At 58.5% G+C, this 137782-nt stretch overlaps 4 protein-coding genes and 2 non-coding genes across 10 annotated transcripts in view; 4 read left to right on the top strand and 2 right to left on the bottom strand.

Annotated features, from left to right (window-relative positions):
• LOC124525163 (formin-like protein 20) overlaps positions 1–2822 on the top strand; it is a gene marked incomplete at its 3' end in the record, with an annotated part of 7353 nt that extends 4531 nt beyond the window's left edge. The window contains 5 exon segments of the mRNA XM_047097689.1: positions 2066–2167; positions 2170–2303; positions 2411–2490; positions 2613–2760; positions 2762–2822. Of these exon segments, the coding sequence (XP_046953645.1) occupies positions 2066–2167; positions 2170–2303; positions 2411–2490; positions 2613–2760; positions 2762–2822 (525 nt within the window).
• Positions 2823–50376: 47554 nt separating this feature from the next.
• On the top strand, positions 50377–50449 carry TRNAV-CAC (transfer RNA valine (anticodon CAC)). Its single transcript has one exon. It is a non-coding gene; the product is annotated as a tRNA-Val (tRNA).
• A 194-nt stretch (positions 50450–50643) lies between these two features.
• On the bottom strand, positions 50644–50715 carry TRNAG-UCC (transfer RNA glycine (anticodon UCC)). The gene has a single exon. It is a non-coding gene; the product is annotated as a tRNA-Gly (tRNA).
• A 339-nt stretch (positions 50716–51054) lies between these two features.
• On the top strand, positions 51055–93327 carry DPP9 (dipeptidyl peptidase 9). 5 transcript variants are annotated; one of them, XM_047094500.1, is made up of 22 exons: positions 51055–51143; positions 52146–52199; positions 54306–54396; positions 58282–58535; positions 63556–63668; positions 64712–64885; positions 64968–65136; positions 65855–65968; positions 69230–69358; positions 70695–70756; positions 72154–72254; positions 73959–74136; positions 74321–74483; positions 77494–77573; positions 80547–80699; positions 83575–83710; positions 85265–85410; positions 86384–86530; positions 87271–87423; positions 88094–88236; positions 89537–89648; positions 92427–93327. In XM_047094500.1, the coding sequence occupies exons 3-22, from the start codon at positions 54341–54343 to the stop codon at positions 92517–92519; spliced, it is 2676 nt and encodes an 891-aa protein (XP_046950456.1). In that variant the 5' UTR covers positions 51055–51143; positions 52146–52199; positions 54306–54340; the 3' UTR covers positions 92520–93327. The 5 variants fall into 5 exon arrangements, with proteins under 5 accessions (XP_046950456.1, XP_046950458.1, XP_046950457.1 ...); XM_047094501.1 differs by lacking the exon at positions 51055–51143 and adding an exon at positions 51607–52028; XM_047094502.1 differs by lacking the exon at positions 54306–54396 and having other exon boundaries at positions 51061–51143.
• Positions 93328–98447: 5120 nt separating this feature from the next.
• MYDGF (myeloid derived growth factor) lies at positions 98448–110926 on the top strand. The gene is made up of 6 exons (XM_047094504.1): positions 98448–98662; positions 99993–100043; positions 106045–106106; positions 107569–107650; positions 108911–108983; positions 110426–110926. Exons 1-6 carry the CDS (start codon positions 98489–98491, stop codon positions 110503–110505), a joined length of 522 nt encoding a protein of 173 aa, XP_046950460.1. The 5' UTR covers positions 98448–98488; the 3' UTR covers positions 110506–110926.
• A 1395-nt stretch (positions 110927–112321) lies between these two features.
• On the bottom strand, positions 112322–127163 carry TNFAIP8L1 (TNF alpha induced protein 8 like 1). The gene is made up of 2 exons (XM_047094505.1): positions 127069–127163; positions 112322–114789 (listed from the first exon to the last, which is right to left on the bottom strand). The coding sequence occupies exon 2, from the start codon at positions 114782–114784 to the stop codon at positions 114224–114226; it is 561 nt and encodes a 186-aa protein (XP_046950461.1). The 5' UTR covers positions 114785–114789; positions 127069–127163; the 3' UTR covers positions 112322–114223.
• Between the last annotated feature and the right edge of the window lie 10619 nt (positions 127164–137782).

The following is a 137782-nucleotide window of genomic DNA, read 5'->3' as shown; positions in this document are numbered from 1 at the left end:
ACAGCGACTTTTGATTTCGTGGGTGTGTGAGGACCTCAGTCTTCTCTCCTGGCTGAGCGGGACCCTGCCCCCGGGGTACTGCCTTCCAAGAGTTGATTATCAAATTTTCAGCATTTTTGACAACTAGATGTTAAACCCGGCCAGTATTGAAATTACATTCTAGGTGCCTAAAAAGTTAACAAATCACGAAAAACAACAACAGCAACAACAAAAACCAAAGGTGATGAATACAGAACACGCATCACATCCTCATTACTCTCCTACTTACTGCTTTTACCGGGCCCTCGGGGTGATTCATGCCTACCGCGTGGGCAGGGTGGAAATCCTCCCCGACCCTGACCGTGACCCGGTGACCCTACCCATTTCTTCCCAATTTCCTGCTCTGCGACTCCACTCCCCCAAGCGGGAAACCATCCTGGTGGGAGTTCCTTCACCGCAGAAACGGACTCATGATTAAAATGAGCTACCCCGCGGGGGCGCCTGGGTGGCTCAGTCGGTTAAGCGTCCAGCCTCGGCTCAGGTCATGTTCTCGCGGTTCGTGAGTTCGAGCCCCGCGTCCGGCTCTGTGCCGACAGCTCAGAGCCCGGAGCCTGCTTCGGATTCTGTGTCCCCCTCTCTCTCGGCCCCTCCCCTGCTCGCGCTCCGTCGTCCCTCTGTCAGCCACCCCTCCCCCCAAGGCCCCCTGACTCTGCTCCGTCACATGTCACCTTGCATCCAAATCTACTCTAGAATTTATACTAGAATTTACATATTGAAGCCATTATTCTCGGTCTGCGCTCGCAACGCGGGCTGGGACGAGCCGCGATGTTTGCCTGTGGGCGCTCGGGGCTGTGTGTTTGCTCAACAGGGCCTGGCATACAGCAGGCGCTCCATATGTGATGTCGAGTGGACAAAGGAATCGTTCCAGGCAGCACAGCACCACCCTGCCTGAGAACGGTGGCCGAGATCGCCCCGGTGCCGGCGCCGTCCACCTCCTGCCCTTCCGCTCCGAGTTTTTCCCGCCGCCCTCAGGCTTCGGGGAGGCAGCGCGGGAAGACAGGGTGGGGGTGGGGCCGCCATTCGGCCGGGACTGTGGCGACCGCCCCCTCCCCAGCCCCTCCGCCTCCGGGGAGCCCGCTGTCCCGCTTCCGGTCCGTCCCCGCGCGGGACAAACGTCGGGCCGCACCCGGGGCGGTCGGCCAGGGGCGCCGGGCGGGGCTTCCTAGCGCCCCACGTGGTGGCCACCTGCGCGGCCGCGCTCCGGACGCACCCAGTTGGCCGAGAGGCCAGGCGACCGCTAGGGGGCGCCAAACCCCGGCTGGGGGCTGGGGGCTGGGGGCTGGGGGGAGGGGGCCGGGGGCCGGGGGGAGGGGGGTGAGAATTGATGGAAGTGACTACCCTGCCTTGCCCGTTACTGGGTGACCGGCTGCATGCCTCCCGCCCAGACGCTGAAATCCTAACCCGCAAAAGGCACAGGTTGTAGGAGGTGGGGCCTCCGGGAGGCGATTAGGTCAGAGGGCGGAGCCCCCCCCCCCCCCGAGAGAGAGAGAGAGAGAGAGAGAGAGAGAGAGAGAGAGAGGCCCCGAGAGCGAGAGCCAGCGCCCTGTCCCCTTCCTCCGCGTCAGGACGCGGCGAGCAGAGGGCCCGTCCCCCAAGCAAGGGGGCACCCGGGGTCATCGGCGCCCCCAGCCTCCTCACCCGGAGGAAACAGGAATCTGCGGGTTGGAGGCCCCCAGCTCGTGGCATTTCGCTGCCGCGGCCGGGACAGGCCAAGGGGGCTGCTACAGCGAAGTGTCCCCGACGGGGCGGCTTAAACAGAGCCGGATCCTCCCACACTTCGGGGTCTGGATGTCACAGGTCACAACGGCAGCAGATGGGGCACCTGGGTGGTGGTGACCCCGCGGTCTGCGGGATCGGGCCCCGCGTCTGGATCTCTGCGCTGGCAGCGCGGAGCCTGCTTGGGATCCTCTCTCGCCCTCTCTCTGCTCCTCCCCCACTCACGCTCTGACTCTCTCAAAATAAATAAATAAATAAACAAAGTTAAAAAAAAAATGCCAGCAGGACTCCTGGGTCCTGTCTCCCTCCCCCTCCTCCTCCTCCCCCTCCTCCCCCTCCTCCCCTTCTTCCCCCTCCTCCCCCTCCTCCCCTTCTTCCCCCTCCCCCTCCTCCTCCCCCTCCTCCTGCTCCTCTCCTACCTCCCCTCCTCCTCCCCTTCCTCCTCCCCCTCCTCCCCTTCTTCCCCCTCCTCCCCCTCCTCCCCTTCTTCCCCCTCCTCCCCCTCCTCCCCTTCTTCCTCCTCCCCCTCCTCTTCCCCCTCCTCCTGCTCCTCTCCTACCTCCCCTCCTCCTCCCCTTCCTCCTCCCCCTCCTCCCCTTCTTCCCCCTCCTCCCCCTCCTCCCCTTCTTCCGCCTCCTCCCCCTCCTCCCCTTCTTCCGCCTCCTCCCCCTCCTCCCCTTCTTCCTCCTCCTCCCCCTCCTCCCCTTCTTCCTCCTCCCCCTCCTCCTGCTCCTCTCCTACCTCCCCTCCTCCTCCCCTTCCTCCTCCCCCTCCTCCCCTTCTTTTCCTTCCTCCCCTCCTCCTCCCCTTTCTCCTCTCCCTCCCCCTCTTCCTCTTCCTTCCCCTCCTTCTCCTCTCCTCCTCCTCCTCCCCTTCTTCCTCCTCCCCTTCCTCCTCCCCCTCCTCCCCTTCTTTTCCTTCCTCCCCTCCTCCTCCCCTTTCTCCTCTCCCTCCCCCTCTTCCCCCTCCTCCCCCTCCTCCCCTTCTTCCTCCTCCCCCTCCTCCTGTCTCCCTCCCCCTCCTCCTCCTCCTCCCCCTCCTCCTCCCCTCCTCCTCCCCTTCCTCCTCCCCCTCCTCCCCTTCTTCCCCCTCCTCCCCCTCCTCTCCTTCTTCCTCCTCCCCCTCCTCCTCCCCCTCCTCCTGCTCCTCTCCTACCTCCCCTCCTCCTCCCCTTCCTCCTCCCCCTCCTCCCCTTCTTTTCCTTCCTCCCCTCCTCCTCCCCTTTCTCCTCTCCCTCCCCCTCTTCCTCCTCCTTCCCCTCCTTCTCCTCTCCTCCTCCTCCTCCCCTTCTTCCTCCTCCCCTTCCTCCCCTTCTTTTCCTTCCTCCCCTCCTCCTCCCCTTTCTCCTCTCCCTCCCCCTCTTCCCCCTCCTCCCCCTCCTCCCCTTCTTCCTCCTCCCCCTCCTCCTGTCTCCCTCCCCCTCCTCCTCCTCCTCCCCCCTCCTCCTCCCCTCCTCCTCCCCTTCCTCCTCCCCCTCCTCCCCTTCTTCCCCCTCCTCCCCCTCCTCCCCTTCTTCCTCCTCCCCCTCCTCCTGCTCCTCTCCTACCTCCCCTCCTCCTCCCCTTCCTCCTCCCCCTCCTCCCCTTCTTTTCCTTCCTCCCCTCCTCCTCCCCTTTCTCCTCTCCCTCCCCCTCTTCCTCCTCCTTCCCCTCCTTCTCCTCTCCTCCTCCTCCTCCCCTTCTTCCTCCTCCCCCTCCTCCTGCTCCTCTCCTACCTCCCCTCCTCCTCCCCTTCCTCCTCCCCCTCCTCCCCTTCTTCCCCCTCCTCCCCCTCCTCCCCTTCTTCCCCCTCCTCCCCCTCCTCCCCTTCTTCCCCCTCCTCCCCCTCCTCCCCTTCTTCCTCCTCCCCCTCCTCTTCCCCCTCCTCCTGCTCCTCTCCTACCTCCCCTCCTCCTCCCCTTCCTCCTCCCCCTCCTCCCCTTCTTCCCCCTCCTCCCCCTCTTCCCCCTCCTCCTCCCCTTCTTCCCCCTCCTCCCCCTCCTCCCCCTCCTCCCCTTCTTCCCCCTCCTCCCCCCTCCTCCCCTTCTTCCTCCTCCCCCCTCCTCCCCTTCTTCCTCCTCCCCCTCCTCTTCCCCCTCCTCCTGCTCCTCTCCTACCTCCCCTCCTCCTCCCCTTCCTCCTCCCCCTCCTCCCCTTCTTCCCCCTCCTCCCCCTCCTCCCCCTCCTCCCCTTCTTCCCCCTCCTCCCCCTCCTCCCCCTCCTCCCCTTCTTCCCCCTCCTCCCCCTCCTCCCCTTCTTCCTCCTCCCCCTCCTCTTCCCCCCTCCTCCTGCTCCTCTCCTACCTCCCCTCCTCCTCCCCTTCCTCCTCCCCCTCCTCCCCTTCTTCCCCCTCCTCCCCCTCCTCCTCCCCCTCCCTCCTGCTCCTCTCCTTCCTCCCCTCCTCCTCCCCTTTCTCCTCTCCCTCCCTCTCTTCCTCCTCCTTCCCCTCCTTCTCCTCTCCTCCTCCTCCTCCCCCCCCTCCTTCTTTGCTTATTTAATAGCTGTTTGTGGCACTTTTATAACACGGCCCCCACATTCTCTGACCCTTCTCCCGTTCTCTATGTCCCCTGCCCTTGAATGTGTGCGGTCACATGTCTGCTTGACCTGTAGAGTAAAGTGGAAGTCCTTCTGGGATTTCTGAGGCTAGGGCATAGAAGGGCGGAAGCCTCCCCCCCCCCCCCGCCCCCAGTTCTCTTGAGCTGCCCATCACCATGAAGGAAGTCAACAACCCGGAGATCATGGTGCTGGGCAGGCCACTAGCTGACCCCCGTCCACCGTCCCAGAAGGGCTCAGCCTTCTGGCCGTCTGCTCCCAGCCGTCCCCTGCAGAGTAAAGGCCTCTTGGACTTTCCAGCCCAGCTATCCGGGAGCTGCCACCACCCACGTGGTAAGAGAAGCCCCCCTCCCCCCCCAGACACGCCCAACTTCCTCACCTACAGAATCAGTGACATCTGAGACAGATGATTGTTTCAAGCCTGTGTGCTCTCGGGTGGTCGGGGAGGCAGCAGTGAACGGTGTTACCTGTAGCTTGTGGCTCTAATTTGCATGTCTGTGATTACTAACCAAGTCACACAGTCGCCCAAGAGGTTGTTTACTATGTCTGTCTCCCCCCCCCCCCCCCCGGAGCTGCCTGCCTGCCCGCTGGGGGAACCCCGCCACGGTTCAGTTCCCAAGAAACGGGCTTGACGTGTCCTTGCGGGGGGGTAGACAGATCTGTGCGAGTGCAGTCTTTTGCTCCATTCACCCCTCCAGCCACAGTTCTTGACGTTCTGGGTACCTACAGCGTGCGGGGTCATGTGCTAGAGGCCGGGGGTACAGCACCGAGCGGCCCAACGCCATTCTCAAGGGCCCGGAATCTGGCCGAGGGCGATAACTCAAGTCCGGCTGTGTGGTTAGGGACGCAGGGGCCCGGGGGATGGACAGACAGCCCCTGGCTGGGGAGGGAAGGAGAAAGTAGGGGGCTGTTTGTTTCGCAGACACGCATTTTCCGGGATAGCTGTTACAAAAAGTGGAGTCCCACATCATTCTAGTTGTCTGTTTTGGCTTAACAAACTCCCCCAAGCTCCGTGACTTCTGTGGACTGCCTTGCGCCGTCCCAAAATCCGTATGTAGAAGGGCTAAGCCCCAGCGCGACCCCGTCTGGAGATCATCTGTAGGGGGTATCCCGCAACCCTGGGGGTCACACTCTGGTGTCACCCGGGCCCCCCGTTCTATCGGCTGGAAGGCACTCACTAAGTCTGGTCCTCTTCAGAGGGAGGGAACCAGACGTCCCCCCTCTCCAGGGAAGGAGATTCAATGTGAGAGGGATGTCCTAAAGTTTGTGGATGTTTTTAAGCCACACGCTTGAGCAGAGACCAAGAGCCTGGACCACAGAGCAGGCACGACCCAGTCGGTGCCTCCTTGAGTCGCCCCACGCCTACAACTCAGCGTTGTAGCGGACATCTCCAACGCAGGGGTCCTCCACCGGAGACCGCGGTGCACCATTCTACGTACAGCTTCTGCAAGCAGGGATGATTGACGTCAGTGGCATCTCATGTATTTCTTTTTTTTTTTTCTTTCTCGTTGAGGGTCTTCAGAAGCGACCCTCCAGCCCTCCTCCAGCCTCTAGCAGGAATGTTACTGAGTAGCAGGTGTATACGTTTCCTTAGGAAAACAAACACGAGAGGAGCGTTGTGTTTGTTATTTTCTTTTAATTGAAATAAATTAACCATGTTCAAGTGTATAAATGAAACATTCAAGGGGAGCCTGGGTGGCTCAGTCTGTTAAGTGTCAGACTTCAGCGCAGGTCATGATCTCACGGTTTGAGGGTTCGAGCCCCACGTGGGGCTCTGTGCTGACAGCTGGGAGCCTGGAGCCTGTTTCCGATTCTGTGTCTCCCCCTCTCTCTGCCCCTCCCCCGCTCAGGCTCTGTCTCTCTCTCTCTCTCCGAGAAGTAAACAAACATTAAAAAAGTTTAATGAAACATTAAAATAACCACCTTGAAATGTACGATTCGGTGGCATTTAGACCATTCTAAGTGCTGGGCAACCTCGACTCCTGTCTAGTTCCGAAATATTTCCATCGGCCCTAAAGGAAACCCCATCCCCAACGGACGGTCCCCACCCAACTTCTTTGGACCCCGCTTCTTCTGGACAATTCATGTAACTGGAATCACGCCCCAAGTATCTGGCTTCTCTCCCTGAGCATCACGTTTCCAAGATGTAGCTACATTGTATCGTGTGTGAGTGCTTGGTGCATTTTTGTGGCTGAGTAATATTCCGGGGTAGGGATGGACCACATTTTGTCTCTCCACTCATCTGCTGATGGATATTTGGGTTGTTTCCACCTTTTGCCTGTTAGGACTAGTGCTGCAATGATAAGAATTTGTTTGAATCTGTTTCCAATGTTTTTTGTTTTGTTTTTTTTTTAAAGTGGCCTCACGCCCAGCATGGAGCCCAACGCAGGGCTTGAACTCAAGACCCTGAGATCAAGACCTGAGCTGAGATCAAGAGTCAGATGCTTAACCACCTGAGCCACCCAGGCGCCCCTCCGTTCTCTCGGGTATAAATCTAGGTGTGGAATTGCTAGATTATATGCTAATTCTACGTTTTAACTCTTTGAGGAACCATCAAGCTGTTTTCGTGTATCTGTGATTTAAAAAAAAAAAAACAGCTTTATGGAGGCAAAATTGGTATATAATAAACTATGCATATTGAAACTGCACAATCACATCATCTGCGAATAGAGACAGGTGGTTTTTTCTTTTTTTTCACTTCCTTCCAAAATCGATGCTTTTGATTCTTTTTCTCACTGCTGTAGCTATGACAGACCTGATCTGTTCCCAGTCTTGGAGGGAAGCAACCAGTCTTGTATCATGGGAGTGTGCCGGTCACTGTGGGGTTTCATAGGTGTCCTTTGTTGGGTCAAGAAAACTCCCTTCTATTACCCTTATCCCTAGACTTAAAAAAAAAAAAAAAAAAAAAAGGACAGATGTCGGATTTTGTCAAGCGCTCTCTCTGCATTTATTGAGATGATCGTGCAGTTTGCTTTTGGTGACTGTATCGCGAATGACGCGGACTGATTTTTCAAAAGTTAAACCACCCCTGCCTGGCTTGTAACTTCTTGTTTTGCTCTAATTTCAAGCTTATAGAAAAGTTGCGAGAAGAGGCAAAGTAGTTTTGCTTATCCTTTACCCAGATTCCTCAGTCGTTTGCATGTTATCATGTTTGCTTTATCTATGTGGTCTAATTATGTAGATTATTGTTTATATAACATTTATTATATAGGAGTATATAATATGATACATAATATTTATATTATGCTCTATATTTTAAAATGATTTTTTAAACGTTTATTTATTTTAATTTTTTAAATGTTTATTTATTTTTGAGACAGAGAGAGGCAGAGCATGAACGGGGGAAGGTCAGAGAGAGAGGGAGACACAGAATCTGAAACAGGCTCCAGGCTCTGAGCTGGTCAGCACAGAACCCGACGCGGGGCTCAAACTCACAAACCGCGAGATCATGACCTGAGCCGAAGTCGGCCACTCAACCCGACTGAGCCACCCAGGCGCCCCCAATGCTCTATATTTTAAAGTGTATTTATTTATTTTGAGAGAGAGAGCGGGGGAGGGGCAGAGAGAGAGAGTCCCAGGCAGGCTCCACTCAGAGCCCAACGTGGGGCTCGAACCCACAAACCGTGAGATCATGACCTGAGCCGAAACCGAGAATCGGACATTTAACTGACCTCATCACCCAGGTGCCCCTACATTATAATTTATAACAAAATATGGTAAGGTGTTATAAGTAATACATTACATAATTATATAAAACATATAAAATAATGTATAAAATATAAATTCAGATGACATAGAATAAAATGTAATGCATTTGTACACATACATATACACATAATGCATATATGTTTTCTGAACCATTTGAGTCAGTAAGTTGGGGTCTTGACCACCTTTACTCTTTTTTTTTTTTTCTGGAGAAAGAGAGAGACAGAGAGAGAGCGCACACGTGTGCGGGGAAGGGGCAGAGAAAGAGAGACTCCCAAGCAGGCTCCGTTCAGAGCCCAGCCCCGGGCTCGATCTCACAGCCCTGAAATCATGACCTGAGCTGAAACCAAGATTTGGACGCTCAACCGTCTGAGCCCACCCCCCCAGGGGCCCCATTGACTAACTTTACTCTTAAACACTTTGGTGGGCGTTCCCTTGGAACAAGGACTTCTCCTACAGAGCCACAGTTCAATGATCAAAATTGGGATATTTAACACGGATGAGCCTACGGGCTTTGCCATGCGGATTCCAGTGCTTTCTGCTCCCTTCACAGCTGTGCTCCTGGAAGGTCAGGAGCGTTCGCAAGCCGCTGATGCTTTCCTTCTCTCCACGGCTGGTTTTATCCCTGAGTCCGAACCAGGCGGGCTGAAACAAGGATGGTTTTGTGTTTTGTGTGTGTGTGTGTGTGTGTGTTTTCTCCAACTGTTTCCTCCCTGCTGCCTGTAAAATCTCTCTTCTCTGCCCTGAGGAGCAAGTTCTGTGACCTGTCTGGTCACTGTCAGCTAAAAAAGTCTTGGGGCCCTTGGGTGGCTCAGTCGGTTGAGCGTCCAACTTCGGCTCAGGGCATGATCTCACAGTTTTGTGAGTTCGAGCCCCGCGTCGGGCTCTGTACTGACCACTCGAAGCCTGGAGATTCTGTGTCTCCCTCTCTCTCTGCCCCTCCCCGACTCGTGCTCTCTCTCTCTCTGTCTCAAAAATAAATAAAAACAACCACAAAAATCTTGCCCTGTCCAACCCTGTGAACAGTTTCCATCTGACAGCTTTTTCCATCTCCTCCTTGGCTGGCTAAACGTCTCTGGGCGTGGCATGGTGCCCCCCCCCCCGGGGACAGGACCCAGTGCCCTGTCCCTCCTGCGTCTCTTTGCACCATGTGCTGCTTCTGTCCCTCCGTCCCTCACCAGGCTGGGGCAGGACCAAGAAGCAGGAGCGCGGAGCAAACCAGCAGGTGTGAGCGCTGACCCCCCCCCCCACAGATGCCGTCTCTGGTCGGCACTGGGCACAGGCTGGGCTCCTGGGATCCAGAAAGGCAGGTACGGAAGGGGACAGATTCCTGAGCCAGATGTGGGTCAGAGGAGGAAGCTCAGCCATCTCCTTGTGATGCTGCCTGCCTGTCGTCATGGAAACCGAAGCCACTCTCCTTTGAAGGACCCATTAAGGTACTGGATGGGACGTAATCAACTCTCCCCCGGGGTGGCCCCCAGCCACCCTTGGGACCAACAGGAAAGGCAAGTCCTGGAGACCATGCAGCGTCTGAGCTCTGCCCTCGCCATCCTGACTGCTGCCGATGCCCTGCGTGACCACAAGTCGGCTTCTGTTTGCGTCTCGACATGCAGATGTCGTGGAAATGACAGAGGGACACGTCACAATCGCCGCACTGTCTCTGAGTACCAGGCTATGGGAGGAGCATAAGGTAATGGCTTGAAATGCAGACGCGGGCTGCACACTGCCCGCGTTCAAATCCTGGCTCTGTCCCCCACTAGCTGTGCGGGCCCCTACAAAACGGAGCGTGACAGTCGTAACCACTTTATGCGAGGTAGTGTATCTAAAGCTATGAAAACAGCGACTGGAGAAAGGAAATGTGGTATGGTCATGCAGTGGAATATTATGTGGCCATAAAAAGGAAAGAAGCACTTTCTGACTCTTGATACAATGTGGATGAATATTGGAAACATTATGCAACATGTCCAACATTATGGAAACATTATTATCCCTGAGAGAAGTCAAACATAACAGCCCGCACAGCATAGTATAGTATTTATGTGAAATATTCAGAGTAGGCAAATTACTACAGGTTAGTGGAGCTGGGGGGGGGCGGGGTGTAGAAGGAGCATGGGAAGTGACTGCTTAACGGAATGGGGTTCTTTCTGGGGGTGATGGAATGTTCTGGAAGTAAGTAGTGGTGATGATTGCAGAACACTGGGAATGTACTGAATGTCCCTAAATTGCCACTTTAAAATGGTTAAAATGCAAGTTTTATGTTATGTGCATTTGTTTGATGAGATTGTAATGTTTGTTTTACTTTTGAGAGAGACAGAGCGTGAGCGGGGGAGGGGCAGAGAGAGAGGGAGACACAGAAACTGAAACAGGCTCCAGGCTCCGAGCTGTCAGCACAGCGCCGACTCGGGGCTCGAACCCACAGACCGCACGATCATGACCTGGGCCAAAGTTGGGTGCTCAACCGACTGAGCCACCCAGGCGCCCCATGTTGTATAAGATTTTTTCTGGTGGCATATCACAACACAGGGACACTTGCAGAGAAGACGTGCAGAACACTTTGTCACTTGGAGTTCCAAATAAGAGAAGGATACGGGGCGTGCCCTAGGGGGGCGGGGGACAGCAAGCTGGAGCTGTAAGCAAGCTGAGTAGGGTTCGCTAGGTTTCCAGGACTTCTTGGGATTGGCTAATTTGAATAACTTCCCGGGCTCCTGGACAATGAGGCCGTCCCTAGTTGCCTGGCTCCCAGCCCTGGGGCAATCGAAGCAGGTGCACAGTGTCCCTTGAACGTGAGAGCTGATAGGGAAGTGGTCCAGGTGTTGGATTTCATCAGCTGCTCGAGAGGAAGGACCTCGTGGGCCTCTGGCCTGTGGCTCAGAAATGGGTCCCTCTCTTACTCCCTTCCTTCTCCTTTTCCATCTGTCAATCCGTTATGTATCCACCTTTATACTTTTCTTCCTACTACCCAGTTACTTATCTGTCACTATTGCCAATGCCCTCGTTGTAATTTCTTGAGCATTTACTATGTACCAGGCGTGGTGCTATGCATTAACACAATCATCTTGATCTCTGCAACAGCCCGAAGAAATTGCCACAATTGTCACTATTTTTGCAGATAGGGAAGCTGAGCTGGGAGGCAACGCTCTTGCCCAATGTCCCCACTCAGCGTTCTTCACCTTTCTGCCCCACTGACCCGTGGAGAGGTCTCTAATCCCATCACAGAACTAGAATTTTTGCTCGCACCCAGAGCTGGCTGATTTTAATTTTCAGCCCACGTAGTGTTCCAAAGGCAGGGTCCCACACACTTCCCATGAGTCTCTGAGGCGTTTCATTCCACGTTTCAAACTCTACATTTTCCTACGGCTGCTTTTTGCCTTCGGAACTGTGTTGCATCCGCTGTCGACCGGATCGTGTGTTTTATTTGTTCTGTCCTTGTCTATCTCTCCAGGATATGGGCGTGTCTTTTAGGCAGCTCTACCTTGTGAGCCATTCGTATGCCTTCCCTCTCCAGGAGCTTATAACTCTCTTTTGAAATGTGAGCCTGGAGATACAGGCTCACAGGAGGTCCCAGTTGGAAACTGGCTTGGAAAATGTGAACAACACTGGGTGGGCTTCCAACTGTTTGAGATACGTGTAGCAGAGATTGTTGGCTGTTCTCAGCAACCGTTCTCTCTTTCTCTCTCGCAGCGCTAGAACCCGCGATTTAAAGCTGAGCACATCTGGCCTCAGAAAATATAAACAATATTCCAATACATGGTGCATCATTTTGGACCACGGGGGGTGAGCGCGATGCACGAAGGGTAGCAGAGCAATGATGCAGAAGGAGCGTGGGCCCTGCCATCATGGGCACTAAACCATCCCTGAAGTGCATACACCCAGTTATGTGACATAAAATGAATGCATTACATGGGTTTTTTTTTAATAAAAAGAATAAGTTGGATTTTTTTTTTCACATAGTAAAATGCACAGAACTTAATTAAGTGGGTAGATGTTTGGCAATTGTATATACCCCCATATGGTCACTCCCCTAATCAAGAGAGAGAACTTTTTCAGAACCTCGGACAGCTCCACAGACCCATTTCCAATGGATTCCTACCCACCTGGAGGCACCCAATCCTCCAACAAATATCTCCTTCCTCCTCCTCCTCCTCCTCCTCCTCCTTCCTCTTCCTGTTCCTCCTCCTCTCTCCTCCTCCCTCTCCCTCTCCTCCTCCTCCTTCTTCTGAGTAATCTCTATGCCCAACGTGGGGCTTGAGCTCATGAGCCTGAGATCAAGAGTTGCACTCTCCTCCGACTAAGCCAGCCAGGCACCAAAGCCCAATGTTCCGATTTCTCTCAATATAGATTAGTTTTGCCCATTGTTCTGTGTCCTATAAATGGAATCATGCATATGTGCTCAAACTTATTTTGTTCAGCATGACTTTCTAGTCCTCTATACTTCCGTGTGTATCATAAGTTTGTTTCTTTCTTTTTGAAGTTTATTTATTTATTTATTTATTTTGAGAGAGGGAGCGAGAGAGCACAAGCAGGGGAGGGGCAGAGAGAGAGAGAGAGAGAGAGAGAGAGAATCCCCAGCAGGCTCTGTGCTCCATGCTGAACCCAACGTGAGGCTCAATCTTATGACCGTGAGACCATGATCATGAGATCATGACAGTGAGATCATGACCTGAGCCAGAATCGAGATTTAGATGCTTAACCAACTGAGCCACCCAGGGGCCTCTCATTAGTTTGTTTCTCCCCCCTTCCACACACACACACACTGAGTAGCCCATGGTGGGATAACCATAATTTGTTTATCCACTCACCAGTTAGTTTTTGGCTATTATGACTATAACTGTTGAGGTTGTTTCTGTAAAATTCATTGTGTGGAAACACGTGTTTGTTTCTCTTCTATGTAAATCTAGGCATGGGATTGCTGTGCCAAAGGGGGGGAATTTATTTCCATTTCATTTAAGCACTGCTATCTTGAGTCTATCAGCATAACCGGACCACATTCTTGTAGATTGGCCTTGCTTGCTTCTTTGCCTTATTCTTCTACTTTCTGGGACCACCTTCCCAAGAAACTACACTTGTCTCGTGGATTCCCAAATGAAGATAAGTGGGCACAGATCAAATACAATAGGATAGCTCAGTGGGTTGTGTCTTCAGTTCAGACGCCCACAGCAACTCTGTGTGCTGGTTTATGTTTGTAGGTGCACATGGCCTCTGTGATTTTGTGTCTGGTGAAGGTAACAGGGGCTCGGACACCAGCATTTATATCTCAGCTGAATACTTAGCATGTCGCTGGCCTGAGGGCGTGTGAAGGTGAATCTGATGAGATTAGCTGAAGTGTCTCCCCAGAGATCTTTGGGAGAAATAAAAGGCTGGTGGTCTTTTTTAATCAAAAGAAGAATTCCCTAAGAATCAGTGGAGAAACTGATCAAAATGCAGATTTCTGGGTCTCCCTCACCTCTGCTTATTGAAGCTGGGAGGGTCCTGGGAATCTGCATTCCCTACGAGCTTCTCAGGAGAATTATCCTCACGTTAAAGTTGGGGAATCCAAGGAAGAGGTGGTCCTGGGGGGGCTAATTGTTGGGTGCAGCTGGCAGGGAAATGACGTGCAATTACTCTCAGCAGGTGCCAGACCAGGTGAGCTATGGGAGGATATTTGAATTTTATCCTGCAGGCAATGGGAGTCTTTGAAGGATTGAAGACAAAAGTGGGACTTGATCAGATTTGCGCTTTAGAAGACCCCTAATGTACGTGGAGAATGAGTTGGCTGTGTGCGTGTTGGGGAAGGAGGGAAGAGACCACAGATGACCAGGCAATGGTGGAGGCGGGGGGCTGGAGGAGAGGTGGATGTAGCCAGAATGACTTACCTTGGAGGATACAGGCATGGGGGTTGCTGGATGAGGAGGGGAGGGTCTCTGGGTGTCTGTGCCCCCCTGCCACATTGATGGGGACGTGGAGGGAGGGGCATACTGGTGGCTGGGTGGATTGGGCGTTCAGTTCGGAATGATTAACTTGGAGTGAGTGTGAAGCACTCAGGGGAAGGTATTCACAGAACTACCAGGGCAGAATCTCTCCTTTCAACCGAGTCCCTAATTGGGGGGACAGTGTTCAGGTGTCTTTCCCTATCCAAAAGCTCTCCCGCACCCAGGGGGTGATTCTAAATATACCAGATAATCTCACAATTAGCCTTAACCCAGACATTGAGCCCCCTCTCCCCACACCATTCCTGAAGCGCCTCTGGCATTTGGGTGTCTTAGTAATCGTGTTTCTCTGCTTGTTAATGGACCCACTGAGGCAGTACTCCTGGGAGAGAGAAAGATTTCATTTGTCTGGGACTGAAGAGGGAGACAGGGGTTGCCGGAGCTAATGAGGAATCGATGCTTCGTAATTGCTAATTAAATGAGCCTGGCTCTCTCCTGGGGCTATTAGTTGGCTGGCTGGCCCTTGAGTGTCCACAAATTTAATTACACTCCCCAATAAACACCTGCAGCAACCATCACCCTATGGTATGTCTCTGGGGGAGACCAAGGAGAAGCAGGATCTTTGTGTATGCGTGCTGAAGCCATCAATTAATTTATTGATTGCTGTATTGGTTTATTCTCTGGTGCCTTTATTGATCCAACAAATGTTTATTGAGCACCTGCTGTGTGCCAGGCCCTGAATTGGGTGCTGGGGACACAGCTGTGAAGATACAAACACAATCTCTGCCTTCATGGGGCTCACGGTGTAATGGGAGACAGTCCTGCAAACAGATAACTGAAGTTATTGGAGAGAAGTTCTGGAGAGAAGATATCCCAGGTCTATGAGAATGTGTAATATAGACTTGACATGGGGGGGGGGTGGGACGGTGAGGCAACCAGGAAAACCTCCCTTGGTGACACGAAGCTTGGTGAAGAGGGTAGAGTGAGCCGTGGGGGTGCTGTAGAGGGCGGAGTTTTCCAAGTTGATGGAATCGCAAAGACAAAGGTTCTAAGGCTACAACGAGCTCGAGCTCGCTGTGGTGTCTGTGACTTGATTAGGATGCCATAGAGAATTGGGGGTGAGCCTCATGGAGGCCACAACTCACCTACCAGGCACAAGTTTACCTTGTCCTGTAAGTGGTCCATGGAACTGATGGCAGGATGGGGGAGGAAAAAACCATTCCTCGAAATGTTATTGAGAAGGCGCCAAAGAACTATGGTCTAGGGAGGGCTTCACATGCCATTCCTTCATTGATTTCCATCAGGAAAGTGTAGTAAGATGGTTAAAGACCCTGGGCTCTGAGTCAGATGTTTTGTAATTCCCGGCCTGTGGGGGTGTACAAGTGACATGGCCAATACCAGCCATGGCACGTCGCTGTATGCTCCTGGGGCGCGTGTCCCTGTTTTATTCCCTCCCTTATCCTTGGTCCTCTCCCTGGATGTAAGTGATCCTCTATGATCCCCTGTCCCCCACACTTGCTCGTCTGTCTCAGGCGGAGGCCGACGGGAGTCCACGCTATGAGGAAGCTGTGACTTGTTGTCATAATACATCAGAACAACAAAATCACTAGTCTTCCACACAGCACTAGACCACAACCGCTCCAGTCTTCTTTGCCACCCTCTGCCCCTCCCCTGGGAGCCCCCACCCAGCTTCTACCCCTCACTTGAGCCAAGCCATAACATCTGGGCTTCCTACTTCTCCAGGGCCTCTTCTGGTCCTCCTGGAGAGAGGCAGGATCTGATTCCCAAGGGCCCACCTCCCACCCAGGCACGTCAGGAACATGAAATTTGGAGTTGGACGGGGGTGGGGTTGACTTACAGCTTCATTCACCCTTGGGCTAGTTACATCCTTGCCAATCTCTGGGTCTCAGTTTCCTCATGTGTCACCTGGGCCCAATAACACCCATGTCTTAGGGATGAAAGATGGCGTGATATAATGTACATAAAACGCTTGGCACAATGCTTCTCACAGAAGTCTGGAAAGAGCACAGCAATGTCATCTTGGCCGGCGCGTGTTCCCCCACGGTCCTACTGACTGGCCATCTCACCTGTTAACAGGGAATTACAGATTTGTGTATGTGGTTTCATTTCACCTGCTGATCTAGAAGAGAATTCGTCGAAACGTCCATTAAATGAGGGGCAGGTCTCCAGAAGCGTCAGACCATCCTCTGTTCCCCCATCAGGGTGCAAGGGCGAGCTCCCCCCCCCCCCCCTCCGTTACCAGGGAAGCTGCCCGGTTTCCTGGTGCTGAAATTAAGTCGGCCCCGGAAAGCCTCTGGGAGCTGTCCGGAGTCCTGGTGCTGAAGCAGATCGCGGTTCCCTTCCTGGTCCCCGAGAGGCGCTGTCCGGAGTCTCGGTGCTGAAACAAATAGCAATTTCCTTCCGTGGTGATCGGTGAGCTATCCAAAGCCTCCGTGCTGAAGAAAACTTGACTTGCTTCCCGCTCTTCCCTTGGCTCCCCCCACTCCCCTCTGTTATCTGTCCTTCTGACTCTTCCCCTCCCCCAGATTTCTTTACCTTCCTATTTTCTTCCCGGGGAGCTTCAGAATGATAGTAGGGGAGACACGGAGAGGTCGCAACCAGGACTCATACCTGCTCCCCACCTCGTGGCTGTTCCCAGACTTACCTCCCAGGTAGTCAGCCCCGTTGGTCTCCGCTTCCCAGACCGCCAAACTTTGCCGTCTTTGTCACTTTCTTGGAGGATATCCATGCGCTGATCTGCAAACCAGCCCCATCCCCGGGGTCCCTGGTCCCTCAGACCACCCTCCCCACCACCACCAGGCAGCCTCGGTACGCCTCACCTGCTTCCAATCTCGTGGGCAGATGCAGGTGACCAGTGGCTGCCAAGGCGAGGACGTGCACTTTTATGGGCTTTGGGGAAGGCGGGGCACCGGGAACCCGAGGAGGGGCTTCACCGGCCGGCCAATGGGACTCCGTCTGGAATGCAGCTCCAAAGATTACCTCATAGGCTGTGGTCTCGGTTTCAGAATAAAAGTCTGGCATCTGCCCAAAAACTGGGTTGGGGTTTTCTGGAGTTGGGAGGGGGCACTCACTATGGTCCTCAAGGTCTCCCCACTACTCAGCCCAACCCCCTCCTAGGTCTCTCACATCCAGTTTGGCCCAAAAGCCCTGGATGGTACCTACATCTCCCCATCTCCAGCTTGTGCTATTGCTGGATCAGAAGAGAGAAAACTGGTAAACTGAGTTGGGGAAAAAACAGGGCAAGCTCAGAATATTTAAGTTCAGTTCCAGATAGGGAAACTGAGGTCTGTGGGAGTGGAGGGCTCAGAAGAGCCTGGGGCAGAAGTGGGTCTCAAGACTAGATCTTTTGATTCCTCAGTTCAAAACCCATCTCATAACTTCGTTTATTGTTTTACTTTACTGAGCAGGCTCTGAGTCAAAAACACAAATCCAGTCTTTTCTCCTTCTGTCTGGGACTTTGGGCACAGTCGAACCTCTCTGTGCTTCAGTTTCCTTACCGGTGAAATGGGGATAATGGTAGTACCTTCTCAGAGCATTGTGATGAGGAATTAGTGGTATGGTGTGGATGGATGTTAGAAATAATGCATGTGAGCCAGGACTAGGATAAGCAAGACACCTGCCTCAGGTGCAAATTTAAGAAGGCACCAAAAAAAAAAAAAAAAAAAAAACAACCCCTCCCACACCTCAGCAATCAAGGTAAATAATGTTTCAATGCAATGTTCTAAGAAATCAAAATTAATGTATGTAAAAAGTCAACAATGAATAATTTATCAATTTTTAAAAATTTTTAAACATTTATTTATTATTGAGAGACAGAGAGACACAGAGCGTGAGCAGGGGAGGGGTAGACAGAGGGGGAGACATAGAATCGGAAGCAGGCTCCAGGCTCTCAGCTGTCAGCACGGAGCCCGACGCGGGGCTCAAGCCCACCAACTGCGAGATCATGACCTGAGACGAAGGCGGTCGCTTAACCAACTGAGCCCCCCAGACGCCCCTATCAAATTTTTAAATAAAGATAGGATCCGCATTACTGGATTTTTCCTTTTGCCTCAGGGTCTAATGCGTGGCATGGCACCAGAAATAATGTATAGACATGGTAAGCTTTCCGATAATGTAGCTTAATCACCCAACTTTTTTGTAGTCGGCATGGGGTAGGGGTGCATACATGAATTCAGCAACCAAACTTGTCCTTAGGGAGAGTGACAACCTGAAAGTATAAGCATACTCAGATGCAGTCTGGTGACAATAGAGGGATCTGTGTCCCAGCTTGTGCTCTCCCCAGTATGAAAGTCCCCTAAAGGGGCTGCTCATTTTGTGGAATCTGAACTCACAAATGAGCTGTCTGCACATCACCTACAGAGCCAGGAGCATCAGATGAGGCACCTAGCGCTTGTCAACAAAGATGCCCAAACCCAGAGTTAATTCCACTGATGCACCGGGGAAAAGTTCAGTCAAACCCATGGGAAGCAGGTGCAGAAACTATAATTCTGACACATAGTAGATACTCAACAAGTCCATTGTGAAGTGTGGACTCCACTGAGTGCATCTGAAACACTCGAAACTGCTACATCTGTTTCCTTCTCAGAGGTCAGTTCTGGCCTCACAGTTCCTAAGGAGCACCAGGGAGCATGCCACAGAAGGGACAAGAATAGATGGGAAGGCAGCCTGGAGATGGCTGCTTTATTTGTTTCTCTCTCTTTTCTTTTATTTTGGAAAAAAAATTTTTTCCAACCCTCAGGAAAGTTGCAAGAATCGTGCAATGAACTTCCATGTTATCTTAAAAAAATTTTTTTTTAAGTTTATTTATTTTTGAGAAAGACACAGAAACTGAGGCAGGCTCCAGGCTCTGAACCATCTGGACAGAGCCCGACACAGGGCTCGAACCCGCACACCTAGAGATCATGACCTGAGCTGGTCCGACGCTTAACCAACTGAGCCCCCCAGGCGCCCCTCCATATCATTTTAAACTAGATTCACCCAGGCATTGGTAACATGTTGCCACATTTGCTTTATCTTTGTTTATTTCTCTAAGTCTATCTTTGTATCTGTCCCAACCCTGTAGGTTTCAAACACAACTGCGCTTTCATTCCCAAATACTTCAGCATGCACCCCCCCCCCCAAGATCAAAGACAGTCTCCTACGGAACCCGAATGTAATGATCACAACCGAGAAGTTAAAACTGTTACAACGCTACTGTCTAACCCCCGACCCACGTTCCTGCCTCACCGATCTCCTGAGACTGCGTTTTAGGGCATTTCTTCCGAAGCTCGGATCCAAGTCAGGATTGGGCACAGCGTTTCGTCGTCCTGTGTGTCCCATCTCTACCGCAGAGAGGTGGGTCACAAGATGATTCTTAGACCCTAGGATTCGCCTCTCAGTCCTGGGATCAGGCTTCCTCACTGTCCTCCCTGCGGGTGTCCACTCTACACCATGTCTGGCCCCCCTTATTTACAACGAGAGTTTGTTTAGAGGACTTCTTAAGTCTCTTTCTCCTCCAACATTCTGGAAAGACATAGCCAGATGTACGCACCCCCAAGCCTGCTTTATGAATTCATTCACGCTGCAAAAAAATATTTTTTTAAAATGCCTGCTATGTGCTATGTGGGAATCCAGCAGGGAACCAAGCTGATGTGATTTCTGTCTTCCATTTAGTGCAGAAGACAGATGATAAGCAAAAAAACAAATAAAGGAACAAAGTGACCTCACACAGCAATGACGACTAGGAAGACAATAGATCAGGAAGGTTGGAGCAGGAATTTCTGTTGAGGGCCAGAAAGTAAATATTTTTGGCTTTGTAGGACAGCCAGTCTCTTGTGGCTACCCCGCTGTGCTGTCGTAGCTCAAAGGCAGCTTTGGAGAAGATGGAAATGAATGGGTGTCACTGTGTGCCAATAAAACTTTATTTATAAAAACGGCAGCAGTTTATTTGAGCCCAGGGCTGCAACTTGCTAGCTCCATGGCAAACCCTCTGCATGCCAGGTATTCCTAAGGCCTTGGGGGCAACCCTATAATGCAGCTACAGTTGTTGTCCCCATTTCACAGATGAGGAAACTGAGACTCAGAGAGACTAGCCCAAGGCCACCTAGAAAGCAAGCAGCAAAGCTGGGATTTGAACACAGCCCTGTCTCTTGGCTCTAAAACTCATGCTCTTGACCGTTCCCCGCCCTATCATTTGGGGTCCTCCTTACGCCTCTAGGAGACGCCTTGACACCTAGGCTTCTGAGATTCTCTTGCCAATTCTTCTAGGCTGCAGAGAAGATGTGATAAGCACTGGGTTTACGGACATGGCAGGAAGCTCAGACAGGGAAAGAGACCTGCCCAGAGAACGCAGTGAGACGGGGTTGGAGTTGGGATGGCGACCCTGGTCCACCACCTGCAAGGTCGAAGCTCTCGTCAGTCGTCCATTGTCTTCTCTGCCCCTTTCCAGATCCTTCATCCATAAGGAAGCTCATACATCATTCTCCCCCTGCACACACACACCTTTTTAAAATCTTTTTAAGAGTTCTTTTTATGTTTTTTTAAGCCAGGTATATTGAAGTATAACTGATGCGTGGTAACATTCATGTGTTCAGATGTCCAGTTCTAGGCATTTCGGCAAATGCATAATCGTGTCTCCCATGCCACAGTCGAGATACAGAACAGCTTCACCACCCCCAAAAGTTCCCTCATGCCCCCTGTGTAGACTCTCCTCTCCCCACTCCCCTAATCCCCGGGAACGGTGGATCCGATCTCCATCAGTATAGTTTGTCTTTTCCAGAACGGCGTTTAAATGGAATTACGCGGTGTGCAGCTCTCTGTCTCTGGTTTCTTTCACTCAGCATAATGCACTGAACGCTCACCCCTGTTGTTGTGAGTATCAGGAATTAACTCCTGCCTGTTACCGAGTGGCATTCCATTATGTGAATGGACTTCGGTTTGTTTATCCACTCACCAGTGCAGGGACATTGGGTTCAGGAACATCTCTAGCTTTTGGAGATGATGAATAAAGGGGCTATAAACATTCGTGTACAGGAGTCTGTGTGGACAGTATGTTTTCATTTCTCTAGGGTAAATACTTAGGAGTGGGTTGGCTGGGTCGAACAGTAAGGGTATGTTTGACTTTCTAAGAAACCGCCAAATGTATGTTTCAGAGTGGCCATATAACTTTGCGTTTCTGTGAACAGCAGACGAGGTGTCCCAATAGCTCCACATTTTCATAAGCACTGGGCATGGTCAGCTTTTTAGCCACCTAATAAGTGTTGTGTCTTCTCCCGTTTTGATGCATAAACTAGCGTTCTATACACACCTTGTAAAACGTGTTTTCTTTTTTTTTTTTTTAAGTTTATTTATTTTGAGAGAGAGAGAGAGAGAGCAGGGGAGGGCCAGAGAGAGAGGAGAGAGCTAGAATCCCAAGCAGGCTCCCTGCTGGTAGCTCAGAGCCCGAGGTGGGGCTCCATCCCACGAATCATGAGATCATGGCCCGAGCCCAAGTCGTACACTCAACCAGCTGAGCCACCCAGGTGCCCCCAAACCTGTTATCTTTCATGTACTAGTATATGTAGGAGAAAAAGACATAATCCTCAACAAAAGGTCTAATTGGAGAGGCAGACAGTCCCAGTCTATTACAACTCAGAATGAACAAAGCTGTGATGGAGGAGACTCCGGGCACTGCAGGAACCCAGCGCAGTCACCTGCTCCAATCCAGGTTGAGGAAGGAGGGGGCGGGAATCAAGGAGGGCTTCCTGGAGGAGGCTCCTCGGTCTAAATTGAGACCTAAGGCTGAGGAGGAGTGAGCCGGGCAAGGTTGCAGGAAGCAACTTCCTGACACAAAGAACAGCATGTGCAAAGGCCAGGAGAAGATTCTGGACTTGGCACGCTTGGTTGGACTGGACCAATTGGTTGCGGAGTCCCTCCTCCTTCTCCTCCTTTCTGCCTGCCTTCGGGTCCGACGGATCCTTTTAAACAGAGGTGGCGACCTTCCCTTGCGAACACACTGGCACCTTAGGAGGCTCCATTCCGCCTTCCAGAATAATCCGAGCTGGCATTTTTAAATCACTTGCTGTGTCCGCACTAATTTGGGCTCTGCCCTTGCCATCTCGCTGGGACGCTCAGCTTCATAGAGAGTCGCCTTTGTTCCACTTTCTCCCCTCCGGGTCCCCAGGGTCTGCAGCATTTGCCCATGTCCTAGGAGGAAGGCAGGTGTAGGTAAGCAGAAGTGAATGAATCGCTTTAGCAAATGTTCCCCATGAGACTCCAGTTCGGAACAGTAGCTAATTATCTCCTGGGATAATAAAGCAGCAGCAAGTATTAATTAATAGCTCATCACGGTAGGAAAAAAGGTTTGAGAATAAGGTTTGGGGCTGATCCTTCCTCCCTGTCCTCTGCCTTACACACACACACACACACACACACAGCCCCTTCCTCAGCCGTTACTATAGAGACCTCTTTCCTGCCACCCTCGTGAGCATTTACAAATCGAGACCTGCACAGATGGTGGCCTCAGCAGGCCTGTTGTTCTCTCTTCTAAGGACAATTTCTGGAGCCCCGAGGATTAAGGAAACAGGGCTACTCTGGACAACATCTGCCTGGGGCCCCGAAACCTGACCCGCAAGCCCTGGCAGGGGGAGATTCACGGAGGCATTTACCCAGAAGGACTGGAACACACAAACAGGACCACACACAGGTTGCCCTCCCCACCCGCGGCCGCCGGGGAATCCCTAATGAAGGTCTCGGTTGGTCTCGGGTCCGGTCGGTCCCCAAGCCCCTGAACAAGAGTCACACTTCAACGCCTCAGCCTCTGCGAAAGGAAAGAATCTCGCAGCGTGTGTCTGGAATTGTTACATAATATAAACTAGTGTTTCCTGAGCATCTGCTTTGGGCCAAACGCCGCACACATTTTATGTGTAACGAGTGCATACTGATGCCCTTTGTGTATAATAATCGTGATGATGTGGGGGCTCTTTTCTTTGTCATCAGCTATCGGCTAAGAGTTTTTTGAATGGATATTTTTTTAATTTATTTATTTTTGAGAGAGAGGGAGAGAGAGCGTGTGCACACACATGTGCGTGGGGGGAGGGGCAGGCAGCGAGCGAAAGAGAGAGAATCCCGAGCAGGCTCAGCGCGGTCAGCGCCGAGGCGGACGCGGGGCTCGAGCCCACGAACCGTGAGATCACGACGTGAGCTAAAATTGAAGAGTCAGGGGCTCCTATGCTAAGGGCTTCATATATCAGGGAAGGGCAAGAATTGTTAGTAATTGAATGAAAGAATGAATGAATGATCTCATTTGCTCGTCGTACCCACCCTGGACCATATTAACTGCACCCCGTTTTGCAGATGTGGAAACTGAGGCTCAGGGAGGTGGAGAGATTCTCACCAAGGACGCGCGGCAAATAGGCGGTGGAGGAGGGCTCCGAAAGGAGGTCCTCCTGTTATGGCGCCCCCTACCCCTCGTCTTGACGAGCCCCGGAGAGGAAAGCAACTCTGTCCAGCTCCCGAAGCAGGTCAGGGATCTGGCCAGGACTAGAACCCCTCTCTCCTCTGCATTTTTCTTTGGCTCTCTCTTATTCCCTTGCAGCCTTAGCACCAAGCACAGTGGCCCACAAAAAAAACCAGGTAGATATTTTCAGATGATGCTGTAAGTACCAGGTGCGGGCCTTCCAGAATCTTCTGGACTCCTTCTCAGGCGGTCACGTGCCTCCAGGAGGCCGGGACACGGAGTTTTGTCCCTCTTTGAAACATGCCCGGGAGACAAACACGGGTCGATTGCCGGATTATGGTCACACCCAGAGGGGCAGGCTGGCCGGGCTGGGTATTTCCCCCTACGCCATTCTGCTGTTCCCCGGAATGGTTCCCCTTGACATCTGCCAGTTTCCAAAATCAATTTTCTAGCTTTCCTGTTGGTTCTGTGACCTTCACAACGTCCTTCCAATAACCCCCTTTCCTGTTGAAGTAAGAGCTCCGGTTACCCTGTATTGAGCGCCGACCAAGTGTGGGCTCTCTCGACCGATCTCATCCTTACACTGGCCTCCAAGCTCTGTGCAATTCCCCATCTCCAGAGACAGAAGCAGGCCCAGAGAGGCTGAGACACCTGCCCGAGCTCACAGAGCAAAGAAGTGGGGAGAGCCGCCGCTGGAAAACGGAACCCCCGCTTGCAGTCACATCCCGTGACAGGTGTCTGTGTCCTGAGTGGGAGCAGCCCCCAGCCTCTGAAAGGTGGCTCTCGGGCTGCAGAGTCAAGGAGGAAAGCCAAGTCCCCGCAAGCCTGGGTTCCACTCTACCCTGACTCCTGGAAGAACCTGGAAAGAATAGCAGGAACAAAGCGTCCTCCCTTCTGGGCTTTCTGAGATGCTTCAGGAACTGGTATGGACAAAATTTCCCCTACAACCCTCCCCCGCAACTGTCCTCCCGCTGACTCTCCCTCCTAGTGGCTGGGGAGGGGAGGGGAACAGAATTCCCGGCAACCGCAGTGGCGGAGGGGAGCGTATCCCTAGAGGAGGCAGAGAATAAGATGTGCGAGTGTCAGGGAGGCCCCTTCGAGGAGGTGCCATCTGTGCAGAGAAGGGGAAAGGCGAGAAAGAGCCAATCAGCGGGAAGAGACTTCCAGGCCGAGGGAACAGCAGGTGCAACGGCCCGGAGGTGGGAGCGGGCACGGCAGAAACTGAGAGCAGGCCAGGTGCACGGTCTTGTCCACTGAGAGCCTGGGCCACTTCCTGTGGCCAGTGATGGAGCTGGTTCCTGGAGCCTGCGTTCTCCATAATGAGAATGAGGGCTCGGACCCACAGCGGGGCTCAGTCGACAGTAGGTGCTCAATTAATGCTCGCTAATGAAAGAAAGAACGAACAGAAGGGACCCAGAAGGGACAGAAGGGATCAGCCAGTCTGGGAATCAAAAACTCACATGCCCGCAGGAGCCTTCCACACAAAGACTCCCAAAACAAAAACACCCTGTGATGAACAGACTCGGTGGCAGCCAATTCAGCGTGAGGCCTCCTGCCCAACCCCTTTATATCTACGAAAGCAAAACAAAACAGAACTGAACTCAGAGCGTTTAAAGGACACGTGGACGTACTTGTCTACTGACTGCAAACCATATGCTTCACACACATACTCTCCATAAATACCCAAAACTCTCACGAATAAATACCGCCCCCCCCCATTTGTTATTTTAACTGACAAGACATCAGAGGCCCAGAGAGGTTAAGGGATTCACCTAGAGTCACACAGCGGTAAGTGGCGGAGACTGGCTTGGAACCCCGTCTGCCCGGCGCTGAGTCTTGTATGGACGCTCCCTTCAAAAGTTAAACTTTCCGTATTTTTGTAGCAAAGGAAACTGAGACTCCAAGGAATGCAGAGTGTGTGTGTGTGTGTGTGTGTGTGTGTGTGTGTAATTTAGTGCAGTCAAGAGTTCTGAGACCCCAAATCTTAAAAATCATACCCACCGAGCTGATTCCCGCCTCCAAACCCAGTTTACCCCGCCTGGAGGAGGCTCGGGTTCCCCGCCCCCACTGCGAGCGCTCCGTCCTCCCCCCACCCCCGCCCACACCGGATGTACACAGTAGGCGCTTAATAAGCGCTCCGACGGCGGCCACGGCGGCGGCTTCGAGAAGGCGCGACGGAGAGGGTCCCGCAGGTCCGCCCTCCGCGCCCAGCGACTCGGGGCCCGCCCAGCCCCCCGCCCCGGCCCCCGCGCCCCCGCGCCCCCGGCCCCGCGGAGCTCTCCCGCCGCAATTACGGTAATTAGCTCGGCGCTGCGCGCCGGGGAGGGAGGAGGCGGGAGGCGGACTTTGGCCCGGGCTGACCTGCTTCCGCGCGGGCCCCCGGATTGGTCGGCGCCGGGCACGTGACGCGCGGCGCGGACTTGTTGCTGGGCATCCCGGCGTTGCCGGGGCAACGCCCGCCGCGTGTCCTCTCCGCCGAGGGCCGCGGAGAAGTGGCTGCGCCGAGGGTCTCCAGACTCGGCGGGAGGCGAGGACGTGGCGGGGGGGGGGGGGTGCGATCGGCAGAGCGAGGCTGGCTGCCTCCCTCCCCCCGCTCTCCCCGGGCCCCAGGCCTCCCCCCTCCCCCCTGCCCAGTCGCCCGAGGCCCCCACGGACATGACATGCACGTGGGTGGTCACATCCCGAGAGCCAGGGGGCGCACGCGCAGCCACCACGCACGGGCCCCACTCCAGGGGCAGACACAACACAGACGCACAGAGCTTGCATTTAACAAGCAGTACTGACCCCCCGCCCCAACCGAGGTGTCACAGCATGTCCGACAGGGGGTGACGCTAGACAAGGCGGCAGGGACACAGTCCCTGTTCCCAATCCTTATCCTCATCCCAGGAGCCCCTGCACCTGACCACCCCCGCGTGCGGGGCCCCAGCTAACCGCTTTACCTGCGTTTCATCCTCATTACTCTCCTATACTGACCCCATTTTACAGATGAGGAAACTGAGGTTAAGACTAGGACCAGCACCTAACTGGGAGAAGGGGACTCCACCCGCGGGGATGTCTACGACAGCTCACGTCCTCACTGTATAAAAATTACTCTAATAATAATAATAGTAATAAATCTAGCTATTGCCGCCCAATATATTACCCCCAACCCCAAAACATACTGGCTTGAATTATATTATCTCATGGCGTCTGTGATTCAGAACTGCACCACGTGAGACCTGAAGGTCTGAGCGGAGAAGGATCCACTTCCAAACTCGGACGGGGGGTGGGGGTTGTTAGCAGGACTCAGGTTTTGGAAGGCTGCTGGCGGGGGCCTGCCCTGAGGTCTTTGCCATGTGGGTGTCCCCAACACGGTGGGTTGCTTCATTAAATTTTTAAAAATGTTTATTTATTTTCGAGAGCGAGAAAGAGAGCGTGAGCCGGGGAGGGGCAGAGAGAGAGGGGGGGAGACACAGAATCCGAAGCAGGCTCCAGGCTCCGAGCTGTCAGCACAGAGCATGACCAGGGGCTCGAACTCACAAACTGTGGATCATGACCTGAGCCGAAGTCAGATGCCCAACGGACTGAGCCCCCCCCCCCGCCGGGCGCCCCGATTGCTTCATTAAACCGTCTAAGGCCAGGACACAAGAGCCCTCGAGCAAGATGGAAGTCAGTTTCTTTTATAACCTAATCATTGAAATGTCAGCTCATTCCTTTGTGTGGGTTCATGTTGGTTACATGCATACGTGGATAAAGTGGCAAATACATAGAGAGCCACTAAGTTACAGTTTAGTATACATTGAAGTACATTCACAATGGAGGGCACCTGGGTGGCTCAGTCGGTTGGGCGTCCGACTCTTGATTTCAGCTCAGGTCATGATCCCAGGGCCGTGGGATCGAGCCCTGCGTCGGGCTCTGTGCTGAGCACGGAACCTGCTGAAGATTCTTTCTGTCTTTCCCTCTGCCCCTCCTGCTCCTTCCCTTTCAAAAGTACACACATACGTACATTCACAACGTTGTGCAGCCATCGCCACTATTCCCAAGCATTTGCATCACCGCACACAGCACTCGTCAGGTGCCTCTTCCGCGTGGAATCGCACAGTGTTTGTCCTGTGGCGTCGGGCTTATTCTGCTCAGCATGTTTGCAAGTCTCATCCATGGTGGAGCAGAGGTCAGAGCTTTGACTCCTTTCTAAGGCTGGGTGACGTTCCCTCGCGAGTACCTGCTACCATTGGCTTGTTCAGCCGTTCCCGGACACTTGGCTTGTTCCTACCTTTGGGGTACTGTGCCGCGTGCTGCTGTGAACCCGGGAGAGCGAGTACCCGAGCACCCCATTGCCTTGACTGTGTTTCGTTTATTAGAAGCAAGTCCTTTCTAATGCACAAGACAGAGGCTTAGAGGAGAGGGGCTGCTTTAGGTTCGGGAGTGGTCAGGGGAGGGTTTTCTGAAGAAGGAAGACACATTTAGGCTGAGATGATGAGCCAGAGATCTGGCAACTTGGTGGAAGGATAACCCAGGCGGGGACCCAACTCCTGGAGGCAGGGGGGAGCTTGCGCTTTGGGCCCCGGGAATGCCAAAGCGGCTGCGGGGCAGGAGGAAGCGGGCTGGAGGGCCTGGGGGTTCCCCGGGGGGCACCACAGCGGGTGGAGGCTCCCATCTGTCCAGATGTGTCCACGTTTTTGTGAGAAGTAAGGGAGACGATTCATTTTCAGAAATGCCCAAGAGGCGCTGTGCTGTGTCATTAACAACAGGGTTACAACCTAGTGGAGATGTGGGCGGACCCTCCCCCCAGGGGACTCCCAGACCCTAGAGGGCTGGTTCACTTCCTGGTTCCTCCCTGCCCTCCCTCCGCGTCTCAGGCTTGTTTTCACAGGGTTTGCAAGGAGCACGCGCCAAAGAACCAAGCGGGGACTGAAAGAAAGTCTCTGGGTCAGCTCCGGAATCGTCCGTTTGTCCCAGTCGGGCTACTTTTTGCCTTACGTGGACATAGGCGACTTCCGGGTAAGGCTGCACCCTCTGCGGTATTCAGCCAATGAGGAGCCAGGGGAGGGACCAGCACGCTGGGAGATAAATGGTCTGCTGCGCACCTGCTCTTGCAAGAACGTTGGTCAAAACCTGGCCTCGCTGTCCGTGTCCCTCCTTTGATTGGGTCAGGGGGTTGATTTCTCACAGTTTTTCAACTGTTCTGGAAGCTGATACAGGTGCAGAGGAGGGGAGACGCGGATGCACTGTGTCTATTGTGGTGAAAACGGAACACGAAATTTGCCACCTTCATCATTTTAGGCGCGTAGCTCAGTAACGTTGAGTACGTTCACGCTGTCGCGACACAGAGCTCCAGAACTTGGTCAACTTGCAGAGCTGGACCTGGGTCCCCATGAAGCAGGGACTCCCCGCCCCCAGCCCCAGCCCTGGCCCCCACCGTCTGCTCTCTGTCTCTGTGGACCGGGACTCCTCTAGGGACCCCCTGTGAGTGGGATCCTACAGAATTTGTCCTGTTGCGTCTGGCGTCTCTCGCCGCGCACCGTGACCTCCGGGTTCATCCGCGCGGTGGCAGGTGTCAGCATTTCCTTCCTTCTCAAAGCCAGACGCTCTCCCACCGTGCGCAGAGACCACATCTTGTTGGTCTGGTCTTTGATCGGCGCTTTGGTTTGCTCTACCTTTAGGGCCGCTATCCACAAGCCCCCACCTTCGGTTCCTTCGTGTTACACGCCCACAGCTGGAATTGTGGGATCGCGCGATCATTTCATTTTTAACGTCTGAGGAAATGCCAAACGGCTCATACTATCTTCCACGGTGGCCGTTTTACATTCCCACCGACAGGGCACAGAGGGCTCCAGTTCCTCCGCATCCACACCCTCTCGGGCCGTTTCCTGCTCTTGTGGTTTATTTGGTTGGTTGTTGTTTTTATTTTTATCCTCATCGGCGTGAGAATTGGCTGCCTTTTGTATCAGAGTCTCGTGTGGTGAGTCTGAAAAGCTTGGAGGACAAGACGCAAATGAATCCTGGGGGACAGCTTTGGCCATGGAAGGGGGGTTACAGGTTCACATCACAGGTTCGGGGTCATGGGGAGGGAAGGCCAAGAGGATTATGGGGTAAAAATTCAGAGAGGAAAGCCGGTGGGAGGGCTCCTTGGGGAGGTACGATATTGTGATTTTTTTTTTTTTTTGGTGAGTTTGTTTACTTGTTTTGAGAGAGACAGAGAGAGTGTGAGCAGGGGAGGGGCAGAGAGAGAGGGAGAATCCCAAGCACAGAGCCCGATGTGGGGCTCGAACTCATGTAACCGTGAGATCCTGCCCGGAGCCGAAAGCAAGAGTCAGACGCTCAACCGCCTGAGCCACCCAGGTGCCCGGGATATTGTGACTTTCAATGAGATGATCTAGATCTGGGTCTAGAGCGAGGTGCGTTTCGTCTTTCTCCCTGTTCCGGGCACCCAGCTGCTCAAGCCCTTGGAATTTCCCAAATAATGAGAGTAATAAAGGTGAAATGAGTGTCTTCACCCAATGACTGATGATTTAATCAATCATGCCTACATAATGACGTCTCCATATAAATTCCCTAAAGTCTGGGGTTTGGAGAGGTGGGTTGGTGAGCGCTCGGGGACGCTGGAGGGAGGGCGTGGCAGCTCTGGACCCTTCCCCGTGCCTCGCTCTGTGGGCCTCCTCCATCTGACTGTGGCTGAGTGTATCCTTTTATACGAAGCCAGTAGTCTCGTCAGTAAACGGTTTTTCTTGAACCTTGGGAGGTTTTCTTGAACCAGAGAGCTGGCAAATGATCCAACCCTCGGTGGGGGAGTCTTTGGAACCCCCGACCTATACACACAAGTGACAATCTGGATTTTTTTTTTTTTTTTGCTTATTTCTTTTTGAGAGAGAGAGAGAGACAGACAGAGTGCATGGGAGGAGCAGAGAGAGAGGGAGACACAGAATCTGAAACAGGCTCCAGGCTCTGAGCGGTCGGCACAGAGCCCGACGCGGGGCTCGAACTCACACACCGTGAGATCATGACCTGAGCCGAAGTCGGACGCTTAACCGACTGAGCCCCCCAGGCGCCCCATATGATACGTGATTTTACAGAACGACGGTGATTCGAGCCATCCACAATGAGATAAAACGCTCCGCATCGACACAGCTGAGGCCCGAGAGAGGCCAGCGAGTCTGATGTCACTTTCTAAGCATCTTTGAGCCTCGGGTCTCTGCTGGCACGGGGTTGAGATTCCCCAAGCTGTGCTCACTCCACTTGCTGCCCAGACAGGCCCCCCGGAGCACCGCCACCCCGGCTCATCTGCGGTGTCCCCGGTGGGTCCGGGAGAAGAGGGGCTCAGGTTTCTGCTCAGGGCAGCTGTCGGGAGGCCCCCGGGCAGGTGAAAAGCTTGGGAGTGAGGCTCCGGCAACGGAGATAGAACCTGATAATCAATCCCGTGTTGCTCTCGTCCCTCGCAGAGTGTCCCAGCTCACCTGTGACAGCCAGCTCAGGGACCTGGGACACAGGGAGCCTGTGCGGGGGGGGGGGGGTCTGGAGACATTTCTGGGCTGCAAGGACCCTGGTCTGTGTCACCGGAAAGGAGTCAGAGCCGGGTCTCCGCACGCGTAACCCACCTTCAGCCCCGGACGGCCACACCCCGCCCCGGCCACGGAATTCATCTCCGCTTCTCCAAAATAACCTGCCGTGTTGTCCTTCCATTACTCAGCGAGCGCATGTTCCCTGCAGATAATTCAAAAGCCGGGGGAAAACAACAAAGAAAATAAAAGTCACCCACGACCACCCCACGGCAGGGAGTTGTTGCCAGAAGTTTCTAGCATCCTCCCCCACTCGTCCCTAATATATCTGCTCTCCGTCGTGTGTTTACCAAAAAGGGAATCGTGCAGCACATTGCTTCCCTTCGTAGACGGAAAACATCTTCTCCTGCCTCGAAATTCTCTCCTCTGCTAGCTCTCCCGGTTCAGCTCTCCCGCAGCGTAAGTGATGTGCACCCCGTCATTGGACATCTAGGTTGTTCGCCGTTGGGGGGGGGGCGAAGCCACTTGGTAACCAGCTCTTTGGGACCGCGTCTTTGTACAAGTTTGTGGAGGCAGAATTGTCCTGTCTGTAAATGTGCTCATCTAAAGCATTTAAAAAAATTGCTTAAACATTGTTTTTAGCACATTCATTTTTGAGAGAGAGAGGAGAGAGAGAGCAGGGGAGGGGCAGAGAGAGGGGGAGACACAGAATCCCAAGCAGGCTCCAGGCTCCGAGCCGTCAGCACAGAGCCCGACGCGGGGCTCGAACCCACGGACCGCGAGATCGTGACCGGAATCGAAGTCAGACACTCAACAGATCGAGCCACCCGGGTGTCCCTTAAGGGACAGCTTTCTTCCACCCACAGCGGCAGGGCAGTTGATAACTTCATTATTAACTCCAATGCAATTTGTGAATAAAGGCAAAGAGGGCCAGTGAGTTCATGCTTGATAGTCTGGCGCGAACCCTGACGCAGCCTTCTCTGGATGGACACAAACCTATGTTCGTGAATTTCACTTTTTGCAAAAGAGGAGTTCGCTCTGTTCTTGACCGCAAGCCCCCCCCCCTTTAAAATGAGTAAGACGGGGACACCTGGGGGGCTCGGTCGCTTAAGCGTCTGGCTTCGGCTCAGATCATGATGTCTGGTCTGTGAGTTCGAGCCCCACGTCGGGCTCTGTCTCCGTCTCTCTCTCTCTCTCAATAAAAGTAAACAAACATTAAACAATTCAAAAAGTAAAATAAAATGAGTAAAACCATCTCCATCCCCCTCTTTTTTGTGTTTGAATCACCCCCAACGCCTGGACCCGTCTGACCCAGTTTTCCGTTGGTGGCATGGCCCGATGGCTGGACATCTCTTCATTCATTTGTTCACTCGGCAAGTATTTATTAAGCACCTGCTGTGTGCCAGGCATTGTTCCAAACGAGCAGTGAACAAGGTAGACAAACATCCCTGTCCACGTGGGGTTTAGAATCGAGAGAGGGAGACGGACACTAGCCCGGGAAGCGGCTGGGGAAACTGCCTCACATAGGCAGCTGGAGGAAAGTGTAGTGTGACGTCAGTGAGCACGTAACAGGTGACCAGGGCGGGCTTCCCCGAGGAGGCGATGTCCGAGCTGAGACCGGAGAATGCATTGGCACAGCTAAGAGAAGCAGTCAGGAGAGCATTACTGGAGGGGGGCACAGAGTGTGCAAAGGCCCTGGGATGGATGCAAGGGAAAGTGGCCCAAACTGGCTGCAACCGGACCCGTGTGGAGCAAAGCGAGTGACAAGGGTCCTGGTTGGAAATGTCACTGGAAGGACCCTGATTCTGATACCAGCTGAGACCAAGCTGGGTGTGTGTGCGGGGGTGGGGGAGTGGGGACCGGGGTTGGAAACAGAGGAGGAGTCAGGGGGGCCTCGCAAGATTCTGGCCTCTGAGGCAGGACAGGTGGTGGTGAGGTTTGATGAGGGCGAGGTTTAGAAGGTCTGGAGCACAAGTTCAAGTTTGGATGCACTGAGGTATCTGTTAGTGGGGGGCGGGGAGGGGGCGCTGAGGAGGGGTCAGAGGTCAGGCGGGAAGTGGCCGAGAGGCTGGGCTAAAGGAGAAACTCGGTCTCACAAGTACCACAGAGGGACAGGCAGAGTGAGGAACAGGGGGCCTAATGGCCTGAGCACCTGCTTTGGGGTCCGGGAGAGCCACCCCAGGTCCCCCCCACCCCCAGCCGCCAGCGGGATCCCTTCCTCCGACACCCGAACAAGCACAGAGCCTGGAGAGGGGGCTGCGAGGGCTTCACTCGCGGGCCTCGGTCCAGCTTTATTTCTCTTCCCTTCCAGAACTTTGAATACATTTCTCTACCTATTAAATTCAAAGCCAGAAAAACGTCCACCGAGGCGGCAAATGTGTTCTTCAAACACCGAGAGACAGAGAGAGAGAGAGAGAGAGAGAGAGAGATGGGGAGGGGAGGGGAGGGGAGAGAGGCAGACAGCATCCTCCTGAAACCATGGTGACCAGTATGATTTGGGGGGGGGGGCGCTGATGATATTAATCATAATTCCCTGTGTGGATTTTTCCAGCACGGGTTATCGTATGCGCAAGGCCGCGTGCGTGTGTGCATGTGTGCGTGTGTGTGTGTGCATCTGTGTAGGTGTCTGTGTGTGTAAGACTGCATGGATTGCAGGCATGTGGCTGCGCGTGCACGAGCGGCACACGGATCTCACTGCTCACGTGTGACTTTTACACGGATGTTCAAAGCTGGGTGTGGACGCAGGAGTCCCACGCGCGTCTGAGCGGCCCCGCATAAGCATGCGTGTGCTTCGCCGTGTGCCCCTGTGCATCCGGGGGCGTGATGGTGCACGTTTGCGCGTGCACTCGAATCTGCTTGTGCGTGCGTGTGCACGCAGCGCTGTGGGAGCGACCCGCGGGCTTGGGTCACGCCTGAGCAGCCCCAGAAGTGTGTACCCACACATGTCGCTGTGTGTGCACGAGGGGAGCTGAAAATAAAAACCTGGGAAGCGAAACCCCGTGGTCTAGTTGACAGTCTCCTACCAGAGTCGGTTCCCCGATTTAGAGAATGTGCTAGAGTTTTGCAAGATGTTACGACGGGGGAAGCTGGGGGCAGGGAACCAGGGACGGCTGCCCTATTTTTGCTACTTCCTGTGGCGCCGATAATTATTTCAAAAAATCAAAGGTTAAAAGACTGGGGGTGAGCAACAGGAATTTCACACACGTTTGTGTCTCCTCAAGACAAGCAGGAGAAAAAGGGTGGGGGGAATGGTAAGCAGCTAACCTGTGATTTTTTTTTAAAGTAGGATTTTCACCGAGAACACGGTCGGTGCCCCGAGTCTTCCAGGTGGAAGGTGGCCATTCAGGTGCTGTGCGTGTGTGTGTGTGTGTGTGTGTGTGTGTGTGTGTGTCGGGGGCCGGGGGTGGGAGGTGTGGCGTGGGAGGCTTAGATCCTGTGACCCAGGCAGGTGCAGTGGTGTTATCAGGCATGTGGCCGTCTGGTGACCCAGGAGGACGTGGCGGGCCTGGGAACGCGTACAGAGTGAATGGTGAGTGCGTGGGACTTCCCAGGCGAAGGGGAGGAAATTTGATCAAGGTGGAGTTAAAAAGGCAGTGGCCTCAAATCCCTTGGGGCGCGGGGAGCGGGGGGCAGAGCAGCTAATCCCCTGGGTGTCAGTTGTCGGACCACCTGCCTCAACGGGGTTCGCCCCCCACCCCAGGGTCCCAAGCTTAAAGGGGGGCAGGGAGAGAGGCAGAGACACGGAGGTGCAGAGGGAAGGGGCAGGGAGGGAGAGAGACAGAGCCCAGGCAGAACAGAGAGAGACAGAGAGACAGGGACAGAGGGAGAGAGAAAGAGAGACGAGACAGAGAGAAGCTGTCCAAGCATCTTCTTCCTGACGAAGCCATCGTCTGCTTGCTTCAAAGGACCGATTAGTTAGTCCATTCCAGGGCATTCTCTCGGCAAGCCAGTAATCTATCAGTTACCTGTTGCTGTGTAACAAACCACCCCCAAAATGCAGAGGCTTAAACGACAACAATTTCTTATTTGTCATGATTCCGTGGCTTGGCCGGGGGACTCTTGCCTGGGCTCATTCGTGCGGCTGCAGTCAAAGGGCAGCTGAGCTGGGCTGGAAGGTCTCAGCTGGTCCCATCCACTGGTCTGGGGTCTTGTGTGGAGGTGGACGGGCTGGGACCTCTCTCCCTCTCTCTACTTGCCTCGCTGCTGGGGGCCAGAAACCTAGAAACTACAGTTCCCAGAATCCCCTGCAGCTGAGCTCGGGAGGCCATTAAGTTCTAAGTCAGGGAGCACATAGTCATGCCATGCTCCATGCAGAGGCTGTGTTTCTGTTCTTCTTTTTTTAATCTTTTATTTATTTTTGAGAGAGACAGAGACAGAGTGTGAGCGGGGGAGGGGCCGAGAGAGAGAGGGAGACACAGAATCCGAAGCGGGCTCCAGGCTCCGAGCCATCAGCACAGAGCCCGATGCGGGGCTCGAACCCACAAACCGCGAGATCATGACCTGAGCGGAAGTCAGATGCTCTACCCACTGAGCCACCCAGGCGCCCCAACCCAGAGAATCTTAACCGATGTAATAAGGAAGGTGAAATCTGCACGGGTGACTGTTTTACACAGAATGGAGCAGAGAGTCTTGTTTAAAGACCATAGTTTCCGTGACATCAGGCTCCCAGCTCAACCAAAGCAAAGGACGGTAACACTGCAGCCACACTGAACGGCAGGGCCAGAACAGCCCTCAGGAAACCACATCTGAACCACCACAAGGTAAACTGAGTCCAGCAGGGATGGGGGCTGGGCCACACAGTGATGCCTGATGAAGCTCTTTTCCTGCCGGTGGCCGTGGGGGGGGGGGAGGGAAGGTGTGGGAGGGAACGGTAGTCAATTTCTCTGAGTGCAGGATCGCTACTAGAATAGGGATAAAAAATGAGTCATTAGCAAGATTGAGAGGCAGAGCTTTAAAATGTCGCTGGTCCGGGAAGAGCCAGCTATGAGAAAGGATGGAGAGATGTACAGACGTCAGGGGAGATCGTGGCACGGACACTGCTTTTTTCCAAGCCCCCAACCCGGTGTCCGATGTTGCCAAGGTCACAGGCACAAATGACTCCTGTTGTCCTAGATGTAGACGTACCAACAGTTACACTACGTCACATTGGACCAGGTCACGCGAGATCTCTGGTTGTGTCTGTGGTGGAGACAAGGAGATGTCAGAAACCCAGGGGTGTATCAGTTAGGGAAGGTTATACGCGGTAACAAACATCCCCCAGATCTCCGTGGCTCAAAAGTGGCCCAAGATGCATCTCCTGCTTGCGTTCATCCCTCTGTCGGGGTTTGGCTGAGGATGTCTTGCGTCCTCCTTCTACAGGTACCGGTTGGTGGAGCCACCGCCCCCTCTGACTTGCCGGTCACTGCAGCTGAAGGAAAGAGGCAATGTGACAAGTGGTACCCTGGCTGTAGAAGTTTCCGTCCGGAGGGGGCACGTGTCACTTCAGCTCCCATTTAATTGGGCAAAGCAGCTCCCGTGGCTCCCACGGGACTTCGGGGGGAGCAGAGAAGGGCAATTCCGCCTGGGAAAATGACCGGACATCTTTTTTGGGGACGGCGTCAACAGTTAACTTAGGGGATGGGGGAAGGGTGATGTTCGCCAGCAACGGAACTCACACCAGAAAAAAAGTGCCCGAACATCGGCCAAGGCCAGCTACCTCTAATGCTCCTGGATGTCGGCAACCTTCTAGAATCTGATAGGGTTTAATTCGTGTGATCCTCAAAGCAATTCCATTTGACGGACGAGGAAACCGAGCACAGAGAGGTTAGGTCTATTTTCCGAGAACCCACAGCTCTGAAGCAGCAGACGGGGAGATTTGATCCTAAGCAATGTGGCCCTAAACCGGGTGCATTTAAATGCTATAGCAGAACGCCTCAGACCCAGAGAAGCTTCCGGAAGACAAAAAGGGCCAAGAAATGTCGGCCGCGGTGACTGATTCAGGGATAGGCCGGTGATCCCCCCTGAGCCAATCGGATCCTTCACTGGGACTCTGGCCGGATCCGGTAGGGAAGAGTCTCTGTGTCCACCCGAGTTGCTAGGAGAGAAGGGTGTGGGTCTGGGGAGCTGGTGACTGCGTGGAGGGTTGCAAGACGGCGAGGATCATGTTTGAACCCCCGGAGGCAGCCAGTCCACAAGCCAGCACGCCCGCCCCCCTCATTATATCTGTTTTTCAAGGCAGTTTGAGTTGAGTTGCTTTCCCTTGTAAGCAAAAAGATCCCTAAAGAGGGCCAGTGTCCTTGTGCAGATCCCCAGAGAACTGACTCGAGACGAGGAGACGCTGATGCCCTGGAAAATGAGCGTGTCTCTACTCTGTGACAGATGCCGGTGAGCCCGTGCCTCAGAGCAGGGAACTCAAGTCCAATTCAGCCTCCAACACGGACCCCACGACCCCCCGCCTCCTGGTGTCTACAGCGGGGTAGGCTTCTCCCTCTCCGTGTCAGGCTGGGTCCGTGTGACCAATAGATGCGGTCACACAGAGGTGATGACTGTCGCTGCCGAGATTAGGTTGTAAAAGACTGTGTCTTCTACCTCAATTGTTCCGCGCGTGAGCTTCTCTCTCTCTCATCTCCCCCTCCCACTGCCGCCTCTCTCTCTCTCTCTCTCTCTCTCTCTCTCTCTCTCTCTCTCTCTCTCTCTCGTCTCTCCCTCCTCCCTGGCTCCCGGCCTGTCCTGCTCTCGGTCCAGCCTCGGTCTCTCCTGCTTTCCTTCCGCTCTCATTTCCCTCCCCCTCCTCCCTTGACCTCTGACCTGTCTCCCATCTCAGTTTCCTCTGTCTCCCTCTGTCTCTCCGTCTCTCGCTCTCTGCATCTCTCTTCCGCCTCGTCTCTGGCTCTCTGCCCCCACCTGACCCTGTGTGCATCTCTGGGGCTCTCCGTCCGGGTTCCCTGCCCCCTCCCCTTGCAGGCAAGCAGCCCAGTGGGCCCGGGACACCCCCTCGGTGGTTGCCAAGCTCTGGGGCTGGGAGGGGCCCAGAGCTCATTACCCTAATCGTGTCTTCCCAGGGTGCCAGCCAGCCCCGGAACTGGGCCACTTAAGCCCCTTGGAGCTGATGGCAGCCTGAGGCCACTTCTCCCCACCGGGAGCTGGGAGAGGGGAAGGGAGGAGGGAGAAGGAGAGAGGGGAGGGAGGGGGTAGGATGGAGGGGGATGTATCTCCATTGTCCTGGGAAAATGCCCTGGGGCGGTTGGCAGGGGCGAGGAGGCGGGGTCAGACCCCAGGACCGGGGCCCCCCTTGCCCCCACCCTCGCACACCTCCGAGAGCCCGGCCCCGAGCCACACAAGCCGCCCCTCTGCTGCCCAGGTGGGTCTTGGGACATCCCACCGGGTCCCTGCAGCGGGTCCAGCCCCATCCGCTAATTTCTTTCCAGAGGAGCTGGGGATCTGGATCTTTCTGGGAAACCATTTATGGTGTTTTTAACGTTTATTTAGTTATTTTTGGGAGAGAGAGTGGGAGCAGGGGAGGGGCAGAGAGGGAGAGAGAGAATCCAAAGCAGGCGCCGAGCCGTCAGCACGGAGCCCCACGCGGGGCTCAAACTCACGGCCCCGGCCCGTGAGATTATGACCCCAGCCGACGTTGGACGCTTAACCGACTGAGCCACCCAGGCGCCCCTGGGTGAAACCATTTAAAAGAAAGCGGGGGGCGCCTGGGTGGCCCAGTCGGTTAAGCGCCCGCCCGACGTCAGCTCAGGTCATGATCTCCTGGTTCCTGGGTTCGAGTCCCCTGTCGGGCTCTGTGCTCACAGTGTGGAGCCTGCTTCAGATTCTGGGTCTCCCTCTCTCTCTGCCCCTCCCTTGCTCTCTCTCTCTCTCTCTGTCTCTCGCTCTCAAAAATAAATAAATTAAAAGCAATTAATAGTAAAAAAAAGAAAGCAAAAAGGAGGGGTACACTCCCACCCAGCAGAGCTAATGGTCCAGACCCCAGCCTCCGATTTGCAAAGGGACTCCAGTCAGGTCACTAAGAGTTGGGCCGGGCCTCTCCCAGCCTCCACCTTCTCTTCTGGAAAATTCAGTCAAACATTCCTCATCTCAAGGGCCTATTTTGAGGACTGACGCAGGAGGCCAGCTCAGCCAGGGACCGGAGGGAGGGTTAGGCCTCCCGTCCTCTCCATCTCCCCGCCGCCCCATCCCTGACTCTGTTTCCGTCCTTCTCTGGTGTGGTTTTACCCCATCTCTGCCCCCCCACCTCTCACACACACACACACACACACACACACACACACACCTTCTCACACTAGTGATCTGAAGGCCCTACCAGGAGGAGGCAGGGAGGCCACTTGCCTGACCTAGAATCTCACGGAAGCTTTGATTTAGAAGAATCAGAAGCGGAGTGTGCACGCGGGGGCCTGTGTGTGTGTGTGCAAGCGCACACGCGTGTGTACCTATGGCCGCGTGCCAGCGTGGCCCGCGAGTTACCCCTGTGGGCGTGTGCGGCTGCGTGGGCCCCGGGGGGGGGGGTGTTGGGGGTGGGGGCAGGGGTGGGGCTCCTCCGGGGAGGGATGTGGCCTTGAGACCAGCCTCTGCCTCCCATTTCCCTCTTCATTTCTCTCCAAGGCCTTGGGGGTCCTTTTTGCGCTGAGCTGGAATAGAGGCCCCTCCCTCCCTCCTCTGTGGGTGGGGCACCCACCCAGGAGCGCCTCCCCCCACCCCCTGGTCACCAGGGTCACATCAGCCTGGCCTCCAGTCCTGGCCGTGACTCGCTCTTGGTCTGTGACTCTGGGCAAGACACTGCCCCTCTCTGAGCCTCAGTTTCCTCATCTGTAAAGTGGGGAGGAGAATGGCTTCTTGCCAGGCAGGGTGATTGGACACTTAAAAAAAAAAAAAGAAGAAAAAGAAAAAAAAAAAAAGAGGGGCACCTGGGTGGCTCAGTCGGTTAAGCGTCCAACTTCGGCTCAGGTCATGATCTCACGGTCTGTGAGTTCGAGCCCCGCGTCGGGCTCTGCGCTGACAGCAGGAAGCCTGCTTGGGATTCTCTCTCTCCCTCAAAATAAACTGAAAAAAAAATTAAAAAAATTTAAAGCAAGCTCTATGCCCAATATGGAGCTTTTGCTCTGTACGTGTGGGTGGGTGTCTGTGTATTCTCTGTTACTTTTTTCCCCCAGTTTTTTAAAAAAAATTTTTGATGTTTATTTTTCAGAGAGAGAGACAGAGTACGAGGGAGAGAGGGGAGAGAGAGAGAGAGATACAGAATCGGAAGCAGGTTCCAGGCTCTGAGCTGTCAGCACAGAGCCCGATGTGGGGCTCGAACCCACGAACCGTGAGATCATGACCTGAGCCAAAGTCCGACGCCCATCCAACCGAGGAACCCAGGCGCCCCTCTCCCAGTTTTACTGAGACATTATTAAATTATGACATTGTGTTAATACACGGCATACAAGGTAATGATTAGACATTCCTATGTATTGCCACAGTGATCACCGTTTAACCAACATCCCTCCCCTCACATCGCTACAAAGTCTCCCCCCTGTGATGAGACCTTTTCAGGTTTACTCTCTTAGCAAGTTTCAAACATTCGCTACAGTATTGCCATCCTTTTACATAAAGGGAATGACTTAGCCAGTTCCCATTAGGGAACACTCTGATGATGGCTTTTGAAGGATACTAGAATGACATCCTGTGGACCACAGTTGCACACAGGCGTGGGAGAAATTTTGCAGGTGCGTGTGTCTCAAAATACAGTGCATGGGCTGGAGGGAGGGTGGGAACAGAGAGCTAGTGTTTCACCGGGACGCCGTTTCCGTTTGGCAGGGTGAAAAGGGTCTGGCGACGGGCGGTGGGAACGGTGGCCTAGCGTTCCTAACGGTTAGGACGAGAAACAGGTTTTACGGGTATTTTACCAAAGTGTGAGAAAATAAATAAGTTGTATCTTTGGAGTTTATTGATTTATTCTGAGAGGGAGAGAGTGCACGCAAGCATGAGCAGGGGAGGGACAGACACCGAATCCGAAGCAGGCTCCGGGCTCCGAGCTGTCCGCACAGAGCCCGGCGCGGGGCTCGAACCCACAAACCGTGAGATCATGAAATCGAGAGTGGGACGCTTAACCGACTGCGCCACCCAGGCGCCCCTAAAAAATTTTTTTAAAAAACATTAAAAAGAAAAAAAGCAGCACAGACTATCCTCTCATAGAAGAAACCAGGGGCGCCTGGGTGGCTCAGTCGGTTGAGCGTCTGACTTTGGCTCAGGTCATGACCGCGTGGTTTGTGAGTTTCGGGCTGTTTGCTGCTGTGGGCGCAGGGCCTGCTTGGGATCCTCTGTCTCCCTCTCTCTCTGCCCCTCCCCCCTTTGTGTTCTCTCTCTATCTCTCTCTCTGTCAAAAATAAACAAACCTAAAAAAAAAAATATATATATATATATATATATAGTGTATTAAATGTTGAGATTTACCAAGGCCAGCAGACAAAGAGACGATTGTCATTGACAAGAAAGTGTTTTAGTTTCCAGAAGGCGATGGGCTCACCACACCCCACAGGCCCACACGGGGAGACGGCGGGGGCGGACCGGGCAAGAGGCGTGATTGCAGTTTCCATAGAAAGAAAAGGGTAAGGCAGGGGTAGCAGGTTTAGGATCAGCTCGTAGGAATAACTTCAGCGGTCCCTGGGACCTGGGAGCCTTCCCTAGTCCCCGTCCCTAGTCCCCGTCCCTAGTCCCCCTGGCACCAGCCCCAGGGGATCAGGGCGGGAGGTAGCGACCCTGAGTGTGAGAACCCCACGGAAGGGGTGTTGGGGGCGGGGGCTCTGGATTCGGCTGGTTTGTCTTTGAAAAACCTACTGATGGACAGGTTGTTTACTGTCTCTGGGAATGAGCTGGGAGGGGCCGTCGTCCAGGGTCAGCGCCTTTCCGGTCCCCAAGCCACTGTTCCCTTTTGCTGCTCTGAGGCCTGTCTCTGCAGGTAAGGCCTGGGGAACAGGGTTCTTTTGAAGAACTTAACTCTTTCTGGGCGGAATTTAAAACCGGCCGCTGCCGTGACTGCCCAAGTTCAGGGGCCACTAGGGGAGCCCGGGGTTTTGCTGACATGAGACTTAACCACGAGAAGGCGGCCAATTGCTTTGGTCGCAAAATGCCCGGGGCCTCCTGGCAACCAAGCCGGTCTTTGCCTTGGCGGTTTTTCTGGGCAACTTTTGTATTTATTTATTTTTATTTACTTTAGCACTTTTTTTTTTTTTCAACGTTTATTTATTTTTGGGACAGAGAGAGACAGAGCATGAACGGGGGAGGGGCAGAGAGAGAGGGAGACACAGAATCGGAAACAGGCTCCAGGCTCCGAGCCATCAGCCCAGAGCCCGACGCGGGGCTCGAACTCGTGGACCGCGAGATCGTGACCTGGCTGAAGTCGGACGCTCAACCGACTGCGCCACCCAGGCGCCCCTACTTTAGCACTTTTTAATGTTTGTTTTTGAGAGAGAGAGAGAGGGAGCCAGACAGAGTGTGAGCGGGCAAGGAGCAGAGAGAGAGAGGGAGGGAGACACAGAATGGGAAGCAGGCTCCAGGCTCCGAGCTGTCAGCACAGAGCCCGACACGGGGCTCGAACTCACACACCGTGAGATCATGACCTGAGCTGAAATCAAGAGTTGGAAGCTTAACCGACTGAGCCCCCCAGGCGCCCCGGAAGCAGATACTCTTTCCCACCCGTTATATAGGGTGGCTCAGGCCCTACTGCTCATTGGGCCTCACCACTCACCATTCCCATCACCTGGGTTCTTTATCCACCAACCAGCTTGTTTCTGCCTCAGGGCCTTTGCACTTGCTGTTCTTGGCTCCAGGAATGCCCGACCTCTAAATGCTCCCAGGGCTGCTTCTTGTTACCCAGGTGTGTGGTCCCAGCCCTTCCCCAAATCTGTCTCTTGTCATCGAGTCTCTGTCTCTGGGTCTCCTTAACCTCCTTCCTGTGGGCAAAAGCGCACGCGCGCATCCGTGTGTGTGTGTGTGTGTGTGTGTGTGTGTGTAGACGGTGGCCCCTGTGAGTGGGCTCGCACACGCTCATTCACAAGCCATGCTCCCCACCTCCACGCACTGAATCCCCAGGTGTACCCCCCCACGGCTGACAGCCACAGAGTGCTCTCAAACTGTGGCCCCCGCCCCACGTCACCCCCAAAATATTGACTGTAGACTCACAGCCCCCTGCTCTGCTGCTGAGAAGGGGGGGGGGGTTGGAAGGCCCCTCCCCCATCCCAGAAACCTGGCTGGGCAAGAATCCTGGAGCCCCTCAAGCCAGGCCCAGCTGAGACTTCAAGCCCCAGGTCCCAGCGACAGAGAGCTAAGGGGTCTCCGGAGGAGGAGAAAGGTTTAGAGAGGAGAAGGGCTCAGACAGGGAAAGGGGGCTCAGAGAGTGGAGGGGGGGGAGTCTGAGTGTGGCTCAGAGAAGGGAAGGAAGTCTCAGAGGTGGGGCTCAGGGAGGGGGAGGAGGTTCCTAGGGGCGGGGAGGCAGAGAGGGGACAGACAAGAGGGGAGGGCGCCAGAGAAGGGCCTGCAGCATTCCTGGAAGGCTTCCTGGAGGCAAGGCCTGCTTTTCCCTGCCAGGGTCCTGAAGGAGTGGACCCCTTGAGCCGTGGCTGGCCAAGGGGTGGACCAGCTGACCCTTGTTGACCAAGGAAATCCGGCCTCCTGTTCAGCATTCTCGGGGGGGGGGGGCAAAGGGCAGGGGTGAGGGGGTGCTTCCCAGGCTGTCCCTCCACGTTTTATGCCCCAGGGGCCCTGTCACCCTCCTGGGGCTCGATGGCTTCCGTCTTCCTAATCAGGAGTTTGGTGTGCGCAGCCCGGGGAAGGGAGCGCTTCACCCCTCCTGCGATGCCCCCATGCAGGTCTCTCTCCAAGGCCCCCCCCCCCAGCCTGGCTCACGTGGGGGCCCCCTCCCCCCCCTGCCTCCGGGTCTCCCGTTGGGCCCCCTGCAGGCTTTAACTGGCTTTCGTGGAGCTGAATTCATTGGCGCTCAGCCACCCCCCCTCGGCCCCGCCCTCTGCCGCAAGGTGGGCGGGGCCGCAGCTCCCCCAGCCTGGCTGGCTTGGGGGGGGGCTCCATTGTCGGGGGGGGGGGCGCACCGCCCCCTCCCCCTGCCCTGTGCCCGCTCCGGAGACAATGCCAATGCGCGGAGCCCGCTGTCCTTAAGGCCGGGCTGCTGTCGGACAGACCCCCATCCTGCTTTGTCTCGGCCGCCCCCCTCAGTTGCCCCCTCCCCTTCGCCCAGCCCCCCTCTTGGCTCCGGGCCTCCCTCCCCCCCTGCCAGCAGAGGGCAGGAAAGGCCGGGCGTGCCTCAGTTTTGCCATCCAGGGACAGCTTGCTGCGTTGGACCCCCAGAACTGGTGCCCCCCTGTGTCCCCTCTCAAACGGACCCCCTCCCCAATGTCCTGGAGACACCAACCGGTGCCATCCCTCCTTCTGATCGCCCTGCCTTCCTTTCCCTCTCTCTTTACTGCACCCCGGTTTTTTTTTGGGGGGGTGCGTTCCAGGCAGGTCAGGGTCTTGCAGAAAGAGCTGGCTGGCTCGGGGAAGGGGGCTGGGAGAGAATTCCATGCAGGGTTCCTCGGTTCACAGAGGCGAGGGCAGGGCCCGGGAGCGAACAAGGGAGCAGACAGGAAAGTTCCAGAGAGAACGCAGGGAGGCCCCACCAGGCATCTGGGCTCGCAGGGCCCAGTCAGGCTGCCCATCAGGTCGAAACTAACGCTCGGCAAACCTACTTTTTATGAGGATTAACTCATTAAACCCTTCCCGCCAACCAGGCTTCACAAGTGAGCACCTGAAGCACAGAGAGGGACAGTAGCTTAGCGGCTGTTGCAGAGCAAGTCAGCGGGTGTCGAGGCGGAGGCCGCCTGGCCCCAGGGCGTGTGTGTGTAACAACCAGACTGTGGGACCTTGCAGTCAGTTTGGAGCCATCGCAATGCGTTCTTGAGCGCGTGGGGCCTTACTTCCTCGCGGGAGAGAAATTTCTAGAAGGGAGTCAGATCATTCGTGGAATTAATGTCTTTGCTGAACACCACGGGGCTGTGCATACCTTGGGCAGAGCAAAGGCTGAGGCACATGGGCCGTGCTGGGAAAGAGTGGAAATGGCAAGCGGGGAGAGCGGACAGGGGCCTTGTGTCCCTGCCTGAAGGGGGACAGGCCAGTGGGGGAAGGGGCCGGCTGAGGAAGAGGGAAAGAGAAAGGCCTCGGCCCCACGGGCCTGTTTCAGGCCAGCTGCCCGATTCCCAGCATCGCGGCCCCTTTATTTATCTTTTGAAAACTTTTTTAATGTTTATTTATTTTTGAAAGAGAGAGCGGGAATGGAGGAGGAAGAGAGCGAGGGAGACACAGAATCCGACGCGGGGCTCGAACTCATGAACCGTGAGATCATGACCTGAGCCGGAGTCGGACGCTTGACCGACTGAGCCCCCCAGGCGCCCCTCGCTGCCTATTTATTTAGCGCTCAGGAGGCGGGTGCTGTTGTGACCCCCGTTTTTCAGATGAGCGAACCGAGGTCAGGGCAGGACCCGGCTTGCCCAGTATCACCAGGGGCCGTGGACGAGCCGTACTTGGTTGTTGGAGCCTCAGTGCCGTTTATTTGTTACGTGACCCTCCAGCGGCGAGCTGGACCCGGAGACCGCGCAGTGGAGGAACTGGGTAACGGAGCACCTACTCTGTGCCAAGTTCCGTGGCTTGCCCTTGGTTTATGTCATCCGCCCCCCACCATCACCCTCCAGGAGAGAGCACTGTTATCATACCCATTTCACAGACGAGGAGGCCGAGGCTCAGGGAGAGAAAGCCACGTGCCCAGTGCCGCACGGTGAGGCCGAATTTGCCAGGCTACCCACAACCAGGAGAGAATGAGCGAGAAACCCAGTCCTGGGGAAATTCCAGCCGCTTCGAGGGGGTGGGGGGTGTGGGGAGACAGACCAGTGTTCCGATCGCTCCCCCTCTGACGTCCATCTCTCCCTACGTTTAGCCTTCAGACTGTGCTGCTTTGATGGTGCAGAGCTAAGAATATCCCCGAACAATGCGGTGGCCTCGAGATGGAGGGGGTTGAGGGGGAGGGGGTTGAGGGGCAGCGAGGGAAGGGAGGAGGCAGCGGGGACCGGCTCAGCCAGGCGAGTGACCCAGACTCCCCCTCGCCAGCCACTCAGGGCTCCCGCCTCTTTCCTTCCCATTCCTGCAGCCCTAACACGCCTACTTTGCCATCATTTGTGACCGATTTCTCTACTGGCTGCGTTCACTGTGGAGAGGTTTAGAAATGTGAGCCCTGGGGGCGCCTGGGTGGCTCCGTCGGTTAAGCAACCGACTTCAGCTCAGGTCATGATCTCACAGTCCGTGAGTTCGAGCCCCGCGTCGGGCTGTGTGATGACAGCTCGGAGCCTGGAGCCTGCTTCGGATTCTGTGTCTCCCTCTCTCTCTGACCCTCCCCCGTTCATGCTCTGTCTCTCTCTGTCTCAAAAATAAATAAATGTTGAAAAAAAAAAAAAAAAACACCTAGCTCAAGACCTGGCACCTTAACCATCACTATTTAACTAGTTGGTTGACTAGTAGGGAACTGTCGTTATTTTTAACTGGTTTTTCACCGAAAAAGTGCCGGCTCACGGAGAAGATCAGTTCTATCCGAAGGATCTTATTTAGCGTTTTTATTTATTTTTATTTATTTTTTGAAAGTTTATTTGTTTCTGAGAGAGAGAGAGTGAGTGGGGGGGGGTGTGCGGGAGGGGGGGGAGAGGGAGAATCCCAAGCAGGCTCCACACTGTCAACGCAGAGCCTGACTTGGGGCTCGAACCCACAAACCGTGAGATCATGACCTGAGCCCAAATCAAGAGTCGGACGCTTAACCGACTGAGCCACCCAGGCGCCCCCAGACCACTATGTCTTAATATGCTCATGACCCTGATAAGGTCCAGGGCGGATCTTCTAATGGCTGGTTCAGAGCCAATGGGCTTTTCTTTCCTTTTCTTTTTAGGTACGTTGATTACCTTGAACTTCATCTGTGGAGAAGGTAGCCTAGCTAGTCTTGTGCCGAGGACTTTGGAGCCAGACCACCCGGCTTCAGATCTCCACTCTCGTTACTGTACGCTGTGTGACCTTGGGCGAGTTACTTAACCCCTCTGTGCCTTGGTTGCCTCACCATTAAAAGGGGGCTGCTGCTGCTGATCGTGCCCATATCATGGGATTATTGGGTAGACCAAGTGAGTTTAAAGTGTGACATTTCCTGGGAATGCAAACTGGTGCAGCCGCTCTGGAAAACAGTATGGAGCTTCCTCAAAAAATTAGAAACAGAACTACCCTACGACCCAGCCATTGCACTACGAGGCATTTATCCACGGGATACAGGTGTGCTGTTTCGAAGGGACACATGCACCCCCGTGTTTATAGCAGCGCTACCGACAATAGCCAAAGTATGGAAAGAGCCCAAATGTCCATCGACGGATGAATGGATAAAGAAAATGTGGTCTGTATACACAATGGGGTATTACTCGGCAATCAAAAAGAATGAAAGCTTGCCATTTGCAGCTACGTGGATGGAACTGGAGGGTATTATGCTAAGTGAAATTAGAGGAAAATATCACATGACTTCACTCATATGAGGACTTTAAGATACAAAACAGATGAACATCAGGGAAGGGAAACAAAAAATAATATAAAAACAGGGAGGGGGCCAAAACAGAAGAGACTCTTAAATATGGAGAACACACTGAGGGCTGCTGGAGGGGTCGTGGGCAGGGGGGTGGGCTACCTGGACGAGGGGCATCGAGGAGGACACGTGTTGGCATGAGCACTGGGTGTCATATGTAGGGGACGAATCACTGGGATCTACTCCTGAAATCATTATTGCGCAATATGCTAATTCACTTGGATGTAAATTAAAAAAAAAAAAAAGTAAAAAAAAAAAAGTAAAAAAAAAAAAAAAGAACCCCCCCAAATAAAAGTGAACCGGGAAAAGACAGAAAAATAAAAAAATAAGTAATAAAGAGTGACATTTCCGGGGCACCTGGGTGGCTCAGTCGGTTAAGCGTCCGATCTTGGCTCAGGTCGTGATCTCACGGTTTGTGAGTTCGAGCCCCACGTCAGGCTCTGTGCTGACAGCTCAGAAGCCTGGAGCCTGCTTTGGATTCTGTCTCCCTCTCTCTCTGCCCCTCCCCTGCTCGCGCTCTGTCTCTGTCCCAAAAATAAATAATAAAACATTTGTAAGTTTTTTTTTTTAATAAATGAAGTGCGACATCTCCTTAGAATGTTTCCCAGCACGTATTCCGCTACTCGATGCGTGTTATTCTCTGACCCCCCCAAGGGATCCGAGGCAGCTAGCCTTTGCAACAGATATTTCCCAGCCTGGAAACACTGAATCCCTGTACGCTTCCCTTCTTTCTCTCTTTTCTCTTTCCGCTTCCTCCCTCCAACTCCAAGAATGGCTAGCCACCTGCTAGAACAATCCAGCAAGTGGCCACCAATCCCATCTGCTGAGGCGGCCAGCTTGGGGACAGGGACACTCTTGCAAGTGCTGGGGTGCGTATTGGGGGGAGCGGAGCGTCTGACTTTGAGACGCTGAGGTCTGGGGCTCAGAGCGGGGCTGGAAGGGAGGGTGGTGTGGGCAGCGGGAGGGGTGGTGTTGGGAGGCCGGGGACCCTGCGGGACGCTCGGTGGTCGCGCTCCTGCTGACACCTGCTGGAGGGACGGAGGTATCGTCCTTTTCAGCCAAGGCGCCTCTCTCAGATGGTGGACCCCCCCCCCCAAGGATCGCTGGCAGGACCTCAGTGGCAAACAAGCGCCCCCAAGTGCGTCTGAACGACCCAAGTGCTCCTTTGAAGGGAGTTTTTGTTGTTTCGTTTGGCGGGTGAACGAGCTCTCAGGGCTTGACGGGGTTCACAGGGAGACAACATGTTTTCTGAGCTACTCCCCCTCCACCAGGAAGCCCACCTGTATTGCTTCGTTCCCGCGCCCAGGCCTTTTCTCCTCCGGCCAGCTCTCCGTAATTTCAAGAAACGGTTACTGGAGAAACAGAAGGCAAACAAACAGGCAAACTGTGCACTGGGGGAGGAGGCCGCAGTCTAGGGGAGGAGACAGAAGAGAGACGAGAAAACAAATCCACAAATGGGATCGTTTCAGAGACTGATAAGCCTTTGAAAGAGCACGGTGCAACGGTGGAAACTGAATTTGTGGATGCCAAGGCGGGAGGGGCGCAGGGAAGCCTCCTCTGAGAAGGTAACATTGAAATCAAGAATCGCAGGAGGAGAGATAATGAGCCCGGAAAAATACCTGGGAGAAACCAGAGGTCACAGCCCGTGCAAAGGTCCTGGGGCAGGGCTCTGCCTGGCAGTTGGAGGCGCAAGGAGCGAGGAGGCCTGTTTGGCTGGAGCGGAGTGAGGGAGCGTGAGAAAGGTTAGACATGAGGGCAGGGAGGGGACTGCCACAGGTCAAGCCGGGCCTTGAGGATTATGGGAAGGACTCGGGCTTCTGCCTCTGGGAGATGGGAGCCCTGGAGGGCTGCCTAGAGAGGAGGGTGGGCCCTGACTCGGTGCTTACAGGCACCCTCTGGTGGCCACTGCGGGGAGGACGGACTGGGGGGGGGGGCGGGGAGAGCAGGAGGCTTGGCAGGGGGCAGAGGGACACAGGTACAGGACTGTGGCGATGGGGCGGACCAGCGCGATGGCCGTCGGGTGGGGAAGAAGTGATCAGATTTTGGGCGTGTTTGAAAGCAGCGCTAATCGGATGTGCTGGGTGATTGGACGTGGGTGGGGGAGAAAAGAGCCCAGGGCAGCTCCCAGGTTCCGGGTGAGCATCTGGAAGGAAGGAGCTGCCTCCAGCTCAGTGGAGGAGGCGGTGGACGGAGCAATGTCTGAGTCTGGCCGGGCTGCCCACAGACTCTGCCACCGTCCGTGGCACTTTGTCCCAGCAGCAGTAGGAAGGGAGTCTAGGTCTTCATGATACATGGCCGTGACAGTGGTCTGCCGGGCCCAGGGGGCTCTGGGGCACAAGGAACGACGTGCGTCCCGTCAACGGGTGTTTCACACGCTGTTCCTTGGTTAATTTTCCCGCAGAAGCAGATGTTGAAAGTATTGATGTGTTTGTTTCCGTTAAGCGCAGGAGAGTAACATTACCATACAGTTCTTAATGTTTTGAATTGACTTGTCATACACTTTAAGTTTCAATATTTTCTTGAGGATACTCGGGCGGGGGGGGGGATAGCCACTCAAAAATGCACATTCTTGCTCCTGCCTCAGACTCCACTGCGGTTGGGCAGGGCACTGCCGAAACCTGTCTCCACGTACGGTTTTGATACATTGTTCGTTATGGAATTCTATTGCTAGTAACAGGAGTATTTTGGTGTGTTGCCCGAAAATATCCATTTGTCTTGATTGTTGCGTTTTCTGGCATCCCCTTCATGTCTGCACCTGAGGCCACTGCCTCGCTCTCCTCGCTCTAATCCTGGTCTGGGGGGGTGGGGAGGGGGAAGCGCGCTCCTCCGAGACCCCCCCCCAACCGGCCCCCGCCCCCGGCCCCTCCTCCCTTCCGCGGGGCGCGGGCCGGAAGCGCGGGAATCCCCGCAAAAGCAGGCTGTATAGGCGTCCCAGAAAACCCGCCTCTCGCCAGTTTCCGTAGTGTAGCGGTTATCACGTTCGCCTCACACGCGAAAGGTCCCCGGTTCGATCCCGGGCGGGAACACGCGTTTTCTCAGCGTAGGACGGCAGGTAAACCCTAGTCCAGGGTCATCGGGACGAGGTTTTTAAATTTCTCCCGTCGCTTTTAAAGTCATTGCAAGGTACGAAAAACTTTAATTCGGCAGTTTTTTTTTTTTTTTTTATAAAGGACGTTTCAACCGGCCATGGGGCGGGGGGATGAAAAACAACAGCGTCGCCTGCGTTGGCCGGGAATCGAACCCGGGTCAACTGCTTGGAAGGCAGCTATGCTAACCACTATACCACCAACGCTCCGGCAAACACCGCTTTCTCTGAGCGCCATTAGTAGAAGCCCCATCGGTCGGGCTGGGCGATACCAAGCCGCACAGGGGCGCCTCTCTCCAATTTCCCCTCCAGCTCCCCGCGCCGGAAGATGCTACCGAGGGAAATTCCAAGCCTCTGGCCGCCAGGGACTGTGCGGGCGCGTCCTCCCCCCAGGATCGCAGCCACCTTGGTACCGCCCGGACGGCGGCCAATCGTAGGGCGCCGCCTGGGCCGCTCAACTTCCGGGTCAAAGGGGCCCGAGCCACCGGCTCCCCCGTGTCCGCCGCCGCCGCTGTCCCCCGCGCCCGCCACTTCCGGGGCCGCAGTCCCGGGCATGGAGCCTCTAGCGTGAGGCGCCTCCGGCCCCGGGACGCCCTTCCCAGCCCGGCCGCCGCTCCGCGCCTGCCCCGAGCCCGGTGAGCAGCGCCTGCGCGCCCCGTCCCGCCTCGGCCGCGACCCCGAGCCCGCCATTGACCGGCCCCACCTCAGCCCTGACCCCGGACCCGCCATTGGCCGGCCTCTCGGGCGCCCTCCGCCCCGGCCTCCCCGCGCCCCGGCCCTGCCTTTGGCCACACTCCCGGTTCCAACGGTCCCCGCCTCGGTTTCCCTTCCGCCCCGGGCCCTCCTCGGCCCTTCTTCCCCTTCTGCCCCCTCCGGTGGCCGGGCCACCTCTCAGCCTCGCTCGGCCCGGCCTCCCCTCTCGTCCCGTCGCTGCCCAAGCCACCTGGCTCCGGTCCCTTCCGGGAGCGGCCGCACCCACGACGGCGCTCCTTCCCTGCAGGCCCTGGAGGTCCCCTCCCCGTGCAAACACATGCGCCCCGTCCGAGAGCAGAGGCCGCCTCCCGGACCTGCTTCCTGCCCCCACCCACTCACCCCTCCCCGGGCGCTTGGCTTCCCCTAATCCACTCCCCCACAGGTTCCAGCCCCTTCTCAGCCTCCCTTCCGGCCCTGTCCAGCCGCCCACCTGCTTCCCACCGGGCTCTAGACCAGTCTTGACACTTCCCCATCCACGCTGCCGCCGAGCCGTCAGAAGGGCCCCGCTCGTTCCGTTTTCCCCCGCCGCCGTCGTTCTCCCCCCCCCCCCCGCCCCCCCACCGGGAGGAAGTCACTTGCCTCAGTGGCAAGAACCAGCGTGCTTTCCAGGAGCTTGGACTAAAGCCCTGGAGGTGTGCACTGTGGTCGAGTCCCTGGCTGGTTCCCGGGAGGACTGGGCCAGAGGGGGGAGGTCTTTCCTCCCCGGTGCAGTTCAGGGCACGCAGGCGGCATTGCAGGGCGGTGAGGTGGCTCTAGGATCTGTCCAGGTAGAGAGAATGGGGCTGGGGGGGGGGTGGTCAGGGCTCTCGAGGGGAAGGAGAACGGGCTGTTTTGGCCAGGCTCTCCGCTGACCTGCTGCACTAACGGCATGCTTGTTCCATCAGGGTCTGTATCCCACGCCTGCGGCTGGAATGGAGGCTTTCTGGACCCTTTAGAAGGTCAGTGGTGCCGGCCGTGGGGTGACGGTGGCGGCTGGCGTGTGGGCTGGCGGGATTCATTTGCGTGCTCCAGGATATAGACATCTGCAGGAAGTGGTTTTCTGCAACTCCGGGGTCACTGCCCTCGGGCCGCTGGGGGGGGGGGGGGCGTGGCTGCATCCTCCCCACGGGGAGCCCAGCGCCTGGCCCTCAGTCAGCCTTTGGTGGGGATCCTGGCTCTTAGGGGGGCGTCGGTGCAATCCCGCCCGCTGCCCGATGGTCAGTAACTCGTCTAGGTGACAGTATTGGCTGTGACGTAGCTTCCGTCGCATCTGGTGTTTTATTTGAGCACTTAATTGTCACAGCAGCCCTCCACGCAGGTACCGTGGCCCCATCTCACAGCTGCGGAAACTGAAACACAATGTAACCGAGAGGTTACACTCAACCTAATTTGACTTAGCCGAGGGGTCGAGTGGTTTCTCAAGGTCACGGAGACCAAACGTTGTAGAGTCAGGATTTGAACCCATCTCTCTGACCACAGCGACCCCTCTTTTCACCACAGGACTAAGAGTGAGGCCAGGGCTCGCCCACGGCCTCGGTGCTGTGACCAGGCGCTGCTTTCTTTTTCTCAAATATTTATTTATTTCTGGGAGAGTGCAAGCGGGGGAGGGAAGGGCAGGGGGGTGGGGGTGGGGGGCTCTGCGCTGACAGGCTGGACAGCAGCCAGCCCGACGCAGGGCTCGAACTCTCGAGCTGCCAGATGGTGACCTGAGCCGAAGTGGGACGCTCAACTGACTGAGCCACCCAGGGGCCCCTGCTTCCCTTTGCTTGAAGCCTCTCGGCACCCGCCCAGCCACCTGGGGCCTGGCTCATCACAAGGGTGTTCGGGTGCTGACCAAAGCAGGGCTCCCTTTGACTTCAGACAGCGTTCAAGGGAGCACCGGGACTCAATAACTCTACCGAAAACCCTGTGTGTGCCAGGCATGGAACAGGACGGGTGTAAGCCTGCCCCTCTGGAGTGACATCCCGGGGAAGGGTGTCCCCTCACCCAGAGCAGGGGTTCTCAGCCTCAGCACTGGGGATGTTTGGGGCCACGTCACTCTTCGCGGTGGGGGTGGAGGCGAGCGTCCTGTGCTTTGTGGTTTGATTAGCAGCCTCCGGTCTGCGTGCCGGGGGCCCGTCTCCCAGCCGTGATGACCAAAAATGGCTCGTGGGGGCACAATTGACCCTGGTTGAGACCCGCTGGGTGACGGGATGCTGTTGGCCCCGAAGAGACTCTGTATTCCGTAATCATTTGGGCTTCTGAGGTCCTGGGACGTTGCACCATTTACATTTGTGAACTGAGGGAGAGGGGAGGTCACTCACAGACGCTGGGGTCACCGTGGGTTGTACAGTCTGACCCATCAGGGATTTATTCGAGTGTCTCGTTTGGGCCTGAGGATCTTACTCCACTGCCCCCCCAAATTAAGGATGCAGAGTTTCTCTGCCTCGGCACACTCAGTGCCAGGAGCACCCCCAGTTGTGACAACCACGGCTGTCCCCAGTCATTCTCTGGGGAGGGGGGGCAGAGTCCTCCCCTTTGAGAGCCACTACCCCAGACTTAGCTCTGTATGGAAGGACAGGATGCTGTGTGGGGGTGACAGAGCGGTGACTTTGGATTGGGGGTCCGGAAAGACCTCTGCAGAGGTGAGACCGGGGCGTGAAGGAGAAGAGGGGCGAGTCCAACAGAAGGCAGGGAAGGGCCCCTGGGCCGTGGGACCGGCAAGCGCAAAGGCCCTGGGGTGGGAAGGAGTCGGTGTGTGTCGGGGAGAGTAAGGCCAGTGTGGTTGGAGATCACGGTCAGGGGCGAGAAGGGGAGGTCAGGAAGGCCATCAGAGTGTGGCCGCAGTGGGGACCCTGGGACTGTTGGGTTTCTGGTGAGCGCCGGGGGTGGCGTCTTTGGCGTCATTTGAGACTGCCGTCTTCTCGGGGACTTCTGCACGACAAAAAGGATGCTGGTTTCTGGCAAGTGCCGGGCACCCTCTCGAATTTCCGGGCAGATAACGGAGGGCTGCCTAGAGCGGTGGGCAGGCGAGGAGGGCCGAGAGCGCGCACTCCCAGACCGCCCGGGGGTCTCTCTGCCCGCAGGCTGCCCCACCCTCCTGAAGTCAGCCGAGTGGTTAATGCGGAAGGTTAAGAAGCTCCGCCTGGACCACGACCACACGGAAGGTTGGAGAAGGTAAGGGGTGTGGCCGCGGGAGCCCTGACCGCTGGGGGTGTCGTTGAGGTTCCCAAGTTTCCGATGATGTCCTGGGTCTGGGAAGACCCCTGCCTCCCCCTGCCTCCCCCTGCCTCCCCCTGCCTCCCCCTGCCTCCCCCTACCCTTCTGCCCCAGGACTCTGTTCTGGCTGTTCCGCGTGAGGTGGCAATGTAGGCGAGAGCGGGGTTTCTCAGCCTCGGGACTGCTCACGTGGGGCCAAGCCATTCTCTTTGGGGGCGTCCTGGGCGCCGTGGGGGGGTGGAGCAGGCCCCTGGCCGCCAGCCCCTCGATGCTAGGAGCACCCCTGCGTGACAACCACAGATGTCCCCAGACATCACCCGGTGTCCCCTGGGGCAGGATCCGGCCCGGCTGAGAACCGTTGGTCCGGAGGTTAGAATGTGGGTTCGGGGTCCATCAGACTCGGGTGATCTCTGATATCGGGCGGGTCATTTGATCCCTCTGAGCCTGCTTTGCAGCCTCCCAGATGGGGCTGGCCCCAGAACTCACCTGTCAGGGTCACGGTGAGGAGTAATCATAATCGTCCACGTGAGGCCCCAGGGCACTTGGTGAGTCTCACGTCTGGGGCCGTGCACGAGGCGGAGGCCACAGGAAGCCCTCCGGCGAGTGGGCTTCTAGCCCCCGTGGCTTCGTTTGCTTTTAGCCGGTGGGAGCGACCGGGCGGGCAGGAAGGGCACTAAAGAGCTCCTGGAAGACAGGGGTGACGTTGAGCAGTCTGCTTCGCTCCCCGGACGCGGGCTCCGCTGTCCGGTGGGGAAATGCATCAGCAGGTCGGCTGGTGACGGAGACCCGAGTGCCCCTTCTCACGTGCGTTAGGTCCCCGGCGGCCACGGCGTGGGCTGCAAACTGAGTCTGCGCCGGCCGGTCGTGACAGTGGGAGGCCCGCACGGTGCCGGAGGCAGGCCTTGGAGGGCAGAGCACGGCCCGCTGTTTCCCGGGAGCCCCCGCCCCACGGGGCCACGGCGAGTGTCCTGAGGGCCGCTCAGGCATTTCCTCCACGGAGCACGGCGGGCCCCCGCCCGTCACCTCCCCGGCGCCTGTCTCCCTGCCCACCTTCTCTCTCTGCGGTTGGCCGAATCCTCCCAGACCTGCGGCCGGCACCGAGAATCCGCAGTTCCTTCTTCCTTCTGCCTGCTGCCCTCGTCACGGGCCCCGCTTGGGTCCCTGGCGGATGCCCCGCGGGGCGGTGGTCCTGGCTCTCGGAGCACCGGTTCACAGGCCACAGACCTCCCGTGGGGCCTTGACGGTGATGGCACCGGAGGGCCCGAGCCGCCTGCTGGTGGCCTCGTGGTCCGCGAGGCGTCCTGCTGACTGGCAGAAGGAAAGCGTAGGTGGACCCGGCCCAAGTGGCTTGGAATCCGCTTCCGTTTCCCCAGCTGTGTAAACCCTTGACTGGAGGAGCTCAGGCTGGCCTAGGATGGGAAGCGGGGCACTTGGTTCACCTGTTCCTCCCCTTCCCCCGCCTCCTCTGCAGTCTCTCTGCACTTCTGGGGAAGAGAGAGGTGAGTGGAGGACCAAGTCATAGCACCAAGCCTTGGCCTGTCTGGGAGCTCAGACCGCCTGGCCACATCTAGAAGATTCCTAGAAGTTTCTCCCGATGTTTCATTTCATTTCTCATCTCCTGGATCACATTTTTGCTCCTTGGGCTCTCTGCAGTGATCGGAGGCAAGATCATTTTTATTGTTCCTTGCTATGGAAATAAGCCACATGATTCTGTGAGTGTTTCTGCCCGGCTCTCAGCTTATGGGGTCCCCTTTGGGAACCCTGGAGGTTGTGATCGGTTTTGCTGCCGTGAGCAAGGCCTGAACGAACGGTGGCCGCAGTTTCTGGGGGGGGTGGGGGGGGTGGGGGTGGGGGCTGGGCCGGTCGGAGGAGTCCCCTGGCCTGGTTTTCTGGGCTGGTTGTCAGCAACGCTCGGGGCCATGTGGGTTCCGGAGCGCTCCGCCCGTCCTGGCCCCAGCCCCTGCCTGACACTGCCCGTGCCCAGCGCCGCCCGTGGAGGTAAACCACAGCTCTGGGGGCGGGCCAGGACATGCTGCACGTGAGCCTCACTGGGCCTCCCGTCTTTTCTGGCTTGGGTTCATTTGCCCCGAGGGTCGAAAAGCCCTGATGGCCTGTGATCCGTGTCTTCAAAGCCATTGTAGGAAGTTGTGAACCGGGGGCACTCTTTGTGGCTGGGGAGCAGGAACCGCCTGCTTGCCGTGCCCCCCGAGCCCCCCGAGCCCTGGCTGGGTCCAGTAGGATGGGAGTCAGGGAAGCTTTTCTGGCCCTCGTCTGATACAGGGTCGGGGTGGAAAGGGAACTCTGAAAATCGGCCCACGGAGGCCATGCTCAGAAGCGTCTCCTCTTGCCCCTCGAAGCAGGAAACGGGTCCTTTCTCCCGTATGGGGACTCGGGGGGGGGGTGTCTTGCTGTGAAGGGGCAGGCCCTTCTGGGAATTGGAGGGCACCGTGTGAAGGTGGGCACAGCTCTGCCTGGTGCTTCTCTGAAGCCCTCGGCCTGGGCTGTCCCTGTCCCCGTCCCTGTGTAGCAGTAACAATTCCCACTTTTGACCAGTGAAGCCCGGGCTCCGCCTGTAAAGCAAAGCCACTAATCCCGGAGCAAAGCCGCTAATCCCAGAGCACAAGGAGGCCCAGCATTCAGCGAGACCTTAGGCCGTCCGATGCTCACGGAGGAGAGGGAGGCCGCCCCGCTCACCTTGGCGGCCTCGCCAGAGAGCCCGGCTCTTCCGGAACCGGGTCACTGTGGCTATGTTTAGATTTCCCTAAAGCAAATATTTGCCTGGCTAGTCCGGTCCGCTCAAGAAATGTGCCCAACAGCCAGGGGGAGAGAAGGGAGGGACGGGGCCTCGGCCACAGCTGCTCAGGGAGCGGGGGAGGGGTGGGGCGGGCTGTCCCGAGGGGCGTCCGTTCTCTCTGCTGGGGTTCTCACACCGTCTGTGCACAGCTGCTTGTCTCTCTGAGCCTGTCCCGTGAGGCACGAGTTTCCCCTGCTGGACCCCAGGCTGGATGGCACGGGGGACGAGCTGTGCCGATTAATTCTTTACGCTCAGTTCTTTGCGTGTGAGCGAGCGTGTCTCCCCGAGGGCTTAATGCAAGATAATCATTCCACACGGCCCTCTGTGGAATGCGTCCTGGGAGCCAGGGGCCTCCTGAGGTTCTGGGGCCACTGCCATGAACGGGACAGGCGATCAGCAGACAACCCTTGTGCCAGTGCTCTGAGGGCAGGGGACATTAGTCGCTGACGGGCCTAATGGAGAGACCAGCTTCGGTACAGATGGTCATGGAAGGTTTCTGAGGACCCGACAGATACTTACACTGAGATCTGATTGGACGTTAGTCAAGCGGAGAGAGGGGAAAAGTGTTTCAGGCAGAAGGAAGCACGTGCAAAGGTGGGAAGGAGTGTGGCCTGTTTGAAGAGCCAACAGAAGGCCAGTTTGGCTGGGCAACTGATAAAAGGGGGATGAGGTTCGAGGGGCTGGCGGGGGTCAGGGGACAGAGAGCCTTGAAGGCCGTGACAAGGACTGGTTTTTACCCCCAGGACTGTGGAAAAGCAAGGAAGACGTTTAAGCGATGGGGTCAGATCTGCGGTGGATGTGTTGGGTCCGTTAGCGAGATGTTGGGGTCATTCGGCACACAGGTGGCAGCGGCTTGGATCTCGGAAGCATTTGTGGTGTTCAAAAGAAATAGAACGACGCATTTGGGACATATTTAGGGGGGCTGGGACAGTTGCGGGGGCTCGTCGGGGGGGGGTTCAGGAGCGTCTGACGAGGGGGCAGCTTGTCAGTGACACACGGGCGTCATCCTCCCTTCTCATCGTCTCCCCGCTGTCCCCTCCCCCTTACAGCTTGTCGCTGAATTCTGAGGGGACAGAGAGGATGGCCACTGGGGCGCCAGCGTCTGAGCGGGGTGACGCGGTCGGGACGGAGGACCCGGCCTCCCGCTTCCAGGTGCAGAAACACTCGTGGGACGGGCTCCGGAACATCATCCACGGCAGCCGCAAGAACTCGGGCCTCATCGTCAACAAGGCTCCACACGACTTCCAGTTCGTGCAGAAGACAGACGAGTCGGGCCCCCACTCCCACCGCCTCTACTACCTGGGTGAGCCCTCCAGGCGCCCTCAGGCCCAGCCGGTCCTATCGGTTAGGAGGTCCAAAAAGAAGGGCCTGGCCCTGGGCAGATGTCCCATGAGGCAGTGCCACCCACGGTGACTTCCGTTTGCAGCAGCGGTCTGGCGCAAGGGTGCCGCGGGGGAAGGCGGGGGGGGGCAGGTGTGCAGGTGAGTGGAGCAGAGGGCGGCCCTGCCCCGTTGGGTTGCAGCCGTGCCGTGGCTGGGCCTTGGATGTGGCCCTGAGCCGCCGCGATCGTCTCCAGAACCGGGGTGGCTGGGCCTGCCCCTGAGTCGTTTCCCAGCCCCCCAGGCCGGGCCGGGCCGGGCCAGTGAGCGGCTCCTGGCCGTCGGAGTCACCAGTAACTCCCGTGGGTGCGCGCTGTGGGCCCACGCGTGGGAAGGCTCTTTGAGTGCGCCCGGGGATAAACGACACAAGCGGCTTGTCACACGATCGCGGTCCTCGCCCCAGACGCCTGGATAAGCACGTTACCTGCTCGTCGTTTCCTTCTGCGCCACGTGCCTCGGGGGCAGCGCCGTCTGCATCCCCGGCGGCCGTTCGTGGGTTTGTGTTCCCTGCCGGCCCCGGGAGGGCCTGTGGGGGAACCGGTGGGGCCTCACGCAGGCCTGGCTCCTGGCAGGTGGGCAGCGAGTTTCTACTGAGCAAGCGGACGTTGCCTTGCTTTGCCCGAAGGTCTCGCGGGGCCCCTGCGGCAAGAGGGCCGGGCGTGTCCCTGTGGAAGCAGCAACGGCCCACGATTGGTGACCCGGGGCAGGTGTTCAGCCTCGGCCCTCGACTCGACATTCAGGGCCTGACCGTCCTCTAAGGACCCACGGCCCCTCCGGGATGATGCTGGCCCCGGCCGGGCCCTCGGTCAGCGTTGGCGTGAGGGGTGGCACGCACCGGTCAGCGAGGGGCGTCCTCTGCCTGCGGCTGACCCCCGCCGAGGGCCACGGCGGCAACTGGACGCCAGGTGGCTCTGCCCTCCGCAGACTCGGTGCAGCACCCCTCTGTAGAGACAGACGTGTGTGGAAAGCACGTTGGTGGTTTGGTGAGCACGGGATTGGAAGAGGAGGGATCGGGAACAGAGCTCAGCAAGCGACCGCCGTCTGTTTTGGAGATCTGGTTCTGCTGGGCCTCGGCCGCCCCCGTTCGTCTCTGTCCCCTCCGCGGCCGCTCCCGAGCGTAGTTGCAGCAGAAGCCGTGTGCCCCCCGCCGCCGCTGAAAATCTGCACCGCGTGGCCCTTTACAGAGAGGGATGCCAGCTCGGGCCTGGGAGAGACGAGGATTGGGCGTGCTTCGGACGACGGTCATTCAGGGGGCATGGCTCTCGGGGTCAGAGGTGGCCGGGACACGTGGACTGTGGCAGCCGCTGCTTCTCTCTTCCCCGCGGTGCCGCGGCCTCCAGCTCGGTTTTCCTCGCCGACTCAAGGTCAGGCTGCCGTCCTGGGCCGGATACGTGTATGAGTTTCGTGGGGCTCCCGCTGTCGCAAATCACCGCTGACTCGGTGGCTTAAAACAAACAGAAATGTATTCTGTCGCGGTTCTGGAGACCAGAAGTCCGAAATCCGTTTCTCTGGGCCAAAGTCAAGGTGTCTGCAGGCCTCACTACGCTTCCTGCTGAGGCTGTGGGGGAGGACCCGTTCCTTGCCTCTTCCGAGTTCAGGTGTGGCCGCCGGGGCACGGGGCCTCCTCCTCTGCCTTGTGTCTGAAGGCTGCCTCGGTCTCCCTTATGAGGGCACGTGATTCCATTCAGGGCCCACCCGGGTAATCCAGGCTTCTCCTCAACTCCAGACCCTTAACTGAATCCCCTCTGCAGGTTCCCTCTTGCCGCAGAAGGTGACGAACTCACAGGGTCTGGGGATCAGGACCTGAGCATTTGGGGGCCACTGTTCAGCCAACCGCAGAGCTGCCGAAAGGGATGGAAACCCCCTGAGGGCTGGTTTGAACCACCAAGGGCACCTCACAGGAAGGACTCGGGTGTGCCAGGGAGCCCCCACCCCGGGCCTCAGGCCGTGGCCCTGGGAACCAGGAGCTGCGAGGGGCCCAGGCGTCTGCCCCGCACACGCTCTACTCCACACATCTGCCCCCACTGGACACCTGACTTCCACCGCCACGCGCCCAGGGTGACCCATCTCAGGTTCCAGCCACCCGCACAAATGGACGAGCTCTCGGAATTTCTGGGAGCGGGAACTAGGTCGGTTCGACGTAGGTCAGATGTCTCGTCTGTGGCCCGTGCATGTGTCTGGGGCTGGGGTGAGTGGGTCCCTGCAGTCCGTAGGACGCCTGCCACCATGGCGGGTAGGGGACAGACAGCCCTAGACAAGGATTGTGGACTTGGCGGAGACCCCAGAACCTTCCCCGGACATCTCCGAGCCATCCTGCTCTTTTAGGGTGACGTAGCTCACCTTTGAGGTCATCCGTCTGCATCACTCAGTACCTTCGGGGTGCCCCGAAGCTCACTTCGTGTCCAGGTTCTTGGGGCACGCCCCCCTGGAGCCCCCGAGTACTTTCATGATAGGTCATTGTGCTGGTCTGGCCCCAGGAACGCTGCAGCCAGCCGTGTTTGCGGATGGAACAGAAGGGGCCTCCGAGGGCCATGCCGGCGTGCTTCCCCTGGGAGCCCCTCCCCCCCAAGTGAGCGCCGACCTCACCGTCACCGGGGCCTCAGGGAGGGCTGTGTCGGATGCACACGATGGAGGAGTCCAGCGCGAAGAAAATCAGCAGAGGAGGGAATGTGCCGGCTTCCGTGGCCGACGATGGTGGCAGTCAGGTTCCAGGGCTCGGACCGCAGCTTCTCCGGCTCTGCGTGGGTTGGTCGGCTTGTCCCCTGTAGGTGGGCGTCTCCTGTAGGACAGAGGACGACGCAGGGCCCGTGACCACTCTGTGAGTCCCTCAGCAGGGGGAGGGGGCCTCTTGTGTCCTCGTGACCTAGAGGAGAGCCCGGGCCCAGTGCGGGTCACATGCCCATCACGCTGGCTCCTGAGGCCACAGTGCCCGAAGATGGTGCTTGTGCACATCTGGGCCACCTGCCACCCCGATGGATTTTGGGGGCTGGGGTGCTGTCCCCAGAGGTGGGGTGGAGCTGGCAAGGGGGGAGGCAGGGGAGGGGCAGGGGCAGCAGAAATCAGACCCCGGGCTTACACGCCCAGCGTGTGACATCACCGTCACAGGTGCCAGGGCGCCGCAGGGAATGTGCTGCTCTGTGCCATTTGGTGCCGTCACTTATTAATGCGCTGGGCGGAGGAGGTGGCTCCGATGTCCTTGGCAAGGCCCTTCTGTTGACTTCCTGTTGGGAGGCCTCTGGCTCTCCCGGTGGGCCCCGAGGACAGGGGGTCCGGAGCTCGGGCTGCCGGCTGCTTCCTCCCGGCCCTCCACGCGGCTCCCGCGCGGCTCTTCTTAACGGGGTGTAATCCGCAGAGCCTAAAACTTGCCCTTCTAAAGGTGGGCGCCTCTGGCTTTTAGTGCACTCACAGCGTTGTGCAACCCCACCGTCTAATTCCAGAACGTTTCCGTCACCCCAGACAGAAACTCTGGACCCATTAGCTCTCGCTCCCCTCCTGCCCTCGGCTCCTGACCACCATGAGTCCGCTTCCTGTCTCTCTGGGGTTGCCTGTCCTGGACGTTGCACGGAAATGGGGTCATGCACTGTGAGATTCTTGTCCCCACCTGTCTGTCCCCACCTGTCACATGAACTTGAGAAGGAAGGATGCCCTGGGCGGGGGCGGCGTCACACTTGTGCCTCGAGCTGGGGATGAGAGGCAGACGGCACGGTGTCGAGGGGCCTTGGCCGGGAAACCGTGGGTGTGGCCCACGCGCACGTCTGCATCACCTTTGCGTTTTCCTCAGCGTGAGCTTCCTAAGGTTGCCCTTGAAACCTTTCCTCTTGAGATACGTTCTTCCGTTGCTAACTGAACTTCCCGTGCCACGTTGATCGGAAGTGGAAAGCCCTCGCGGATTGCCACATGAACCAGCTGTCCGTAAAGAGAGTCGTGACGAGAACAGACATTATGTGTCAGGCTCTGGCCCCAGAGGCGCCGAGCGCGGGGCCTCCCTGTCCCCCGCTCGTAGAGGCGAGAGCGCGTACGAGGAGGTCCCCGAAGAGGCTGCCACCGCCACGTGGAGTCTTCCCCCTGGAGAGCACGGGACCGAGAGGGGCCCGGCGTTGTTAGCCCGTGAACGACAGCCCCGCCGTCATGCGTTGACTTGAAGACGCTGCGGGTTGGAAGAGAGGCTGTTGCTTCGTTTGCCACTAAGAACACGACCGCCCCTTTGACGGTAGGACGCAGCCAAGGGGCAAGAACACGAGAAACAGCGACTTCATTGGCGAAGTAGCCCACGTCCCTCCGAGCGACCCATCGGGGACACCGCGTGACACGCCTTCTGCATCCGGCTCGTTTCGTCCACACGGAGTCCTCACCAGGCGGCTACTGTCCTCTTGCAGACAGGCTCAGATTAGATCAGTGGGGGCATCTGGGGGCGACTGTGGCTGTCACCACCCAGGCGCTCCTGGTGTCGAGCGGGTGGGGGCCGGCGGGGCCCAGCGGAGCCGAGGGGAGGGGTGCTGGTGGGGTGCACGTTTCCCGGCTCCCTTCCTACGTTTGCTCTTTCTCTGACCCTGGATTGATCCTTGGCCTCCGCAGAAGCCTTTGACGGGAACAGACACCCGAGCCCCGAGCCTCACCTGTTGAGAGCTGGGTTTCCCCGACCCCTTTTGTTCTCTTGCGTGCTAGTCCTTCGGTACCTTAGCACAAGGCGTCTGTCCAAACCTCTCAGATGTGGAAGATCCCATTACTGTTGCTAATGGGCTTGAACCCGGGGCCGGAGCATCTGTGGGGAGGGCTGCGTGCGGGGGGGGGGGGGGGGGGGGGGGTGGAGTGGGGGGGGTGGGGAGAGGTTGGAGAGGAGCCAGCTGCGGGGAGCCAGCGTCACCCGAGGCCAGCCCTTGCCCCAGGCCCTCTCCTCGCCCTGGGCAAGGTCACCCATTCTGGTTTTTCTCTCTTCTCCCCAAGGGATGCCTTATGGCAGCCGCGAGAACTCCCTCCTCTACTCAGAGATCCCCAGGAAGGTCCGGAAGGAGGCTCTGTTGCTCCTGTCTTGGAAGCAGATGCTGGATCACTTCCAGGTGAGCCCGCGCTGCCCTGGGCCCCCCTCCCCCCGCCCCACCCCCGCCCAGGGCGAGGGAGACAGGTGCAGGCCCCCCCTTCCCGCTGTGCCCCAGCCCCAGCGCGGGCTCTGATGAGCGCTCTTACCAGAAGTGTCTTTTCCACGCCTCACAAAGACTTGGAACCAACCTGGTTCCTGCAGGGGAGGCTTGGCTGGTACTTAACCTCATCCACAGTCGGCTCACCTAGGGAGAAGAGGGCCGGCGAGGGACGGGGGTGCCTTTTGCCGTGGTTTATGTTGATTTCTTTGTGGTCGTGGCAGCAGGAGGTGGTGGGTGGAGGCACATCGTGCATTTCTCCACACCCGTGTGACTGCCCTCACTTCTGCCCCAGGCCCACCAGCCGGGGTGGGGGCGGGGGGCGGGGGGGGCGGTCGTTGCACTCCGGGTTCTGCTTTTCAAAAACGCGTTTCTTGCCGGGAACGTTGCCCCGTCGTGTTCAGAGTTCTCCTCGGGGCAGCCGCGCGCCCAGACCCCTCCGGGTTGGGTGTTTGGGTGGCCAGGTGGTCCTGAATTTGCCCCGCTCCCCCCGCGCAGAAAGCAGAAGTGTGTGGTGGAGGGAGGGTTCACCCGAAGCTCTGGTTGGATGGGATGGTGCTCAGGGCAGGAGGGAGGGCGTCTGCGGCATTGGCGTTGGGGAGCAGGGGAGAGTACCTTGGGTAGCCGCCCGTGCCGGCGGCTAGGGGAGAGCCCCGTCTGCCTCAGAGAGGGTCTCTGGGCAGATGTGGGCCCAGGCGAGCCCAGAGACGGGCCCAGAGGGGAGGAAGCCTCGGGTGAGCCCGGAGCCTGTCAACCGGCCCTGTTGCCGAGCCCGCCGGGGCACCTCATGGCCCCCCGGGCTCGGGCCGCTCTGGCCCCCTGGTTGGGGAGCTCCGCTGGACAGCTCTGCTCAGCAGAAAGTTCTCTCTGGTGTGGAGCCACGGCAGGTGCGCCGAGCCCTCCCAGGAGTGCCCGGGTGCCGGGCTCCTGGCTGCTGACGCGGGCCCGTCTGTGTGTGTCCCCAGGCCACTCCCCACCACGGAGTCTACTCTCGGGAGGAAGAGCTCCTTCGGGAACGGAAGCGCCTGGGGGTCTTTGGCATCACCTCCTACGACTTCCACAGCGAGAGCGGCCTCTTCCTCTTCCAGGCCAGCAACAGCCTCTTCCACTGTCGGGATGGGGGCAAGAACGGCTTCATGGTGAGCCCTGGTCACTGGCTGGGGGCGGGGCGGGTGGCCGTGCAGCCTCCCGTCCCCCTGAGCCAGACCTCTGTGTCCCCAGGTGTCCCCCATGAAGCCCCTGGAAATCAAGACCCAGTGCACCGGGCCCCGCATGGACCCCAAGATCTGCCCTGCCGACCCCGCCTTCTTCTCCTTCATCAACAACAACGACCTGTGGGTGGCCAACATTGAGACGGGCGAGGAGCGGCGGCTGACCTTCTGCCATAGAGGTGAGGCCACGCAGGGGGCCGGCTCCTGTCCCGGGTGGGGGCTCGTGTGGACGGCCCCCAGCGCAGCTCCCAGAAAGGCCCCCGTTCCCACTCCCGTTACCCCCGACCACCGGGCGCCTTCTCGGACCCTGCTGTCCCGGTTCCCCCGCCTGTGTGTCCTGCGTGGCTCTGCCCCGGCCTCACGGGGAGTCCGGCTGCCTGGTCCATAGTTTTCTCTGTGTGAGTCGGCCCGGGTGGCCTCTCCCCGCACCAGGTGCTTGTTCTGCCTCTGCTCACGTGAACCCCCCCCCCCCCCGCGTTCCTGTCCGTCTCCTCCGAGTCAGGCTCGGGTCTCACGTGCTCCCTGAGTTCTCCCTCACCCCCCTGCTTCCCAGAAGTGACCTCCTCCTCCTGGATGTTGTGTGGAGCTCTGCACCAGTCAGGGATTCTGGTCACATGGCCCTTCCTGCCCTCAGCCCCAGCGCTCTCTCCCTAAACCTGAAGCTTTAGCCCAGGCGGCACGGGCGCTGGCCGCGTCCGGAGACACCGTGAGCTGTGGTGGCTGGTTAAGGACGCTCCTGGCATTGAGCGGGCAGGGGCCAGGGCTGCGGGTCAACCCCTCAGCGCTCCGGACGCCCTCAGCCGTAGGATGTTTCAGCCTCGAATGTGCGCGGTGCTTGGGGGCGGAGGCCGGCTGTGCACTGCGTTCCTCACCGCGTGTGGCTCTCTCCCTGTCCAGGCTCACCCAGTGTCCTCGATGACCCCAGGTCTGCGGGCGTGGCCACCTTCGTCATCCAGGAAGAATTCGACCGCTTCACCGGCTACTGGTGGTGCCCTGCCGCCTCCGGGGAGGGTAGGCGCCCTCGCGTTTGCCAAAGCGCTTCCCGCGCGTTCCTTCTGGTAGCGGAGCCACGGTCTGCCTGCTTTTCTGCTCTCGGCTCTTTTCGCTTAAAACAAACCGCAGAGCCTTTTGTGTCGATAGTCGTGTCCCAAGCCGTTCAGGCCGCTCTGACAGGACCCCACAGGCCCGGGGGGGCTGGGGAACAACAGACATCTTTTCCTCCGGGTTCTGGAGGCGAGCCGTCCAAGGCCGGGGCGCCAGCGGATACGGCGTCTGTTGAGAACCTGCCTCCTGGCTCACGACCGCTGTCCTCTCCCCGCGTGCTCACAGGGCAGTAGGGCAGGGCGCTCGCTGGGCCTCTGTCGTGAGGACACGCTCGTCTCATTCCCGGGGCTCCCGCCCTCCTGACTTAATCCCCTCCTGGAGGCCGCACCTCCCCCCACCAGCGCCTTCGGGTAGGATTTGACATTTGAATTTGGGGGTACGAACTTTCTGTCCGTTGCAGTCAGGACACAGAGGACTCTGATGACTAACTGTCCCCGGGGTGACGATGGGCCACGGCGTGTTTAACTGGTTCCACACCTACCGACACTTCGGCTGTTTCCGGTGTTTGGTTTGGGTCTCGCCTTTTGTTACAAACGGTGCTATGGCAAACTTTTTTAAAATTTTTTTAATGTTTACTATTTTTGAGATAGAGACAGAGAGCAAGCAGGGAAGGGGCGGAGACACAGGGAGACACAGACTCTGAAGCAGCCTCCAGGTTCTGAGCTGTCAGCACAGAGCCCGACACGGGGCTCGAACCCACGAACCGTGAGATCATGACCTGAGCCAAAGTCGGACGCTTAACCGACTGAGCCACCCAGGCGCCCCTGAACATTTTTATATACACCTTCTGATCTTCTGGGAGTTTCTCAGTGGTTCTTAGCCAGGGACGATTCTGCTCCCAGGAGACCCCAGGTGACATCTGGGGACATCCGTGGTTGTCACGACTGGGTGGCTACTGGTACCGAGCAGGCAGGAGCCACGGGTGCTGCTCTGCGCCCTACAGTGGCGCCAGGACGGCTCTCTCCCACAAGGAGTGATCCAGCCCCAAATGTCAGCAGGCCCGAGGATCCTGAATCCTGCCACAGAGAAAATTCCAGCTATAAGAGAGCTGAGCGGAAGCTACACACGGCTTCGATTTTGATGGATTTCCTCTTTATGGAAGAAGCCAGATCAGTGGGTCCTTTTGTATCTCTGTGTCTCTGTCCCCGTAGTGTGGGGGTATCTTGTCCCCTCCAGTGTTCGGTCAAGCAAGATCCACCTTCTCTGGGTGGGGGACTTGTTTCTGGAACGTGCCGGTAGCATCAGACCCTCTTGTGCTGCTAATTGATTTCTCCGTGGCCTTCGTACCCCTGTGAGCTTCAGCGGTGCTCACGTCCCGGCCCCGGGCTCCGGCCGTCTGCCGTCAGAGCCCCGTCTCCTGTTCGCTCTTGCCTCTAGTTCAACTCACTTTGTCCTTAAATTAACTTGAAAGAAGACCTTATGGTCCTGCCATCAACAGAAGCAAGACACTAAATCCTGTGATACAAAGAAGCCGGCACGATATGTTTAAGTCGGCTCCCGGGAACAGGAGGGGTCGCCCCATCAGAGGGGCACCTGAGGCCGCCTGGTGCTGCCCGAGACTCAGGCCGGGTCGCAGGTTACAGGGGACAGTGCCGTGACCTCTCCTTCCACCTGGGCCGGGCTCCTCAGTGCGCTGCCGTGCGGCGTGTAGCCCCGGGGCCCGTGCCTCTGGAGCTAGGGTCCGGGGTCAGCTCTTTCAGCCTGTGGCTGTCTGCAGGCCTGAAGCGTCCTGGTCGGTAAGACGGGGTCCTTGGCCACGAACCGGATCTCTCCCCCTCGGCACTCTGGACTTCGGGGCTGGCTCATCCTCTGTGCTGGGGGCCGTCCTGAGCACTGTGAGGTGTTGGACAGCATCCCTGACCTCTACTTGAGGTGTTCTCGGGCTCTGACCAGCTCAGGTGACTGACCCCTGGGCACACAGAACGGCCCTTGGTTGGGGTCCGCTGGTCTAGATGATCTCAGAGGTCCTTTCTCTGGCGTGCTGGTACCGGCTCAGAAACCCTTCGAGGAAGACCCCCCCCCCCCCGACGCCACGGCCGTCAGCCATCTGGGGTAGCCCCCTCCCAGACCCCACACCCGGGGTCACCTCCTGTGCTGTCTCGCGTGAAGGGATGGGGTTTTCCTCGGCCACGGCAACCCGAGAGTATTCTTCCTGGCTGTCGGGGTCTGGGGCCCTTGAGTCCTTCGTGCGGGGCAGGTGGACGCAGAAGTCTGAGGCAGGGGTTCGGGCTGCGGTGCGGCCAGTCCCACACCGCATGGCCTCAGGCCAGCGGCTCACCCCTCCTGTGCCCCCTCCCCCCTGCAGACCGGGTGGGGCTGGGCCGCTGGTTCTGGAGGCACCCCTGCTCCATCTGGGGCGAGTCTCAGGTGGGGCTACAGGACGCTGCAGATGGGGACCCTTTTCGGCAGCCTCAGGAGGAAGCAACAGCCGTGGGCTCCCTCCCCGTGAGGTCAGCACTGCCCGTGCCGCGTTCCTTTCCAAGCGGCCACCGCTCGGGGATTCACGCACTTGTCACGATTCTTATCCGGAGCCTTCTTGAGCCGAGCCCCGCGTGTTACTCCGCTGGGGCCGCCAGAAGCAAGCCCCCCAGACACGGCGGCTCAACAATAAGCATTTACCGTCCTGGTCCTGGAGGCGGGAGGTCGGCCATCAGGCGTCCCCGGGGCTGCTTCCTCCTGGGGCCGCTCTCCTCGGTGTGCGGACGGCCGTCTTCTCCCCGTGTCCTCACGTGGTCGTCCCTCTGCGTGTCTGTGCCCTCATGTCTTGTTATGAGGACACCAATCAGATTGGATCGGGCCACTCTGATGACCTCCTCTCAAACTCATCATCTAACACCCTGTCCCCAAATAACAGCCCCATTTTGAGGTGCTGGGGGCTCCCAACACGGGATTTCAGTTCAGCCCCATAATACCACATAGGGCCACCTCTCATGCCATTTCGTGCTAGGAACGGCTCGGTTCTTCCCATCGCGCAGGTGAGAACACTGAGGCCCTGGCATGAGATGTAACGGTTACAGTAAACAGCAGGGCCAGGCTTCTAGCCCGGGGGCTCAGGCTCTTATCCGGGCCCTGCCGTGGTAGAGCTGGGGGTCCCCTTTATGTGCGGCAGAAGGTGGGGTGACAGCAGGGACGTGTGGCGCCCCCAGCAGCTCCCCCTGTCCCTTCCAGGTCCGGAAGGCTGTAAGACGCTGCGGATCCTGTACGAGGAAGTTGACGAGTCTGAGGTGGAAATTATTCATGTGCCCTCTCCCGCACTAGAAGAAAGGAAGACGGACTCCTACCGATACCCCAGGACAGGTGAGGGCACTGGGCAGTGGCCCGGGCTGCCCAGCCGGGCAGGCGTGCACCAACCAGGACCCGGGGAGGCAGGCCGGGCTCGACAACGGCAGCGGGGCCGGTGCCACTATCGGTGACCTCGGGGCCCGGGGAGACGGTGCCAGAGGGGGGGCCTGGGGGTGCGGCCCCATCCAAGGGCACGTCAGATACTTGGCACCTCGTGAGAATGCAGGCTCGAGTTTGCCCTGTTTCTCGAGGAGGCCAGAAATCCAGATGGCTCCAAGAAACGGCCTGCTTCTTTTTTTTTTTTTTTTTTTTTAATTTTTTTTTTTCCAACGTTTATTTATTTTTGGGACAGAGAGAGACAGAGCATGAACGGGGGAGGGGCAGAGAGAGAGGGAGACACAGAATTGGAAACAGGCTCCAGGCTCTGAGCCATCAGCCCAGAGCCCGACGCGGGGCTCGAACTCACGGACTGCGAGATCGTGACCTGGCTGAAGTCGGACGCTCAACCGACTGCGCCACCCAGGCGCCCCTAGAAACGGCCTGCTTCTTAAACGCTCCTCGAATTATTTAAAAATGCTTGGCGAGCTAACTGAAAATACGTTGCAGGCCGGGTTCGGCCTGTTTTTGGTCCCCTGGGAAGCGTGTGGGAAGCACCTACTATGTGCTCCACCCGACAGGGCCTTCCAGGGACACTTCCAGTCCCTGGCGCGAGTGGGAAAGGTCGGCCCTCCTCCTGCCCCGCTGCACGGGTGGGAAGCTGAGGCTCAGAGGGGCTGCCCGTCCCGGGGCGAGCACCGTGCAGGCCACGGTGGGGACTGATCGTAGGTGGGGCTGGAGCCTGACCCGCACCTGTCTGTGGCGAGTGCCATTTGGCCATCCCAGCCAGTAAGCCACGTGCCTCCCGACAGCTCGGGGCCCAGCTGAGGCACGGGGGACACGTGTCACCTGTCCGCATCGTTGACGGTCTTATTGTGGACGTGTCCTGTCTTTGCGACCAACTCTCAGGCTCTCCAAAGGCAGGGAGGCATGTTCTTTACGTTTTGTCCCCCCACGGCCCGCCTTCCCACCCAGCACGGGGTCTGGCCTGCGTTCTTAAATGGTAAAGACGGTTGTCACGGAACAAGGTCCAGGGCCAGAGTCAGAAAGGCCTGCCCGAGGGACTTTGTGCCCGGACCAGAGCGTTGACGTGCCCACGGAGAGACCTTTGGATACCTGGTCCCTTCCTGCCCCTCCCTCCCACGCTGGCTTTGTCACCTTCCTAGGGCATCACCCCACAACCTCCACCCCAGACACCTGCTCTCAGCCCTCACGGGCGACACCTGCCGGCCTCACCTCCCTTTCATTTCTGCAGGCAGCAAGAATCCCAAGATCGCCCTGAAGCTGGCCGAGTTTCAGACCGATAGTCAGGGCAAGGTGAGCGTGGCCAGGGTGCCCGGGGTGGGGGTGGGGGGGCTGGGTGAGGAGGGGTGGGGGCCGGGGTAGGTGGTGGAGATGGGGGGACAGTTGGGCGACGTCAGCAGGCCGCTTGCCCCCCTTTCCAGGGGCACGTGAACCCGAAAAGGCACTGCCTCCGTAGCGCCCCATCACCCTGCCTCGGTCTTGAAAATGAGTGGTGGCCCGGCCTCATCTGCCTCTGGGTGGTCCTGGGGTGTGAGGAGGCGATGCTGAGGAGTGGTCCTTGAGCAGAAGGTCCCACAAGAGCTTCCAGAACAGTCTCCAGAGCAGAAAGCTCCGTTGGGTAGTCGTCCAGGGGACTAGAGCTCCGCCCCGGCCACTCCCCGTCCCTGGCATTTGGGCAGGTCCTCACCTATAACTTCGCCGGGATGGTCAGTGCTCCAGACGCTTCTGTCACCCCGGGTCAGTATCGACAACAAGCGTCCTTATCACCCCGGGAGCACTCGCTCAGGACCCCGCAGCCGGGAGGGCAGGAGAGGCTATAACCGAGAAGGGCCGAGGGGATGCAGACGGAAACCACCACCCCCCCCCCCCCCAGGTCAGAGGTCAGAGCACTCAGACAGGCTGAGGAAGCTCTGGGACGTTTGTGCCGGGGTGACTTTTTGTGTGAGGTTTCCCGAAAGGGGGAAGATAAAACGTGCTTATTTTCACCATCGGGGGTTAGGTTTTGGTTTCGGAATGATCAGACCCCGACCAAAACCTCCTTTCTACACTCCGCGCCAGAACGTTCTGGCAGGTCTTAGACCTGACGTTAGGTGGCTTCACTGAGCCCCTGCCGGCAACGTGGTTCTCGGCCCATCCTCCGGAACCGCCGAGCGCCGGCCCCGTTAGCCTCCGGGAAGCCGTGGCAGCTGGATGTTGTGTCGCCCGAGGCTGCCTGGCCCTGTGGTGACAGCCCAGGCCAGGGCCCCCGCTTTCCAGCCAACAGGCTGTCCTGACAGAGCCCCACATGCCGGGAGCTCAGACCACAGAAGCACGTTGCCTCCTGGCTCTGGAGCTGAACGTCTGATAGCAAGGTGTGGGCAGTCCGGCTCCTTCTGCGGCCGTGAGGGGGTCTGTTCCCGGCCCCGCTCCTCGCCTTGTCCTGCCTTTTGTCACAAGGTGTCCTCTGCCTGGCAGCTGAGTCCTCACATCCCCCTTACGAAAGGGGGCTACCCTATTCCAGCACCACCTTAACTAATGACACTGTAGCCGCCCTGCTTCGAATAAGGCCCTTTCTGAGGCACCGGGAGTCAGGACCCCAAGACAGGGATTTGGGGGACACGGTATACCCCCCCCACCCCCAGCAGCGGCCATCTCCTCCCAGGCAACATGCGGTCGGGCCCAAGTGTGACCTGAGTCTGCTCTCCCTTTAGATCGTGGCGACCCAAGAGAAGGAGCTGGCCCAACCCTTCAGCACGCTCTTCCCCAGGGTGGAGTACATCGCCAGGGCCGGGTGGACCCGGGACGGCAAATAGTGAGTGTTGCCTGGTCACTCACCTCGTGACCCTGCGGCCACATCAAGGGCAAGTCTCTGGAGCCAGGCCCCGGGCCACCGCACGCAGGCCAGGCAGCCCGATGTCAGTTTCCGTATGGCCCGCGAGCCAAGAGCGGCCTTCATGCTTTCCAAACAGTTAGAAGTAAGAAAATCCAAAGAAGAATACCTCATCACACACGAAAATGATATGAAATCCACATTTCAGCGTCCAGGAATAAAGTTTTATGGTCACGGGGCCACACTGGCTGGTGTACAGATCGTCCGTAGCTGCTTTCGCGCCACGTTGGCGGGGTTGACGGGCTGCTTTTAAAGGAACCGTGTGGCGCACGAGGCTGGAATATTTGCTTGCTGGCCCCTGTATCACAGAGGCAGCCTGGACCGAGGGGCCGGGCCTTTGGCGGGCGGCAGGCTCTGGCTGGAATCTCCTGTCCCTGTGGCATCGCCCTTACGGTACTGACGTCTCCGTTTAAAACACATTGTCCGTTTACAGTCGGGGAAGGGGGAGGGGCACCTGGATGGCTCAGGCGGTTCAGCATCTGACTTCGGCTCAGGTCATGATCTCACGGTTCATGGGTTCAAGCCCCGTGTCGGGCTCTGTGCTGACAGCTCGGAGCCTGGAGCCTGCTTGGGATTCTGTGTCTCCCTGCCTCTGCTCCTCCTCCCCTGCTTGTCTCTGTCTCTCTCTGTTAAAAATAAACATTAAAAAAGTTTTTTTAAATAAAAATAAATAAATAAATAAATAAATAAATAAATAAAATAAAATAAAATAAAATAAAATAAAATAAAATAAAAATAAAAAAACCAAAAATATAAGGCGCCTAGGTGGCTTAGTCCGTAAAGCACCCGACTTCGGCTCAGGTCATGATCTCGGCGGCTTGTGGGTTCAAGCCCCGCGTCGCGCTCTGTGCCACAGCACAGAACTTGGAGCCTGGAGCCTGCTTTGGATTCTGTGTCTCCTCTCTCTGCCCCTCCCCGACTTGTGCTCTGTCTCTCTCAAAAATAAATCAACGTTAAAAAAAAAAAAGGTACAGAGAACTTTTTTCCCCCCAGTTTTGAGAAGTTTTATTTCAAAACCGTTGTTTTGAGGACAGAACATAATGATAGAGTAGCTCCCAAACGTGATTTTTAAGTGATACCTACGCCAACGCGGGGCTCGAATTCACGACCCCTCCACCGACTGAGCCAGCCAGGTGTCCCCACCTCCAACGGGATTTTGTCTTTTTTAAGTTGCCGTTTGCCTGCCTCTATCCCAAGTCCTTAAGGACTCAGGTTGTTTGACAGGATGAACAATTTATTAACACACACACACACACACACACACACAAGTACAATGTCCATCCAGAGCAAAACAGGAAATAAAGGGATAGTGAATGTGGGCTGAGGATTTGGCAGAAATTGCAGACGTCTTCGAAACGCTGCTCTGAGTCCTAATGACACGCGATGTTTCCAGAATGGTTGAGTTAGAGTTCTGTCGCCCCCCCCCCCCCCCCCGCCATCTTCTCCGGAGGGCCTGTGCTAACGAGAAGCCTTTGTGTGCCACGGGGTTACTCGGTCGAGTGTAGGCAAGGCCGCCAGAGGAAGGGGGGTTGTGACGCCACGCGTTCGGAAAGGGAGGCGTCTGTCACCCGGCTTCCCCCGCTGGGCCCTGAGGCCTCCGGCCGCTCTCTCTTGTCGCCCTCTCAGTGCCTGGGCTATGTTCCTGGACCGGCCCCAGCAGCGGCTCCAGCTTGTCCTCCTCCCCCCGGCCCTGTTCATCCCCGCCACCGAGGATGAGCAGGAACGGGTGGCCTTGGCCAGAGCGGTGCCCAGGAATGTCCAGCCGCACGTGGTGTACGAGGAGGTCACCGACGTGTGGATCAACGTAAGCGTGGGGAGACGCCGGGTGTTGCGCCCCGCCCGGGCCCCCAGATCCCCAGCTGGGCGGGGCGGGGGCGGGGCCGGGGCGGGGGCGGGGCAGCGGGCCGAGTTCGCCTTCCACGGACGGACGCCTGGCCACGCGGCGGCGGCCCGCCTCCTGACGCACGTTCCGTCTTCTGCCCGGACAGGTTCATGACATCTTCTACCCGTTCCCCCAGTCCGAGGGAGAGGGCGAGCTCTGCTTCCTCCGTGCCAACGAGTGCAAGACCGGCTTCTGCCACTTGTACAAGGTCACCGCCATCTTAAAGCCCGGCGGCTACGACTGGAGTGAGCCCTTCAGCCCCGGGGAAGGTGAGCAAAGCCCGACCGACCCGCCCCGTGAGCGTGAGCGGTCCGCGAAGGGGCGGGGGTGGGAGGAGTCAGAAAGCCAGCCTCTCTGGAACATCTTTCGCGGCCTGGCAGGGGTTCTCGCAGCCGACCGTCTGTTCATCCGGTCGGTAGCGTGTATTCAGCGCCGACCACGTGCCAGGCCCTTCTCACACCAGGGGCGGGCACACCGCGGCCACAGATCAAATCCGGCCCACTGCCCGTTTTCGCAAATAAAGTTTTATTGGCACACGGTCGCGCTTATTCATTTACAGGCTGTCTGTGGCTGATCCCATGCCGCGATGACAGAGTTGAGTAGGGTGGCGGCAGTGTGACATATGTCTTGCATCGCTGAAAACATGTGCTGTTTGGCCCCTTATGGGAAAAGCGGCCGACCCCTGCTCTAGGTGCCAGGGGTATGAATCTAAAGAGAGAAAGGAAAATCCCGGCTCTTGTGGAACTCTCTAGTGGAGGAGGGTGGGCAGTCATCCAAAAACAAGTGAAGACCTTACCTCGGGGTGAGTGTGGGAGCACGTGCAGCGGGACAGGAGGTTAGAGAGTGAGGGCCTTCTTTCTAGCGGGGGGGTCAGAGGGACGTCTCTGCCGACGGGTCACACGCAGAGACCCGGAACAGGTGGTCGAGGCAGCCACACAGATCATTCCAGGTGGAGGGCACAGCCTGTGCAGCGGTCCTGGGGCAGCAGCTGCCTGGCCTGGTGGACACACAGCAAGGAGGCCCGTGTGGCTGGAGAAGAGTGAGCTGGGGGAGGGAGGGAGGAGAAGAGGGAGGAGAGGGGCCAGGGCACGTTGCACCGGGCCTTGGGGGCCTCAGGGAGGACTTGGGCTTTTACCACTGACCTCACATCAGTTTAAGCGGTTCCTGGGGTTGCTGTGTGGAGTGTAGCCAGGATGGGTCAGGGCAGCAGGCTGGGCCAACCCAGGCGGATTCGATTCTGGATGCACTTTGACCTCTGAGTCAGCAGTCTGCCAGTGGATTGGATGTAGGGTCTGAGAGAGAAACCGGAAGGTTTTTGGAGTGTCAGTGTGAGACAGAAAGAGTGTGGGAGGGACAGATTTAGGAGAGAAACGTCCAGTTGGGGTTTGGATGTGTTCACGTCAGTGCCCGGGAGTGGACATGCTGTGTGGGCAGGTCTGCGTGCCTGGAGTCCCAGGGAGCAGAAGGATACCCGCAGCAGGTATGCGGGGGTCCTCACGCAGATGGCATCTCGGCCCTGGGACGGGGTGGGGAAGCAGCGTGGGCTGAGAGCCAGCCGGAGCCCCTCCGGCACCCCACCCCCGGCCACTGCGGACGCTGGGCCGGGTGGTCCTCAGCGGGGACGTCGTAGGCTCTCTTGGGGGCTGAGCGGCATCCCTGACCACCCCCCCCGCCCACTCAGTGCCAGGAGCCCCCCTCGTGATGGCCCCAGACGTCCCCGACGTCGCCCAGTGTCCCCCAGTGTAGAGTCAGCTCCCGCACAGGGAATGGAGGCCTGAGAGTGTGTGGTGTCCAGGGAGCCCCGCCCGAGCGTCAGGAACAGGCGAAGCCTCGAACTGATGGGCCTCGAGTAAGATGGCAACAGAGGAGTGACTGCTGTCTCGGGGACCTGTCACTGCTGTCACTCGGGGTGCAACACAGCACGGGCTGGCTAGGCCGTCCCGAAGGCGGGCTCCCTGTGGCTCTTGGGCTTTCCCGCCGTGTGTCCCTCTGACTTGGCCGCCACCACCTGATGTGAGCTCGGGAGCCTTCGCTTGGAACAGCCTCATTCCTGCCTGTGGTGGTCGCTGGGTGGAGCTCGTGGCAGGTGCCCCTCAGGGACCCCTTGCCTTTGCAGTGGGCACGCCAGCTCTCCCTCCCACCCCGTGTGGCCCGCCTGGTCCCCAGCTCGCGCTTACCATCGCGTGGCTCGTGCCTGCTAGGCGGCCGTTGGGTAGCCGAGAAGGCGAGACCTCGGTCACCTTGGACCAGAAGCCATGAGTTCTTGAAAGTTGCCATCGGGGCGCCTGGGGAAGAGGAGGGAAGGTCAGGAGCCTGGGGCGCCAGCCAGAAGCGGGATGCCGGCTGGGGCAGTGTGTGTCCAGGCCGCGCGAGGGGCCCTTCGCGGCAGAGGGTCCCGCGAGAGAGGGCCGAGCAGGTGTGGTGGGCAGCCCCTCCACTGAGAAGTGTGGCCTTGAACCCGGAAGGCTGAGAGGACGCGGCAGCCGGGCGGGCGGCGCACGGCCAGCCGTCAGCGGGTGCGCCGGGTCCTTCCCCAAGGGGCGGGGCTCCAACGGCGGCCACGAGAGGTTCCACTCCGCGCCCTGCACCCGCTCCCTGCAGGCCCGACGCCGGACGGGCTCCGGTAAGGATCTGAAGGAGCGAAAAGTCAGCCGTGTCCAGCCTCCGCGAGCGGGGACCGCGGGAGGAGCGTCCCTCCCTCCCAGATCCAGCTGTGACCAATCTCTGGGCCCAGATCTCGGCAGCAGGAGTCGATGTCTGCCGGGCCTCTGTCAGGCGGGCCCGGCATGAAACCGCCGTCACTCGTAAACCGTCTTAATAAATTTGTAACGCGAGCCTACTAGCATCCGTAGTTATTTACCTGATGGAAATTCAAAAGTGAGATCTACCAAAACAACAAAAACCCCAAAGGTCTGTCATAGGATCTCAGTTGAGCCTTTGCTCAGCCCAAGTGTTCTAATCAAGACCTCGTTCTCCAAAACCTAACACATTCTGAGAGGTCACCGGTTGAGAGTCCAGAAGTCGCTGGTTTGGCCCGTGCCGGGTTCTAAAATCGGTGCTTCCGGTAAAAACGCAGAGGTCTGGTTTCCCCCGGGAGGTGCCAGCACCCTGCACTGGCCCCGCACCTTACCGTGTCCCAGGCTTGGCTGGCTTGGCCTCGCCTCCCTTCTCCCTCCTGGCCCCGGCCGCCTGGGCTCCGGTGGAGTTTGGCCTCAGTGCCTTTGCGTCCCCTTCACGGCTTCCTGGGCCCCTTTCACCTCTTCCTCTCCTTACTTGCAGATGAATTTAAGTGCCCCATCAAGGAGGAGATCGCGCTGACTAGCGGCGAGTGGGAGGTTTTGGCAAGGCACGGCTCCAAGGTACCAGAATCTCTTTGCAACCCTCCCCGCCCGCCCTGCACGCACGCTTGTATACACACACGTGCACAGACACACGCGTGCGCACGCTTCAGCTGCCCTGCCGACCCCGTGTGCCTGTGGCTTCTCTCTTCCCTCCTGGCTGCGTCCTCCTCCTGCTCTGCTCCGCCCGGCTCCGTCCACGGCTCCCGCGGGCCCAGGGCCGCGGGGCTCCGCTTCCGGCCAGCCGGAGACAGCCCCGGTCCGGGAATCGGGGGCTGCTCTGTGCACATGTTGCATCCCGTTAGCCTTCCCCCGCTCCACGAGGCCACCTCTCCCTGGGAGAGCAGCTTATGGGACACTTGTCCTGCAGCTTCTGGCCATCCTAAGGACGTGGCAGGACTTGTCTCTGACCAAATCTTCACCTGGGTCCAGTTCTACAAAATTCCAAATATTATGGAGAAACCTCTTTTTTTTTAGTGTTTGTTTTACTGTTTTATTTTATTTTGGGGGGCGAGAGAGAGAGCGCGTGCGTGAGCACACAGAGGTGGGGGAGGGGCAGAGAGACAGGGAGACGCAGAATCCGAAGCAGGCTCCAGGCTCCGAGCCGTCAGCACAGAGCCCGACGCGGGGCTTGAACTCATGAACCGTGAGATCATGACCTGAGTCAAAGTCGGACGCTTAACTGACTGGGCCACCCAGGTGCCCCAGCTTTTACGTTTTATCTATTTTTAAGTTTTTTATAAGTTTATTTAGTTTGAGAGTGAGAGAGAGCAAGCAAGAGCGGGTTAGGGGCAGGGAGAGAGAGGGAGAGAATCCGAGGCCAGCTCCATGCCATCAGTGCAGAGCCCGACGCAGGGCTCGAACCCACGAACCGCGAGATCATGACCCGAGCCGAAGTCGGATGCTCAACCGACTGAGCCACCCGGGCCTCTCAGTGGAGAGAGCTCTTAATCAGACTTCCTGTGTCCCTTCTTCACACCAGCATAAGTGCCTCCTGGACCAAAAGCAGACGTGAGAGATGTTAGCACACGTGCGTGCCTCACAGGGCTGTCCGTGCAGCCGCAGTGGTTAGTGAGCACTTGAGTGAGCAAGCGAGGAGTGACGTGGATAGGTCCAGGTCCCTTAGACACGGGCGTTGATTAGAGCATGACCTCCCCCGCCCGCGGACCCCTCCACTGACTTGGAAGGACGCCCCTGTGGATTGTTGGAAGGAAGCCAGTGGGGACGCCACGTGGTACATGCGGTCCTGATTCTGTCAGGTTTCACACCCCGCTCTGACTTGCGAGGCGAGGTCGGCAGGTCGGGTGCCAGAAGGTTAAAGGCTGCCTCGTTGGCTCTGCTACGGCCGATGCACGCGAAGAGGGGCCTCCTGCCTCTCGGCGGCCGGGAGCGAACACTCAGTTCGCCGTCTGTGAAATGGGACCCTCAGAGAGCTCTGGTCTGCTCGCGTTTACAGCAGAGTCTCTGCCCCCAGCGGGGCGTCCCGAGCGCCGTGGGGCATCAGCAGCCTCCCCAGCCCCAGCCGCCCCAGGTGTGACAACCACAGAGGTCCCCGGACATCGCCGGATGTTCCCCCGAGGGGACTTGAGCCAGAAGCCCCCGGCGCAGCGTCTGGTGGACCCACCAGCCAGGATTCTCCCTTTCCTCTGCCGCTGGGGGCGTTACGGTGTTTGCTCACCTGGGTTTTTACCCAGAAATTAAAAAAACGCAAAAAAAAAAAAAAAAAAGCCGTGGCAACACTTGATGTTATTTTTAACTGAAGTATGGTTGACGACACAGCAGCGTTTAAGACTCACAAAGGGAAGAGAGGGCCTCTCGCGTCCCTTCCGGAGGGTCTGTGCCGCCCGTGCTGTTTGGGGACCTGGGAGGGTCCCGAGCGCCCCCTTCATGTGCCTCGTCTCACGTGGCCCTTGTGACAAAACCGGCGAATGACTGCAGGTGCCCGGGGGTTTTCCAACGATGCCCTGTGTTTCTAGAAAACGTGCATTTGTTTTGAAAGGATGGCGACAATGGATACGTCGTGTTTGTTGTGCGGACTGAACCGCTCCGAGTGACCCTGCGTTTGCGAATCCCCTCACTTGCCTCACCCCAGACTCTCCGTAACCTCTTTCCCTGGGAGGTGACCGGCCACGGTGGAAACCCCGGCAGATCTTTTCTGTTTGCACACGGCTCCACAGGACATCGTTTTAGGGGCTACACAGGGTGTTTTTTTGTTGCTTTTTGTTTGTTTTAGAAAATACGGTTTTACGTGGCCACGGAGCATTGTGCCATAATTTTGAAAGCGATCTGTACTCGGGGATGTTCGAGTCGTTGTCTTTTTTTAGTATTAAGAACACAGCAAAGCCCTCTGGAACAGTTCCCGGGAACATACTTGCTGCATCAGAGGACACACTTTTTTAAGGGTTTTGCCTCCGTGTTACCAGGTCGCGGGGTTGTTTCCTGCTTTCCCCGGAGGCCTCACCATGTTATCGTCACACTGGAGTCTGATGGGCGTTCACCCAGGAAGCGGGCGGGGGGGTGGGGACCCACTTCTTCACCCTGAGCACCTGGGTCCGAAGGGCGGGCTGACCCCTTGGGGGACCAGGCTTGGGGACTGGGGGGCCCTCAGGCAAGGCCAGCCCCTCCCTCAGCCCCTGTCCCAGGCCCTGTGCCCTCTGCTTCTGCGTCTCTGTCTGGGGTTGGCATTCCGACTTCAAGTCCTCCCAGAGGGCACCCGGCGAGCTTAGCGAGGTCGCTGTCCGCTCCTGCCCCACCAGGTCCGAGAGGCGCTTCTCTCCTAGAAAGCTCTTCTCCAGCTGGTGGGCTAAAGAAACTGGGGAGAGGGCGAGTCTCCCATCCCCGGAACTCTGGGCCCTCCCTGTGGGGGCAGGGAGAAGAGCCTGGGTCTCTCCGCCGGGCATCGGCCCCCTCCCCCAGCCACCGCGGGAGCAAAGGCCTGGGAAGTTCAGGGTCCGGCCTGGGGCTGCTTCACGAGGAGCCCCTGTGTCCCCACAGATCTGGGTCAACGAGGAGACGAAGCTGGTGTACTTCCAAGGTACGAAGGACACGCCCCTGGAGCACCACCTGTACGTGGTCAGCTATGAGTCGGCGGGCGAGATCGTGCGCCTCACCACACCCGGCTTCTCCCACAGCTGCTCCATGAGCCAGGTGGGCACTCCCCCGACGTGCCTGATGGCACCATTCTTGCCCCCCCGCCTTAGCCTGTGGGAACGTTCTAGAAAGTCAGCCAGGTGGGCACTCCCCCGACGTGGTTGATGGCACCATTCTTGCCCCCCCCCCGCCTTAGCCTTTGGGAACGTTCTAGAAAGTCAGCCAGGTGGGCACTCCCCCGACGTGGTTGATGGCACCATTCTTGCCCCCCCCCGCCTTAGCCTGTGGGAACGTTCTAGAAAGTCAGCCAGGTGGGCACTCCCCCGACGTGGTTGATGGCACCATTCTTGCCCCCCTCCTTTAGCCTGTGGGAACGTTCTAGAAAGTCAGCCAGGTGGGCACTCCCCCGACGTGGTTGATGGCACCATTCTTGCCCCCCTCCTTTAGCCTGTGGGAACGTTCTAGAAAGTCAGCCAGGTGGGCACTCCCCCGACGTGGTTGATGGCACCATTCTTGCCCCCCCGCCTTAGCCTGTGGGAACGTTCTAGAAAGTCAGCCAGGTGGGCACTCCCCCGACGTGGTTGATGGCACCATTCTTGCCCCCCTCCTTTAGCCTGTGGGAACGTTCTAGAAAGTCAGCCAGGTGGGCACTCCCCTGACGTGGTTGATGGCACCATTCTTGCCCCCCTCCTTTAGCCTGTGGGAACGTTCTAGAAAGTCAGCCAGGTGGGCACTCCCCCGACGTGGTTGATGGCACCATTCTTGCCCCCCCCCCCCGCCTTAGCCTGTGGGAACGTTCTAGAAAGTCAGCCAGGTGGGCACTCCCCCGACGTGGTTGATGGCACCATTCTTGCCCCCCTCCTTTAGCCTGTGGGAACGTTCTAGAAAGTCAGCCAGGTGGGCACTCCCCCGACGTGGTTGATGGCACCATTCTTGCCCCCCTCCTTTAGCCTGTGGGAACGTTCTAGAAAGTCAGCCAGGTGGGCACTCCCCCGACGTGGTTGATGGCACCATTCTTGCCCCCCCGCCTTAGCCTGTGGGAACGTTCTAGAAAGTCAGCCAGGTGGGCACTCCCCCGATGTGGTTGATGGCACCATTCTTGCCCCCCTCCTTTAGCCTGTGGGAACGTTCTAGAAAGTCAGCCAGGTGGGCACTCCCCCGACGTGGTTGATGGCACCATTCTTGCCCCCCTCCTTTAGCCTGTGGGAACGTTCTAGAAAGTCAGCCAGGTGGGCACTCCCCCGACGTGGTTGATGGCACCATTCTTGCCCCCCCGCCTTAGCCTGTGGGAACGTTCTAGAAAGTCAGCCAGGTGGGCACTCCCCCGATGTGGTTGATGGCACCATTCTTGCCCCCCTCCTTTAGCCTGTGGGAACGTTCTAGAAAGTCAGCCAGGTGGGCACTCCCCCGACGTGGTTGATGGCACCATTCTTGCCCCCCTCCTTTAGCCTGTGGGAACGTTCTAGAAAGTCAGCCAGGTGGGCACTCCCCCGACGTGGTTGATGGCACCATTCTTGCCCCCCTCCTTTAGCCTGTGGGAACGTTCTAGAAAGTCAGCCAGGTGGGCACTCCCCCGACGTGGTTGATGGCACCATTCTTGCCCCCCCCCCGCCTTAGCCTGTGGGAACGTTCTAGAAAGTCAGCCAGGTGGGCACTCCCCCGACGTGGTTGATGGCACCATTCTTGCCCCCCTCCTTTAGCCTGTGGGAACGTTCTAGAAAGTCAGCCAGGTGGGCACTCCCCCGACGTGGTTGATGGCACCATTCTTGCCCCCCCGCCTTAGCCTGTGGGAACGTTCTAGAAAGTCAGCCAGGTGGGCACTCCCCCGACGTGGTTGATGGCACCATTCTTGCCCCCCCGCCTTAGCCTGTGGGAACGTTCTAGAAAGTCAGCCAGGTGGGCACTCCCCCGACGTGGTTGATGGCACCATTCTTGCCCCCCTCCTTTAGCCTGTGGGAACGTTCTAGAAAGTCAGCCAGGTGGGCACTCCCCCGACGTGGTTGATGGCACCATTCGTGCCCCCCCGCCTTAGCCTGTGGGAACGTTCTAGAAAGTCAGCCAGGTGGGCACTCCCCCGACGTGGTTGATGGCACCATTCTTGCCCCCCCCGCCTTAGCCTGTGGGAACGTTCTAGAAAGTCAGCCAGGTGGGCACTCCCCCGACGTGGTTGATGGCACCATTCTTGCCCCCCCCCGCCTTAGCCTGTGGGAACGTTCTAGAAAGTCAGCCAGGTGGGCACTCCCCCGACGTGGTTGATGGCACCATTCTTGCCCCCCTCCTTTAGCCTGTGGGAACGTTCTAGAAAGTCAGCCAGGTGGGCACTCCCCCGACGTGCCTGATGGCACCATTCTTGCCCCCCCCCCCCGCCTTAGCCTGTGGGAACGTTCTAGAAAGTCAGCCAGGTGGGCACTCCCCCGACGTGGTTGATGGCACCATTCTTGCCCCCCTCCTTTAGCCTGTGGGAACGTTCTAGAAAGTCAGCCAGGTGGGCACTCCCCCGACATGCTAGATGGCAGCATTACTCCCCCACCCCCTTAGCCTGTGGGAACGTTCTAGAAAGTCAGGCCGTGAACGTGCACAGGGCTACTTCCAGTCCAGGGCAAGCGTTTGGTAGTTTGCCGGCGGTAGAGCCAGCGACGTGAGCACGCTCTGGCATTGGAAGGATCTGGGTGTGACCCTGGGTCCATCAGTTACCACGGTGGGGGAGGGAGGGCTGTGCCCTTGGCCAGAGGACCGATTCCTCTTGGCCTCAGTTTGCTTACCTGTCAAATGGGGGTGCCGGTAATAGCGCCCCTCTCGCGGGGGCAGAGGAGTTTGAAGCTTAAACAAGTGAGCACCCAGGGCAAAGACAGCAAATAGGTTGGTGGGTGACGGGGGGGGCGGGGAAGGACGCTGGTGTCGTGCGGTGCTCAGCGCCCCGTCCCGCCTACAGAACTTCGACATGTTCATCAGCCACTACAGCAGCGTGGGCACGCCGCCCTGCGTGCACGTCTATAAGCTGAGCGGCCCCGACGACGACCCTCTGCACAAGCAGCCCCGGTTCTGGGCCAGCATGATGGAGGCGGCCAGTGAGTAGCCCCACATCCCCGGGGACCTTGACCGAGGCCCCCACCCCCGCCAGGAGCCTTGGCTTGCCCATCTGTGAAATGGGATGCGACCCTCTCAAGTAACACCGATGAGAGGGGGCCGTCCCGGCAGCCTCGAGGCCACGAGGGGCCCAGGGCCTTGCCTGCTGGCCCCTCCCCGGAGCCCTGAGAGCTCTTCATTGGGCATTACCGGTGGCCCTGACTGTCCCGTGGGGCCTGCCACCTGGACAGCGTCTCATTTCTGTGCTGCAGTTAAGGACGACACAGCACAGGGCGCAGATTCCGCTCACGACCAGCTGCCACACACGGGCAGGCCCTGTGCGGGGCGTCCTCACCCGTGGGCAGCTGTCTCCGAGGGCACCTGCGCGGGGCACACGTCCCGAAGGCTTTGTGTGTGGTGGAGCCAGGGGCGGGGGCGCGAGCACGGCCTCGGGGGACACGAGGCATCTTGCCGGTTTGCCCGGGAGCCCGCAGGGTGGCCCCAGAGCCCAATGCTGGCTATGGAATCCTAGGCCAGGCGGTCAGGCTCCCTCAGATGTGTCCCTTCTCTATGAAATGGCACGATGGCAGGCGGTCCCTAGGAAGAAGGCCTTAATATTCCGTACCTCGCCTGGCACACGGGAATCACTCGCTAAAAAAGACACCCTTGCCTGACCCCAGAGCTGCCGTCTGCTAGATTTCCAGAACATTCTAGGTAATGAGAATCCCTGGTGTTTGTGGGCTGGAAAGCATCTTGTTACATCGTCACGCTCTGGGACCAGCTCGGTCCGTGACGCGCCCCACATCACCACGGACGTGACAGAGCAGGGACTCTGGTCCCAGTTTCACCGACGGGGACACCCAGGGGAGGATGGGTCCTACCGGGACACACGGCACAGCAGTGGGGACAGCAGTGGGAAGTCAGGTGTCCCGGCCCCGGGCTTGCAGGCGGGTGGACCGAGGCACCATGTCCCGAAACTCCCGATCTTGCCACGTTTGCAGACCGTCTCTATGAGAAGTCGGCACTCACTTAGGTACCACGTTAGGGCCGCAACAGCAAAGCTGTGTAGTTAAGACACGGAGACAAGAATACTTACCATCTGACCCTTTACACGGAGCAGTTGCCAACCCCCAACCTACCTTACAGTTGACTCGTTTTTCTTTTTAAATCGCCTTCCTCTATCTGCCACCTAAATAAACTTGCGAGATAAGCTTAAAAGATTTTGCCTCACTGTCATGATTGGAAAACCAGTGTTGCTTTGCAAAACCAAAGGTGAAAGTCAGAGAAGCAGACGATTAAAACTGGCTGCTACTCAGATCCCAGGGGTGGCGTTGACACCCCCACAGGAGGTCAGATGAGCGGGTGTCAGGGGGCTGTACCCCGGGCACACTCCCAGGACCAGAGTCCCCTCGGGCCCTCGGATTGTCATTTAAACTGTCAGGAAGTACAGAAGGCGCCCTCTGCAGCTGAGGGCCGGCCAGTGGAGCGTGGGTTTCGGCCAGAGTGCTTCGCGGGCGCCCCCGGCCCGAGGAGCCATAGCCGCTGTGTCTCTGCAGGCTGCCCCCCGGATTACGTGCCCCCCGAAATCTTCCATTTCCACACGCGGTCGGACGTGCGGCTCTACGGCATGATCTACAAGCCACACGCCGTGCAGCTGGGAAAGAAGCACCCCACTGTCCTCTTTGTATACGGAGGCCCCCAGGTGGGTGCCAGCCCCGCTCCCCACACCCCCCCTCCTTCGTGCCGGGACCTGGGCACCAGCCAGGCCGAAGAAGGGTTAGTGCACGGAGGCCCCGTCCCCAGTGGCCACACGGGATCCTTGGGTCTCTGCACACCCCACCCTCCCATGCAGCCCCCTGCCCCTTCCGCTTGCTGATGTTCCCTTGTCCCTCTGGGAAGCCCCGCTAACACCCATGTGTCCTTCTGGCCCACCTGCCCAGCAGTGACCCCCTCTCACCCCTGGTCACCAGCTCGGGGACAGAGGTGGCCCTGGGCCCAGTTCTCCAACAAGGGGACAAGACAGGCCCAGGTGGCCGGGTTGGAATTGGGGTCCATCTAAGACAGCAGTTCTCACCCGGGGGTGTTCCGTCCCCCAGGGGATATTTGGCGATGTCTAGGGACGTTTGTAGTCATCACAGCTGGGGGTGGGGGCCCAGGTCAGTCAACACCCTGCGGCCCCTGACATGGCCCCCCGTGACGGAGACCGATAAGGCTCCGGACGTCAGTAGGGCCAAAACGAGGAACTGGATGAAGTCAAGTGACTCAGGGAACACGGCTGTCTGGCACGACAGCTCTCGTCTGTTTTCTTAGAGGGAACTGCGGGGTAGAAAGAGGGCAGACTGTGGCTCAAGAAATCGGGGAGTAATTCCAGGGAAGGCCAGCGGCAGAGGCCCTGGCCGAGGAGGGAGCCTGAGCGGGGCTTTCCCTTCTGTTTTCCTGAGCACGGGCTTGGGGCAGAGTGGGCCCGTCTGACCCGCTCCCCCGTGGCTAGAACCCCTCCAGGGCCGTCCGCAGCCTTCACGGCAAAGTACAGGAGCCTCGATGAGGCTGTGAGACCCCCCCGGCCCCGTCCCACCGGCCTCTGGCCCATCCGGCCCCTCCCGCTTGGTGTCACGCACTGGGTGCCCCTCCGCTTGTCCAAAGCTCCGTGGCCCCTCCTCGCCTTCCCCTCACAGGTGCAGCTGGTAAACAACTCCTTCAAAGGCATCAAGTATTTGCGGCTCAACACGCTGGCATCCCTGGGCTATGCCGTGGTCGTGATCGATGGCAGGGGCTCGTGTCAGCGGGGGCTTCGGTTCGAAGGAGCCCTGAAAAACCAAATGGTAACGTCTCTTCGCGGTCTCTCCGGGCCTTTCTGCGTGGTGAGGGGAGCCCCTCCCTGAGGGCGGGCCTGGCTGGGATGCCCGGAATGAGCAGGGCAGCCTTTTGGAGCCGAGGAAGATGTCCGCTTTGGTGCTCTCCTTTGAGCGGCACCCCACGGGAGCCAGGTGTGCGCACATCCCGCCTGGTGCCCGAGGCCCAGATGAGCCAGACACGTCAGCATAGGCCCCATCGGCAGGACGTCCCAAGGGCTGGACCAGCCGGGGGCTGGTGGCTGTAGGAGCGGTACTGATGGTGACGGCGGCGGTGGTGGTGATGGGGATGGAGAGGATGGGGATGATGATGGGAATGATGGCGGTGGTGATGGGGATGGAGATGACGAAGGTGATGTTCACTGAGCCCTTAGCAGGTGGCAGCCTCTGAGTGCAGGACACTCAGCGTCCCGTTTCCTCTTTGTGCCCACTGTGAAATGGGCCCTATCACGCCGACATCCTGTTTTAGGGATTAGGAGACAGAGGCCCAGAGAACGGATGTGACTTTCTCAGAGCCAGCCAGGCAGAGGCAGGGCAGGGCTGGCGCCGGGCCCGTCTGGCCGCCACCCCAGAGAGCGGGGTTCGAACAGGGTCTGGAGAGAGGGGTAGCTTCCAGAGACCCGTTTCTGGTCCACAAGGGACGGAGGCGGGACGGCAGGGGCGCACGTGCGGGAGGAGTCGTCTGAGAGGTGCCCGGCCTCATCCCTCAGGGCCAGGTGGAGATCGAGGACCAGGTCGAGGGCTTGCAGTTCGTGGCCGAGAAGTACGGCTTCGTCGACCTGAGCCGGGTTGCCATCCACGGGTGGTCGTACGGAGGCTTCCTCTCGCTCATGGGGCTGATCCATAAGCCCCAAGTGTTCAAGGTGGGTGCCGCACCGTCCCCCCCTCCCCGTTTGCTGGCACCCTCCCGTGCCCCTCGGAACCCGCCCCCCCTGGAGAGGCATCTCGGCAGGGGCCTTGCCACGTGGCTGTTTCTCCCCGCAGCAGCCCCGTGGGGCCGAGCCCCCCTCCTCATTGCCCGCCACTGCTGACCCCAGGATGGCATCCGGCTGCACAAAACCCCACCAGCAGCTCTCTGTGGGAGGCTGAGCCCGGGACCCCGGCCTCGGATGGGCAGAGGTGGGGCATGGTGTGAAGAGCGTCGGGGGAGGGGCCCCCAGGCCGGCGGCGCTGACAGGGCACCGCGGGGCGGCGATGAGGAGGAGGAGGAGGCAGGAAGGCGGTGGGACCGGGGAGGGGCCGATCCCGGCCTGAACGTACTCGTTCAGCTCACCCGCCCTCCCTCGACGGCGCTCGATCCATGATCCACAGGGGCGCACGGTCTGAGGGCCCCCCCCACCAGTCCCCCCGTGCATGCCCGTTCCTCACGTCCTTCGGGGGAGGCCCCGGGACAGCCGGCAGGCGAGCGAGGGCTCCCAAGACCTGACCTGTGCGTGTGTGTGTGTCTCCTCTCCTCTCTCTCTCTTCTCTCCCTCTCCCTCCCCCCGCCCCTCTCTGTCTCTCCAACCCCACTCTGTCCACTGTGGCCCTCAGGTGGCCATCGCGGGCGCCCCGGTCACAGTCTGGATGGCCTACGACACCGGCTACACTGAGCGCTACATGGACGTCCCGGAGAACAACCAGCTCGGCTACGAGGCGGGTTCTGTGGCTCTGCACGTGGAGAAGCTGCCCAATGAGTAAGGCCCCGCCCGCTCCAGCCTTCTGGGTCACCAAGCACCCCCCTCTCCCCCCGCTTTCTCTCCCACCACCCCTCCCCGGCCCCTGCCGTTTCTGTGTCCGGGAGGCCGCCCCAGGCCGGTCCTCCACGAAGCTGGGTGTCCACGGTGCCTCCCGCCCCCTTGAGGGCCTCCCTGCTTGCTGCCTACCGAGGCAGGTGGGCACCCGGGTGCTCTTGGAGGGAGGAGGCCTCGGCCCTACCCTCAGAATGATGGAAAGAAGGCCCTAGAGTCCCACTGCCTTGCACACGCGGGCCTCCCTCCTTCCCCAAGCACGTGTCCCGCTGTGGGGCCGTCGGTCGGTCTTGAACCTGATCGGTCTCTGTTCTGTGGGACTTGACGTGCGGTGGTTCAGGACACAAGTCCACGTGGTTGTAACATCCAGGTCCGTGGGACCGGCTTAGATGCACCGAGTCACGCTTTGCTGGTGGCCTTTCTCTGAAGGAAGGAACTGTGTCGCCACCTTCTGGTGTGGCTCTGTCTGGTGAACGGCTGCCCTGGGCCCACGCCTTAGTGCCCGGCACTCCAAGCAGGCTGACCCCACCTGGGCCCCCTGTCCCGGTGAGGCTGCTCTCCTCGGTCTGGAGTGTGGTCCGGGGGACCCTGGGGACAGCCAAGCTGGAACCCCAGTGCTCTGGGCCTGTGCCGCCCAGTACGGAAGCCAGGAGCCGCATGTGGCCACTGAATCTAAGCTCGCGTTTGTCCACAGCCACCGAACGAATAACTCCATCGAGGCAGATTGGTGGTTGTGGGAGGCCGGGTTGGGGGGGGGGGGGCTTTGCCAGAACTGGATGCAGTTGGCCGTCACACAACGCTGGGAATGCGCCAAATGCCCCTGAATCGTTCAGTTTAAAATGAGGTATTTTTAGGTTATGTGAACTTCACTTCAATAAGTTAGTTTTTAAAATCCACTTAAAAAAACAAGCCAACAAACGACTGTTCCTTGGCCACTCTTGCCACATTTTAAGTGCTCGGGAGCCACATGTGGTGATGACTGTGATAACCGCCTTCGGTAGGGCAGGTCTAGAACATTCCATCGTCCCACAGCGCCGTGGGGCAGCACTGCTCTAAAAACTTCCCCGTAGCTCAGGGCATTCCACACGGAGAGCCCACACACCCGCGCCCCTCCTTGCCTGGAAGGAGGCGAGGGAGTCTCCAGACCCACCTGTGCCCCCCGGTGCCCTCGCGCTCTCCTGGCCGCCCCTGGGGCCGAGTGTGTGAAGAGGGTCCCACCAGACCCTCACTCAGCCTTGTCTTCCAGGCCCAACCGCCTGCTGATCCTGCACGGCTTCCTGGATGAGAACGTGCACTTTTTCCACACAAACTTCCTCGTCTCCCAGCTGATCCGAGCCGGAAAACCTTACCAGCTCCAGGTGGGTGGCCCCTCCCCCCAAATGGCCTCCCCCAACCTTCCCCAGGCCCCGTGTCCCCCGCGTCCATTCAGCGGTCACTCCTGATCACTGATGGTGCCCGGGGCCACGCTGCCCTCAGTGCCGGGCACGCCGAGGGGACAGGCCAGACCCACCCCAGCCCAGCCTGGTGGAGAGAGGCCGGTGTTCTGAAAATCCTCGCTCACACTCCATTTTATCTGGAACCGAGAAACGGTACAGGGTGCTGAAAGCATCTGTGTGTGACTGGGCTCAGAGAAGCGCTCCCCCAGGAGGGGACGTTTGAGGGTGCTAGAGGGTAGGGATGGGATTCAGCCTGGGGGGGCGGTGGGGGCGGTGGGCAGACACCAGGCTCAGGACGCTGTCAGAGACAGCAGCGCGGGGCGAAAGACCAGGGTGGATGGAGGGAGCAGGAGAGGAGTTGGGGCCGAGGCGGGGCAGAGGGCGGCCCCTCTGGCGAAGGGTGGGGTTTGGGGCAGCAGGCTTCCGCGGCTTATAAGGGGCCGGGGGGGGGGGGGGGGGGGGGGGGGGGGTTGGAGGTGAGGGGCGGGGCTTCAGTGGTGGAGGCGGGGCCTCGGCTGGATTTTGATCAAAGGGTGAGGAGAGGTGTCAGCCAGCTTCCGGAGTGACCAGCCTCTGGCTGCCTTGTGGACAGGGGCCCATGGGAACCAGAGGGACGTGAGCCATAGCCCGTTGTCCCAGCAGGAAAGGGGCCGGCTGAGCGAGTGGGAGGCCTGGTAGACTCAGGAGGAGTTGGGGAGGTGAGAGGGACAGATTTTATCACAGGCTGCCACCCCCAGATGCCTCCACGCGCCCTGTCCTCGGGGAGTGCCGTGTTGCCAGTTCAACAGATGGGGAAACTGAGGGCCACAGGGCAGGGGGGACGGGCCATAGGGACCTGTGGCTGGGCATGCCTTTCCAGACAGGGCCGGAGGGCAGGCAGAGCTCACTCTTGGGAGGCCCCCCCAGCCGCGCACACGCCTCACAAACAGACCAGAGGCAGCTGCACATCAGGGTGAGGCAGGGCCAGGATGAAACCTCAACTGTCTTTTTTTTTTTTTTTTTTTTTTTGAGAGAGAGAGAGCGAGCACACACACGTACACACAAGCAGGGAAGGGATGGGGGAGAGAGAGAATCTCAAGCAGGCTTCACCGTCAGCGAGGAACCCGGTGCGGGGCTTGATCTCACGACTGGGAAATCATGACCCAAGTGGAAATCAAAGGTGGACGCTTAACTGACTGAGCCGCCCAGGTGCCCCCTCACACATCCTTTTTGAGCATGACACCCTGAGCCGGGTGGCTGGGATGGCTTCCGTGTGTGGCCGTAGGTGAGGCTTCGAGGGCCAAATGGGTTCTCTCGGGAGAGCGTTGAGCACACAGGTGGGCCCGTAGTCCTGTACCCCTGCCTCCCCGGGAGAAGCTGGAGGCGAGCTGAGACACTCCACTGGGGATGGGAGCCTGGCAGCTTGTGAAGGAGGTGGAAAGCACCCCCCTTTTGTTTCACAGTTGGCTGGGAGCCTGGTGGGGCCCTCCTTGTTCACACATCACACTTGTCCCAGGCCAGGCCCGGGGCACAGCGGGGAATGCACAGACCCCTCTCCCTGCCCTCACAGCCAAGAGGAGGAAGAAGTGACCAGGCAGCCAGGACCCAGGCTGGTGTGAAGGGTCTGTCACAGGCAGTGCTGGTGCCCAAAGTGTGGAAGGAGTGAGGCCTGGGAGGACGTAGGGGCAACGGGACTGGGGAGGCAGGTCTTGATGTCAGGCTGGCAGGTCCTTGCGGAGCTCTGAGCTGGGGACAGTATGATCAGAGTCGGGCTTCATCCAGGGATGGATTAAAGAAGGCAAGGGAGGAGGAGGGGAGACCCCTGGGCACTTGGACATATTCTAGGGTAGTGAGCTGGGGCAGTGGCCATGGGCCTGGAGAGGAAAGAATAGTTCGGTTCACAAACCTGCCTTGCCGGCAGGAAGACATGAGGAACAGGCCCCCGGCCCTGACACCAGCCAGCCCTGTCCCACTTGAGACCAGGGTTGGGTACTTTGGGAAAGTCTGGAGCAGGTTTCAAAGCTGTCCCATGAATCCCCATGGTCTGAGGCCTGTTCGAGTGCCAGGGCCCTCATTTCGTGGTCAGAAGCAAGGCCCGAAGGCCTGTCGCCGTCCACCCTAGGGCCTGGATGTCAGCTCCACCACGTCTCAAGGACCGGGTGATTCCTTAGGTGTGGCCCTTGGCACCAACATGTCACTGCCCCCTGTGGGGATAATGCCCCCTCGGGTGGTAAGACAAGGCCTGGGGCGGGACGCTTGTCCTGGGGGCCTCGGCACGTGCAGTCCTAATGTGGCCTTCCGGTGAAGTCGAAGTGGCCCCAGTGGACAGCAGCAAGTGTCCCTGAGACCTGCTGCAGCGCCCGTCTGTGTCCCCAGGTTTGGGGGGCAGCTCCTAGCTTGGGGGCAGATGCTCGGCGGGTGGAGCCTGGAGCTTGGCGAGCCCTTGAAAGGACCTGCAAAGAAAGGCCCGAGTTCTTCTTCCGGTTTATTTTGGGGGTGGGGCTGCCATCAGGGAGCTCGGCAGGGGCCCAGGGTTGCACAGCACGTGGGTGGCGGAGGGGGGTTGGAACCCAGGTCCGCGAGCCCAGCGTACCTGCTCTTTCGTCTCCACGACCCCCCAGGAGCCCAGGGCCGGAGCGGGGAACCCAGGATGCCGGCGTGGGTCAGCACCTGGGGCAGAGTCCCTCCGTGCCACCAGCCCTGCCTCCTCTGTCCCCCCAGATCTACCCCAACGAGAGACACAGCATCCGCTGCCCCGAGTCCGGCGAGCACTATGAAGTCACGCTGCTGCACTTTCTACAGGAGTACCTCTGAGCCCCGCGCCCCGGGGCCTGCACATTCAGAGCACAAGTGGCTTCGCCGCCGCCGCCGCCGCCTCCGCCGCCGCCGCCTCCGCCGCCACCGCAGGGGGAGCGGGCGGGAGGGGCCGAGTGGCCCCCGAAGGCCCCTCCACCCGGCGCCTCCTCCCGCCGCCCCCGCTGGCCAGCCCCGCCCCGGGGCCTCCGCCTTCGCCGCCCCCGCGCCTTTTATCATTGTTTTAATGCTCCTGGCCGTTTTGCCTGCTGCTTCTCGGTGGCCAGGACGGCGAGATGAGGCCCGCGTCGCAGAGGCGCGTCCTCAAGCCATCCCCTCCTCTCCACGCTGTCCGGGAGCCCCGACTCCGCTGGGCACGGGGCGGGGGGTGTGAGGGGGGGCGGAGACCCTGGGGGGACCGGGCCTCCGTCGCGGGGCCTCCCCACCCGGTCCCCGGCCCCGTCCCGCAGCGCGCCGGCCGCCACCGAAGCATGCGACTGCCTTGCCCTCCAGCCCCGCCCACCTCATGTCGCGTTCTGTTGGGGGGGGGGGGGGCCGCTTCTGACGACTATTTAAGAGACCGAGCAGAGCAGAGGGTGCCTAAACCGGGGATGGGGTCCGCCGCCAGCCCCGGGCGGGCTCCCGTCCTCTCCCGGCCCGGAGCGGGGAGCCTCCTGCCCGGCTCTGAAGCGCGCGCAGACCGGGGGCTCCGGGCTTGGGACGGAGCCGTCCCCGCCTCAGGGTTCGCCTTCCCCCTCCCCTCCCCTCCCCGCCAAGACTCCTGCCGGGGGCGGGCGAAAAGGAAAACAAAAGAAGCAAAAAAACAAAAACGACACACACAAACGAAAACCCCCACCGGAAACGAACCACCTCTACATATTATGGAAAGAAAATATTTTTGTCGATTCTTATTCTTTTATAATTATGCGTGTAAGAAGTAGACTCATTAAACAATTCCGGACGGAAGCGCTGCCACCTGCCTAAGGTTCCTTCCCAGCCCCGGGGCCGCTGATGGCTGTGCCTCTGCCTGGGCGGGTCCCGGGAGGCGACGGAGCCGCGAGCTGCCCGGGCTGGAGGGTGCCCCGCCCCCATCAGACTGGTCCCGTCGAGGACAGCCGCGGGGTCCTGATGCAGCCACTGCAAGTCGCCTAGGGACCCAGCCCAGGAGGTCACGGCCGGCCTGGTGCAGCCCACAGGCTTCCTCAGGGCCACAGCGTAAGCCAAGGTGCAAGTCCTTCTGGCGGTCACTCTGCCCTGGCCTGGCCGCCTTCACTTCCTTTGGTGCCTGTGTGTGTCCAGAGGCTTGACTCCGCGGTTGGGGCATCGGGAAATGCCGACCAAGGAGGGCAGGCCGTTCCCCTCTCCCGTCTGACCCAGCAGCCCTGACCCAGGGAGACCGGAGACTGCCTGGGCAGGTGGCACTCTGGTACATGAGTTCCTAACAGCAGGATGACCTCTCCTTGCGCCTTCACCCTCTCCATACTTCGGGAAGCCCCGCTTTTATTTTTAATGGCTTAAAAAAATATAATAAAACTTGAGTGCAAAAGCATATATAGAGGAAAGATGCCTTCGCTCCAGACAGGGAATCACATCCCAGTCTCTATTTTTTAATACCTGTATTCTATTCCTGCTTATGAATGTGCCATAATTTATTTTGCCAGGCACCTATCAAGGGATAAACAGGTTATTTGGGGCTTTTTGAGTCCGCCTAAATCAGGGGTCAACAGACTTCCTCTGTAAAAGGCCAGAGAGTAAATATTTTCGGCTTTGCAGGCCAGACCGGTACAACCACTCTGCTCTCCTGGCCCCAGAGCAGCCACAGACAATATGTAAATGTGTGGGTTTGGCTGCGTGCCAATAAAACCTTCTTTAAGAAACCAGGCAGCTGACCAAATTTAACCCCCAGGCTGTGGTTGGCCAGCCCCCAGTATAAGTGATAACTGTTAACAGTCTTGTACGTACTTTGGGCATATGTTTGAGTTTATAGGGGTAACTTCCTAGAACTATCCAAAGGCATATTCGATTTTAGTTTCGAGTATTGCCGAATTGCCTTCCAAAGAGAACACCTCAATGTAAACTTTTCCAATAAGGGTGAAGTACGCCCGTGTCTCCCATTTCTTCACCAGAACCACCTGTTATCAATTATTTTTTTTATCTTTGCCCGTGAGGTGTGGCATCTCACTGTAATTTTATCTGCGGCAATATTTTCATGTTTTAAGATACTTGTTTACTAGTGACCATTTGCCCACCTTTCTTTTGATCTATTGGCCTCAACGATTTGTGGACACTCTTTATATGTGAAGGAAATCAGTCCCTTGTCATCCATGTTGCAAACTGAACTGTGTTGTCGATCTCCGTGTGTTTTGCGGATAGGAAGCTCAGCCAGTGAATGTTCTAAAAAACCAGTCCTGGGAATAAGTAGTCTTTCACTTAAAGTGAAGGAGGGGACTGGTCACAAGTCACAGAATGACAGAACCGGTGGGAAAGGACACTGGGCGTGCTCCAGGAGCCTTGACAGCTGGAAACCTGCATTTGTCTCGAAGCAGGAACTCTTCGTCGGAAACTTCTACCCCTGCCTCCCACAGTCAGTACTCAAGATTGTCGTGAGACAGCATCCATTGGCCAAACTCCAGTCGGTCACATTCCTACCCTGACAGTGAAACCCGGAAGTGTCAGTGGGGTGCCAACAGGAAGGAGGGATGGGTGAAGGCCAGCTACAAGAGGACAAGTGTCCGCTGGCCGAAAGTCTCGGTCGCGGAGGTGGCAGGGAGAGGCATCTGTCTCTTCCAGGCTGATACGTGGGCCACTCTTCTCCACCACTGGCGGGGGACCCGTCAGCGGGAGGGTGCCCGGTACTGTCTGAGGTTGCCTGTACACGGGCTGGCTTGCTTTCCTGCTGGAAAAGTTCCTGTCTTCCCTAACTGGCAGGAACCCACACATCATGGACACGAAAGCAAGCCTGTGTCCTGCTGGTTGAAGCTCTTTCCCGGTTTGTCATTTGCCTAACAGGTTTGTGGTGTTTCAACACACACAGAAAACAAAAACACACAAAAACTTTAACTCTGGACACACGGGAAGTTGTGAAAATAGTACAGAGAATCCCAGGTACCCTCCATCCAGCTCACATCTTACCTAACCCTCGGCCATTGTCAAAATCAGGAAACTGGCACGAGTGCAATGCAATTAACTAGACTCTATTCCTGATTTGGACTTTATCAGCTTTTACATGTGCTGGCTGGTGAGAGCATGTATGTGTGTGTGTCTTTTCCTTTCTGTGGCCCGCATAGATTCCTGTAACCAACACCCCAATCATAATACAAAACTGTTTGTTCTCCAGAAAGGAGCTCCTCCGTGCATCCCGGTTATGTCCACACCCACCCCATTTATGGTGTCCTGAGCAGAGAGAGAGATGTCCACTGACATTTGTGTCACCAAATGGTTTCCTTAAGGACTGCCAGAGTTTATGTCATGATTAAAAAGCAGGATCTCTGGAATGATGTTTATTTTTTCTTTCGATCTCTCCAGTATGTGGGGGTTTTTTTTTTGCTTTTTTTTTTTTTTTTTTTAGGCAAAAAGGAAAAACACGCACACGCCAACCTACCTCTCTTCAGTAGGAGACTCAAACAGCACACAATTGAAGCATCTTGTTAGCAACGGCACATGGCCGCTAACTGAATCCTTCACAGTGAGGGGCTGAAGGTCAAACACAGCAGGGGAGGTAATGGGGAAGACATCAACGGAACCGGAACATGCTCTGTGAAACACAGCAAGACTGTGATCATCTGGTTTCTGGAGCCGATTTCCTTTCAAAGGGTCCAGAGCAGGCAGCTGCAAGGAGAAAGAGATTTCTTCAAGTAAACAGGTATCCCAAGTCAGGCCAGGCTGCCCATTCCCTGAAAATGGCCTTCACCCCCTCGAGGCCCCGAAAGTTGGCACTCGAGCTCAGCTTAGGGGCAACCTGTGAGATTATCTTTCTGGATTCTGTTCTCTCAAGTCAGGAAGGACCAGGGAAACAAGTTTAATCCTGGACCCTCTGGCCTTCACCATTGTGGTGCTTCCGCGGAAACTCAAGCCACGTATGACCAAAAAAATTGGGGGGGAAAGCTACGATTCAGAGTCCTTGTAAAAAATGTCACCTGCATGTTCTGTTAATTATCCTGACAACCCCATGAGAGAGGGACTATTTTCTTTTTAGTTTATTCTGAAATAACGTTAGGCTGACAAAAAAGTTGCAGAAATAGTACCGAGTTCCTAGATGCCCTCCACCCAGCTTCCCCTCATGTGAACATCTTAGGTAACCATGGTTCCATCAGGAAATCAGCATCAATACAATCCTGTTATGTAATGTGTAGAGGCCATTTCTCTGGTCCAGGATCGTTATGCACGAACCTGTCCCTCCAAAATTCATATGGTGAAAGCTGATGCCCAGGGTGACGGTGTCAGGAGGTGGGGCCTCCGGGAGGAGGTTAGGTCAAGAGGGTGGAGCCCCCGGGATGGGACGAGCACCCCCACAAGAGACGCCCCAGAGAGCGCCCTGCCCCTTGCGCCCTGGGAGGACCGAGGACCCTGAGAATATGAGCACTGAGCTGCCTCCGAACCAGGAGGTGGGCCTCACCTGACGCCAAATCTACCGTTGCCTTGATCTTGAACTTCCGGCCTCCAGAACCCTGAGAGAGAAGCATGTGTTTCTTTATAGGCCGCCAGATTGCGGTGTGTTTGTTAGAACAGACTGAACTAAGACAAGGAGCCAATCCAGGAGCCCGCATCGTGTTTTGTTGTCCTGGTCTCCCCATCCTGTGATGGTTCCTCAGCCTTTTTTTTTTTTTTTTTTTTTTAGGAGTACTGCCCAGTTACCTTGTGGAATGGCCCTCAGCTTCGGATTCTGTCTGACATTTGCTTATAATGAGATTGAAGTCATGCATGTGGGGCAGGAAGGCTAGAGGCGCCACTGAAAATGCCCTTCTCGGTGCACCCTGTGAGCGGCTCCACGTTGCGGCCTCACTGGCGCCCTTAACTTAGATCACTGGGCTAAAGACGTGTCTTCGTTGTAAAATTACTACTTTTCCCTTTATAACGAATAACTATCTTGGGGGAAAGTACTTTGAGGCTACAGAAATAACCTGTTTCTCATCTTTTCCCCCACTAATTGTTAGATCTGTTAACCTTAAAAAAATAAAACTGACAGTTATTTTACCAGTAAAAACAGGAATGGCAGAGCACTGCAACCTGGGACAGGCGAACTAAGGACGGCAAAACCATTGGGAAATCTGCACAACAAGGGAGAGGGATATTATCTTACAGAAGAAAGAGGAACTTGCAAGGGGCTCTTCTAAACAAAAAGTCCGCTGCCCTACCTCGGCGGTGCCAGGTGTGGTGGCTTCTCATTGGCTGGGCTGTGGCTGCCTCTCATTGGCTGGGCTGTGGCTGCCTCTCATTGGCTGCGCTGTGGCTGCCTCTCATTGGCTGCGCTGTTGTGGGGCAAGGGAAAAACTTCCTCTTGCTGGGCCTGCGCAGTAGTGGCTAACACACTGTGGACTTGCGAGGCGCTGGACTTCCTGTTGGGCCTGCAATTGACCAGAAGTCCTAGGGTGCAGAGCTTTCCCTGCCGGCCTCCCCATTCCATTCTAAATGAGGTTTCCCGTTATTGAACTTCAGATCCACCCAGGGATCTTGGCTGCAACAATTATAAGGTATTTACCCAATGGCCATCGTCCATTTCCCTCACTCCGTCTACATGCACGAACTGGAAGAGCTGTAGGGTCAGTCGCAAGGCTAGGAATGGAGGCAGGAAGGCAGTCTATGGCCACTCCCCCCCCGGAGACACCCCCTGGAAGCCTAAGCCCCGCCCCAACATGGCGGCCAGAGCCAGGGAAGGGGCGGGGCGCGCCTGGTCACGTGCCCGCGCCGCCGCCGACGTGGCCTCCAGCGGTCGCCCCACGTGTCCCTTGCCGCGTCCCGTCGCCTCCCTGCCCTGCGGATCCGATCCCAACATGGCGGCGCCCAGCAAAAGGAGGAGCGGCGAAGGCGCGAGCTGGTGGGCTGCGTTGCTCCTGGCGGCTGTGGCGTTGAGGCCGGGGGAGGCGGTGTCCGAGCCCACGACGGTGGCGTTCGACGTGCGACCTGGCGGCGTCGTGCACTCTTTCTCCCAGAACGTGGGCCCGGGGGTACGTATCGCCGCCGCCCCGGGGGCTTGAGCGGTGGCGCCGGTGGGGGCGGGTCCTGAGAAGGGGGCCTGGACCGTCAGGGGCGGGGCCTGGCTTGGGAAGGGACTCTGGGGGTGCGGTCATCTCGGAGATCGGGCTGAATTTACGCGGAGCGGGACTTCCTGGGGTCTGGCGACTTGGAGGGGGTGGGTCACTAGCCTCGGTGCCTGTTTCCTCTCGCTTGCCTCGCGTGCGCAAGCAGCCCTAACTCCCAGACCGGGCGAGTCCCCGGCCATTGGAGGGCAGAGCCGGCCTTCTGCAGAAGTGGGGGGAGAGGAGGCCGGGGGGTTCTTCACCTCCAGGCCCTGCAGAGGGTCAGCCTCGCTGCGGCTCTGACTGCGGAGGAGGTGGACAGACGTTGCCCCTTCTCCATTGCACAAGGAGAAGGATGCCCTTCAACTCTTTCACCGAGGTGGGAGGCTAGGCCCTCCTTAGCCGTCAGTCAGCAAGCCTGGGGCTAGCCCAGCGCTGCCCCTAGCTCGTTGGAGAAGCCCTTCCCCTCCCATCTTCATTTTCCCTGTCTGTTACAGGTGTCACTAGCTGCGATGTACCACTTCCTCATAGCCAGATGTCGCCCCAAGTGCTTTATTTGCTAGGACCGTTTCACAGATGAGGAAAACAGACTCAGCAAAGTTTTCACTTGTCTGAGGCCCACAGCAGAGCAGAGAAGGGCCTCCTGGTGCCCCTGCTTCCAGAGTCCCCAGATGGGTGGGTGCTTGGAGGGTGGGGGACTTCCCCCTTCCTGTTCTCCATCCCCCAGAAGCCACGTGGGCTGTTTGTCCTGACTTAGGAGCTCACTAGCAGGGAGACAGGCAGGGGAGTTCTAGGTCTGTAGACACTGGGAGGCCCTGTGGGGCTGGCCTCCAGGCACATCAGCCAAGAATCGGGCTCTACCTCCTGTCCTTAGTGCAGATGTTCAAAAGCCGGATGTTATTTATTTTTTTAATTTTATTTATTAGTATTATTTTGTTAGTAATTAGTATTTTTTAAATGTTTATTTACTTTTGAGAGAGCATGAGTTAGGGGGGAGGGGCAGAGAGAGAGAGAGAGAGAGAGAGAGAGAGAGGAGGACAGGGGATCCACAACGGGCTATGCGCTGGCAGGAGCAAGCCCGACGCGGGGCTCGAACTCACAGACTGTGAGATCATGACCCAAGCTAAACTAGGACGCTCAACTGAGCCACCCACGTGCCCCAAAAGCCAGATCCTCTGGATTTTGGATCTCGGAAGGACATCCATCCACCGTAAGCACTTCCTAACAAACTTTTTTTCCATCTTCAATTTGTCTCCAGGACAAATATACATGCACGTTCACCTACGCTTCTCAAGGAGGGACCAACGAGGTGAGTTGTTCCGAATTCCACGTAGTTTTGTATGGCGGTATCCGTTGTCGTGGAGAAATGCTCTCCAGGGAACAGTAGAGGTGGGTCACGCCCACATTGACTCACACTCGTGGAACTGTTCTTGCGTCACCCATAAAGGAGCATCCTCCAGTTTACTAACGACGGCAGGTTCCCCCTATAATTCCACACAGTGAACAAAAGTCTGGATGCGAAGAGACATGTGAGGTGCGGCCCTGTTCCCGGGAGCCTCTGTCAGGGGTATTTTGTTTGCCTTCCGTGATGCATGACAAATCACGATAAATTTAGCAGCTTAAAACAACCCCCATTTACCGTCTCCCGGTTCTGAAGGTTAGAAGCCGTGGTCAGCGCGGCCGGGCGCTTCATAAAGCCAAAATCAAGGCGGCAGCCGGCCAGCGCTCATCTCCAGGCTCCTTCGAGTTGTCGGCAGAACCCAGTTCCTCGCCACGTACGACTGAGGTCCCCGTTTCGTGGTGGCTGTTTTCTCCGGCGGCCGAAGAGGAGATAAGATTCGAAACATAAGAAGGATGTGATTCACCCTTGCTGGCTGTGGGGGGGGAGCGCGAGGCAAGGAGCGCAGATGGCCTCTGGGAGCGGAGGGCAGCTCCTGGCTGGCGGCCGGGCTTCAGTCTTCCAGCCGCAGGAACTGAGCTCTGCCCCAAGCACGTTGGGAAGAGTTCGAAGGGGAGTCCAAGCCTCAGATGGGAGTGCCTTTCGCTGGCACCTTGCGTCCGGTCTTGGGAGACGCTGAGTAGGGCCCACCCTACCCAGCTTGTGTCGGGGACCGAGAGCTGCTTAGTGGACAGTGCAGTGAAGCTGCTAAACTTGCAGTCACACAAGGGTGGTGAGTTGAACGGTGCTCCCCCAGAAGCCACGTTCGCTTCCTAATCCCTGGAACCTGTGACTTTAACCTTATTTACGTATTTATTTTCATTTGTTTTTTAATGTGTATTTTACTCTGCAAAGATGGACAGAGACAGAATGTGAGCAGGGGAGGGGCGGAGGGAGAGGGAAGCACAGAATCCCAAGCAGGCTCCAGGCTCCGAGCCGTCAGCACCCAGCCCGACGCGGGGCACGAACCCACGAACGGTGAGATCATGACCTGAGCCAAAGTCGGACGCTTAACCGACTGAGCCACCCAGGCGCCCCTAACCTTATTTAGAAGAAAAAAATATATACCTGCAGGCATGAGTTAAGGACTGTGCAACGAGGAGATCGTGCTGGGTTATCCCAGTGGACCCTGAATCCAATGACAATAACTCTTACAAGAGATACTCCGGGGAGATTTGATAGAAGAGGAGAAGACACTCAGAGGAAAACGCCAAGTAAAGACAGAGGCAGAGATGGCGGGACGCGGCCACAAGCCAAGGGACACCTGGAGCCACCAGAAACCAGAAGAGGCAGGAAGGATCCTTCCCTAGAGCCTTTGAACTGTTCTTGCGTCACCCATAAAGGAGCATCCTCCAGTTTACTAACGACGGCAGGTTCCCCCTAGAATTCCACACAGTGAACAAAAGTCTGGATGCGAAGAGACATGTGAGGTGCGGCCCTGTTCCCGGGAGCCTCTGTCAGGGGTATTCTGTTTGCCTTCCCTGGCAGCCTGGCGGTGACACCTTGGTTTGGACTTCTGGCCTCCAGAACCGGGAGGGAATACAGCGTAGCGGCTGTAAGGGAGGAGGGTTGTGATGCTTCGTTACGGCAGCCCCGGGAAATAATGCCCGCGGCCACAGACTACAAAACAGCCAGGAACGGACGCACCAGTACAAAGAAGAACTCCGAGAATAAGGTACTGGTTTATTCAGGAGGCAGAGCTTCAAGGGTTCGGGAAGAGGCGCAAACAGACTTTCTCAAAATCGTTAGAATTAGAAGAAAAAGGGAAGAATTCATCGTCCCTGTAAAAGTCAGTAAACAGCATCTCCCTGTATCCCTGATTGTGCTTTGCTCCCAATCAACCAGACTTTGGGGAAAGCCTGCTCTCCTTCCAGAACAGTCTGTGGCATTGTGTCGCCCTACTGTGGCCGTTTGTCGGGTGCCGTGCACTGTGCTGAGCCGTGCACACGTCTCATTTCTTCCTCTCCACGGCCCCAGGAGGCCATACTGTTCTGCCACGACCTAGTTTCACACACGAGGACACAGAGGCCCGGGGTCCACCCCAGCTGGGAAGTGACCGAGGTCCCCAGGGCATACACCCCTAACACTGCTCTGTGCAGGAAACACCAGCAACTTGGAAAAGAGCGCGCGCGCACACACACACACACACACACCCGCCACCGACGAAACTCTCAGAGCTACAGCATTGGGGGAGGGAGAGCCAAGTTCAGTGGCGCCGGCTGGGGTGAGTGTAGGCTGGAGCCTTGTCTTGGAGTAGCCGTTGCGTCACAAACTGGAATTCCAGCACTGGGCTGCTTTCGTTCATCTTGGAGGAGGGGGCTCATCCTGGAGGAAACCACCTAAGAAAAGCAGGTGCGCTGTGGTGCGGACTCGTTCCAGGAGCACCCATCTGGAACTGTGACAGAGATCACAGGTAGCCAGCTGCCGGGGCAGGTGGCGCTGTGGGAGCCCGACGGGGCGCTCGGTGGCTGCTGAACGTGGCTGGCGCCCAGGACCCATGGGCTCCCCCCCCCCCACAAGCGAACGGCTGGCCGGATTCTCAGCGGATGTGCAGGGATGGTTTGAGACGTTCTGTGGGTTCTCCCTAGCGACATACAGGGCAGCACAGCAGAGGTGGCCCTCAGAGCAGCTGGAACGGCAGTCCGGGGGGCCGTCGCGGCCCCCCTGCAGAGGCGTCACCAGCAGAGAGAAGAGAAGAAACCCCGATTCCTAGCCGGCTCCCAGTGCCCCGCTCTCCAGCAGCTCGGACCCGAGGCGTCTGAGGGGGAACAGCCAGTGGTTCGTTCTGCAGGGGGTCGCCTGGGAGGCCGGTGCTGTCGGGTGACATTAGATCCAGGGTGACTCCTAATCTCTCAGTGCCCGCCAGGAGGCCCGGCAGCTGGAGCGCTTGGCCGTGGCCGGTGGGGATGCAGAGTGGCCATTTCTTACCAAGTCAAATGTGCACTTGCCCTGTAACCCGGCACTTGCACTGCTAGGGGTCTGCGCACGACCGTCACAGCAGCGGGATTCACAGTGGCCAACGAGGGAAACAGCCCGAGTGTCCGTCGGCAGGTGAGTGGATACACGCAGTGTGTCCACCACGCACGCAGGGCAACATCAGTTGGCCACGGACAGCAGCGAGGAGGCGCCCACACCCGCTGCCCCGTGAGGGACCCTGAACACACGACGCCCAGGGAAGGAACCAGACACGAGAGGCCCCAGAGTATATGATTCGACTTACGTGAAACGTCCAGAACAGGCTCATCCACCGACAGAGAAATGAGTTCCAACTGCCAGAGACGACTGGGGAGACGGGGTGTGTGTGTGTGTGTGTGTGTGTGTGTGTGTGCGCGCGCGGGGGAGGGGTGACTGCCGAGGGAGATGGGGTTCTTTTCCGGGGAGGCGGAATGTTCCGGAACTAGGTCGTGGTGATGGGATGCACACCTGGGAACGTGCTAGAAAACACAGACTTGTTTGCTTTAGAAAAGTGAAAGGTCCAGTATGTAAATATTGCCCAACGAAGCCATTGAACAAGTGACCTGTGGTCGCCCGCAGCAGCGTGGGTGAGCGTCCGGGGCCGCGTGCTGAGTGGAAACATACACGAGACCTGCCTACTGCCTGATTCCTCTCGGAGGACGGTTTTGTAAAGGCCCAGCTCTGAGACGGGAGATGAGGTCCGCGGTTACCAGGATTTCGCGGGGAGGGGTTAAGTGCAGAGGGAAGGGGCGGGGGGGATTCGGGGAGACAGAACTGGTCTGTACCTTGATGGGGTGGGGGACACACAACCGGAGGCGTTGGGCTCTGTCGTGTCCCATCTGTCGTGTGTGTCCTAATAAAAACTGCTAGCAGCTGCCACTTAGGCGTCCTCTGTCACACCCAGCCACTTCTGTGCCCGGTTCCCCTAGCTGCACAGACAAGGTCCCCGGGGGCTCAGGCTGTCCCAGAACACACACTCACGGGCGTCTGATGCCAGAGCTGAGCCTTACCAGCTGCCCACCGTGCCAGCCATGAGACCACAGTCAAGTTCATGTAACCACAAGGTCACTCACAGTTGACCCTGCTGCTTAGAAGCTCTTGGTTTTACACTGGGTTGGCGTTCATTTTTTCAAACCATGTTTAAATGTTTGCCTCGTTTTCAAGAACCTTTTCAGAGCCGTGGCAAACCTCTGTCTCACAGCATAAAACCATTTCCAGGTGCTCAGAGGCCTTGGGGCCATGGACAGGTGCTTTTAAAAAATTTTTTCAGTTTTTAATTAATTTTATTTTTTTTTTTAACGTTTTATTTATTTTTGAGACAGAGAGAGACAGAGCATGAACAGGGGAGGGTCAGTGAGAGGGAGACACAGAATCTGAAACAGGCTCCAGGCTCTGAGCCGTCAGCCCAGAGCCCGACGCGGGGCTCGAACTCACGGACCGCGAGATCATGACCTGAGCCGAAGTCAGCCGCCCAACCGACTGAGCCACCCAGGCGCCCGTTTTTAATTAATTTTAGACAGAGTGAGGGCATGATCAGGGGAAGGGCACAGTGGGAGAGGAAGAGAGAGAGAGGGAGAGAGGGAGAATCTTAAGCAGGCTGCATGTTCAGTGCGGAACCCAGTGCGGGGCGCAATCCCACAACCCTGGGATCTGGACCTGAACCTAAATCAAGAGTCAGGCGCGCAACCGACCGAGCCACCTGGGCGCCCCTGGACAGGTGCTAATTTTAAACAGGGAGGAAAAAAAATCTGAGTCTGCGGGTATGGCCTGCAGCCGTCCTACCAGAATAATCGGTCCCCACCTCCATGCTGCAGGCAGGCGGCGTCTAGATGACCATTTACTCCCATTATAATTAACCTAAACACGGCCTTGCTCTCCTTAATGAAGACGCTCTAACGTTAAATCAGGAATGCCAGTACTCGGTGTATATTATTAGTCCCGGGAGGGGACTGCAAACTCGCATTTTACTAGCAAAATACACAGATGCCGCAGGCAGCCCAGAACCGACCGTGGTTGTCTGTTTCCATTCGCCGGGTTTCAGAGGCCGTGAAAGCTAGAAGAAACTGTTAGCGGTGTATTTGGGAATCACAACGTTTTTGATTAAAAAAAAAAAAATTTTTAGCGTTTATTTATTTTTGAGAGAAGAGAGGGGCAGAGAGAGAGGGAGACACAGAATCCAAAGGAGGCGGCAGGCTCTGTGCTGACAGCGGGGCTCGAACTCACGAACCTCGAGATCGAGACCTGAGCCGAAGTCGGACGCTTAACCGACTGAGCCACCCAGGCGCCCCTTTAATTGGATTTCTAGAAAGCTAACACCTCCACGTCATTGAAAAAGAAAAACACATGAAAAAGCTTTCTGGTGCCTTCCATTGTCCAGGCCCCACCCACGTCCTCTGTGTCACCATGAGTATCACAGTCTTGGCGTTTGCGCTGAGGACGTTACGGTCATTCAACGAGCATGAATATACTGTGTTGCCTTTTATTTTACTGTTTATTTTTCTTGATAGGCTTTATTTTTCAGGGAAGTTTGAGATTCACAGCCAAAGTGGGCAGAAGGCACAGATTTTGATACCCCCCCCCCCAGGCCCCCCGTGCACGGCCTCCCCCGTCAATGACGGCCGCCACCAGAGGGGACATCTGTTAGAGTCGCCGAACCCGCCCTGCCGCGTCATTGTGAGTCCCGGCCCGTAGCGGACACGGGGGTTCACGCTTGGTCCCGCTCCTGTGGGTTTGGACGAACGTGTGAGGGCACGTCCCCACCGTCATGGCCTCACCGCCCCTGAGCCAGGCTCCAGCCGGCTGGCCCAGGGAAGGTTCGCTCACTTTGCAGAACCGGAGCTGAACCTGAAACCCACAGAGTGTGCCGTGAGCAGTGAGGCCGTGGGCCTGGGACCGACCTGTGTCTTTCTCTCCCCAGAAGTGGCAGATGAGTCTGGGGACCAGCAAAGACCACCAGCACTTTACCTGCACCATCTGGAGGTAAGTCAGGGGTCCCGGGGTGGCACCTCGCTGAGTCTGCTGTGGGTGCTCGCCTGGGGTGCTGGGAAGACAGGGTCCTACACCCCAGAGGGCGCACAGGCTGGGGGCAGATGTCACACAGGTACAGATCGGAGAGGGGGTTTGCCACTGGGCGGGGGGGCGGGGGGGCGGGGAGGGCTCCCCAGGCAAGCGCATTAACACTGAGGCCAAGAGGGGAGGGGGGAGGAGGAAAGCAGCCCCAGGGGAGGGGTGGGGCTCCCCCCCATCGTCACCCTCAGTCCCCCGCCCAGGCTTTGCAGTCTCAGAGCGCCACGATCGAGCGAGCCACAGCCCAAGAAGGGACAGGAACGGGGGTGCTCAGCCTAGTGGGGGGTAGGGCGCTGGGGCTGTGTCGCATCATGTCCCTGCTCCCCTGGGCCCTGTGGCCTGGAACCACTTCTCAAGCACTGGTTGTGGGTCTGGCACAGTGCAGGCCCTTTGGGGGAGACGTGGAAGTCCGGGCTGGGGTGCCCCCCTCAGGGGGCTGGGGTGAGCACGGGGGGACAGATCCATAGACAGGAGATACTTGGGTTGTGGCAGCAACAGTCATAAAAAGACATGGGGTGTTTTAATTCGCTCATAGGCGCCACCTCACAGTCCCCTGCCTGGTGCTTTACAGACAGCAGGTGCTTGCCAGCAGCGTCGGGGGACCTTCTCCCCCACGCTCTGCACTGGCCCCTGTTGGCAACAGGCAGAGGCCCCAGGGGCCAGGAGCCCAGCGTCCTAGTCAGGCCCCGCCGAGAGGAGACCCCGTCCGCAGCCCCCTGGCCTCAGAAGCGTCCCCGGGGCAAGGGGCCCCGGGGCGTCCGTCTGTCTGCAGATCACCGCCCGGCACCAGGGCGTGTGAGCACCAGCCCTCTAGGTGCCCAAGGACCTGCTGGCCGCAGGGCCACCCGCTCAGCAAGAGGTCACGCCTACCTGGGCTGGCCTCCCGGTTCCGGACACTGACCGATCAGGCCCTGGCAGCCACCAGGGCTTAGAGAATCTGGGAGGCCCCCTGGACCCCCCCCCCCCCACCTGCCCTCCTGGTGCGCCCCCAGGGGGGCTCTTCACACAGCACGCGCTGCCGGCCCCTCTCAGCCCCTCGCTGCTCTGGCCGTGCTGACCTTGTGGTCCTTCGCATGCCCCCATTTGCACCCTCCCCGGGACCTTTGCCCTCCGCCCAGGGCAGCTGTCTCCCTCCCCTGCCTAGTTAACCCCTGTACTTCTCACCGCCGGGGGTGTTGCCATTTCTTGGTCCCCAGCACAATGCCTGGAAATGCCTTTGGCCCTCGACGACAAAGCATTCAGTGAATGAACATAAGGCTTCCCATCCTAGAACAGCTGGGGCCCAGAAGGAGAAACAGACCTGTCAGTAAATGAGCCGGACGAATGTTCTAGCAAAGAGGAAAGGCTGACCCTCTTGCCTGCCCCTCTTTCGCAGGCCCCAGGGCAAGTCCTACCTGTACTTCACGCAGTTCAAGGCGGAGGTGCGGGGCGCGGAGATCGAGTACGGCATGGCCTACGTGAGTACAGGCCGCGCGTGTGGGGGTGGCTGCCGCGGTTCGTGCCATCGCAGACCGCTCCTTTCAGACCGCCGGCAGGGGTGGGGAGGCGGGTGAAGTGAGACAGACCTCAAGCCCCCAGGGGGAGATTCTGTAACCCGGGAGGACACGGGACGCCTCGCAGACTCCGGACCCGGACGTGTCAGGGAGACGGCACTGGGCCCGGAGACCCGTAGAGACCCGGTGGGTGGGGCAGGACGCCTGGCCTCCCTCTCCTACCACCTGCCCGTCTCTGGCCAGTGCCCCGCTGCTGCCCAGGCCAACAGGAAGCCAGAGGGGAGGGGCCCACTCTCAAAGTCCTGGACGCTCAGCCCTGGGGACACGGGCAGGGACGGCAAGGGCAGCAGCACAGGCGGTGTGCTCACAGGGGTGGGGGAGGGCCCCACGTGCTTCGGCTCCCGTGACCTGTCGTTCATGGCCCGGGCAGCCCCTTCTGCCACGCTCCTGAGCCCCGCTGCCCCCACCAGGGGCCGGCCACACTGCGGAGCCCCTCCCCTGGTCCCCCCTTCTGCATTGGGGTCAGAAACAGTTGGAAAACCACTTTATTGGTCCAAGAAGGGGAACCAGGAGGGACAGGCATGAAGAGATCTGTGGCCAGGAACTGGCAAGGCCCTTGCAAAGCCTGCAGGCCAGGCTGGCTCGAGGGGGGCGGGGGGGGGGGCGGGGGAGGCGGCTGGCACTGTAGGGACTTCTGCAGGGACCTCGGTCCTGCTCTGAAGGCCCACCCGGGGTCGTTGAGGATAATCTCCTTTTCTTAAAGTCGGCTCCTGATGGACTTTGATCACCCGACAAAACACCTTCCCGCTCTCCAGGGCCTGATTGCAGAACTGGGGCAGACAGACACGCCGCTGATCGAATTGCTCTCTGGGGTCCTGTCTTCCTTTAAAACTCTTGTTTAGCTGACTTGAGACACAAGTCTGACGTTCAAAAATTACAGTCGAGAGGCTGCGGTGTTTGCGTCCTTTCCGTACGTTAACTGAAGGAAAGAAACGAAGGAAATAACCTTCCTCCGAGGATTTGCAGCAAAGGCGTGACGTTTTAAGCCGGTTGACAACCTCTTAAGTGGATTAACCACCGGTTCCTCTGGATTTTCTTTCGTGCTTAGAAAAGCGTCAGGCGCCCCTTTGGTAAAAGCAGGTGGCTTTAGCCTGTGCTGCTCTGGGAAGCAGACCGGATCGTGTTCTCTCCTGATTAGAAAAGCTTCTACGGGTTCTTTTTCAGTCCAAAGCTGCGTTTGAAAGAGAAAGCGACGTCCCCCTGAAAAACGAGGAATTTGAAGTGACCAAAACAGCAGGTATGAAAGGATGGATTGTTGGGGGCCCCTGGGGGGGGCGCAGTCGGTTAAGCGAGCGGCTCTCGGTTCCGGCCCAGGGCATGATCTCCCGCTTTGTGGGTGTGAGCCCCGTGTGGAGCTCTGCGTGGACAGCGAGGGGTCTGTTGGGGATTCTCTCTCTCTTTGCCTCTCCCCCACCTGCTCCCTCTCTCTCAAAATAAATAAGTGTTTAAAAAACACTTAAATAAAAAAAAAAACAAAACAAGGGATGTTTGGTGCACATAGGCCCCAGGTACACAGGCAGAGAAGATGGGGGGGCAGGGCGCCCCCATCGGAGGGAGGGGGGGCTACCCCTCAGCGCCCCAGCTTATAGCCCAGCGTCTGCGGACTGTTGCCCGAAAGGGCCACTAGTAGTTATTTTCGGCTTCGTGGGGCAGACAGACAGCCTCTGAGAGGGCAAAGGCGATCCGTCAGGCGCCACAGGTCACTGAGTAGGCGTGGCTGCGTTCTAATAAAACTTTATTGTACGAACACGGAAGCGTGAACTGCCTATCCCTGAAATACCATTTTCCTGTCGGTTCTTGTTAAAGTTGTTTAAAACGTAGAAGCCGCCCTGAGCTCATGGCGCAGGCCACGCTTGGCCAGTCCCTGCTAGAGAACGGAGGGCGCGAGAGTCTGCTCGGAGCCCCGTGGCCCTTGGGGACACTCGGGGTCGCTCCACAGCAAGGGGTCCTGTGACACCCACACAGCCTGGCCGTCCCGGGCTCTGTGACGAGGAAGAGTTCCTGTGCTTTTCACGCAGAAGGTGTCCGCGAGGCATCGAGGTTGCTGCCTGCCCCGTGTGTCGCGGGGAGGCGGGGTTACCTCTGAGGTCGGGGAGCCCCTGGTGTCCTGAGCCGTGTTGGGCTCTGCGGGGCGGGTGCTGGGCAGGAGGAGGGGTGGGAAGCTCCACAGCGGGGGCTCCGGGGAGGGCGAGCGGTTAGGACGATGGACACGGGAGTGGGGCCGTGTGGCGGGGAGCCCTGAGGGTCCTGAGGGACAGCAAAGGTAAGGCGAAGGACCCCTGTGATTGTGGGAGTCACCGGGCATAGGGATGGAGGAGGGGGGGTGCAGTGAGTGGGGGTTTGGGGCGTGAGGGGCCTTGGGTCTGGAAGGAGCCCTGTCCTACCTGCAGGTCCTTGGAGGTGGGGGACTGTAGCGGTCAAGGACAAAGGAGGTGGGGTTGCCAGTGCAAACGGGAGGTGATGCAGCTCGGCCGCCATCCGTTCTCGCAGGATGACCTCGGCTCTTCCCACGCTGAGCTTTCCGGGGGCTTCTGCTGCCCCCAGGACAGCCTCCCCTGTGTCCCTCACCCAGCAGACTTCAGGCCTGAGGGCCTTTCCGTGTCGGGTCCACTGTGGGGACGGCGCCCGGGCCTGGCCCGGGGCCCGGAGCGTCTCACCCCAGTGCTTCTTCTCTTGCAGTGTCCCACCGGCCCGGGGCGTTCAAGGCCGAGCTGTCCAAGCTGGTGATTGTGGCCAAGGCATCCCGCAGTGAGCTGTGACCGGGAGCCCCCGGCAAGGGTGGCTCTTCCCCATCCCCGCCGAGGGAGCTGGGCCCTGGGAGAGCTGGCGCGTCACTGGTCTTCTGGGGGGGGGGGGAGGGGGGGGGCGACTGTCGGTCGACGTCCTCTGAGCATGGAGCACGGGTCTGGGACCCACTGCCCGTCTCTCTTACCGAAAGAGGCACTGACTGAGGCACTCGGTGGGGGACTCCCAGGGGGACTCCCGGCCTTTCTGAAACCAGTGCCCGCCTCCCTGTGGATCCGGCCAGGCCCCAGGTCACTCCCTGGAAGAGCGATCCTGCCGCCCTGCCTCCAAGCCTGCCGCTTTCTCGCGGTTTCCCCGGGGGACCTTCTTCCAGACCGCCTGGGAGGAAATGAAGTGTTCTTTCGTATTTAAATAAATAAGACGATTGAAGAGCTACCACCCAGACTTGGCGACGGGCAGCAGGGGCTGCCTGTCTGGGCGCTGAGGGCTGGGGGCCCAGGGACGGGGCAGGGCCCGGGCGCTGCCTTGCTGGAGACCTGCGTCGGCCCGGGCACCTGCACTCTCCGCGTTGCCCGCAGAAGCGCCGGGCCCACGGGGGCCGAGCGCTCCAGGGTGGTTGGCTCAGCTAATCTCTTGGATGGCGGCATGGCGACTTAAAACACCAGCGGGGACAAACACCCACAGGCAAACATAAATAAAACCCCCAAGTGTCCCAGCCACTCAGAAGGGCCCTGGTCCTCCCAGCAGTGGGCCTGGGAGCGTGACCCCCAGCTTGCCCGTCAGCCTGCCCTCTCACAGTGTCCTCTCGTGAGCGCACGAGGGGAAGAGAAACCGCGAAACTCTGGGCTTTGGTCCGCCGGGCTGTGAATCGGATCCTTGCTAATGAGACGCACCTCGTGGACTGGCCTCCCTCGTGCCGACCTGAGAAACGGGGCGCTGCGGTGACCCCAGTTGCCAGAGAAGAGGCGGGTGTTGGGGCTCCCGCCCAAGAGCGCACACCTACAGGAGGTGGGGTAGGACCGTCACCCCGTCTACACCCGCGGCGGGCACCCGTGTCAGGAGCAATTTCAGAGCTCGGTGTGGGCGCGTGAACAACGGCTGTTTCCAGAACAAATAACAAAGGGGGCCTCCGGGGGGCCCACTTGACCCAAGAATGGGTGGGCTTTGAGGTCTGGTAACCACAGGGACCTGTGGGTGTCACAGGGACCCCGGTGAGGGCCGCGAGCCTCTGCCACTCCTGGATGTGAGGCTCGATGGACTGAAAAACCAAGTGATTCTCCACAGGCCCCCGGAAGTGGATGGCTGTCCGGGGCCTCCTGCAGAAACAAGGCAGCCGGAAACTGGCAGAAGGGACGCGGCCCCCGGGGCCGCTGAGGGTCACGTGGGCTGGACCCCGGCAGGAGGGACAGATGCTTCCACGGTCGGCCCGGAACCACCGAGCACGTCTGAATCCCTGGGCGTCCTCAAGGATGCAGAGCCCCGGGACGCGGCAGGACATCTGGACACAAACTGGCTCCTCCTCGCCCCCCCCCCCAGCCATGTGGGGGCATCCCCTTGTAGCTTTCAGGCAGACCCGCAAAGGATGCCACGCTGGCCCCGGGGGCTGTGGTCGTGATGAGGGGCCGAACCCGACCGAGCCATACGGGACAAGCTGTGCGGGCCCGCTGGTCTGTCCCGGCGCCCGCTGGAGCGGAAAGGGAACCCGTCGGCGAGGCCCACGGGCGGGTGACGTTCCACGCAAGCTCGACTTGAAAGGCAAAAGCCCCGAGCCCCGGGAGGACAGGAGAAAGCGGTCAGCCCCAGCGATTCAGTCGCCAGTTGCACATAATGCCGACCGAAGATGTGTGCTTTTATTTGGAGAGCCGTGTCGTGCTCTTTGGTTTTTCTAAATTAAATCTCAGATTTATGGAAAGAGTCCAGGCAGGTTGGACAGCCCAGCAGGGCACAAGCACAGAGCGTTATGCACGTTGGTTGATGGAGTCCGCGTGCAAAGCCGAGGACAAAGGTGCTCATGGGGGGCTTCTCGGGTACTCAGAATGCGCGTCCCTTCCTGAATGCGAACGGTCTCCCGACGGAAGATGGGAGGACAGGTTTGCCTTCGAGGGCTGGGGCAGAGGTGGGAGCAGTGGCTCTTCGGCAAGAGACCTTGGGCTTTTTCAGGGAAAAACCATACAAAGGCCACCCTGCATCTGGGGCCGTAATGTCTTGTGGGCCGTTGCAGCAGGCCGGGGTGGGGGGAGGGTGGGGGGGGTGGGCGAAAGGGCCAGGTGGGGACTGTGGCAGGCCAGGGGGGCCGCGCCCATGCGGCCTCACCAGCAGGCAGTGCAGGCTCAGGCCAAGTTTTCGAGAAAACTCCAAACCTAGATTGGTACGTGTAACTTCCTTGTTTTTAACTAATGCCAAACGTCTCGAACGACGGACGGAGTCAACCAAACCCATCTTCTGGCCCAAAAAGGCCTGCAGGCTTCCCGTGTGAAGGCTTCACCCAACAGACCTGGCTCTGCAAAAAACGGTCACGGGACATCATTTTCCCCGTCCGCGCGGGCGCCCAGAGTAACCTTCCCGGCGCGTCGGGGGGGCCGGCCTGTAGAGCGTTCTGCGGCCTGTTAAAACGCGTGTCCCCTTCCGACACACAGAAGTCACAGATTCACTCCCACACCCCACGTGCCCATCTGTGCCCCGAGGTGAGAGTGGCGCATCTTCCGGGGGTGTCGCCAAAGCCAAAATTGGCTGAGCTTTGCTCTCGGAGGTCTTGGGAAAACACCTGCCACCAAGCACAAGTGAAATAACCAGTTTTAAACGGGCGCGCGTCTCCGATGGCTTTCCCCTTGAGCCCCGAGCAAGGGGCACACTCCGTCCCCTCCCGCGTGGGAGTCAGGGCAGCGATCCCAACCAGATGGAGGCATCCTCGCCCACAGCCCCCACCCCAGCGCTGTCCCTGGCTCCCTGCGCTCGACCCCCAGGGCAAGAGCGGGAATCTGTGCCCTCCTAGCCCTGGAGGCAGAGGTGGGAGTCTGCAGTCAAGGTGTCCCTTGGGCTGGTTCCTTCCGAAGGCCGTTCAGGCGGCTCTCCCAGCTTCTGGAGGCTGCTGGCACTCCTGGCTGGTAGAGACAGCCATCCCGAGTCTGCCCCCACCTTCACACGGCCTTGTCTGTCTGAATGTCCCCTTACGAGGACGCCAGTCATGCTGCATCAGGGGCCCACCCCCGCTCCAGCGTGACCTCAACTGATTCCATCGGCGAGGACCCTATTTCCAAACAAGGGCGCATTCAGAGGTTCTGGGGGCTAGAACTTCAAAGAACTTGGGGAGCTGCAGCTCACCCCCACGACACTCCCTTTCTTCCCGTTCACCACGACCCTGTCGGAAGGAACAGGCAACATCGTTAACATGACGAGGTGGCAGGTGCCAGCCTTCAGAAGCATCGAGGGAGTGTAGGGGTGCTGGGGGTCAGGTCAGGCAGGCCTGGGTGGGCAGCAGCCTCGGGGTGCGTGGGGAGGGCCGCGCCCCTGCAGGCTGAGCTCTTCTCCTGTTGAGACCGTGCGGGAGGAGAGGCGACCAGAGTCCTTAAAACCGCTGCCTCCAACAGATCAGCATCCTCTCGCGGGGGGGGGGGGGGGGGGGGGGGGGGACGGGCGCCTGTCCCGGGGATTTGGCCAGAATCGGGCGGGAGAAAAGAGGTTCTAGAACGACCCCCACCCCCCCTCCCCCCTCAGGAACCCCCGGGCCGGAGGTCATATGCTGTCCTCGTCCAGCATCCGGGTGAGGCCCTCGCAGATCCGGCGCAGGTGCGAGCGGTAGGGCTCGGTGGGGCCGTAGAGCGCGGCCAGGAAGTCGCAGTCGGCCAAGTGGCCGAAGACGTGGTTGATGCGGCCGTGGGACTTGGCGGTCAGGTGCGCGCCCACGGCCTGGTGCAGCAGGTCCCGGCACTCGTGCAGGCCGGCGGCCAGCACGCGCCGGTCGAAGGTGAAGTCCACCTGGTGGAAGCTGACGGCCGTCATGGCGAGGCGGCGCGCCCCCTGGCGGAAGCGCCGCAGCAGCGCCAGCTCCTCGCCGCCCAGCTGGCCGCCGCGGAGCAGCACGCCCAGCTTCACGGCCACCTTGACCAGGTTCTTGACCATCCTCTGGGCCTCCTTGCGGCTGCGGGTGAACTCCTTGGTGGCGCGGTACAGCTCGTCCAGCACCTCGCCGCTCGCGTCATCGATGAACACGGCCACCGTGGCCTTGGACGCCATCTTGCCCAGCAGCTTCTTCTGCGCCTGCAGGGCCAGGCTCTTGGTGCTGAACGTGTCCATCCGCCCTGCCAGGGGGAGAGGCAGAGGGCCGTCAGTTCCGGGGACCTTCCCGGAGGGCCCCTTTGGGGTGCTACCGCGTCATCCCAGTCTGTGAAATGGGCCCGAGCCTGCCAGCCCACGAGCCCGCCGCGAGGCACACGACTGGGTGCAGGGCGGGGGCGCGTCGGCCGCGACCGGGAGCCACGCGATGCCACGGTGTGTGGGCTGCCCAGAGCTGCCGGGCACAGGCAGGCCTCCCAGAGGAAGCGACAGGTGACAAAGCGGGCGGAGGGGCACTGCCCGGGCCGACAGAGCTTCAGGCCTGGAGGCGGGGCCGTTTTGTTTCTCTGTTTAACGAAGCTCTGTGCCCAAGGCGGGGCTTGAGCTCAAGACTCTGCTGCTCGGGGCACCTGGGTGGCACGGTCGGTCGACTGACTCTTCGTTTGGGCTCAGGTCATGGTCTCGGGGTCGGGGGATCGAGCCCCACCCGAGGCTCCGTGCCGAGCGGAGAAAGATCCTCTCTCTCACACCCTTTCCCCACTCTCTAAAAAATAAAAAATAAAAATAAAAATAAAAATAAAAGGAACGAGGGTGACATCTGGGCAGGATGTTCTGAAGGCCGCCGCTTGCGGGCCGGCACCAGCCTTGCCGCGGGGTTGAGGAGGACCTCACGGTGCGTTGCGACAGGTGGATTCCAAGCCCCTGAAGTCCCGCCGGGCATTCCCCGCCCCCATCCTGCACTGCAGTGAGACAGGGTCCCAGGCCCCAGCTGTTCAGAGTGGCGGAGCCCAGTTGTTCCCAATCCCGCAGCCTTACTGGCCCTGTGCATTTACAGCAGACGGCCCGAGGCCCGCCTCCGGCGTGGGCAGCATCCTGGGCTGTGGGGCCTGGGGGGGGGGGGGAGGGTCACGAGTGAGGTTTCTAGAAACATTGCTCCAACGCCGCCGCCTGTGATATGGAAACACTGACCTGTGACAGCTCCCACCCTTCCTGGGCTGGGACAGTGGCAAGGGGCGTGGCAGTCCAGCCCTCGGTGAACAGGGACCTGTCTCCGTGTCAGACTTCTGGAATCTTCCTAAGCTGCACATCTGGGCATGGACCGTTTTCTTCTGAGGACGTGGGTCCCAGGACCAAGCCCCACACCCCATTCAGATCCCGGCATCTTTGCCGGTAAACTCCTATTCATCCCCCGAAGCCCTGGCCCCTGAGCCCCGGCCTCTTCTCGAAGTTTCATCCCTCAGCTCCGCTTCGATACTGTCTCCTCTAGGAAGCCATCCCCGAACAAACCCACGGTGAGGCACGGCCTCTGGGCCACACAGTGCCCCTCCGTCCCCCATCACTGCTCCGCCCCTGCCCCGGGCTTCACTCCCCAACCGTCCTGTGTCACCCCAGTCCACGGGGGAGGGAAGGGGCCTGATTCTTTACCTGCTGTGCCCTTGGAGACTCCAGAAAAATGAATGACGTGAGCCTGAGAGCCACCTCCGGCCCTCACCCATCGCCCCAGGCCCTGGTCGAAGCCACCCCCACCCCAGCCCCAGGCCAGCCGGACCAGGAATGCCCCGTGGGTGCCCACTCAGCCCAGAGCCCCCACAAAGACCATCTTTGTGCGAGCTCACACCCCGGGAGAAGTCCCCTCCGCCTGCGCTGCCCTCAGAGGTCAGGGTGGCCACGGCGAGGACTGGACCGCCTTCCCTGCCCCCCACACCAGTCACCAGACCCCGGGGCTACGCGGGCCTGGGCCAGAGCAGGGGTGCTGCTGACTCAGCACCACGGGGCAGGCCCTGAGCCGGCAGCGTGTGACGGTTTCCTCCTATCCGCCGGGTATTAGGCTGGCTGCCAGTTTGTTGAAGAAATGACACAGGCTCAGAGAGCCTGAGCCACTGCCCCAGGGCCACACAGCAATACCCTTGACCGCCCGCCTCTGCGTGCCTAACTTCCTCCGCCTTCCCCGCTTGACGCCTGCAAATCACCCGAGTTTCTCGGGCGCCGGGAGCTGTGTCAGCCACAGATCCAGCCCCCCGGGGCCTGACCGCTTAGCCAAGCAACATAACCGCCCCGTGCCTCAGTTTCCCCATCTGTAAAATGGGGAAGATAGAACTAACTCTGTCCTAGGGCAGAAGGTTGTGGCCAATCCAATGCCCCCCCCCACCCCCACCCAGGCTGCGAGCTTCCCTTGGGCCAGAAGCTGGATGCCACGGCCTAGAATTCCGCCATTCAAGCTCCCTGAATGCACACACCTACTTCTCTGTCGGACTCTCTGGAAAAAGAGCGTCTTGGCACAAGAGGTGCCCGTGCCTCCCCGATGCCTCCCACCCGTTTCTCTAGAATGTTCTGTCCTGTTCCCTCTACCGGGGCCCCTCCTCTCCCTATTATCCTGTAAACTGCTCATCCAAATCTCAGTGTCACAGTCACCTCCTCCTGGAAGGCTTCCTGGATGTCCCAGGCTGGGCCAGGTGCCTGGCGGCTCCCGTGGCGCCCTGGCGTGCTCCATTTTGGCCTCGCACGCTTTGGTTTCATTGCTCATCTCCCTGGCCTGACGGTGCAGGCAGGGACTGGGTCTCCCTTGTCCACACCGTGCCTCCAGCAGTCAGCCCGGGGCCTGGTACACAGCAGGCACCCCGCAAGCGTTCGTTGAATGCATGAGGGAAAGGATGTCCGCGAACGGAAATGAGAAGAAACCCCAAGGTCCTGAGTCCAGTCTCCCCAGCTTACAGATGAACAAACTGAGGCTCGGAGAGGAAAAGGCCTTTCCCTGGGTCCAGGGATGAGGCCAAGGTACCTGGACCCTAAGTGCCCTGGAGCCCTGGTCTTGCGGCCTATCTCAGTCGCTGTGCGACCCTCGGGAGGATTCCATCCGTCTCTGGGCCTTGGCTCTCCAATCTGCCGAGTCCTGAGGTGGGATGTGCCGGGAGGGGAGCTGGGCCCTCAGCAGGACCTCCCTCCTAAGCCCAGAAGGAAAAGGGAGCCTCCCTCTCGGCCTCCACACTCCTAACCCCTCCGGCCAGTCCCCAGACCCGCTGACACCTGGGCCAGCCCAGCTGCGTGACCCCCCCCCATCCCCGACCCATTGTTCTGCCAGGAACCCCCCATCCACGCAGCCAGACAGGGAGATGACTACTGTCCCGGGGGAGCGGGCCACAGACTAAAATAGACCCCGGCCTTCCTTCCTTCCTGTGCACTCACCCAGGTCTGAGGGCGGGCAAGCCAGGAGGTGGCCAGACGGCCACATCAGCCCTTCTGGGGCGGGGCCTTCCCAGGGACTGCCGAGGGGCTCGGGGACCAGACGGTCAAGTGTCCACAGTCCCTGATCACCAAATGCCGGGGCACCCCACTGTCCTCAAAGCTGAAAAAGCCTGTTAAAGGATCAAGGGCATGGCTGGACCATTCACTCGGTCACTGTATGAGCATTTATGGAGCACCAACTGTGTCCCAGGCACTGGGTTTACTGGAATGACCAAAAGAGACCCCGTCCCTGCCTTCCGGGGGACTCCAGCCTTCTAGAGCCAAGCCACCTTGCCACTCACAAAATACTTTGGGAGGGGGCACCCAGCTGGCTCAGTCGGGAGAGCGTGCGACTCTTGATCTTGGGGTCGTGAGTTCGAGCCCCACCTTGGGTGTAGAGATTACTTAAAAATAAAATCTTTTTGACATAAATAAGTCTATGAAACATTGCGATAAAGGTGGCAGGCAGCCTGAGGCAGACGGATCAGGGAAGGGGTGTGGAACATTCCATGTTCTGTACAAAATGTTTGTACAAGTGTAAAAAGCCATCAGGCTTCTGTGGTTGTGCGACTCTGTGATTATGCTGCAACCCGGCAAGCTGCACGCTTTGAAAGGGTAAGTTCTGTGGTTATGTGAATTAGATCTCGATCACACACACACACACACCCCTGTAACCTTTCTCCAAAGAAGATCCATAAATGGCCAGCCAGCAGCTGAAAAGGTGCTCAGCATCATTGGCCAGTAGGGAAATCACGATGACTTCACCCACCCCCACCCCCCACCCCCCCACCAGGATGGCGGCCGTCGCAGCAACGGACAACGGCAAGCGTCAGCAAGGGTGCGGAGACACCACGGCCCTCGGACACGGCTGGTGGGAGTGGGAAACGGGGCAGCTGCTGTGTAAACCGGTTTTCCGGCAGCTCCTCAAACACCCACAGACTTACCCCCAGGACCCGGCAATTCCGCTCCCAGGCATCTGCCCAGTAGACGGGGGAACGCACGGCCATGCAGACCGCGCACGCGCACGCGCATGGCGGCGCGGTTCACGTGGCCAAGGGGTGGCGTCAACCCAAGTGGCCGCCAGTGGGTGAAGGGACAAACAGGGCGTGTCCGCAGGGTGCTGGAATATTGCCCTGGAACGTCACTCGGCCGCGAGCAGGAGCGAGGCGCCCGCGGACGGGCCCGAACACACGCCGCTCAGGGAGGGGACCCGACACGAGAGGCCACACGGGCTGTGAGTCCGCGGGTGTGAAACGCCCAGAACGGGCTCGTCCAGGGACGGGAAGGGGGCTCGTGGTTGTCAGGGGCTGGGGAGGGGGTGATGGCTGATGCGGATGGGACTTCATTTTGGGGAGAGGGAATATTCTGGAAGTTGAACACTTTAAAGCAGTGAATTTTATATGAGGATTACATCTCCTCAAGCCAAACACTTCCTATATATATATATATATATATATATATATATATATAAAGTGTATATATTTTACACCTCTGTGCCCCTTCCTGTATACATTTTAGGCCTCATTTTTTAAATGATAAATAAATTTATCAGGATTTGGCCCATATTGTGGCACAATAAAAGGGTGGCTCGAGTTGAGATCTGTAAATCACTTCCACCTTGCCAGGCACACGGCGGGCACCCGGGGATACGTGGCTGATCGAAAAGGATTCCCTCCTGGCAAGGTCAGGCCCCCGCACTTGAGGACAGAGCGTCTCTTACAGGTTGGCATAGGGGGCGTCGCGGTGACCTTGTAGCTACAAATTCCCATCAGAGAGCGCCCCCACCAGGCGCCTGGCTGGCTCAGTCGGTTAAGCATCCAACTCTTGGTTTCGGCCCAGGTCCCGATCTCACGGGTTTGTGACATCGAGCTCCAAGTCAGGCTGCACGATGGCACAGTGGCACCTGCTTGGGATTCTCTCTCCTTCTCTCTGCCCCTCCCCCAGTCGTTCTCTCTCCCTCTCTCTCTCTCTCTCTCTCAATAAATAAACTTAAAAAAAATTTTTTTAAGTTAAAAAATAAAATAAAAGCGTGCAAAACCCCACTCAGTGGTTTATGTTTTTGGCAGAACGTTAGGAAGTGGGGGCCCGGGGGCTGCTCCAGGCACGTGGCTGGCTGCCTCGTGTCTCTGGTCCCTGACCCCCCCCCCAAAGCCAGAACATCCTGTTATCATCACAAGCAAAAAGAAAGCCCTCCAAATCTCCAAAAGCCCCCCAATCTCCTTTGCCGGAAGGCAGAGACACCAGAACCCAGTGAACACAAAGTAATTTCAGAGAGAGAGGGGGGCCAAGGGGGTGGTGACAGCCAGGGACAGCAGGTGACCTTGGCCAGGGTAGTCAGGAAAGCCTCTCTAGAGGTGGAGCTGCTGGAACTGGGACCTGGAAGGACAAGGTCTGGGGGAAAGGTGAGCCAGGCAGAGGACATAGCTAGTGCAAAGGCCCTGGGGCAGGACTGTGCCTGGTGTGTTAGAGGAGCAGCGAGGAGAGTGAAGGCCACCGTCCAGGTCCTCCCACAGCCCCGACCCCTCCCCACTGGGACTCCACACAGGCCCCATGTCCTTGGGGGCAGCTTTCCTATCTATGAAATGGGTGTCCAGGTACAGAGTCCTTGGCTCTGTTGCCTCTTGCCCTGCCCCAGCACTCTAGAGCCCGGTCCTCCTCTGCCAACCCCACTTTGTCTTTTGGACTCCAAGCTTTGCCCTCGTCCCCAGTATGGACACTCCAAACGCCCTGCACACTGGCCACCGACGCTGGCCTCGAACCTGCAGACGCAAAGGTCGGAGGCAGGACTGTACCTGAGCCTCCCTGGGCAGGTGCAGGGCACACACCCGTCCCCCCCAGTGGCCCCTTTTCTGTCTGATCCCCTCGGTTCCCAAACTCGGGAGCCGGGCCAACCTCCCCCTCGCTTGGGCCACGACCCCGTCCACCTGTCTCCCCGGGGCTCAGTCGGTTCCAGCCTCGCCCATGCCCTCGCCGCCCCTGCGTGTGCGGCGCCTCCGGGGTTGGGGGTAGGGGGCCTTCTCAGCCTCGAGAACCCCCCGCTCCGAGAGGCTCTCCCTGACGCGGCAAACCATTCACCCCTGGTCTCCCCCGTCCAACCTGGGCTCGCTACAACCCACCCACACATGCCCAGGGCACAGTCCCACTGCGGGGGGGGCCCTCAGCCCCCACACGTTTCTGGTTCGACACCCTGGGCGGGGGGACGACAGGGATGTGGAGGTGGGGGGCAGGGGACAGGGATGCCCCAGGGCAGGAGATCCAACTTTCCGGCGTCCTCACTGCCCCACAGGTGCCCCGCGAAGGCGACATCCCATTCGCCGCGCGCTGAAAACTTCGTACCCGTTACCAGCTTTCCAGAAGAAACAAACGTGTCCCCGTATGTTTCTCCCCACACGAAGGACGTGCGTCCCACGATTTGCAAGCACAGTAAACTATACCGGCTCTGTGGGGCCGATCGAGTCTCACCAAATGCTCCCGATGGGTTTTGCCAAACTGGTTTCGGTAGCGAAACCAGGGGCGTGCTTGGCAAACACGTGCGGGGCCGGCACGGGTGGCCTCTGACGTGTGCCTGCACACGAACAAGCCAGACGAGCGTGAAACAGGGAGAACGAGGACTCCGCGCACCCATCAGCAGGGAGAGCAAGTTCCGGGCCGCATCCGACGGTCGTTTTCCAACAGGGGGAGGAGACTGCCTCCTCGGGGCTTTGGGGCTACCCACAAGGACACAGCCGCAGATGTGACACTTTCTTAAGTTTAATTTTCCTCATCGACAGTTTGTTCGGCGCCGCTTTCTTGAGTCAGACCGGGAGGTGGCAAACCAAGGCAAACCACCGCCTGTTTTTATCAATAAAGTTTTATTGGCACACGGCCCCAGCCACGGGCTCCCCTGCTCCCTATGGCTGTCTTCACGCTCTAACGGCAGCCGCGAACACACGCGACGCGCCCGAACGGCGTAAGAAGCCGAAAATACTTACTACCGGGCCCTTCGTGGAAAAAGTTGGCCAACCCCGGGTCTAGACGACCAACAGAACAATAAATCCCACCCCGATCTGTGGTGGTTGCCAATTTCCGTGGTGTAAATTTCCCCACCGTGGCCAATTTCAAGCTTCCGACGCGACGTGAGCGAATGTGGGGGCTCACCGTTTCCCCCAAACACACACGGCAGATAAACGTGGCTTCAAGAGCGCAGATTATAGTAAGAGACGGGAGAATAATTAGAAAGTTACGATTTATGACTATTTATGACTTTGCTTTTTGTAAGTTTTATCAACATACGATGCACCTACCATAAAATCCGCCCTTTAGTTTTTGAGGTTTATTTATTTTTTTTTAGTAATCTCTACACCCAACGTGGGGCTCAGACTCACGACCCCAAGATCAAGAGTCACACGCTCTGCGGACTGAACCAGCCAGGGGCCCCAAACTTTGCCCTCTTTTTTTTTTTTTTTTAATTTTTTTTTCAACGTTTATTTATTTTTGGGACAGAGAGAGACAGAGCATGAACGGGGGAGGGGCAGAGAGAGAGGGAGACACAGAATCGGAAACAGGCTCCAGGCTCCGAGCCATCAGCCCAGAGCCCGACGCGGGGCTCGAACTCACGGACCGCGAGATCGTGACCTGGCTGAAGTCGGACGCTTAACCGACTGCGCCACCCAGGCGCCCCCCAAACTTTGCCCTCTTAAAATTTTTTTTTTTCAACGTTTATTTATTTTTGGGACAGAGAGAGACAGAGCATGAACGGGGGAGGGGCAGAGAGAGAGGGAGACACAGAATCGGAAGCAGGCTCCAGGCTCCGAGCCATCAGCCCAGAGCCTGACGCGGGGCTCGAACTCACGGACCGCGAGATCGTGACCTGGCTGAAGTCGGACGCTTAACCGACTGCGCCACCCAGGCGCCCCTGCCCTCTTAAAGTGTACAACTGAGGGGCACCTGGGTGGTTCAGTAAGGGAAACTGCCACCTCTTGATTTCGGCTCAGGTGGCGATCTCACAGTTCGTGGGTTCAAGCCCCACGTCGGGCTCTGCAATGACAGTGTGGAGCCTGCTTGGGATTCTCTGTCTCTCCCTCTCTCTGCCCCTCCCCTGCTTGTTTTCTTTTTCATTTTTTTTAAATTTATTTTTGAGAGAGAGAGAGAGCCAGCGGGAGAGGGGCAGAGAGAGGGAGACACAGCATCCGAAGCAGGCTCCAGGCTCCGAGCTGTCAGCACAGAGCCCGACGCGGGGCTTGAACCCACGAACCGTGAGATCGTGACCTGAGCCGAAGTCGGACGCTCAACCGACTGAGCCACCCAGACGCCTCCCCGCCCCACCCCCTGCTTGTTTTCTCTCTCTCTCAAAATAAATTAACTTAAAAAAAAAATAAAGTGTAAAACTCAGCGGCTTTGATACCTTCATAGAGTTGTGGAACCGTCACCACTAATTCCAGAACATTCCATCACCCTAAAAAGAAGCCCCATCCCCATCAGCAGTCACCCCCCCCATCCCTGGCCCCCATGAAACCCCTTCCTGTCCGTGGAGGAGCCTGTCCTGGACGTTTCACACACGCGGACTCACGCCCCGCGTGGCCTCTCGTGTCTGCTTCCCTCCCTGAGCGTCGTGTGTTCGGGGCCCGTCCGCGGGGCGGCGGGGGTGGGCGCCTCGCTCCTCTTTATGGCCAAATAATATTCTACACCTCCGTTAGAATAAACATTATTAAAACATAATGTATTGAACTGTAGGGTCACAGTCTGTCGCTTTTCATAATGGCTGTGTTTAACAACCCGACCGTGAAATTCCTGACCGGGTGGCAAGTGACTCCCGCGGGCTGGGACGAGCCAGCTGCCGCCGGCCCCTGGTCCACGGGCACCCTGTCCCCACCACATGAATTCTTTATGTCCCACACAAAGGGTGTTAATAATTGACGAGCCAGCTCAGCAGGGCCAGGCCGCCACTCCACCCCGCGTCTCCGAGCCCCGGCTGCGGTGGCCCACGGTGGCCTCGGGGGCCCCAGGCCTGTGTCCACAGCAGCAAATGCCCCCGCCGTCCCTGTTCCCGCACGATACCCGCTGCCAACACGAGGGCACCCAGTGCGTCGGGCTCTGACCAACCGTCGCTCGGACCTCACACTCCGTGCCCGTTTTAAGTAAGGCAAGAGGAAGAAAGGAATCTCTGGTCTGAGGGGCCTGGGGCACCCACGGTTTCCAAAGCGGGTTCTCCAGAGCCCTCGAGTGGCCTCCCCAAGGACGGGCGGGGTTTGGCCACCTGCTGGCGGCAGCGGGAGCCCCGATTTCCGCTGAAGCAGAGCTTGGGGGCCAAGCGAGAGTGTCGGGAGACCACGGCCCACCCTCTGCAGGAAAGGCCAGGCCGGGCTGGCGCTCGGGCCAAGCAGGTGTTTAGCAGCAAGTGGAGGAGGCTTCAGGGTCCTGTGGCAGGAGTGTGGACGCAGCCCCGCCTCCCCTCTTCACAGCCTGAGCTGGGCCCCTGGGCCCAGGGCCCCCCCTCCCCAGGATCCTGCTCTCACAACTCCCCATCAGGCCTCCCTGCAGCAGCCACCGGGGGGCGCCCGTGAGCACCCGAGTCAGGACCCAGTCCTCTACCAGGGTAAAAGTCCAAGTTCTCCCCTTTGCCCAGGGGACCGTTCGGGACCTGCCTCCAACTCCATCCCCTCGCTGCCCTCCCCTCCTCCCTCCTCCCCTCACTCACTGTGCTCCTGGGCCTCCTCACTATTCCTCCAAAACTCCAGGCCTGGCCCTGCCCCAGGGCCTTTGCATGGGTTGCGTCCTCTGACTGGAATGCCCTTCCCACCAGGCCTCCACGTGACTGTGTGACTGTTTCTTTCTTCCCGTTCAGGCCTCAGCTCACATGTCACCTCGTCAGGAGTCCCTCCCGCATCCCCCACCTAAACTGACTTCCACATCCCGCCCGCCTGTCTCTCTATCATCTCATCTTCATGCAGTTACAATTAAGCATGAGGATATTTCTGGATGGACGAACACCCATATCCCCCAAGTCCGATCTGAGAGCCAAGCGAGGGAGGGCACCGGCTCGGCCTTGGTCGGTGCTGGGTCCCCGGAGCCCTGCACCAGGCTGTGGCTCCCAGCAGGTGTTCAGAACCTGTCGAATGAATAAATGACCTCCCAGCACGAGGGAGGGATAAAGTCCAAGAGCTCACACGAGGTCCTCACTGTCCAGCCAGGGAAACTAAGGCCCACAGAGAGAGACAGAGGCAGCCCAAGGTCCCATAGCAGTACAGCACGAGCCCCTCTGGAGGGGGGCTCCCCCAGGTAAATGCTCCCCACATTCCACTACCCCACTGGATAGCAGTGGAAATCGAGGCCTGGAGAATGGGGCCTTAGGAGATCCCAAGGGCTCAGCCAGAGGAGCTCCCAGGAAAGCTCAGGCGGGGGATCCCAGGGAGTTATCTCGTGGTGGGGGGCCCAGGGGAGGTGCCCCGGTACCTGGTCCTGGCCTGTCCATCTCTAGGACCCCTCCTCTAGGTCTCTAACCCCTGGGGCTGCACCCGGACAACCTCCAGTCATTATTCAGCATCTGCCTCTGGGCGGGGACCTTTCCGCCACCGCAGCTGGAACTGTGTCCTCAGGCACTCCCTCCTGGCCCCATGGGACAGGCAGGGGCACTGAAGCCTCTGAAACCCCACCACATGGGATCACCAAGCAACGAAAGGCCCCTCTCCTCCCCAGGCCTCAGATGAGGAAACGGGTTCAGAGGGGCGTCTGACCTGCCCAAGGCCACACAGCCAGAGGGGACGTCACGGGGCCTCCAATCTGCACCTGTCTGACTCATCTATTGGCTTAAGGACCTCCCGCCTTCATCAGAGCAGGGTTCAAGCCCCCCCCCCCCGTGAGCACTCCACCCCCCACCCCAGGGGCCTGGGCACTCACCCACCACCAGCATCCCAGACCACCAGGCCTGTCGAGTGGGAAAAGCACAGCCCAGGTGTTTGTGTGGCTGGGGCTTTGTTCCGGTTTCCATAGGTACAGCGTCCCTGGGCCGGCGCCTCCAGGCTCCTCCCAGCTGCCCAGCCCTTGCCTGGCAGTCCCCTGGCCCAGCCCATCTAGGCAACTTGTTATGTTTTAAAATTGGTGCCCGCGGACCCGGCATAGCTGTGAAGGAAAACCCCGGGCAGAGACCCCGGGGCAGGGCCCCGTCTGGCGTGTTGGAGGAACGTGGAGGTTGGTAAGGCTGGAGCAGAGCGAATGAGTGAAGGGGAGAGAGGGAGGGCCCGGAGGAGACACATTCCTGCATTTAATCCTGGAAGCAGCCCTCTCCCCCAGGGAACTGTGGCCCTTCCCACTTTACAGACAGGAAACTGAGGCTCAGAGAATCCAATCACTGGTTTCTGATACCAAGGTGAGTGGCAGATCGAGAACCTGTCCCTCTGATTCCAAGGTCTAGACCCTACGACCACTAGGCTGAACTGCCCTCACCCCACTGTGCCCCCCCCCTCCCGGGCATTCAGCTCCCCAAGCTGGGCTCAGGTATGCTCAGGAAGCAACCTCGGAGGCCTGTTTACAGCTGCGACTGTCCCTCATCCAGGAGAACGCCCCCAGGATAGAGGAGGCGGTGATGCGTGCGGATATGGGTCAGGTCACCTGCCAATTACCTTGGCAGCCACGGTCCCAATTCCCAGCTGACAAAACTGAGGCCAAAGCTTCAGGGCACTGAGGAGCTCCCAGGTGGCCAGTGTGGGTGGGCCTGGCCATGACTCTTCCAGCTGCCTGGACCAGTCAGAAGCCACACGCATGCCCATCGTCACACCTGCGGCCAGGCTGTCCACCACTGGAATGCCCTCCCGACTCTGGAATCTGGCCCTAGCGCCTGGCACCCTGCACTGTGAAAGGGGCAGAGTCCATCAGAGTCCCCATGCGGGTGAGGGGACGCTGGACTCAGAGCACAGCCCCACGGTAGGGAGGGCAGTTCACCCAGCCTGCCTCCCCCTACCCCACACAGCCAGAGTGACAGGGACACCGAAGGAAAGGAAGAAACAGAGGCAGGAATACAGACAGGAGGAGCAGGGGCATGGGGGCGACACAGACAGGGCGTCCAGACGGCCCCCGAGGTGCGGAGCGCCGCGGCATCGCTCGCTCACCTACTCTCCGGGTCCTGTCCGTCGGTCCGACCGTCGAGGCTCCGTAAGGCCGCTCCCGAGGGGCCGTTGCGGCGGCCGCGGGACTCGCGCGGGAGGACTGAGAAGGGACTGGACGGGCGGGGCGGGGCGGGAAGCTCGGCCCCGCCCCCATCGCCCCGCCCCGCGGCTCCGCCCCGCTCCGGCCCCGCCCGCGCGGAAAGGCCCGAAGAGGGGCCGGCGGCGGGGGCGGGCGGAGGACGTAGGCTCAGCCAATGGCAGAGCCGGCGACGTACGAAGAGGCCAAGGGGAGAAAGTCGCTGGGAGGGGCGGGGTCTGGGGCGGGGCCAAGCAGCTGCGGGGAGATTCCTCCGGAATCGTGAAATGGGCCGGATGCGGCGTGGGGCGGGGGCGAATGAGGCAAAGAAAGGGGAGGAAGGAGATCCTGAGTCGAAAACAGCGAGAGACCCGGTGGGGAGGGGGCGGGGAGACAGAGACTGAGAGAAGCAAAAAGAAAAACAGGCCAACTCTGGCTCCGGGCAAGCCCCTTACTCCCTTGAGACTCCCTTTACCCACCTGGGTAATTGGAATTTGGGGCGAAGCACGTTTCTTAGAGTACGTCCCCCCGAGGAACCCTTTCTATCAGAATCACCTGGGAGCCCCTTTAAAAAATGTAGATTCCTGTAGCCCCAGATGGGCTGAATCTGACCCAAGGTTGGACATAAATCTTCCTGGGCTCAAGTAAATTCTCAGGTGTGGTTTGGGGCAGTGGCTGGGTGGACGGGGCCTGGAAACCCCACCAGGGGCCTCCCAGATCCAGCCTCGATTTCCATGGGAGTGAGCCGGCAGAGCACACTGGAGCCTCGTGGCCGCCAGCGGGTAAGGTGGCTGGGCCAGCTGCCCCCCCCCCCCTCGGTTTCCTCCCCGCATCCCGGCTCTGGGTCCCAGTTCCAGCGAGGGCCAGGGGTGGTCAGGGGAGGCCAGACAGCACATGTCTGTGAAGTGCCTGCCGTGTCCACATGGGACGCACACAGCCCCGGCACAGACTTTTGCTCATGAGGCAAAAATCAATGAAATGTCCCCTTATCCCATTTTGGACAGGGAAAACTGAGGCCCAGAGAGGGGCAGTGACTTGCCTGAGGGCACACAGACGCAGGTGGCTAGCCCATTCAAACCTAGGAATGCTGGTCCCACCTCTTGCCCTCAGCCGGGTCCTGCCCTCTCCCTATCCAGTGCTTATCCTCGGCACTGTTGACATTCAGGTCCTGTATTCCTGCTGCGGGGTTGGGGGGGGGGACGTCCTGGGCACTGTGGGGGCTGAGCAGCATCCCTGGCCCCCACCCACTGGCCACCAGGAGCCCCCTATCCCCCCTCCAGGCCCCGACAATTAAAAATGCCACCAGCCGTTACCAAGTGTCCCCTAGGGGGCAGAATCACCCCAGCTGAGACCCACTGTTAGAGCTCCATTTCTTGGAGCCTGGGCCCCAAACTGTGAACACCCCTTCTTTCGATCAGGGTGGCTAATGAGGCCGCAGAGGCCCAGGGAACTGTTCTTAGCGTCTCATCAAACGACCGCAAATCGTCCCCGTGAGTCCAGGGTGGGGCATGGGTGGAGTGTGGCCAAGGTGGGCGCGCACCCAGCTCTTTCGTGGTCTGCCCGTACGTGTTGACCTCTCAGAGCCCTGGTTTTCCGAATCTGTGACGTGGGGGTAAGAAGGGCTACGGGTTCTCAAATGAGGACAAAGGAAAAGTGCCCACACGGATGTGCAGACATCAGATCGTCCGCGCGTTGTGGGTGAGAATGCGAAAAAGGTGCAGGCAGACGCAGCGGAACAGTCTGGTGGGTCCTCAGAAAGCGAGATGACCGTATGATCCAGGAGATCCCCTCCTAGGTGTCTCTCTGAAGGCAGGGGCTCGAACAGATGATCCCACGAATGTTCGTAACAGCGGTATTCACAAGCGCCAAAAGGTGGAAACAACCCAAGTGTCCTTCAGCGGATGGACAGGTAAACAAAACATGGGCCAAACGTACCCTGGAATACTATTCAGCCACAGAAGGAAGGAAGTTCTGACTCATGCCGCAACACGGATAAACCTCGAAAACATAGGTTTACGATGCCAGGCATAGGACAAGTATTGTAGGATTCCAATTTCCTTTTTTTAACTTAAAAATTTTTTTTAATTTTTTCAATGTTTATTTTTGAGAGAAACAGAGCGTGAGCAGGGGAGGGGCAGAGAGAGAGGGAGACACAGAATCCGAAGCAGGCTCCAGGCTCTGAGCCATCAGTACAGAGCCCATCGCAGGGCTCGAACCCACGAACTGTGAGATCGTGACCTGAGCCGAAGTCGGAGGCTTGACTGATTGAACCGCCCAGGCGCCCCTTTATTCCACTTTCTTGAGGGACCCAGAGTAGGCGAATCCATAGAGATGGAAAGTAGAACAGAGGTGACCAGGAGGCTGGGGAGAAGAGAATGGTTAGTTAGTGTTTAATGCACACAGAATGTGTTGGGGACGATGGAGAATGTCTGAAGAGAGATGGTGAGGTGGTCGAGACAACAGTGTTCGTGGGCTTAATGCCCTGAGTTAGACACGTAAAAATGGTTATAAGCATACACTTTATATTGTATATTTACCGCAATTTTAGAAAACGAATAATGTAATATACCGAAACCACTGACTTGGATGTTTTAAATGGGTGAATTTTATGGTGTATGAATTACATATTTTTTTAATAAAGCTGTTTTTTTAAGTGCCCAGCAGCACACCTGGTAAGAATAACATCAGAGCAAGGTTTTTTTTTTTTTTTAATTTTTTAAATGTTAAAATTTAAATAAATGTTATTTATTTTCAAGAGAGAGAGAGAATGTGTGAGTGGAGGAGGGGCAGAGAGAGAGGCGGGGCTGGGGGCGGTCGGGAACACAGAATCGAAGCAGGCTCCAGGCTCTGAGCTGTCAGCACAGAGCCCCACACCGGGCTCGAACTCACAAGCCGTGAGATCATGACCTGAGCCAGGGTCAGACATTTAACCGACTGAGCCACTCGGGTGCCCCTCAGGGCTAGTTTTTATCCAGCACCTCTTACGTGGCAGTCAGGGGTTGGCTTAAAGTTAATCACTGTACGTAGATGAAGTCACCAAAACTTCACAGCACCTCTGCGTTGGGATACAAACGTCCCATTTCACCGATGATGACGTCGAGGCTCAGAGGAAGCAACTGACCGTCCCAGGTGGTGACAGAAGTAGGCTCAGAACCTGGGGCAGTATGGATTGTGTGTCGTGTGCACAGATCCTCTGGGTGGCCCCAACATCCTGAGGTCTCCCCAGCTGGGCGGGGGTGGGGAGTGGGGGGCCACACCCAGCAAAAGACCAGGGGCTCTCTCTGGGGTCAGGGACTCAACTCGGAATGGAGGCTCGGCCCGGGATAAAGGGCTATAGCCACGGCTGTGGCTCTGCCGGGATCGGGGGACACTCAGCGGGTGTCGCAGCTCAGCCCAGAGCTCCGGGCTCCACCGGGAATGCGGGCTCAGCGGGGACAGGGGCTCTGTCCCACGTGGCTGGGTCCTAGCTGCGCGGATTCCGGCCGCGCCCGACAGGGGGCGTGTTCGGCGCGCAGCCCGGGCCGCGGTGCCTTCCCTTTGCCCGGAGTAGGCGGCCGGGGCGCGAGCGGTGTGCGTGCCGCGGCGGGGTTCCCACGGCCAAGTCACCCTAGACGACGCATGCAGTGTCACCTGCACCCCAAGACCAGGCCTCACACCCCGCTGGGCTGTGTGACCCACTTCTCTGGGCCCCTGGCTTGCCCCTACGCGAAGGGAGCACCGTGGTGGGGCGTGCGGGAGGAGTGGGGGAGGTCGGTGCTCCCAGAAGCTCCCTGAGCCCCTCCGCGCCCTCCTGACGGCTTCCCCCGTCGCCCCGGGCGCTTTTTATACCGGACTCGGGGGCCAGAGCACCCCAACCCCCCGCCCCAAGCCCAGGCGTAACTCCCACGTGCCGCGATCCCGCAGTGCTCCCAGCCCGGCCCCCTACCCGGAAAGACCCCTCCCAAGGCCGCTTAGGACGGGAGGACGGCGGGCAGGCCCAGAGGCGCCCGGGAGGAGGGAGCCAACCTTGCTGACGCCCCCACCGCGGCCCGGCCCGGGGGGGGGGGGGGGAGCCTCACGGACCTTTCCCGAGAGCACTCAGCAGGGAGGTGGGGGGCTGCCTTTACTCCGGGTCACGGCCGTAGCCTCGGGTCAGGGTCACGGGGCCCGGGCAGCTCTCTGCTCCCGCCGACGGGAAGGCGGAGGAAGGTGGGGCGGGACGGTCCCCAAGCAATCTCAGTTCCCAGCCTCCGCCGTCCCCACCACCTGCGCCTCTCGGGCTGCAGCAGCCGGGCGCCGGGGCCGCAGCCGAGGAGGTGTTTACAAGGGACAGCCGCGCAGACGCCGGCCGCCTGCGTGTGGGAGGCGGGCGTGCGCTGAGCCCCACCGCGGGTGTGGACGTGGGCGCGTGCGGTTCAGGTGGGGCTGGGCCCGACCTGCGGCTGCTTCTGCGCGTCGCGAGCCCCCCCGTCATTCCTCGGCACGCACGAGAGGCCCGGCGGCAGCGACAGGGCTGTGATGGGGAACACACGGGCAGCTGTGGGAGCCCGGACCGGTCGCCTGACCCCAACTGGCGACCCGGGGAGGCTTCCGGGAGGAGGTGACTAGTGAGCTGAGCCTTTAAGCAAGGGCGGGAGTCAGCCATGGAAGAGGCAGGAGGGAGGGCCCCTCTTATTCTTGGCTTGCTGACCGTGGGCAAATCGTAGGTCCTCTCTGAGCCTCTGTTTCCTCATCTGTGAATCAGACCCATGATATCCATCTTTGGGGGGGCAGTGGCAAAGACTGGCAGAGAAGATTCGGGAAGGTGCTTACCCCGCTGCGAGGGCCCAGCCTGAGGACCCGCTCTTGTTATTTGAGGCAGGTCTTTCCCTCCGGCCCGGAGCTCCCAGGCTAAGAGAAGAAGGCATACAGACATTGTGGACTGTCTGAGCAAGGGTACAGAGGTTGGGACGTTCTGGAAGCTGACAGGAAACGGTGTGTCCTGATCAGACCACAGGGACCCTCGGGGCATCAAAGGCTGGGTATAAAATTCCAGACTTCACCCTGAGGGCAACGGGGAGCCATGGAGGGTGTTAGAGCCCGAGAGAGATCGGGGTATCGGGAAACTCCTCTAGTAGCCAGAGTGGGGTAGGCAGACTGGAGCCGGTAGCCAGGGCGGAGGTGTAGGGAAGGGGAAGGGGGTGCCCTGTGACGCCCCGCCCCAATCGTACCCCACAGGGTGGAGGAGGGGCCGTTGGGGTCCTGAGAAGAGGAGACTGCAGGCCCAGCCGGCGTGTGCGGGCACCTGGCTGGGCTGCCTTTCCCTGGGGACGTAGCTGGGGGCAGAGGCGACTGGAGGGGGTCATCGGCAAGATGGGAAAGCCAGCTGTTGGGGAGACGGCAAGGGCCAAGAAGGGTCAAGGTCAGAGTTGGGGGCACAGTGGGTGCTGAGCCACATTTGGCTGTGACGTCCCCACCTCCTTCCTCACCCCAACCCTGTCTCTCCAGGCGGGTCCCCTCAGCTCACCTGTTCCCTACAGGGCTGGATGGCCCTCCCACGCCGACTTCCGCTCGGGTGGTGATCTCACGGTTGGTGGGTTCGAGTCCCCTGAGGGTATGTCGGGTTCTGGTGGGCGGGCCCCCATGTCTGCGCTGTGCCTCCAAGCTGGCTCTGGCGCATGGCTCTCGGTTGGGGGCCTCAGCTCTTTACCACGTGGTCTGCCCGGGTGGCCTTGCAGCATGGCGGCCCCAGGGGACCCCAGGGGAGGCCGGCGCTGCGACTCGATTTGGCATCACAGGAGAGGCGCCCTCAGACTGGGGAAGCATCGGGCCGGGGTCGATCGGCCGAGGGCCAGTCTGAGAGGCGGGTGCTCTCGGCCCAGAGGCCAATGGGGGACGGCAGAGCCGAGTCGCGGGTGGAGAGCGAGTTCCCAGGCTCCTTGATCAAGCTGTGCCTGAAATCCTCAGGCTTTCCGGCTTCTGGAATCCGCGGATCCAGCAAGGCCATCTCCTTCGTTGCGCTTCTGTCAGCACAGAGCCCGACGCGGGGCTCCGAATGGTGAACCATGAGATCACGACCTGAGCCGAAGTCGGACGCTTAATCGACTGAGCCCCCCCCCCCCGGGCGCCCCCAGTGGTCACCTTAGAAGGCAGGTCCCCCTTGATCTACCGCCCCTCCCCGCAAGCTGAATCAGGGCCTCCCCTGGGGTCCCCGGGGCCCCAGGTGCCCTTCACCAAATCCACGATCACCCAGCGTCCCAGCAACCTGGTGATACGTCCATCCCTCTGCTCCGGCCTGAGTAGGCCTCGCTCCGGGCGGGTCCCTCCCTGGGGCTTCCGGATATTTGTTGAGCGCCTTAAGGAGGCTTTTTTCTCCACTTGGCGGCTGAGGAAACGGAGCCCAGAAAAGACTCGTCCAGGGTCACCAAGCAAGCGAGAGTCTGAGCCAGGATTCAGCCCCACACCGGCCTGACTTCCCGTCTGGCTCGGCACTTTCCTTCACCCTTTGGGCGCCGCTGCTGTCCTGTCTTTCCCTCTCATAGCCAGCCTCTCTGGGTTCCTCACTCTTTCCCTGAGATCCTCCCTCCCCTCCCCGACCGCTGCCTCCAGAACCCCAAAGGGCCAAGGCAATCTAGGAGGGCTTCCTGGAGGAGGGAGCTCCTGGGCAGCGAGGTGTCCCGAGGATTGCGCGCCTGACAGCCTGCGACGTGCGATACTCCCAACGGTTGGCTCATCCTCGCCGCTCCCCGAGGCACAGGGCACAGGCGGGAAGTCTATTTCCACAGCCGTCCTCACACCCGCCCCTCTGACTTGGTGACTTCATCGGGGCCAGAGCCGGGGTGGGGGGTGGGGGGGGGCGGCTGACCTCATCCTCCCACCTCGGGGAAGATGTGTGAGCGGAACCCGGACACCAGGAAATACTAACTCAGCAGCCCCACGCCCGGCCAGAATCTAGGGCAACAAGCACTTTCTGAACCCTGTCTCAGAGTTCCTGCCGTGGCGCCTGGGGGAAAGGCCTGGTGAAGGCCCTTCTTTACTAGACGAGAAAACGGAGCCCAGAGAGGGAATTGGCTTGCCTGGGGACACACAGCGATGCTCTGCCCTCAGCCACTGCCCTCCCTCTCGCTGCATTCTCCCGGAGGCCACCAGAAGAAGCCTGCGAGGCCCCGGGTCGGGTCACAGCCTCCCGTGACCCTGGGCCTCCACAGTTCCCGCCCCTCTGGGGGTAAAAACCCAAGCCCTCCCTATAGCCCCCAAGGCTCTGCCCCATCCCCTCCCCGCCCTCCCTCTCTGCCCCCTGTTCTCTCTGCTCCAGCCACTTGGGTCTCCCCACTGTTCATCGTGCCAGGCAGGTCCCGCCCCAGGGCCTTTGCGTGACCTTCCCCTTTCCTGGGCGTCTGTTTCCCCATGCGTAAAACGGACGGGTCACATCTCCCGGAACCGTGCCAATGTTTTCTACCATGTCACATCCTCCCTAAGTCCGTGATCGTTTAATTAACGTTGTCCTTGAAGCCCGGCCCGCATTTGGAACACCAGTAAAGGTACTGGGATTTTTTTTTTTTAATTTTTTAATGTTTATTTATTTCTGAGAGAGAGAGAGAGACAGACAGGGCATGAGTGGGGGAGGCGCAGAGAGAGAGGGGGAGACACGGAATCCGAAGCAGCTCCAGGCTCTGAGCTGTCAGCACAGAGCCTGACGCGGGGCTCGAACCCACGAACCATGAGATCGTGACCTGAGCCGAAGTCAGACGTGTAACCAACTGAGCCGCCCAGGCGCCCCAAGGTATTGGTTTTTTCAAAGTCTTTTTCCTTGAATCGCAAAGAAAAATTAGCCTCCTCCTCGTGGCTGGGAGGTGACCGAAGGATGTCATCTGAACCTCACTGGTTACGGCAGCCTTCCGAACCGCTGGTCCCCTGACAGGTGACAGAGTCACAGGTGGAAGAGATGTCACAGACCCCCCGGGACCCGACTGGGACTTGAGAAAACCGGAAATGGCATTGAACTGAGCCTTCGCAACCAGATTTTAAGGTCATTCCGTGCCCTGCTGAGTACCCCCCAGAGTCACGCTATGGGTGACGAGGCACGTGGGGCGCTTTGGGCAAGTCTGGCCACAAGATTCGGGGACCGGGTGCCGAGACGTCACCCTCTCAGGCAGGCCCTTCCGGACAGCCAGCGTTAGTGTGCTTCCTCGGTCGTGTTTCCTGTCTCTCCCTAGAACTTATGTCCGGGTGACTGTCTGCCTTGCTCCCTGCTGTGTCTCCAGCACCTAGAACAGCTTGGTATACAGCAGGCGCCAAATAAGTGTCTGCAGCACGAATGCGTGCATCCAGGTCCGCGTCTCCTCGTGCCTGGCAGAATGGCGATCGTCCCCAAAATGACGTCCCCGTCCCAGTCCCCAGAACCCGTGCCCGTGTCACCTCGTCATGGCAGAAAAGACTCTCCGGGGAGCTCACGGGCATCCCGAGGGCTGTTATCAGAGGGAGGCGGGGGCACCGGCGTCTGAGAAGCGACAACGGGGGTGGAGAACCGCTTCTCCATTCGAGAAAGACTTGACCGGCGCTTGCTGGCTTTGAAGGTGGAGAAGAAGGTCGCGGGCCAAGGAGCGCAGGAAGCTTCTAGAAGCCGGGAAGAGCAAGGAAACGGGTTCTCCCCGGAACATCCAGAAGGAGCGGTACCCTGCTGACGCCTCGATGTTGGCTTAGGGGGAGCACAGGACGGAACCATCGGGAAACAAAAGCGTCAGGACCCCGGAGAGCTGCCTCCGAGCCTGATGCCTGCCCGGCAATATCTATGAGACGCCCACCGTGCGCCGACGCTGTTCTGGGCGCTGGGCATACAGCGGTGCAGACAATGACAAAATGCCCTGCCTCCACGGAGCCGACGCGCCAGTGGGGAAGACACGCAAAACACAGTGCAATAAAGCGCATAATATAACGGCAGGTCATAAGTTCTCCGACCAGAGACCTGAAGGAGTAGGGAGCCACGTGGATATTTGTGGAAAGAGCGGGCCAGGCAGAGCAGCAGCACGTGCAAAGGCCCTGAGGCACTCACTCCGGTGAGCTGGGGCGTGGGGGGGGGCGGGTGGGAGATGGTGGAGGAGAACGGGTGTTCACTGAGTGCACCCCGCCAATGCCCCGGAGATGCCACCTTTAGCCCTCGTCCTTAGGGAAATCCTTTGCCAAGTACCCAGCGGGATGCACGGAGGCTGTTTGCGGCAGCACCGTTTGTCATGTTAAAACCAGGCGTTAACGTAAAAGTCCGTCAAGAGGTGACCGGGTACAGGAAGGCGTATTCGTACGATGGAATAGTACACAGCCGCCAAAGGTGAATTAATCAGATCCATACAATCATTTCGGACATTTACTGAGCACCTACTAGGTGCCGGGTGCCACGCGAAGCATTTTGCATGTGATAACGCAGAACATCTCTTAGAAAGCTACTCTTGGGGCGCCTGGTCACGATCTCGCAGTTTGTGAGTTCGAGCCCCGCGTCGGGCTCCAGGCTGACAGCTCAGAGCCTGGAGCCTGTTTCGGATCCGAGGGGAGCCCGGGGGTGGGGGGCGGGTGCTCAGTCGGTCAAGCGTCCGACTCTTGATTTCGGCTCGGGTCCTGATCTCACAGTTCACGAGATTAGTCCCGCGTGGACCCCGCTTGGGATTCTCTCTCTCTCTCTCTCTCTCTCTCAAAAACAAATAAAGATATTTTTAATAAAAATAAGGGGAAAAAAGCAAGCTGCATTAAGTTCATACACTATGTGAGTACAGTAATGCATTTTTTTTTTTTTAGTAATGCATATTTTTAATGCACAAAATAGTCGTATTCACTGTCGGTGGCCGTGACGGTGGCCACGTGAGCTGAGCGTCTCCTTAGTTCTAACGTTTTGTCTGCTCCTTACGAGATGCAAAAAAACTGGCAGCAAATAGGACAGGGGTTAACCCCTCATAGCCGGTCCTGGCGGGAAGGTGGACCGGCGTTTGCTAAATTCGTCTTCGCGCTTTTCTCGTTGACTTTTTTTTTCAAAATCAAAAAGAAATGATTCAAATGCAGGGAGAGAGTCTTGGGGGGTTGAAACAGGTGGGGCAGAGGCGGGGAGGGTGTCTCGGGCAGGAGCCCGGCTTCGGCAAAGTCCTGGCAGGAGCAGGGAGCGCAGCCTTGTGGGAAATGAGGAAGCCTGGAACCTTCGATCGCGTGCTGGCACGTCCCGGTCTTGTGCCCACCCCGCAACTCCAGGCCGAGTCCTTCAGACTCTCCCACGTTGTGGGGGATGGGCAGGGCAGGAGGTGGCGGTCAGAGTCAACATCTCCCCAGCGGACTGTAAGATGCACACACGGTTGGGAACCAGCGGATACACGGTCTAGTGCAGTAGCCACTCAAAACGTGTGTGCTGAGTGGTGAAGGAATTATTTGGGGAGGGCAGCTGAGGAGGAGAACGAGATACACAGGCTACGTCCGGTTCCCGCAATTGTACTTTATGACTTGCTGTCGTGAGCCACGAGGATGGCGAGGGGACAAAGAAAACGTAACATGACGGCAGGGCGCCCGGGGGAGCTCAGTCCGCTAAGCGTCCGACTCTTGGTTTTCGGCTCAGGTCCTGACCTCGCGGCCTGCGGGTTGGAGCCCCGCGTCGGGTCCTGCGCCTACAGTGCGGGGCCTGCTGGGGATTGTCTCTTCCCCCCACCCTCT

This window comes from Lynx rufus, unplaced genomic scaffold (assembly GCF_022079265.1).
Source record: "Lynx rufus isolate CCGP_SWC_20201006 ecotype Redwood Valley unplaced genomic scaffold, mLynRuf1.p SCAF_4, whole genome shotgun sequence".
Taxonomy (NCBI): Eukaryota; Metazoa; Chordata; class Mammalia; order Carnivora; family Felidae; genus Lynx; species Lynx rufus.
The sequence above is the reverse complement of the archived record's forward strand: the minus strand, read 5'-3'. Positions and strand labels throughout refer to the sequence as shown.

Bases quoted from the DNA above. Each gene is read 5' to 3' on its own strand.
- DPP9 (XM_047094498.1), top strand. From the start codon at position 56,033: ATGTTTCATTTCATTTCTCATCTCCTGGATCACATTTTTGCTCCTTGG. The intron at 74,484-77,493 runs GTGAGCAAAGCC...CCTTACTTGCAG, and splicing joins GCCCTTCAGCCCCGGGGAAG to ATGAATTTAAGTGCCCCATC. The intron at 85,411-86,383 runs GTGGGTGCCAGC...TTCCCCTCACAG, and splicing joins TTGTATACGGAGGCCCCCAG to GTGCAGCTGGTAAACAACTC.
- MYDGF (XM_047094504.1), top strand. From the start codon at position 98,489: ATGGCGGCGCCCAGCAAAAGGAGGAGCGGCGAAGGCGCGAGCTGGTGG. The intron at 106,107-107,568 runs GTAAGTCAGGGG...CCTCTTTCGCAG, and splicing joins TTTACCTGCACCATCTGGAG to GCCCCAGGGCAAGTCCTACC. The intron at 108,984-110,425 runs GTATGAAAGGAT...CTTCTCTTGCAG, and splicing joins TGAAGTGACCAAAACAGCAG to TGTCCCACCGGCCCGGGGCG.
- TNFAIP8L1 (XM_047094505.1), bottom strand. From the start codon at position 114,784: ATGGACACGTTCAGCACCAAGAGCCTGGCCCTGCAGGCGCAGAAGAAG.